General features: G+C 39.7%; 1 protein-coding gene and 1 pseudogene across 1 annotated transcript; both read right to left on the reverse strand.

Moving 5' to 3' along the window:
• Positions 1–38,202: 38,202 nt before the first annotated feature.
• Positions 38,203–70,358, reverse strand: LOC137072782 (putative adhesion G protein-coupled receptor E4P; annotated as a pseudogene).
• Positions 70,359–86,237: 15,879 nt separating this feature from the next.
• Positions 86,238–98,991, reverse strand: LOC137072781 (adhesion G protein-coupled receptor E3-like). The gene is made up of 10 exons (XM_067440708.1): positions 98,867–98,991; positions 97,504–97,620; positions 97,180–97,361; positions 96,909–97,070; positions 96,627–96,833; positions 96,317–96,549; positions 91,234–91,300; positions 91,056–91,147; positions 89,645–89,807; positions 86,238–88,690 (listed from the first exon to the last, which is right to left on the reverse strand). Exons 2-10 carry the CDS (start codon positions 97,604–97,606, stop codon positions 88,631–88,633), a joined length of 1,269 nt encoding a protein of 422 aa, XP_067296809.1. The 5' UTR covers positions 97,607–97,620; positions 98,867–98,991; the 3' UTR covers positions 86,238–88,630.
• Between the last annotated feature and the right edge of the window lie 45,188 nt (positions 98,992–144,179).

Raw genomic sequence — 144,179 nt, forward strand, 5'->3', positions numbered from 1 at the left:
CAAAAAAAAAAAAGGATTATCCTCATCCCATCAGAAGGGTGGATTCAGTTGTGATTTTATTTTGTTTTATTTTTATTTTTTTAACCCTGGTAAACAGGATTTGGTAATCCTGAAATTTGGTATTTGGATCAGTGATCCAATCATATGTTCCTTTAAAAAATGGCAGAAAAGTAAGATGGATCAGGGGATCCTGGATAGCAAAACATGCAATTTCTAAATTCAGATTAATTTGATCCAGATTATTATTTTTTTTGTTGTTGTTGGAAAAACTCAGCCTATGTGATCCTGGATAACAAAACATGGGATTTCCAAATCTGGATAATTTTGATCCGGATAAATTTTTTGAAAATTTTGAGTCCAAAGACTTAGAATGCAACACGAGTTAATACTTTTATACTGTTTTGGTCAGTTTTTGTAATAAATACCTGTGATATTTGCTTTTATATTGTTAAGATGTGGGTAGGTATAGGGTAGGAGTTGGGTTAGTTGCTCCAAAATATAAAAGTAGTTTATAAATATTCATCAAATCATGTCTACTTAATGCAAAAAATTAAATACGTCTTAATATGATGCACTGGGCAAAAAACTGAAGTCGATGGAGTACCATGTGCGTCAATATAGTGATAGGGGCACCTTTAGCGTCTTCATTGTGACGCAGAAGCCACTTCATGCTTCAGATTTTGATGCCTTGTTAGTGAGAAAGGGTTGAATGGAAAGATGCAACAAAGGTTTGCTTTTGTTACATTTAAAATTTATATATATATATAATATATATATATATATATATATATATATATATATATTTTTTTTTTTACAATATTGTTTAGTTAGAACTCGAACTTGACTGTTTAAAGACTCGTTCTCAACTAATGTCAAACCCGTAGGCCTATTCTGATGCAGTGTTACATTACCAGGTGTGACGGTCACTGGTGTAACAGTTGTAGAGATGGTGTTAACGCTGCCAGTGTCTGAAAGATTGGATGAATAGTGATTAATGAACAGAAACACAAATATCATGAATGTGAAGAAAGAACATGTGAATATTATTACCTGCACAGTATCCTGAACAGAACACAGCTGGTCTAACCAGCTCATAGACATAATAATTGCCTGGACAGGCTTTGACTTTAATGGGATAAGACCAGAAATAGCAGCAGTAATTGTTCCAGTGACCGCAGACATCTCGAGAGACGACTCCATCCGTTACTGTTGGGTGTCCATCAGGTATCCACAGGGGAGCAGAAGTGCCACAGTGACCCAATGGGACACACGTATCTGGTATATGAGCGCTCGTGTTGTTAATGAAGAGACGATACCAGCCGCTCCAGATGACATTGGTGTCACATGTGTAGTGTAAATTCAATAAATAATCTGTATTATTGATGGATCTCCGTGGTTCAGCCAGCACAGTGTAGTTGTTGCAGGGATCAGACAGATTATCTGTTAATGAAAATATTTAAAGGAATTAACATGTTTCCTATATGTTATTATAAAATCTATTTTTTTTATATATTAGCAAAATGTTACACTATAAATGGGAAGCAGAACTGGCAATCTTGCATCGTGCAGTACAAATTAACTTCATTAGCAGCTTTTCACATGCATTATCCTTTAGAAATATACTACTACAACACTGTAAAAAAATAAAAATAATGGCTCCAATTAAAACATTTCTGACTGATCACATCTAAATTTTCAGTTGGCCAAATTTAAATTCTGTGGATTGAGGCAATTTATTACAATTTAGAACAATATTAATACATTACCAGCTGAGGTCGTCTCTGGGTGTGTCTCTGGTGTGAAGGTTGTTGTAGCAGCTGAAAAAAAATAATGATTCATGAATATTAACGAATCAATAAACGCACAAATAATATGGAAGCGTACAAAAAGCATGTGTAAATATATTTAAGCACAGTATGTGAAATAAAAGCCACTTTGCCTGAGCAAACCTTATACTTAAAAACTGTTTTAGCATATCTACTGTTTGGCCACCAAATAATTCTCACTAAATTCTAACTAAAAAGCCAGATCCAGTACTTCACGATTGAACCCAAAAAGAAGAAGTAGCTTGATAAATGCTATCTATCCTGAAAGGACATGTACAGTAAAATTGCTTAGTGCACAGCAAATTTCCCAGTGTTAAATTAACACTGCTCAGAGTTTATATAATCCACACTGAAGCAGTGTTGAAGTTAATTAGGTAATTAAGAGATTAATTGAGAGATGGATTGATCATTGATGTTGTTAAGAAGCAGGATCTACATATTAAGATGAGGTGTAAAGTCCACAGGTCAGAAAGTAAAAGTCCTGCTATATTTTTATTCCACTCATGAACTCATTCAGCTGATTAGCAAATACATAAATATAGAGCAGGACTTTTTATCTTCTGAACCTGGACTTTCCACCTCTGTTCACATTTCAAAGTCTCTGCTGCCCTGTGGTGGACAACTGGAGACTCTGACAATCACAAGATCTCATCAGAGGATTAAACAACTCCACAAACAGCATTACCAGCTTCACACATTACTAACCAGACTGACTTTATTTCTGTTAGACGACTACAGAAGCTCTTAATGAGAATTAAAGGAACACTCCAACGTTTTTTTTAGAAATAGGGCTTATTGAACTTCTTTCCTACATTTACATGTGGGCAAATACATTTTTGTCTCAGTGCATGCATTGTTTTAGTTTGGCAGGGTCGCCGCTAGCTTAGCTTAGTTTAGCATAATGAATAAAAACCTATATTGCCAGCTAGCATATCCCGAGTAAAAGTGATCCAACATTTTTTTAAATCCACATAATTAATTATTGTGGCCTGCATATTAACAACAAGTACAAATAGCGATGCAGATTAAGAATAGGGGATAAGGCAGATATTGACTTGGGACTACAGGTTCTTCTCAAAAAAATTGCATATTGTGATAAAGTTCATTATTTTCCATAATGTAATGAAAAAAATTTAACTTCATATATTATCAATGTATCATATATTTTTGATTCATTGCACACCAACTGAAATATTTCAGGTATTTTATTGTTTTAATAATGATGATTTTGGCATACAGCTCATGAAAACCCAAAATTCCTATCTCAAACAATTTGCATATTTCATCCGACCAATAAAAGAAACGTGTAGTAGCAGTGTTTAATCCTCCTCTGATGAGATCTTGTGATTGTCAGAGTCTCCAGTTGTCCACCACAGGACAGCAGAGACTTTGAAATGTGAACAGAGGAGGAAAGTCCAGGTTCAGAAGATAAAACATGAATTCATCATGAGCTTGATAAATGCAGATGAGTTCTGTTAATAAATGATACATGCTATAATGGATATGTACAGTAAAAGCGCTCAGTTGTACAAAAAAGAATTCCAACATTTACATTTATTTTACATATAATGTAGTCTTGATTTATATTAATGCATACAATACTGTTTTATGTCTACCTATACCTGACCAGTTATATACTCTGTACACTGCAAAAAAAAAAAAAGTGTTAACCCATTAGAAAATGTGAAATCAACACAGCAAAAACTCCAGTGTTAAATTAACTCTCCTCAGAGTTTATTTGGCTCCACACTCAAAAGTGCTAAAAGTAACTCTGAAGAAGTGTTAAAGTTAATAAGATAATTAAGAGATTAATTAAGTGATGATTGGCCATTAGTGATGAACACATGATGATAACAAGCAGAATCACTGAAGGAAAGAGTCACCATTTTGGAGATCAGTGTTTGCTTTAGTTGTGTGAGTTCACTTTAAAAAAATGCTGGGTTAAAAACAACCCACGTTGGGTTAAAAAGGGACAAACAATCAAGTTGTTTGAATGGATCCATTCACTAGGTTCAAACAACCCAGTTTCTGGGTTTGTCCATTTTCAACCCAACTTGGGTTGTTTTTAACCCAGCATTTTTAGAGTGTTGCTTGAGTTTGGAGTAAAATAAACTCATATGAGAGTTAATTTAACACTGGAGGTTTTGCTGTAAACGTTATTCTTCCTCCTAAAGTATAGACACAAACAAACACAGCAAAAACCCCAGTGTTAAAGCTACACTGTGTAACTTTTTATAGTTTATTCTTAGCTAAAAACACTTAGTTCTTTCAAAAATAGATGTGCTCATTAATGTATATTAATTTCTTTCAAGTAATAAAGTATTCTCGTAAGTTTATAATATGCCATTGAAAATACATACGGGTGAGGGGTTCAAATGTCAGTCGCCATGTTGCCCCTCCATCTTGAAAGTACATTAGCCAAAGAGGGACTGCCCGTAAATTCAAGCTTCGCCTTTCACGTTTTAACACTCGATGGCACCGTGTCGAGTGTGAAAAGGGGGATTGCCATGTTAATCTTTGACTAAATCGGCCACCGTAGGAGTAAAAACAAAATCAGAATTGAGAGGAACAGAAACTATTATTCGCTGGATGGTCATATACCTTTACGCCGCTAGATGGGGGAAAATATCACATAGTGTAGCTTTAAATGTACACTTCTTTATTTAAGTCCATGCTCAAGAGTGTTTAAGTGAATTAGAGTATTAGGGATTGACACAGGGGCTGTTAACATGACACCGTCTATTATAGCAAGGTAATGTTTAAATGTGAATTCAACTGAAATATATTTATTATTTATTTTATTGTCATCTTACACATGAATCTGCATTCAATTAATTAGCATGAAACAAATGGTAACACTTTAGTATGGGGAACACATTCACTATTAACTACGACTTTTGCCTCACTAAACTCCTAATGTAATGCTTATTTATGGTTAGTAAGGTAGTTTTTGTAGCATTTAAGTTTATTGGGTAGGATTAAGGGATGTAAAATAAGGTCAAGCAGAATGAGGCATTAATATTTGCTTTATAAGTACTAATAAACATCCATTATCCTAGTAATATACATGCACTGTAATAAATAGCTGTAAAAATTACAGCATTATTTTACAGCAGCTGGCTGTATAGAGAATGGGAACTTGACGTCACCAACACAATACATTAGCATTGCACAATGCACCAACAACACTACATTAGCGAACGTGTAGTACGTTAACACTTGTGTTATATAGTTAAAAACAAATTCTATTGGTGTACGCTTATTGTGTTGTGACTGCTATAGACGCTTTCACGACCTGCGTGAAAAAAACAAACAAACAAACAAAACAAAAAAACATGACGCGCATTTTTTCAGTTTACCAGCTTGGAAACAACAAAGTCAATGTCAATTTTATTTCTATAGCACATTTACAGATGGCTGAGCCACATCAAAGTGCTTCACAATAAAGTGCTAAGTGCAGTAAGCAAAGAAAGGCAAAGAAGAAATAATAATTATAATATATACAAAATGGAAAGGGCAACAAGGCAATAACTGCAGGAGTTAAAATAATGTAAAAGAACATTTGAATAGTACCCAGGGTCACTATATGCTGGCACTTAATAAGAGACACTAATCAAAGGCTAGAAAAAAAGAGTTGAGTTTTCAAAAGAGACTTAAAAATGTTTAGAGACTGGGCTGCACGGATGTGGAGGGGGAGGCAGTTCCAGAGTCTGGGGGCTGCTAGTGCAAAAGCCTTTGCAGTAGTAGGCCAACAGCAGTAGGTCAGCTGACCGTAGTGCTCTGGAGGGGATGTGGTGGTGGACAAGATCAGATAGATATGTGGGGGCCACACCATGGAGGGATTTATAGACTGTCAGTAGCATTTTAAAATCAATGCGGAAGCGGATGGGGAGCCAGTGTAGCGATGCGAGGACCGGGGTGATATGTTCTCGCTTTTTTGTACAAGTGAGTAGTCGAGCGGCTGCGTTCTGAACCAACTGCAGGCGGCGGAGCTGGGAAAGGTCAATGCCAGAGTATAGAGTGTTGCAATAGTCCAGTTGACATGTAATGAATGCATAGATAACTCTCTCTAGATCACTCTGTGGCAGGTAGGCTTTGGTCTTAGCTGTTGTTCTCAAGTGTAAAAAGCTTTCCCTGACTACTGCACTGACCTGCTGCTCAAACTTGAAGGCACTGTCAAAGATTACCCCCAGATTTCTGGCAGAGGGCCTGACGTTAGAGGCTAGAGGGCCCAGGGCATCAGTGGAGAAGGCCGGGGAAGTTTTGCCAAAAATAGTTACTTCGGTCTTACCCGTATTGAGGTTGAGGAAGTTTGAACCCACCCATGCATTTATGTCGGACAAACAGTCAAGCAAAGAATGGAGTGCAGCCTGTCCATCAGCTTTTAGGGGGAGATACAGCTGGACATTGTCAGCATAGCAGTGGAAGGAGATGTGTTTGACCAGAATTTCCCCTAGGGGTAAAATATACAACAAAAAAAGGATAGGGCCTAGTATAGAGCCTTGAGGGACCCCACAGGTGAGGGAGGCTACAGAAGATGTGAATTCTCCCAACTGGACACAGAAGCTCCTGTCGGCCATGTAGGACTGGAAAAACTTCAGGGCCGTGCCTTTGATGCCTACGCGATGCTCAAGCCGTGACAGCAGAATCCTGCGATCCACCGTGTCAAAGGCTGCTGTGAGATCTAAAAGCATTAGGATCACCGGGCTTTCCATGTCAGCAGCTAGGAGCAGGCCATTAAGCACTCTCAGGAGAGCAGTCTCAGTGCTGTGGGCGTTTCTAAAGCCGGACTGGAATTTCTCGTAGATATTGTTTTGAGATAAAAAAGAGTGGAGCTGGACATACATTTCTTGCTCAAGGACTTTAGACAGAAAGGGCAGATTGGGGATAGGCCTAAAGTTTGAAAGGATAGAGGGGTCAAGGGTTGGCTTCCTTACTAGTGGCTGCACCACGGCATGCTTGAAGGCATCCGGGACGTACCCAGAGGAGAGAATGACATTAATCAGCAGTAGAAGAGCGGGAGCAACCGTATCAAGAACCATAGCATATTTGAGTAGACGGGAGGGCAGACAATCAGAAGGGCAGTTTGAGTGCTGCAGATGTCGGACTGCATCAGAAAGGGAGGATAGGGAAATGGGCTCAAACTGCATGAGGACATCTGACTGGGGGAGTGGGGAGTGGAGGGTGGAGGTATCAGAAGGCCTGAGTGCTGCAATCTTCTCAATGAAGAATTTTAGAAAGCTTTCACAGAGGGCTGGTGAGGGCAAAACAGGGGATCCATTTCTGGGATTTATGAGCGAATTTAGTGTATTGAAGAGAACCTGGGGTTTGTGACTATGTGACTGTGATTTGGCGGTTTTAACGGCTCCGTGGTAATCCTCCAAGCAACTTCAGAGGATTTGGAGGGATATGTGGAGGCAGTCCTTCTGCCACTTGCGCTCTGCCCGCCTACAGGCCCGTCTGAGATCATGTGTTGCATCGTTGAGCCATGGTGTAGTATGAGCTTTTTTCCGTTTGGCCTTGACAGGAGCAACAGAGTCCAGAATGCCAGTGCAAGCTGATGAGAACATAGAAAGAAGCTCATCAGCAGAATACTCAGAGCTATAGCTCAGTGACAGCCTACACAAAGAGAAGACATTGAAAGCGGCTGAAAATTGCCCAGCAGTCGAAGATTTGAGCATACGCGAGCCCCGCTTGGAGACACTGGGGGTACTACCTGAGAATGGGACTGACACAGTGAACAGAATTGGGGAGTGATCGGAGAAAGACATAGCACAGATTTCATTAACAGAGATTGAAACACCGTAGGATAACACGAGATCTAGTGTGTGACCCCTTTCGTGCGTTGGGCCAGTGACAGATTGCTTAAGATTGAATGAGTCAAGGAGGTTCAGAAAGTCCCTGGTCAGAGACTGTGACTCACAACAAACATGGACATTAAAATCACCACATATTAATATGTGATCATATTTAACCATAAGCCCAGACAAAACAGCCGCAAAGTCAGGGATAAAGTTGAATTTAGGTGGGCGATACACCACTGCACATAAAACGGAGCAAGACTGAATAATTTCAAATAGTTGCAGCTCAAAGCTTGTCAAACTAGCGTGTGGAATCTGCCGACAGTGAAACCGAGACTTGTAAACAGAGGCGACGCCTCCGCCCTTCCCAGTCACTCGGGGGGAATTTAAAAAGTTACAGTCTGGTGGAAGAAGTTCAGGGAAAGGCGTGTTTGCGCAAATGGAGACCCAGGTCTCACACAGAAACATAAATTCTAGCTCCCGAGAGAAAAAGTCATTGAGCATTAATGTTTCTCTGATTGGTTCTCCAATCTACTGGTTCAGGTCTGGCTGCCCAAGCCTCACGGAGATATAGGTTGCGAATGTTAAGCAAGGCTTGTCAATCGTAGTACAGTAGAGCTGACACATCCAGGTGGATGCATAAAAACAGGGGCTATAATTATAAAACAGAATGCCCGTGGAAGGTGAATCGCCGAACAGACTGGCGCCATCTTGGCCATGAGTGAAGACTGCATCCCAACAGGTGAAAGTAAAACTCAATCAAAATAAACAGCCTACCAAAACTGTGTCTTTATAATTTGTGTTTATATATTTATTATTCATAACATATATTACAGAATTATGATTTCTGAACCGCTTATATCCTATGCTCACGCCATAAATAATGTAAAAACATCTGGAAATTCTTCATTGCTACTCTCAGTAGAAGGAATCTTGTACTTGAACCTTTTAAGTCCAGTAAAACTTTTTAGTACGGTAGGCTAAAATTGCTGTTACAATTTAAATCATTTCAAATCTGCATTACGGACCATAATCTTATGTTATCCTGTAATGCTTTATATACGCTATGGAATTGCAATATGATATATTTTGATTAAACAAATGATCCACCCGCTGAGATCAGCAATATTATTTTAAATATCAGATACAGACTTTTTCGTTAGGCTATATAAAAAAAAAAAAAAACTGCAAAAGATAAATCAATGTGTAGTCTTGTGTGTGGTGCGATAGACAGCCGTATGATTTCTGATTGTATGAAATGTGATGAATATGTGCAATGTCCTGCCTGTACGACAAGAGTATGCAAGAGTAGTTCATGTACGCAAGCGATTCAAATATTAGTTCATTCATTCTGAGTGCAAGCAGTTCTTAAAAAGTAATACAGTCGTTTTTTTCTCCAGTGATTCGTATTTGTTATCATTGTACGCTCCTGAGCGTGTCTAAAACATGGCGGCGACTGCCCATAATGAATTTACGTATTTTGCCAGACTCTATTCTCATAATACAGTACATTGCTGTAAACTGCATTCTGGGATCGCGTGATGGTTTGATTCAAATATACAGAATTTTCCTGTAAATTTCAAATCTACGTGAATGCGGTAAGTGACTTATTAATTAATTTTATTTTCCATCCACCTCTGCTGAGATCTTCAGAGATTTAATGTCTTTTTTTATCTTCAGTTGATTTTATCTAAAGCTGTGGCTGAAGTCAGTTGTAGTTCTTGGGTTTCTGCTCATCTCTTTTTCTGTTCTCTTCTTTCCTTCAGTAATTGTGCTTTTTAACAGGCTTATTAAGGCAGAGATGACTCCATATTTAGTATCCGCAGATTTTGTGACTCAGATAAGGTCTAGTTCTGGTTTATTTCTTTGCTCTTGGCTGACATGTGGCATTGTTACAGCCTGCATGTGGCCCAGATCTGGCAAACATTCATCGCAGCATGTGGGCCAGATACGTATTCCGCATGTGCCAGATGTGGGCCAGATCTGGACCGACACAATGCTATGTGGGTAATGTCAAACCCAACCCTAGAAGTAGGCGTATTTGGATGCAGTGTTACATTACCAGGTGAGACAGATGTAGAGATGGTGTTAACACTGTCAGTGTCTGAAAGATTGGATGAATAGTGATTAATGAACAGAAACACAAATATCATGAATGTGTAGAAAGAGGTCATGTGAATATTATTACCTGCACAGTATCCTGAATCACAGCGAGTTGGGCTAACCAGCTTGTAGACATAATAATTGTCTGGACAGGCTTTGACTTTAATGGGATAAGACCCGATATAGCAGCAGTAACTGCCATAGTAACCACAGACATCTCGAGTGACGACTCCATCCATTACTGTCGGGTTTCCACCGCGTATCCACAAGGAGACATCTTTGCCACAGCGACCCTTTGAAACACACGTGTCTGGGATATGAGCGCTCCTGTTGTTAATGAAGAGACGATACCAGCCGCTCCAGATGACATTGGTGTCACACTTTATGGCTGAAGCATTTGTATTATTGATGGATCTCCATGGATTGTCCAGCACAGTGTAGTTGTAGCAGGGGTCTGCAGAGATAAACTTGAAAATATCAATATGAATTCATAACCTCAATATGTATTTTGAAAAAACAAAACAAAAACAAATGCATGTTCACTATTTCACATATTCACTATTAACTACGACTTTTGCCTCAATAAATTCCTAATTTACTGCGTATTAATAGTTAGTAAGGTAGTTTTTGTAAGGTAGAATTCAGTACACTGTAAAAAAAAAAAAAAAAAAAAAAAAAAAAAAAAAAAGAAAAACATTTTTTTCATTATACAGTGAAATGCCTGTTATTTTACAGATATTTGCTGTAATTTTAATTTTGACTATTAAATTTAAGGGAATTGTTTGTATTCTGGGAGTAAATAAAATTTCTGGGAAATTTCTTTTACAAAACTTTTACATAAGTTTGATAAAAAATTTACAGATTTTTTTCAGTAAAAAATAGAAAAAACAAAATGATTTAATATACAGAAATAAGCAGTCATTCAACATTGTTTTTTTTAACCATAAGATAATGTGGTGGTTAAAGCGATTTTTTTTAAGCTAAATAATTGTATTTGTAGGCTAAATCTAGTACTATGTGTAGACTATCAACTATTGTACTAATCTTTTTAGTCTTGCAAAAAAAAAAAAAAAAAAAAAAAACCTCATTTGGTAATTTTTCGCACTGACTAATTCTCCCCTACATTTCCTAACCACATCTATTATTCATGAATATGTTATGGGTTTCCAAATCAAGTTTTGCGTAGTTATGTGTGTGTGCGCACGCGTGCACAACAGATTCAAATTTGGCACCGGTTAATTTTCTGTTAGACATACACAGCAGTTCGCGCTTCGGAGCGAGAGGTACAGTGAGGAAGCTATGCTCGTTAGATACGGTAACTATGAGCAGGAGCATTGAACACACAATCGGAACTGTGGAGGGAAAATAACGTTTGTTGTTAACGTTGTTAACATTTCTAATCGGTGTTCAGTCACATAACTGGCGTTGAGAGATAAACAATGAACATCGCAGCAGGCCTATTTAAATTTCCCATCTGTTTTAAAGAAGAAAGAGTAACTTAGCTAACGTTATTCAAAAAGTTTGAAAGGTTGTTTATATGGGGGTAGTAAACATTACCGCCATTATCTTCGTCTCTTTTGAAACTGAACATAAAAAATAATAAAGATTAATGCTTTAAATATGCAAACATTATTTATAAACATTCAAATTCAAAAACAAATATCTTAGTTATTGTACATAAAAAATTGTATTTTAAAAGTAAATTACTGTAGATAAACATTAGATAAACAATAAATTAGAGTAGATTTATAAAATAACTTTTTATAATCTCTTGTATTATAAAATACAATAACAGCAAACAACGGATGAAATGGGAGGAGAACAGGACAGGACCACGGAACAACACCAAACGATCTGACAAACACAGGGTGGTTAGCAAACCATAAAGTAGACCAGGTAATCAGGTGCAGCAGGTGGTGGTGGTGATCTGATGAGCAGGTAATCAGAAACCACGCCTCCCACTTACACTCCACACACAAAGACAGAATAAACCAATGAATTCATGAACCGTGACATTGCAGAGATTAACTTGAAAAATAGTTGTTTTATGTGTAATTTATCATGATTGATGTTAATTAACAGCAATATACTGTATTATAAATATTAACGTTTTTGTACGTTTTTTTTTTTTTTACAGTATACATAGACATCACATACTGTGAGTCTCAAACACCATTGCCTCATCCTTCTTATTTAAATCTCGTGCATGAAAAACACCACGGAAAAATAAGTGATTCTCAACATTATACATCCGGTGACGTAATCGTTGGGAATAATTTATATGTCCGCCCCCAACATTTGCATATGAGTCGCTGTGTGAGGAGAGTGAGTCGCTGCGTGTTTTAGCCCCGATTTTGACTGAAAGGTTTTGCGAAATCACAGACAATTGATCATAGGCAAATCCGTGCTCGTGCACGTGAGAGACAAACACGCAGTGTGAATCATCAAGGACGCCAACAGCCGTGAGATATTTGGAATGCTAAATATCTGGTCCAGGTTCGGAAGATAAAAAGTCCTGTTCTGTATTTTGTTCCAAACACCTGGGTTTGCTAATAGCAGTTTTTCAGCCAGGAGGTAGAATGAATTAGTGAAATCAGCTGATGAGTTCATGAGTGGAATCAAAATATGGCAGGACTTTTACTCTTTGATTTATGACTATTGGATAGTATTGTTTTTGTTTTGTTATTTAAGATTATAACAAAATAAGACATGTAAAATATATCTGTTTATTACAGTGTTTCTGTTTCTTAAATGTAAACAAACAATGGCTATTTTTGACCAACGGTATTTTGCATGTTGTATTTGCTAAGCCAGTAGGCTATACCGTTGGTTCCATTTTTAAAGTTCTGGTAAACAGGATTTGGTAATCCTGAAATTTAGTATTTGGATCACAGTGATCTAATCCAATGTTCCTTTAAAAATTGGCATAAATGTAAAATGGATTAGGGCTCAATTTTTCAAAAGCAAAAGAGGGATTCCAAACTAAGATCAGAGCTTGTAATTCGATCGTGTGCTGCCTTCACATGCTATCGGAATTATCGTAAATACGAGTTTCCTAGGTAAGAATTGCACATGACCGCCCTCCCGGCTGCATATATAATATAAGGCTGGATTACATTTGATCTGGATCAAAAAAAAACCTGACCTTTGGGGTTTTTCAAAACTTTGAACTCGGTTTGGGATCTATTTGATCCCCCCCCCCCCCCCCCCCCCACAAAAAAGGATTATCCTCATCCCACCAGAAGGGTGGATTCAGTTGTGATTTTATTTTTTTTTATTTTTATTTTTTTAACCCTGGTAAACAGGATTTGGTAATCCTGAAATTTGGTATTTGGATCAGTGATCCAATCATATGTTCCTTTAAAAAAATGGCAGAAAAGTAAGATGGATCAGGGGATCCTGGATAGCAAAACATGCAATTTCTAAATTCAGATTAATTTGATCCAGATTATTATTTTTTTTTTTGTTGTTGGAAAAACTCAGCCTATGTGATCCTGGATAACAAAACATGGGATTTCCAAATCTGGATAATTTTGATCCGGATACATTTTTTGAAAATTTTGAGTCCAAAGACTTAGAATGCAACACGAGTTAATACTTTTATACTGTTTTGGTCAGTTTTTGTAATAAATACCTGTGATATTTGCTTTTATATTGTTAAGATGTGGGTAGGTATAGGGTAGGAGTTGGGTTAGTTGCTCCAAAATATAAAAGTAGTTTATAAATATTCATCAAATCATGTCTAGTTAATGCAAATAATTAAATACGTCTTAATATGATGCACTGGGCAAAAAACTGAAGTCGATGGAGTACCATGTGCGTCAATATAGTGATAGGGGCACCTTTAGCGTCTTCATTGTGACGCAGAAGCCACTTCATGCTTCAGATTTTGATGCCTTGTTAGTGAGAAAGGGTTGAATGGAAAGATGCAACAAAGGTTTGCTTTTGTTACATTTAAAATATATATATATATATATATATATATATATATATATATATATATATATATATATATATATATATTTTTTTTTTTTTTTTTTTTTTTTTTTTTTACAATATTGTTTAGTTAGAACTCGAACTTGACTGTTTAAAGACTCGTTCTCAACTAATGTCAAACCCGTAGGCCTATTCTGATGCAGTGTTACATTACCAGGTGTGACGGTCACTGGTGTGACAGTTGTAGAGATGGTGTTAACGCTGCCAGTGTCTGAAAGATTGGATGAATAGTGATTAATGAACAGAAACACAAATATCATGAATGTGAAGAAAGAACTCATGTGAATATTATTACCTGCACACTATCCTGAACAGAACACAGCTGGTCTAACCAGCTCATAGACATAATAATTGCCTGGACAGGCTTTGACTTTAATGGGATAAGACCAGAAATAGCAGCAGTAATTGTTCCAGTGACCGCAGACATCTCGAGAGACGACTCCATCCGTTACTGTTGGGTGTCCATCACGTATCCACAGGGGAGCAGAAGTGCCACAGTGACCCAATGGGACACACGTGTCTGGTATATGAGCGCTCGTGTTGTTAATGAAGAGACGATACCAGCCGCTCCAGATGACATTGGTGTCACATGTGTAGTGTAAATTCAATAAATAATCTGTATTATTGATGGATCTCCGTGGTTCAGCCAGCACAGTGTAGTTGTTGCAGGGATCAGACAGATTATCTGTTAATGAAAATATTTAAAGGAATTAACATGTTTCTTATATGTTATTATAAAATCTATCTTTTTTATATATTATTAGCAAAATGTTACTCTATAAATGGGAAGCAGAACTGGCAATCTTGCATCGTGCAGTACAAATTAACTTCATTAGCAGCTTTTCACATGCATTATCCTTTAGAAATATACTACTACAACACTGTAAAAAAATAAAAATAATGGCTCCAATTAAAACATTTCTAGTGACTGATCACATCTAAATTTTCAGTTGGCCAAATTTAAATTCTGTGGATTGAGGCAATTTAATTCAACTGAAAAATGTAGATGTGAACAGTCACTTGGAAATTTTCAGTTGGAGACCTGATTTTTATTTTATTTTTTTACAGTGAATCAATAACCATAAACATGTCAATTTCACAAGATTTCTATTTTAATCCCTTCCATTCTCAAAACTTTAATTCTTTGAATACATGCATGATGCAAAACTACAGACATGAATATCCTGGCATGATAAAAAAAAAAAAGCCAAAGACACAACTTAATACATTACCAACTGTAGTTGTCTCAAGTGTTAAGAAAATCCTGTTATCTGAAAAATAATTATACAAATTAATCAACGGATCAAAAAGGTCACAATGCTCTCACAGAAATGATGCTATTTGGTTGCATGTTTGTGTTACATATGCAGGTTTCCCTACAAACAGGACTGTGTCAGCATATCCCAGACAGCAAGCAACCATAGAAACAATGTTAAAGAGGAGATGAATTGAGAAATCAACTTTCCCTTGAGATGTTGATACATAAAAGGTCATGGTAATATAAGATTATCCTGTAAATTTCAGAGCTGAAAACTTCCTTGTTAGTCAAAGAAAAGCTTTTATAGACACCAGGCCCAGAAAACGACTGTGAGCTTCATCCTTACGTCATCTAGTGACGAAACACCGCCTCTACAGAGCAGCCCGGCCCACCGACTCAGAGCGGATCGGATCACTAGCCAGCAGCAATAACAATGTCGAATGTGTGACTGCATTTATTTTATTGAAGTTCAAAGTTTTAATGAAGTTTTTTTTAATGAAGAATGTTTGTGTGTTTGCTTCATTTCACAGTGGAATCGTTTGTAAACTAGTCTCAAGTGCTGGATTTGCAGACACAATGTTGTGCCTTCTATATTGGATCTGCAACAAACTTGAAAATAGTAGTCCTGGGACTGTGTTTTCCAGACGGGCTACTAAAATGTACGCCCATTGGCAGAAATAATATTTTCTTGATCTGGTCGCATGCACACACGTGTGTGTGTGTGTGTGTGTGTGTGTGTGTGTGTGTGTGTGTGTGTGTGTATGTGTGTGTGTGTGTGTGTTCGTGCTTAAATCTTGCAGGCCATGTAATACAGAAATAATATTCCAATCAAGCGTGGGTGGATGGAAAATAAATAATTGTGTTTGTTTGATAAAGACGTTTATGTGATCGAGAGAATCACTTTCAAATCAACGCCTCACTCATGTGACCTGACAGGAGCATAGATATGACAGGAGCTGAAGCTCATTAAATATGCAAATCTTATCCAATCCTAGCCGTGGGCGTTTACTTCCAAGTCTCCAGTGCGTCACACCCATCAAAACCTAGCATTCAGGAGAGAGCCTCAAAACCAGTGTAGAAAATACACTATTACTTATTAGTTGTAATATTTTTGAATGTAAAAACCACACAAACGTCATTTGTTGAACAGTATACAAAAAATAAAAAAGCCAGTTCATGAAACCTTTAATGTGTCAATGTTAATTGCCCTCGTTAAATGTTGATTTTTTTTTTTAAATGATCTAAACATCAATGGTAATGTTTTTGTGTTTATTTGTAAAACAAATTAAGCATTTTGCAAAGTCGTCAAACTGCCCAACTAACCCCCATTAGATCTTGAGATAGACAGGTAAAAACTCATCTCTTCCATGAGCACTTAATCTTACATTAAAAAAAAAAAAAAAAAAAATTATATATATATATATATATATATATATATTTCCCCCTCTATTTCTCCTTTCTTCTTTCCTTTTCTGGTCTTTGCTACTCTGAGCAGTGTACAAATCTTAGTATTTAGGGCACTTTTTGTGTTTCGTTGCCTCTTCTTGATGGATCGCTTCCTGTTCTCCTGAGTTGTAAGTCGCTTTGGATAAAAGCGTCTGCTAAATGCATAAATGTAAATGTAAAATGTAAATGTTGAGAGATTTACTGATTCCAGGCTGTGTGGCTTTAGATGTAGTTATTGCATTTCATTTTTTTGCAAGCATGATGTTGAACCAACATCACGGTGTTGTAGTGGACAGCAGAATTCCAGGGCCCAGTTTATGGCCGGGCCCCTCTTTGCCCATAACAGTGGACAAAGGTTTGCTCCATTTTGATTGGATATTGTTGGACTAGCACAAACAAGATGTCCAACCCATTAGATAAAAATGCTTGGACAACATCCAGACACCTCTATGAGGGCAAGAAGAAGACCTCTAGTACCAAGCCCAGGAAGGACAGGACTTCTCATTGGTCCACATGCAGTTTCTGCCCTTCACCCATCTAGAGATGGATCCCTAATGACCTGATTTGTGACGGCCATAAACATTCCTCAGGACCTCAACAGTAGTGGGTGAAACAAAGAAAGACCAAAACTGATCCATCCAAATCCATTCACAACTATGTTTGGAAACCTTAAGACTGATGTAAACTACACACCTCCATTCCATACTTATTCAGAGAAATAAGTATTTTCAGTGACAGCTATGTGTAATGCAACATCTTCCACAAATTCAGCTGTTAATGAACAAATGAATGAACACATGACAGTTCAATCTTTTTCCATCATGTTTGGTGTCTATGTGTTTAGTATATTGCCAAGGGTATTCTGATGGTGGTTTGGAAAGTGAGAAATGCATTGATGAACTTTAAAGACCCTTTAAAGACTTCTAACTGTGTACAGTATGCAAATTAGTTCCACAGGGGAAAGAAGGGAGGGCCACACTGTGTGCCCTCTCTGATGCCAGCAGCCAATAGCAACACTGGAATGGAGAAGCGCCAAATTGCAATCTCCTCCTATACGGAAAAGGATAAAGGTACCCTTTCAAAAGTCACTCCTTGTTCTGAGTCTGTCTGCCGAGGATTAGACTGTGACAGAGCAACCAGGTTCTGAGTCTCCTCCACGCGAGAGACAAACAGTCCACCAAGTTCTGAGTCTGTCCGCTGAGGATTAGACTGTGACAGAGCAACCAGGTTCTGAGTCTCCATGCGAGAGACAAACAGTCCACCAAGTTCTGAGTCTGTCCGCTGAGGATTAGACTGTGACAGAGCAACCAGGTTCTGAGTCTCCATGCGAGAGACAAACAGTTCACCAAGTTCTGAGTCTCCATGCGAGAGACAAACAGTTCACCAGGTTCTGAGTCTGTCCGCCGAGGATTAGACTGTGACAGAGCAACCAAGTTCTGAGTCTCTGGTTTAACCAAAGAGACAACACAAGATCCGAGGATCTGAATCTACAGTTTGTGAGGCAGTGACAGATACGGCAATGTTCTGAGCCTCCAGCCTGTGGGGAAAGAGACACCAACACTACGTTCAGAGTTTTAGTCCAGCGAGATGACTACAGCACGTCTCCATGCTAAAGAGACCAGAGCAGATTGACCAACTTCTGAGTGTCTGGTCCAAAGAGGCAGAAGACACACAGAGACATTTGCAACAAGGTTAAGCTCAGGAGAGCAAACCTTCACTTCAAGGTTCCTTCATCTGCGTGTTCCAGATTAAGGACCTTCTGCACCTACTTCAGGGCCTCATCTGCGTGTTCCAGGACCCTTTGGTGCCCCAGGAGATCAGCATCCCACAGATCTTCGTGTTCAAGGCTGTTGAAACAGATTCCAGCTCCTTTCTTCACTGCACTGTCTCCCAGTAAAACCAGTGGAAGAAGTCATCACCATCGGACTGCTTACTCAACCACGTCAAACGTAAATATCACTTAACCAAACCTCTTTCTAGAGACCTTGGCATTGTTGTATATTATCAGTATATGATTCTCTAATTTACATTAGAAGTAATATAACTGATGCTAGTTAATAACAAATAATCTTTCATTTATTTGTTTAATGTATAATAAGGTTCTTCACCTTAATTTCAGAGAAACAACAGTTTATCTTTCCATAAGATAACGTAGCTCTTCTATAGCCATACTTAACTTACTCACATGTATTTTATGCATTTTACGCACTTTATTCCTTTATCATTCATTGTATTCATTTAGTAGTTGTGTTAATTGTTCTGTTTATCTTTTGTTAATAAAATCTATTTTATTACAATTGTGTCTTCCTTGTGCTGATAAGGCAGAAAAGGCTCTACAAGTTAGAAATCTCACCAATCTTTCAGATAAATCAGCTGACCAACTCTTCCCCCTTTACATTCATTATAAATGACTGGGCAGCCTCCTGTGCGGAGTGTTCTCATACAGCCAAGGTAAAAGGCCTTGACTAGTGTCCCAAACTAAGAGGGGGAAGGTGGTCATCTGATGTACTCATAACCACACCTTAAGTGACGTGTGATCCAAATTCACAACGTCAGCAGTGACGTGAGTACCAATCACTCTCTTACTTAGTGTCCTTGGGTGGACAAAAGTAAAAATCACTACAGTGTAATGCTATTGCCATAGATTTTTGAAAGAAAAAATGTTCAACATTAATTGCAGATGCAAATGTTATGATTCTATGCAGTTAATATTGACTCATTAACATTATTGTAATATTGTTTAGATGGAGGCTTGCTATTTGGGATGGATGTGAAGTGTAACCGGTCATTATAAGTGTGAAGCAACAAAAGCAAAAAACTGTTACTTACACAGCATAACAGAGATGATAGTCAGGGCTCTTTTAAAACCTGTCATGAAATTATAATAAAAAAATTATAATAAAAAAAATTATAGGAAAAAATTATAATAAAAACAAGGAAATGTATTGGAATGCATTGTAATTTTGAGTTTGTAAAAGTGAATTTATCATATTCATAATTTTTACATGCTAATTATAACAAGAAATATCACCTTTATCAAGAGAGGAATCCATTGACAATGCTGACACTCAATGTGTTCACAATGTATTTCTCTGTATCTAAAAGCCAGAACAATAGATGACTGTCCTTTACTGTTCAGAGGAAACAAACAAATGAGCTTTGGCACTAATGCATGACTTCTGTTTGTATTCAAACACATATGGAAAATTCCACTGAAGTGTAAATGTGCAGTAATTAACACTCAAGGTACTGTTCTTTTTACAGTTTGTCAAACTAAAAACTGTCCTAATTTATCTGTAAAATGCTGGTAGCACACACTGGTAAAAACTGGTGTTGGGTTTACTAAAAATATATATGCACCATTTTTGCATCATACTTTAAGTAAACCCAACTTGGAATAATTTTATTTAAAATTAACAAGAAAAAACTTTTTTATATGTACTTAAATATTTGAGTTCACTCAACATGCTTTACTTAAAAATATATGTGTTTTTCAAATGTTACGTCAGTTGTGATGTTAAATAAAACATGTCATCCGGGAGATTTTCGGCTCATCTTATCCCTCATCAGTTCTAGATGCAGCGTTTTGACTGAACCTCTTCTACTTCTGCTGCATACGATGAGAACACATCTTTACAATTTTCTAGGTCTTAAAAGAGTCTGCGTTTGTGATTATATGTCCTTATTTCATAGCTCGCTCTGTCTGGATGCGTTTGAATCTGCTTTAAGTTTGTGTTTTTGTCACCTATCACACATGCGCAATGTAGTAAGCCGACAGAAAGCAGGTTAATGCGTTTACATGCAGCACGAAATCAGGATAAGAGGCAAAAAACTACCTGTCCTGACCGGTTTATGCTTACGCCGTTTATGAGCTTACGCCAATAAAAGGGTTTACGGGTTACCGCGTTTACATGACCATGTTCATTGTCATCTTATTTGGCATAATTGGCTTAAGAACGTGCATGTAAACGCACACAGTGACTACGTTTACATGGACAGCAGTAATCTAATTATTGACCTTATTCTAAATAAGACAATATTCTGATTAAGGTGTTTACATGAGTTGCTTTTAGAGTACTTCGTTCATGTTCCCGTTTTACATGTGATAGAACATAGATCGATTATGGCACGTCATTACGTCCCCAATGCCACGCTATGTTCTCCAACATCCAATCATAGCGTGACTTTGGCAGGTGTGTTAATTTTATGGGCTCAGGAAACCTGCTGTAAGTTCACCTGCGGGTGTCGCTGTTGGACAGTGTTACTTTACATTAAGAAGTATAACAAAACATGCGTTTTTATAATGTTTTATATCTACATTTACGTTGATTTATTTTTGTAATATTATGTATTGCCTCTTTCTGTTTTTTTTTGAAGAGACACTGCCCCTCTTTCCTCCTCATTGACAGCCTACATTTAGAATAATAGCTTTGATTAATGATGAAAAAGGTTTAAAAATCATGACTCTTTGGATTGTTTTTCCTGCCGTCGAGCAACAGGCGTTCACTGAATGACCTATCTGGTTTGCGATTACAAATACAAACTTATTGTTTTTTACTTTTACAATAAGCATAATAATTACAACAAAAATAAAAATATAGAGAGAAGATGCAGTGTTCAGAATGAACAGTCAAGTAAAACACACACCGCCCATAGCAACGACGTTTATGGCAACGACATTTCAGACAGATACATAAAAGATAAACGCGACTTTTCCGCCATTTGTTACTGTTTTGCACACGTTGTTATATTAATTATAATTCCAATTCGGTTTTATTGGCCACAATATTGTCGATGATTGAAAGGGGCACTTTTGATTAATTTTCAAAAAGGGCAGAGGCTCAAACCCACAAAGCCTCCCCTCTGCACTTCTCTGTTGTGCGTAACGTTATGTGCCCTGTCACAAAATGCGGCGGAATCTCCGACATGACATTAATAGTTAGATTAAGGTGTGTGTACATGTCTCCGATAATGCGACTAAAATAGGCATACTCCACGTGTCTTAATCCGATTTATGTGTAGTTAGATTATGACTTTAATCAGATTAAGGTAATTAGAAATCACTGTCTACATGGTAGCCTCTTAATCAGAGTATTGTCTTAATCAGATTAATATCGGAGTATTGTTGTCCATGTAAACGTAGTCAATGATAGTCAGAAATCAGATTATCCCTAATGCTGTGCTCCATGCTCCAGTCATTGAGTCCTACAGTTTGATCTATCCTGGCACCAAATTTGCAGTGATAAAGGACTCTAGATTGGGCCATACTAGAAGAACGGTTTCAGAATCAACAGGGTAAATCACGGTTAACATTTATTTTGGCCAGACAGAACTTAATATGCAAACAAAGTAATATGAAAATAGTTTAAAAGAGTCATGATATCTGGTACAATACATACCATGTGTGTGAGTGCCACTAGGACACAAACACAACATGGCATGGGAGTTCTGGCTGCAGAATGGTTCCAAATGGCTGTTCTGTACAAAATTGTACCTTTTAAGGTTCAAGTGGGCGTCATTGGGGCGGTACCCTTAAGGGTACATTTTTGTACCTCTATGTCAGGGGTAGGCAAATTCAGTCCTAGAGATTTGATGTCCTCCAGAGATTATCTCTAATCCTACTAAACCACCACAGTATAAAACACAGTGCTCCCAGCATGCATTGCAAGCTAATTCTTGATACCTGTGTGTGTCTATACGGTTCCCCCTTTAGAATGTTTTTTTTTAAATCAAAATTTAAAACGTCTGATCTATGGCAAGCAAGTATTGTTGGTGAATATTATTTATTAATATTTTTATTCAGTGATGAGTTTAGTCAAACATTATTTTTCCTGATACAGTTTGTTTATGGCTTATGTTTTGAAGTTATTTAGAACTATTATGCGTTTTGTTTACACTTTAACAAAAAACACAAACATACTTAAAAATCCAAGTCAAACTGCCCAACTAAATGAAACACTGATCTCCATAATGGTGACCAAACTTTTTCAATGAGACATCAACATCTAAACCTGTTAATCCTCAATAAGAGCTTCTATAGACGTCTTTCAGGGTTGGAGCCAAACTCTGCAGGACAACGACTTACTAGGACTGAACTGAGGAAAACAATGGTATAATTGTACCCTAAGGACCAATTGTGTACCTTTAAAAGGCACAGTTATATGTTTTGTTCCCCAAGGAACAAAATTGTACCTCCACTGTACTTTTTTTTCTGAGAGTGTACAGTCACATGTAACGCACATCTTACACACATTGTGTAGCTATAACACATTAGTGTGTAAAAGGTTTCAACACACTTTTGTGTAAGAGTAATAATGCATTAGTTGAGTTACAGGTGACACAGAATGTTTAGTCCTTGTTTAAAGACAGAGATGTGTTAAGAAACAACACAGGTTGTGTTAAATTTGACACATGTTCAATTGTAACATCTAGTGTGTGTGCTCAGAGACAACACGTTTCGAATTTAACACACAACCTGTGTCATTGCTGTGTTGTGTTGCCCATGAGCACACACACTGTGTGTTAAATTCTTAAAATGCTACACGTTTCATTTTGAACGCATCTCTTTTTAGAGTGTACACAACTGTTACTATACACACATCAATACATGTTTTTGACATAGACTGATGAGATTCATTATGAGGAGAAAGAAGCTCTTACCTGATATAATCTGATATTCAGTGATCTTCACCCGACACGACTGTCTGCTAAACTAAAAACATTGTTGTGTTCATTTGTTTATAGATTAATTATCTGTCCATCATCTTTACAAAGAAATACGTAAACAAGTCCACTGTTTCCTTCTCAAATTTCAATTTATATATTCAAAGACACACATACAGTTCATTGTCAGTGCTTTGTTAGATGTTCCATACAATGTAATTTGCATAATTTATTCATAAAATATGTAAAAATGGTTCTGGTTCTGGTTATTGATCATTAGTTTTTTTTGTTTTTTGTTTTCTCAGCTCGACAGAATCTCTCTTTCATGGAATGTGGAAAAACATGTTCACAAACCCACTTATTACATCACACTGTTTATTAAGACATAACTTTATAACAAAAAGTGCATTAAAATAAAACCTGAACTAAAAAAGCAAAGAGCAACCATTCACCTGTTTTACAAAACACAAACCACATGACAATACAAATTGAGATATCAGCGGCTCATATACGTATTCTAATAGTTTAGTTATAAAGATAAATTAAACCTCTAAAACCTGTGACATTCTCTTCTGAAAATATATTTTGCCATATGAATATTTAAAGATATATATAAAAAAGTCCTTACAGAAGAGACTGAACTTGAACTTGAACTTGAACTCTGAGAATGAACTCAGTCTGTAAAAATGTCCTCTTCAACCTCCACCATGAAAATATTGTGTTTCAAAGAAGATTAAGCACAGTTCAGAAGTTCTACATCAATATTTTATAACTTCAGCCAATGAAGAATAAATAAATAAATAAATAAATAAATAAATAAATAAATAAATAAATAAATAAATAAATAAATAAATAAATAAATAAATAAATAAATAAATATGTTAATTAAAAGCAACGTTAATGTAATAGTACACACAAAAATATTCATGTTAAATTAATACTGCCTAGTGTTGATGTGTGTGCTCACTACTGAGTTAAAGTACCATTGAAGCAGTGTTGGAGCTAAATAGATAATCAAGTGATGATTAAGCATTAATTATGAACACCTGATGATAATGAGCAGAATCACTGAAGGAAAGAGAAACACAACAACTGACTTCAGCCACAGCCATAGATGAAATCAACAGAATATAAAATATATTATTTTTGTTATTTATTTTTTATTAATTATTTTTGAAAATGTTTTAGTGAGCCTTCCAGTGCACAGAAACGTTTGCTGAAATGTTGCATGTATATGTAACAAGCAAAGTATTTATCATACTGTACTTTAAATAAAATTACATTTATGTCAGAAAGATATCAGCTCTGCTGTAGTTCATAAATACCAGTAATGATGTTTTACAGTGAGGACGCTGTCACGCCATTAGTTTCCCAGTGTGTAGTCAGCCAGTGTTGTTTACTGACCTTTAGGGATGAAACGATTATTGGTTTCATGATAAACCACGATAAAATGTACTGACGGTTAGTAATATTGTTTAAAATTTAATTATCATTAAAACCGTCAGTGATTATCACGATTTTGAAAAGTTGTGGTAAATCCTATCCAGTCTGGTGCAGGTGTGCACAGCGTTGTTTTCTGAATGAGAAGAAATGACAGAAGGCAGTGACAGCACCAGGAGATTTTCCAGCCTTCTAAAAGTACAAAATCTGAGGTGTGGCCATATTTTGGCTTTTACAAAAGTTCTGAGGGAAAATGAATCAAAGATGCTTTGGTCACCCTGTCCGCAGCAGAACATGCCAGAATAAAGTCGCTGTAATAGGGGAAACACTTCAAATCTGTGAAGATTTGCGAACGCAAAGCAAGTGGACTTTGACCTCAATACCAAACCTACGTCTGGGAAATAATAACCTGAAGCTTGAGCCAAAGACGAATGAACACGTTATTACACGACTAGGGTGACATTTAAGGAATAATAATCAGGGCTTGAAATTAACACCCACCATTTGTTTGGTGTAGTTCGGCTGAGCGTCGTGTAACAGAGTCACTCACACTATTCACTGTTGCTAGTCTCTTAATGTTACTTATTATAGGCTTCTCAAAAGCCATCTGTTATAATTGCGTTGTGAAAGTACTGCATAATTAAAGTGAATTTACAGCATAACTTTCTGTAATTACAGTGTAACTATAAAGTAAGTATATGGGAACAATATGTAATATTGGGGGAATAAAGGGGTAACTATCAGGAAAATTAACACATTATTTATACTGTAAGTATTTTTTAATTAAGGGGTAATACTGTAAGTATTTTTTTAATTAAGGGGTAATTATACTGTAAGTATTTTTTTTAATTAAGGGGTAATTATACTGTAAGTATTTTTTAATTAAGGGGTAATTATACTGTAAGTATTTTTCAATCAAGGGGTAATTATACTGTAGGTATTTTTTAATTAAGGGGTAATTATACTGTCATTATTTTTTAATTAAGGGGTAATTATACTGTAGGTATTTTTTAATTAAGGGGTAATTATACTGTAAGTATTTTTTAATTAAGGGGTAATTATACTGTAGGTATTTTTTAATTAAGGGGTAATTATACTGTAATTATTTTTTAATTAAGGGGTAATTATACTGTAATTATTTTTTAATTAAGGGGTAATTATACTGTAAGTATTTTTTAATTAAGGGGTAATTATACTGTAAGTATTTTTCAATTAAGGGGTAATTATACTGTAGGTATTTTTTAATTAAGGGGTAATTATACTGTAAGTATTTTTTAATTAAGGGGTAATTATACTGTAAGTATTTTTTAATTAAGGGGAAATTATACTGTAAGTATTTTTTAATTAAGGGGTAATTATACTGTAAGTAATTTTTTAATTAAGGGGTAATTATATAACATATAATTATATAACAGCCTATCTCTGTCCTGTTACGTGAAAGAAAGTCTAAGGCCTTGTCAGGCCGTTTAACAAACCAATATAATCTGCTGCCTGTTACCTGTCAAAATAGGATTAATGTGGAGGAAAAAATTAATACTGCTAAGTTAGCGCTTTTAAACATCCGTTCACTTAAGAACAAATCATTTCTAGTCAATGACTTAATAACCACTAACAACCTAGATTTTTTGCTTCTAAATGAAACGTGGTTAGAAGAAAACTCTAGTGCAACAGTCCTCAATAAAGCAGCCCCTCCTAAGTTTACTTTTATGAGTGTCTGCAGAGCAGTTAGGAGAGGTGGAGGTGTTGCTGCTCTTTTTAAAGATTTCTATCAATGTAAGCAAGTATCATTTGGTGACTATTTGTCTCTAGAATATCTGGGTATTGTGTTAAAAGGTTCTCCACGCAGCCTGCTTATCATTATTTACAGGCCTCCGAAATACTCTGCAGGCTTTACTGAGGACTTTACAGAACTGTTATCAATAATTTCCTCAGGGTTTGACTGTTTTGCTATTGCTGGGGATTTTAACATTCACATAGACAATATTGAATCCAGTACAACAAAAGAGCTCATGACTGTTCTTAACACTTTTGATTTGACACAGCATGTAAATGGACCCACACACAATCGTGGACACACCCTAGATTTACTTATCAGTAAGGGTCTAAACATTTCATCAATTTTTATTAAGGATGTGGCACTGTCTGATCATTTCTGTATTTTCTTTGATATATCAATCTCTCCTGCCATTGAAGCTAGATCTGTCTCTGTCAAAAAGAGATGCTTAAATGAGAACACTAATGTGCTGTTTATGAAGGCTTTATCTCTAACACCAAGCATATCTGCAGACTGTGTTGATTTTCTCCTTGACTCCTTTAACTCAAAAGTTAAGAGTGTAATTGATGATATTGCTCCTCTAAAAGTCAGGAAAAAGAGTACCAAACAAAAAGCACCTTGGAGATACTCAACAGCAATACAAATAATGAAAAGACAATGCAGAAAATCTGAACGCATGTTGGGGAAGACAAAACTTGTAGTCCGTTATAAAATCTATAAAGACACCCTTCATGCTTTCAATGTTGAACTAGGCAAAGCTAGACAGACTTTCTTCTCAAATATTATAAACAGAAACATAAACAACACGCGCACTCTTTTTGCTACTGTCGAGAGACTAACAACCCCCCCGAGTCAGACTCCTAGTGAAATGCTCTCAGACAATAAATGCAGGGAGTTTGCTTCCTACTTCTCCGAGAAAATCAATAATATCAGAAAGGCACATCCTCTAGTTGCTCTGGGGTCAGTCAGATCATACCAAACCCTCTGGAAATTACCATGTCAGATTTCGAAGCTATTGACTGCAAAATTTTAGAAGACACAGTACAGCATCTTAAAACATCAACCTGTGCCCTAGACACACTCCCCACTTCTTTTTTCAAAAGTGTGTTTAACTGTTTAGAAGCAGATCTCCTAGAAGTGGTTAACTCCTCACTTCTCTATGGGACTTTTCAAACCGCCCTTAAAACTGCAATAGTTAAGCCTCTCCTGAAAAAGAGAAATCTGGATAAATCCAAACTGAGCAACTACAGACCAATCTCAAATCTCCCCTTCATAGGCAAAAATCATTGAAAAAGTTGTTTTCAATCAGCTGAACAAATTCTTACGCTCGAATGGATACTTTGACAATTTTCAATCTGGTTTCCGTCTGCATCACAGTACAGAGACAGCGCTCATAAAGATTATAAATGATATTCGTTTAAACACTGATACAGGCAAAAACATCAATTCTGGTCTCTAAACCGTCTCTAAAGTTACATACAACATTGGTATACGCATTTGTATAAAACTGACTGTAGTAAAGTGTTCATCTAAGTGTCGGGTATAATGCACACCTTTCGGATTTTTGATATTTAATCAAACAAACTGTCAAATCATATGAAAATATATATTATTTATTTTAATGGGATACTGTTTTGGCGCGTACACAAAATAGACTTAATTTAAATGCGTCATAGCTGATATAGGACACTGATGAGAATAGTGCTTGAACATATTTATAGAGATAATATTAGAGATTATATTTACACCAAATTATTATTTATGCATTATGCGGTGCTATTGACGAAGGCCAATATAAGGAAGGAAATCCCAAAGAGTAGAATTTTGGCAAAAAAAAAACAAAAAAATGCATAGACCAGCTTGATTTATTTGTTGTTGTTTTTTTATTTTGAAATATAAAACTTGTTGAAATGTTTTCAGTGTGTGCATTGGTTCTTTTTGAACACTATCTCATTTGAACAAAACCATGATAATATTGATAACCGTGATAATTTGGGTTACTATAACCATGATGTGAAATTCCCATACCGTTTAATCCCTACTGTCCTTACCAGTGCCTGAAATTGTGTGTGATGTACTGATTCAGGAGCTAGGAAACTGAATGAGATGCACACAAGGAAACCAAGGGGCAAATGAGGGACAGGTATAGCTAATGAGTGGCCACGGTAACAAACAAGGGTAGCTATGGAAACAGATCAGGGAATAAGGAACGAGGGCAACCAGGAACTAAACAGGAAGTGAACACACAAACAATGGAACAGAAACACTTCAACATAAAAGTCCTTAACCACGAGACAGACTGGAATCATGACAGCATCACCTGCATATTAATGAGTGTGGTGTGGCAAGCACCGGGGCGAGGGACCGCGAGAGAGGGCCGGTGACGAGTGGAAATAAGTACCAGCTGCGTGACACACCGGTCTCGTCTCGCGGCCAAGTGACGGGAGCATAAAAGGAGGTGCCAAGGCAGCGAAAGAGGACCAGGCCTGGAATTTATGTTATGTTTTGTTTACGTTTTATTATGTCTGTGTGGGCTGAGTTAATGGTGGATACTTGCTTATCCGTCTCCATATTAACAAAGTCTATATATGATGCCAACTTTAGTTCCGTGCCACTTTGGCCACCTAATGCTCACCTGGTCACATATTAACGTGCACCAATTTGTGTATTGGGTTGCTTGCCCACTGTTGTATACTTTGATGATATTTTTATTACCTTTCTGGACATGGACAGTATAGTGGACAGCCACACAAAGCCGGAGAGGAAGTGCATCACACCTGATATCACGGCACACAACACCTGGAGAGCATGAGAGACGGTTATGATGATTCTCAGTGAGGCTGTGCTGAGCTGTAGGGCTCCTTCATCATTCTCACCTGCTGTAAAATTTAAATAATTTTTAATGATTTAATGAAAAAATACTTTAATGAGTAATGATTTACACATTTTGTTTACTATTTACTGTTTACCTGAGCATTCAGTTATGTGCAATATAGCATACAGGAGGTGTGGGGGGGGGGGGGTGCTGCATTTTATAATTTAAACATGGCTTTTCATGAAAATCTATAATCCAAGATGACCACCACTTATGGCATCGTAATATGCAAATTAGATGGGGAAAATGTAATCCCTACATAATCTTTGGGTCATCCTTAATATTTCTCTAATTTACAGAAAGTGTCTCTTTTATCACCTTTAAGATGTGGAAAAAACTGGCACCTAAAGTGTAGGGACAGCTCTTCATTGTTTCATGATTAGTTTATAATCATGACCCACTAAGCAACATTTTGTCCAAAAGACGTCTTTTCAATGTCTTTGTGACTAGAGGCTTACGTTGAAAAGACGTCCACTGAGGAGCCAAAGTTTTTATGACGTCTGCTTTGGACATGTTCTGCTCATCTGATATAGACTTTCATGGAACCTCAAGGTTAAACAATAGTTCAAATGTGCTCATTGTGGACAGATGGCAGGTATTTTTTTTCTTTTAAGGGTTGGAGTTAAACTGCAGGAGAGTGGCACTCCAGGACCAACATTGCCCATCCCTGCTTAGGCCTATATTCTGCCAGAAACCAGCTGTTTGTTATTGGTTGCCGCTTGTTTGTTAATGGAAAATTTTAAATACAGGCTTTTTCAGAGATTTCGGAGTCACTTCGTAAACAATGATGATTTTAACAGCCAGAGTCCAGCAGCTAAATGTGAGCAGATGGGGTCATATTAGCGAAAGTTCCTCATCATTTCAATTGAAGCGACGATTGAAGCACCACTCATGCAGAATGAACTCTCAAAACAAGCTGCTTTTTTTAGTAATTCAACACAGTGAAATCCCATGAACAACATTACCATGAGAGAAATTTGCATGGGGAATTTTTCGCCCACAATTGAAACTTTACACTGCCTAGATTCCCATGAAATTCCATTCAGGTCCTGTTCTTGTCAATCTGTGTCTTTTAGTGGGAAATGTCACAGACATTTAAACAGACATAGCATCGTTTTAATCAACTAAATATATTATTTAATTATGCTGGTGGGTGTGTCTGTCGGGCTGCTTCCTGAAGGATCTGGTAGTGAAGAGTGAGTTGTTGTTGTTGTTGTTGTTTAAATCAATTTGAGTAGAAGCAAATACATGCTTGGGGGTTTGTGACATTTCTTATCTGATAATTTCTTACACACACTGTATAAGCACATATATATCCCTGTCTTTAGCAACCCAGATCTATATCTAACATAAAATAAAGCATATTTTGTTACCTTTTGGAGCTTGGAAGGCTTCAGTTTGAGCAAATGTTTTATACCATCACCACCATCTGGGACAGTGATGATAGTATAAAACATTTGCTCAAACTGATCGTGACCAATGTCCAAAATACGGAGAGGATGGCGTTTGCATTAAGCCTACGGATGGATAAATACCTGCAGTATTGGGAAAAATGGGTTGTGTATATACCTTTATGAAAGGATTATTGTCTACTATACCATCTTGGATATATTTCTATCAATATGTTTATGTAAGATTGTATGGGTGACCAAATTACCAAATTTTTGTTGTAGATGTGATTGTATTTCATTGTAAAAAAAAAAAAAAAAAATTCTTACAAATTACACAGATGCCACATGGTGTTCGCTGACATCTCACATGGCTGTGTGCACCGCATTCCTGACAGCACACCTAAAAGTAAAACAATAGGCCTACTTGTTTTTTTCAGCAATTTATTATAGTATCAAGCAGATACTTCTAATTACCTTCTCTTTCATCAGGACACCCCAGCACAGCTCTATCTGCAGGGGGAAAAATATAAATTTATATATACACTGGTCAGGCATAAGATTCTGAACATGAGCACCGACTGGTCAGTGGCTATGATGCCCCAAAATGCAATGCAATGTATATTCTGACAACTTTTATCAGAACCAGCATAAGGATGTTGTTAATTCAACAAAATTATTTTGAGGTCATGAAATATCACATTGCCACTAAGTAATATCTTGTGGCCATGACCAAAATAAGTTTATATTTATAATTTGTATGTTTTGATTTAGTTATTAATGAAAGTGAGCACCTAAAGAAGAGAACAGAGCTTTGCAGAACTGTGCCCTAAGGTGGGGTATATCCACAGAGGCATATCCATCCACGAACCCTTTTCCCTCAAGCAGGGCCTGAGCAAACTAAAATATAAATTAAAGTGGTCATTTTAAATACTTTATCAGAATGCATAAAAATAAAACTACATCGACAGATAAAAATAAATAAATCTAGGCCTACCATTAACACATGGACCCCACAAGAATGGCCATCCTCTTGCCGTGGGTGGGGCACATCATTCCATGTCCATTTTTGGGCACAACCTTAAGCTTTGGCAAAAGAACTGAAAAATAAAGCTTAGTTATAAGGTCTACATTCTGAATGTAGTGCTGCTACAGTATGTTGTTTTTTTATATGCTTGGTAATTTAAGGTAATGTTTCACTATCATACTAATATCCATTAGCAGAACAATTTTAATGTTATTAATTGATAATCTACTACCTCCAATTCTCCAGAATCACTTTTTTCTTCCCACCGGTTTCACCAAATGGATCCATGTATGTGATTTCTTGTTTTTTAAGGTCACAGAACTACAAAACAAGATCAGAAAATTTGGTTAAGAATCATCTAATACAATCCTCATGTTGTTGTTTTTTTCTAAAAGATAAGGAAATTATAAGAAATCTTAAGTCTGGTATGGTTTCATACTGAACCAAACCTAGCAAATTAAGATGTGGCCTACTTACAAAAAGTGTCCAGTGATTGGCATTTTCCAGGAGGGCACCAATAACTTTAGTATAGGTTTTAAGTATGTCTTTCTGTAAAGATAGAATGATTAATTGAATCAAAAGAAACCAGTTTTATGTGGAACATCAAGTGTGCTTTATTAAAAGGGGCTTTTGGTAGAATTTAGAAACCCATGTAATTAGCACCAGTGGCCATTAAGTGAACTGCATTCAGCAACTTATTGCTTATTGCACTCAATAGTGATGCAAGCAAGCCTTGGGTAAAACAGTAGCCGACATGATGTTGACAGATGACACTCATTAAAATGACACTGTTAAGATAAGTTCCTTTGGATATTCAAGGCAAAGCTACCCAGAATAAACACTTTCATAGAAAACCAAAGAAGTTCTCTTTTTAAAGTTTAATTACAAGCTCTTCACAATAATAATAATAATAAAAATATTAATACATGAAAATTCTTATAGTCCCTTTACAATAATATAAGGCTGAATGTTCTTGAAAAAAACCCCTGTGGTATTCCATTCTAGAATCACAGTAAAATATGCAGATTTAATCTTTAGATGGGAAAATGTCTTTGCATTTATGTTAGAAAATATATTCTTGGGTATGTAAATATTTACTGCACCTTGCAAAAGTAGTGGCTTTTAGCCCTCTGGGATCCAGACAGAATCTAAGTCATGGATTGTGTACAAATATTGTTCACATCCTTAAATTTCTTAAGGAGAAGAGGAAAAGAAGATAAACACATACATATATGCATACATAGATACATACATGCAAACATAAATTATATATTTCATACCTTGCAGGTGATACTCATGAGAGCATCTATTACCTATTGACAATAAATTTAGTTAGAACCACAATCATCAAATTCTAAAATACATGTGCCATTAATGAATACACTAAAAGCTCACCACATCTGGCATGTAGTCTGGCTCATACAATGCTTTTAAATGGGCTGCTGAAAGGCTATATGGCCCAACACAGCCCACTAAGGACTTCCAAGGTTGATCTGTATATAGGGTATTTATATGAAAGTCATCAGCACAAATTTGCATGTATGTGTGTGTTTATATATGCTAAAGAATGTGCACCCTTACCAGTCATGTTGTAGCATACGATAAAAGCTGGAAAAAAAGAATGTCACAGTTCATTAATTAAGAAAGAATTTCTTTAAACAATTTCAAGGGGCTATATGTCAGAATTCACATATATTCTTCACATTTAGATTGAGAGAATAGTTTGAAATGATCGTGATGATCCTGGATCAACATTAGAGAATCTACCCCAAACTGAAATGATCGTGATGATCCTGGATCAACATTAGCGAATCTACTCCAAACTGAAATGATCGTGATGATCCTGGATCAACATTAGCGAATCTACTCCAAACTGAAATGATCGAGATGATCCTGGATCAACATTAGCGAATCTACTCCAAACTGAAATGATCGAGATGATCCTGGATCAACATTAGCGAATCTACCCCAAACTGAAATGATCGTGATGATCCTGGATCAACATTAGCGAATCTACTCCAAACTGAAATGATCGTGATGATCCTGGATCAACATTAGCGAATCTACTCCAAACTGAAATGATCGAGATGATCCTGGATCAACATTAGAGATTCTACCCCAAACTGAAATGATCGAGATGATCCTGGATCAACATTAGCGAATCTACCCCAAACTGAAATGATCGAGATGATCCTGGATCAACATTAGAGATTCTACCCCAAACTGAAATGATCGTGATGATCCTGGATCAACATTAGCGAATCTACTCCAAACTGAAATGATCGTGATGATCCTGGATCAACATTAGCGAATCTACTCCAAACTGAAATGATCGAGATGATCCTGGATCAACATTAGAGATTCTACCCCAAACTGAAATGATCGAGATGATCCTGGATCAACATTAGCGAATCTACCCCAAACTGAAATGATCGAGATGATCCTGGATCAACATTAGAGAATCTACCCCAAACTGAAATGATCGTGATGATCCTGGATCAACATTAGAGAATCTATTCCAAACTGAAATGATCTTGATGATCCTGGATCAACATTTATGAATGAATCTACCCAGTATTAAAAAGCAATTATCAAAATATTGATTACAGTCAGATTCAAAAAGCAATTATTCTACTTTTTTTATTTTTATGTCATATTTTTGCACACTTTATTCAGACCAAAATAATAGCAGACTGTTTTAAAGATCAGGAATTAATTACATTTTTAAACATTATATTTTTTTTATAAAGTTGTTAAACTAAATATCAAATGTGTATTTGTGTGTAAATGTAGGAGAGAAGGAATACCGTTAGGGGATTGGAGTAAAGTAAACTTAGCTTTTAGCTATTAGCTAAATGGCACATGGTTGTTGGGTGTGCTCTGGGTTGCATGACATTATGCCATTTAAGTGTTCTAATTGAAGACTTTTTAGTGAATAAATTACATTTACATTGCCATAGTTTTAGCTGCAGAGAGGGTCAAAGAAAGAGTACAGAAAAAATAACTTACCTTTGGTCGGTGAGTCAAGTGAGGCGGGAACGTTCAAAAGGTTGTAATGGCATTTAGTCGGCACACACTGATGACATCAGAGGCTTGTGATTGGTTAATTAAATGTTGATCCAGGATCAACAAAGGATGTTGATCCAGGAACGCATCTTACTTGGCAAAATCACCTTCACCGTTACGCCAGACTGACTTTATTTCTGTCAGACGACTACAGAAGATCTTATTGAGAATCAACAGAGGTTTAGATGGTGATGATTTATTGAAAATAATAAAAAATTTAAGTCACCATTATGGTGATCATTGTTTGTTTTAGTCGGGGTCTTGACTTTCCAACATTAGTTTTTTATGGTGAGAACAGCAAGAAAAAATGACTGATGACAAATTGTTGACAGATGATGTTGAAAGTCATTGATTACAGTAGCCTTGTTGCTCTACAGCAGGAGATCCAACAGTGTTTTAATCAGAAACTTAATGATTTTTAAAACAAGTACATAAGTTTAGTTATCCAGTTTAATAACACATTTCACAATAGGCTCTTCTAACTGGCAATTTTTTACTACACACAGACATCAAGAATCACGCCGGCTTCACACGGCACGCGTAAGCAGGGCATAGGCAGCGCCGAAGCAGCGCGTACACTTTTTGCTTTCACACAGGCAGTGTTTGTCACGCGCAGTTGTTTACAAAGTACTCTATAATGGATACGTTTGCATTTCTCTTTAATGTATTTGAAATGGAAATAAGGCAAAGATTTATCATGCAGCTAATTTTATTTTTAAAAATCGTTTCACTTGTTTCTGATGTTTTTTATTACGTTTAGTGCGAGTTTTTGATAGGAGAAAGGCCATCGCACTATATGTCCAATGAAAAGCACAATACTGCTAAAAAGAGAAACTTCAGGAAATTGTCTTGAAATATTGGATAGGCATCAAATTTACATGCATTACCCATCATAAACCTCTTAAAGATAATCAATAAATGACTGTAATAACTAAGAGGAAACTTCTTAATGATATATTGTAGGCTAAATGAGCAAATTATCTAAAAACGTTTTTTTTTTTAAATGACAAAATAACGCACATCATAGTGACTTACCATCAACACCAAGAGCCGCTCACGCTCACCAACTTCCTCCCATGCTTTTTCATTCACTTGCAAGTCTTTATAAAGCAATTTGTGTGGATCATAGAGAACTGTGTGCTTCTCAACCTCCACGATAAGACGAGTGTCGTCCATTGCTGTCTTTCAGGTGCACTCTGAAGAACACTGCCTGTGACACCACGTGCTTTTGTTTATTGTTTCTGTTTTTATGCCAGCATATAGTTATAATATATACATAATTTAATTCATATTTAATTTAAGCTAAACTGGCATACATTATTTAAAATTAGTTTTGTAGTTCAGGCAAACTTTCGTATGGCAGTGACTTTAGTTTTTGTGTAGAACTTTTTTTTTTTTTTTTTCACAGCGCCGGATGTCATATGGTGACTGAGAAACACACGGAACACTTCACTAAATTATTTCATGGTTAAATGTGTTATTTTTCATGTTAACCAGGTTAATTTTGATCAGAACAATGTACTGTGGCTTTACTTTTATTCATCATGAGCAGCGCCTCAAAAATAGACCCGGTGCCGAAATGATCGCGGCACTGACGCTTCTGCTCTGCTCCTGCTACGCGCCGCTGCGCTGCCTCTGCTGCCAGTGTGAATGCACTAATCTGTTAACATGAGCACCGAAAAAGATACGCGCTGCTTACGCGTGCAGTGTGAAACCGGCGTCAGCTTATGAATCTCAACAATGGTGACATCCGTCATGCCGCAACGCATTGTGGGTGCATCATTCAAAACTCATGAATGGCTCCCAGAATTCATTGCAGCGTGAAGCATGTCACCATTGTTGAGATTCATAGGCTGATTTTTGATGTCTTTGTTCAAGAGAAATTTGCAGGAGTTTAGTGCACAATCTGTTTTTAAACTTGTGCTGGATCTTTTCTAGAAACACAATAAAATGAAGTTAATAATTTATTGCTCATACTCAGTCATAAGATTGGCTAATTAAAGCAGCACTTGGCTACTTTTGCTCTCGGGGTCCCCCTACAGTTGGGAAAAAATGATGTCCTGAACTTCTGTCGCAAGCTCTGTCATCCTACTTCAGGGGATGCCATCACGCGTGCATTTGTTGACATGACAGCCCTCATAGCCCTGAACTAGTAATGTGCGGGTCGTCTCATAACCCGCGGACCCCATATGTCTATTTTATGGTCGCGGGTGCGGGGCGGGTTGTAAAAATATATACAGTGGTGCGGGGCGGGCCAAATAACTTCATAAAAGCGTCCCCACGGGTTGGTGCAGCACTAACAGTTCCCGTGAATACTGCAGGAGGAGTTCACATGCAGATGTTCTTCTGCCGTCGCGTGTGAAATGTCTTCATCCCAGATACAGTCAGTGGCATATGTTTCAGCATGTCATATGAATATAATTTCATTGGTTTATTTTTTTTCAAACGCCAAATAATCACGATGCTCACGTTTACAAGCCAGCGTCATTATAGTAGTCTATTGGTTACCGTTTTACATAATCTATATGTTACTTCAGTTCAATGTTTGAGTGGTAGGTAATCATCATAACAAGCATGACAGCATCGGTCGGGAACGTCTCCTTCAGCTCACGCCAACAAGCAAACGCTGGTCACATGTTGATCCTCGTCCTGCCTTTAATCCCATCACTTTTTCGTTTCCTCTTATTGCTTTCCTCCAACAAAACCTTTTCTTTCTTATTTGTCTGTGCTGCTTCGGACATGACTATATTATCCGACGAACAAAGTTGGGCTCGCACATCCGAATGTAAGGAAGTGTGGGTGTTGGTGGAAGTGACGTATATGCCGTAAAGCAGTCAAATGTTGTAGTTCTTTTTGTTCTCGGGTTACTACCCGAAACCGGAAGTTTAAAAGTACGATTAAAAACAATACAGACCCCATCAAGCTATGGCAGACGTGTCATTCAACCTATTGTAAGTCGATGTATAATGTATAACAAGAGTCTTGAATATATATTATGAAGGTTGAAAAGTTACCTAGTGCTGATTTAAGTCACTACACAATGATCATATTCTGATCATCGAGCAGCTGACAGCATCTGATCATGTTTATTCTTGCCATAGCAAACTCAGTTACAGTAGCCAAAGAAACATTAACATTAAAAAAAGTCATCATGACAAAAAATAAAATCTGTTAATTCTTAATAAAAGCTTCTGAAGATGTATAGTAGAAAACATCTTCAGAGATTTAATGTCTTCTTTTATCTTCCGTTGATTTCATCTAAAGCTGTGGCTGAAGTCAGTTGTAGTTCTTGTGTTTCTTTTTCCTTAAGTGATTCTGCTCATTATCATCAGGTGTTCATCACTAATGGTCAGCCATCACTCAATGAATCTGGCTGATAACTGATCATTAGTTTAGTTTTTCTCAGATTCGACGGGATCTCTCTTTCTTGGAATGTGGAAAAACGTGTTCACAAACCCACTTATTACATCACACTGTTTAGTAAGACATAACTATAACAAAAAGTGCATTAAAATTAAACCTGAATTAAAGCAACAACAAAAAAAATCATATTTTAATACAAAAATACAAACCACATACAGACTGAGATATCAGCAGATCATATAATTATAATAGTTTAGTTATAAAGATAAATGCAACTATAAAACCTCTGACCTTCCCTTCTGAAAATATATTTTGCCATATGAATATTTAAAAGCTCCTTACAGAAGAAACAGTGATTTCCTGGAGCTTTCTGAGCTCAACAATGAACTCAGTCTGTAAAAATATCCTCTTCACCCTCCACCATGAAAATATTGTGTGTATCAAAGAAGATTAAACACAGTTCAGAAGTTCTACATCAATAATATTTGCAGCTTTACTATCAAGAGTCATGTATCAGAAATGGGCTGAGACTACATTTAACATGGACATCATTGATTATGTATTTTACTGTAATATCTGTTATGAAGCAGCAGGGAAGAGAAGGGGCAAAAAAACACAAAGATAATTCACATCAAGAATCCAAACCAGGAACAAGAACAAAATTCAACAGGAACGTAACAGCTTCACAAAACATGCAAAGACAACGACTGACACAAGGCAACTAAAACACATGGTATAAGGCACCGTCCACACAACAATTTTGTACTGTATCAACATTTCGTCCACACAGGTCTGCCATAAATAAAGCATCCTCGCGGTTTGGTATGTACAGCCAATCTATATATTTAGTGAAACGGTGATGCCATCACTCCACGTCCCCTACAGGAAAGACTAAAGGGATACGGCTACGGGCACTAGGCAGGTGCTCAGCAATATTGCGTCATTTCATTACTGTATTTGCATTATAGTACAGGTAGGTTTAAGGTTGGGATAGGTGTAGGCATTAATAAAACAATCTGGTAAGTAGGAAATATATTTATTGTTATTTTATCGTGAGATTTTGCCTCACCTCCTACCACTGCTGTACAAGAACTCTAGCCATAACTTCTCCATGTTTTGAGTCGGTTTCAGTGCTCTCGTGTGGATGCAGATATTTCTTGAAACAATGAAAAGGGTTGGATTGGGAAAGCTCTGGCTTTGTGTGGATGGGGCCTAAAACACAGGGTATAAATACACAAGGAAACCAAGGGGCAAATGAGGGACAGGTGTAGGTAATGAGTAGCCATGGTAACAAACAACGGTAGCTATGGAAACAGATCAGGAAATAAGGAACAAGAGCAACCAGGAACTAAACACAGGAAGTGAACAAAGACACACTTCAACATAAGTCCTTAACCACGAGACAGACTGGAATCATGACAGCATAACCTGTATATTGATGAGCAGTAATTTTTATTTCCTGAAGATGATGCTGTAGTCCTCAGTGTTGTTTGTGTCCACAGCAAAGACATCTGAAGCACTTCTTGTACTGCTGTCTGACCTTCAGTGAGAAAAATAGAATAAGTGTTTTTCAGTTTTGGTTTTCGGCCAAGTGCGTCCAGAATTGTTGGTTTCGGTCCAGAATTTGCATTTCTGTGCATCCCTACTAACTACAGAGGCAAACCAGAAAAAAGCTTAAGAAATCTGGGCCTAAAGTTTGAAGTGGTTTTAAAAGCTTGGCATTTGAAGGCCCTAATGCCGTGTATTCAGACAGATCAGACTGTGTCTGTTTAACTTAGAGTTTCTGACAGTTGGAGTTTGAATAGTTTTGGCTCGTTTGAACATTCCGTAACAGGAAGAAAATGGAAGAATAGTAACAGATTAAACAACTGCCTCTGACATTTCCCTCTAAAAGACACAGATTGACAAAATAAGAACAGGACCTGTAAGAAAACAACTGTAATAGTCTTTCATATTCAGTTTTGAATGGAATATGGTGGTAAATTGAGTGATGTCTGACCTCATCATTGAGGACACAATAGACCAGGAAGATGAAGGTTCCCTGCTGGGAGTTCACGATCAGGAAGAGGATCTCCAGCGTCTTACTGTCATTACTGAAGAAACCCAGAATCCAGGAGCAACCAAAAACCACAAACTGAGCCAGTGTTTTAAATATCATAATCCTGCAGAGAAAGAGAGAGCAATGACTGAGACGAATAAGACACAAGTGTGTTATATTTAACAAATAATCTTTAAAACCCCTCAATCAGCAACAAACGAGACACCAAGATATCGGTGGACAAGCCCTGAAGAGTTACTAACACCAAGACAAGAAAAGCCATTTCTGACCCAAGAAGAATGTGAGAGAGTCAACTCTCACTCCACACTCCTCCTGAAACACACATAGTGCCCATAAAAAGACTCTTTCATAGAAGTTTTATTATGAATGAATGTGGAAGAGCATTGTGAGCATGATTTTTACTGTCTTTTGTACTGTATTTTGTTTCATGCATGTCTTCCATGTCTGATAGGACATTTAATGTAACCTCACCTACCCCATGTCAGGTATCATCTACGAATTTGCATTTTAATGAGCTAAATGATTGTGTACATACTATGTTGATACCAATGGAACATAATACTATTACAAGAATCTTTAATAGTTTCAGGGCACCGGGACTTGACTGAGGGCCTCCAGGGTGGAGCCATGGGTGGCCATGGCAGGTCGGGGGCCTCTGCGGCTCAGGAGTCCCACCCAAAGGTACATGGCCACCCGTTTCCATAGTCAAAGCATTTTCTTTTGGGCATCAAAGGCCAGAGCGGAGGGCTCGTCGAGGGCCGGAGCAGAGGGCTTGTGGCAGACTAGAGAGGAGTTCAGGAGGCATGGAGCAGAGTCCCCAAAGTCTATAAGCCAACGTAGCGCTAGTGGAGTCGTGGCTACCTTGGCCGGAATCAAGGGCTTAGCCTCGGCCCTCCTCCTCGGCCGTCTGGACTTAGAGGCTGGCAGGTTGGCACTGAGGGATAGGCAGAGGAAACTGGCTGTGGGTAAACTAGCCAGGCCGCATGTCTCTCTGACAGTGCTGGACGAGGAGAACACCTATTCGTATGAACCTCTTCGATCTCGAACTCAGAACCATTTAAACTCAAAATCAGATTGATAGTCTCGACTAGGGAAAACGAACAGGCAGGTTCAAGAAAGCGAATAGTGTCCTCGTCCAGACCCATCAGAAAAAACACGTACAACGAAGCATCTGGCCAGTCCACCAGATAAGCGAGCTCAGTAAATTCCTCCACATACCTCTCCAGTAGAAAACCGTTCTGCCGAAGCCTACACGGGTGATCCTCGACCAAAGAGATTTCAGCTGGGGACAAGGGAGAGATTGGGGTCAGAAAGATGCCCATCTGGAATGCGAAGTTCTGGCAGTTTGGTCCAGGCTTCTGTCACCTTTATGTGTGGAGCAGCAGAGACGAGGAGATCCAGGACTTCCAGACAAATAGGCTTTTATTCAAATAACCGTGAAACAGAACACCAAACACCTTTTAACATAACTCAACCAGACCAGAAAAGGAGTGACTAAACAAGAGGAACTTAAATAGCTAACAGAAACGAGCTAATGAACAAGACACAGCTGAACTAAACTAGACTAATGAGGGTGAAACAGACAGGTGGCGGGAAACTGAGACAAAAGTACATGTGACCAAAGCACAAACACAACAGAAAGAGACAGCGACCTTCCTCCTTCCCTTCTCCTGGTGTGTGTGTGTGTGTGTGTGTGTGTGTGTGTGTGTGTGTGTGTGTGTGTGTGTGTGTGTGTGTGTGTGTGTGTGTGTGTGTCTGTCCAGAAACCCGGTCTGATGCAACTTGTGAGCCATGTGCAACTTCCCTGACCATAAAAAGTCAAACTAACAGCGCGAGGTCATTTAACAAATGTGTTCTGATTAAATTTATCTGATTAATTCATCCAAAATATTTATATCTAATTATAACAACTTGGATTAATTATTAATATTACCCCTTGAGGTAATTTGTTAATGTGCCTTTATTGACTTTTTATGTGAGTGTTCAAATCATAATGTTTGTTACTTGGTTTGTCTCATCTGTGAAACTTCAGCGTTCAGATTTTTGAGAGTTGAGTTCAGAATGATGATGATGTTGATGAAGAGAATCGTGTTTAACTGAAAAGTAGAAAAATTACAATTAAATCACCATGTTCTCTCTTTATTATATATTTAAAATCATGATAAATAAGAAATGTGCTTACTGCTAGTATGACACAAACAGGACCCAGAAAACTCCAGATAAAACCTTTATCCATTTTAATCCAGCAGCTGTTTAGAGGAAAACACAAACTGAATGAATCTGTCAAAAATACTATTTCTGGGGCCTATTGCACAAAACAAGGATAAGGGATTAAGCCACGATATCATGGTGATCTTGTCATCTGAATGCAAAATTTAGTTCACCGTTGTCGTGTAAACGTGAAGGCTGACTCACACCAAGAACAATAAAGATAACTTTACATTAGTGGATAAACTGAGCCAGGATCACCAAGATATCCCATTTTAATCTCTCATCCTAGTTTTGTGCAATAGAAACCAGTGGCCTGTTGCACAAAGCTGTTTCAGTTGTTACCCAGGTAAGTTCAAGATTAGTTCGAGAAAACTCTGTTTTTTCGGGCTCAAGAAGGTAGATTGGTTTTTATCTGTGTTCATCATCATGGTAACTGACACTACACGGCTAACCTGCTCTGGAGCCGATTTTATTCTGGGTTAGAGATCGCAAACCCAAACTGGACACCTGCAAGTAAAGATGCTATAAAGCCACACCCCTTCTTTCTCTCATTCCAAATTAAAGCACTTTATAGTGAGAACTTTAGAAATAAAATTGTGCATCTTTTGGTGCTAATTATTTATTATATTTATATGATATGAATTATAATCACTTTGAAATCATATACTATGTTCATATAAAAATCCACTTAAACTCCATGGACCCTGTACACAGCAAAAACTCCAGTGTTAAATTAACTCTCCTCAGAGTTTATTTGGCTCCACACTCAAGAGTGTTAAAATAACTCTGAAGAAGTGTTAAAGATAATGAGATAATTAAGAGATTAATTAAGTGATGATTGACTATTAGTGATGAACACCTGATGATAACAACCAGAATCACTGAAGGAAAGAGTCACCATTACGGAGATGAGTGTTTGCTTTAGTTGGGCTCTTGACTTTATAACATTAATATTTGTCTGTCTGCTTTAAAGCAGTTATACAAGTGTAGAGAAAATGTGACCAAGTGTTGATGGTTATGTTTTGACATAATCATCATGAGCTGAATCACTGATGTCATTTAGAGCCTAATCTTTGAGTTAGGTTTTCTTTATTGACTATAGCTACTGTGTGATTCTACTGCATAAGCTCTGGTGTTTACAATATAATTAGAGGGATTTTAATCAATCAATTTTAATCAGGTGTTGTAATCAATCATGTAAAATCAACACATGCCCCATATAGCTAGAAATTTGTCTCAGAATGATATCTGTTGATCCAGTCACTAAATGATGATTATGTTAATCAAAACATCACTAACTCCTGAACAGATTTTCTCTGTGCTTTCTTTGCCAAAATGTGCGTTCCAAACACAGAGTTAAAGCAGCCAGAAAAAAATAACTAATGTTAAAAAGCCAAGGGTCAAGAGCCCAACTAAAGCAAACACTGATCTCCATAATGGTGACTCTTTCCGTCAGTGATGCTGCTTGTTATTATCAGGTGTTCATCACTAATGGTCAATCACCACTTAATTAATCTCTTAATTATCTCATTATCTTTAACACTTCTTCAGAGTTACTTTTAACACTTGAGTGGGGAGCCAAATAAACTCTGAGGAGAGTTAATTTAACACTGGAGTTTTTGTTGTGTACAGGGTCGGGAATGACATTGTCATGTATATACTTTAAATTTTAAATGTCTGTGCAGGACTCATAAGTCATCTGATATGATGTCATATGTGGTACCTTTTGAAAGCTTAGAGTCTCTACTTTCTGGAGATATGCATCATATATGCAATGCTTTGGCATTTTTTTTTTTTACACAAAGTAATGTGTTTACACTAAATTACACAGCAAATTTCCCGGTGTTAAATTAACACTGCTCAGAGTTTATATAATCCCCACTGAAGCAGTGTTGAAGTTAATTAGGTAATTAAGTGAACCATTGAGTGATGATTGAGCATTAATGATGAACACCTGATGATAATGAGCAGAATCACTGAAGGACAGAGAAACATAAGAACTACAACTGACTTCAGCCACAGCTTTACACAGCAAAAACTCCAGTGTTAAATTAACTCTCCTGAGAGTACATGTGAGACCACACTCAAGAGTGTTAAAGTGTTAAAATAAGAGTGTTAAAGTAACACTGAAGCAGTGTTAAAGTTAATAAGATAATTAACTGATTATTGGCAATTATTGAAGATACCTGATGATAACAAGCCGAATCACCAAATGAGAACATCACAATTCACAAGTGGACATATTTTCCATTTGTAATTGCAAAGCAACTCAGACAGTGTGTGTTTGTCCGAAAATCATAAAAATAAAAGAAACTTCACTCACACCTTTAGACACTTTAGACAACTTATCATCTGTAATTCACACATTTTTGGATCATGAGAGAAACCAGACCTGAAGGAAAGACTCTCTGGCTCAGGATTCAATCCAGGATCTTCTTGTTGTGAGGAGCCAGTGTTTCCCACTGAGACACTGTGCTGCCCTTAATCACAGATATAAGACACACTTTGACTATTTCTGTCAGAGTCAGCCGTCTACAGAAGCTCTTACTAAGAATTACCAGAGGTTTAGATGTTGATGATTTATGGTTCATTTGAAGTCACCATTGTGGAGGGAAGCGTTTGCTTTAGTTGGGCTCTTGGTCCCCGTACGTGTGTTAGCGTTTCTGAGGCTGCTGTAACTGTGTGTGTGTGTGAAACACAAGAGTTGTGGCTGAGAAAGCAAAGCTAATGTGACATCAGATGTTGTCAGCTCCTTGTTGATGATAACTAAATCATCAGAAAGTGAGCATCTGATGTTGTTTTTTGTGTTCTTGTTTGGCACAATAGTTATTTGTTTATAGCCTCTATAATCTTGTGAATCTGCATTATTTGGCACCAATAGCAATAAAAGGATCACCTATCCTGACGGATGAGAAAAAAAGTATGTGTACCCAATGTTTTGAGAAAATATTTCCCATGGTCACACACAGATATCAAGATTTGGCCTATGATTCACAACAATGGTGACAATCAAGCATCAGTTTTGTACTACGAAGCCACCCATCATGCATTGCAGCAGGAAGCGTTTTTGTGTCACCGTTGTTGTGAAACATAGGCCAAACCTTGATGTCTGTGTGTGATCGTGGGAAATATTTTCTCAAAACATTGGGTGTATGTACTTTATCATCCTTCAGGATAAGGCTATTGGTGCCAATACTGCAGAGGCTATAAACAAATTACTATTGTACCAAATAAAAACATAATATCAGATGCACACTTTCTGATGATTTAGTTATCATCAACAAGGAGCTGACAACACCTGATGTCACTTTAGCTTTGCTTTCTCAGCCACAACTCTTGTGTTTCACACACACACACAGTTACAGCAGCCTCAGAAACGCTAACACACGTACGGGGACCAAGAGCCCAACTAAAGCAAACGCTTCCCTCCACAATGGTGACTTCAAATGAACCACAAATCATCAACATCTAATTATCTGTTAATTTTGTTTTTATGATTTTTGGATAAACACACTTTGTCTGTGAGTTGCTTTGCAATTACAAATAAAACATGTCCACAATGAGCAGATTTGAACTAGTGTTTAACCTTGAGGTCCATGAGCATCTATATCAGACGTGCAGATCACGTCCAAAACAGACGTCATAAAAACTTTCATTCTGGCTCCTCAGTGGACGTCTTTTCAACGTCTGCCTCTAGTGGCAAAGAAATCATTAGAATTATATTGAAAATGCTGGATCTCATGTTATAATCAACCAGATAAACCCAACTAAGAAACTCTAAATTAGTTGAGTGATTCAGATCAAGTAATGACAACATCAAAACATAACCAACACCAAACAATCCGCTTTTCTCATGGCTTGTCTGACTGTTGGTTACGGCATCAAACAAAATATAATCTTACAAAGTCAAGGGTCAAGAGCCCAAGTTAAACTAACACTGATCACCAAAATGGCCTCATTTGGTAATTCTGTTAACATCAGGTATCTTCAATAATTGCCAATCATCACTCCATTAATCAGTTAATTATCTTATTAACTTTAACACTGCTTCAGTGTTACTTTAACACTCTTACTTTAACACTTTAACACTCTTGAGTGTGGTCTCACATGTACTCTCAGGGGAGTTAATTTAACACTGGAGTTTTTGCTGTGTAGATGAAATCAGCTGAAGATAAAAGAAGACATTAAATCTCTGAAGATCTCATCGGAGGATTAAACAACTCCACAAACAGCATTACCAGCTTCACACATTACTAACCAGACTGACTTTATGTCTGTCATGTCTGTTTTAATTAAATTAATAGTTTAATTTGAAGTCACCATGAGGGAGAGCAGTGTTTGAATTAATTTGGCTCTTGACCCTTTACTTTTAGCTCTAATTTCTCTGGCTGCTTTAACTGTGTTTATAAAGCACATTTGTTATGACAAGGTAAGCTGAGAGAAAATGTGATATGATTTTGTTTTATTATTGATGATGATGAAATTTTCATGCAATGGCTGAAATCACTACTTATAACTTATAAAAATTCTAATGCATGATTTATTCATTGCGCAATGCATGCTGGGACCCATGGGGGAGTTTTCATTGGTGGTACCAGCATGAAATGCAGCATGGAGCTTTTCATTGATTGTCACCATTGTTGAAATTCATACACTGATTCTTGATGTATGTATTTGTCTAAGTCATGCCATAGATTAAAACCGTTGGTGCATTATTTTGTTGTAAATCCTGCATATTATTAGATTATCACAACAGTGCTTGATTCCATGCTGTAGAATCACATGGCCACTATTATGAATAAAACATAAGTTAACACAATACAACTATAACCACAGCATTAGACTCTGAATGAAATGAGCAATTTGGGCCACTGCATGATGAGTATATCATCATCATCATCAGCAAATAAAATGTTCTTTTGGCATTTGTTGCCATAACAAATTTGCTTAATAAACACAGTTAAAGCAGCCAGAGAAAAACTGAAGTTAAAAAGTAAAGGGTCCAAGAGCCCAACTAACGCAAACACTGATCACCATATTGGTGACATGAAATGAAACTATTGTGTTCATTAAAAATAAATAAAGTCAGTCTGGTTAGTAATGTGTGAAGCTGGTAATGCTGTTTGTGGAGTTGTTTAATCCTCTGATGAGATCTTCAGAGATTTAATATCTTCTTTTATCTTCAGTTGATTTCATTTAAGGCTGTGGCTGAAGTCAGCTGTAGTTCTTGTGTTTTTCTTTCCTTCGTTGATTCTGCTCATTATCATCAGGTGTTCATCATTAATGCTCAATCATCACTCAGTTAATCACTTAATTACCTAATTAATTTCAACACTGATTCAGTGTTAGTTATAACACTCTCGGTGTTGATTATATAAACTCTGAGCAGTGTTAATTTAACACTGGGAAATTTGCTGTGTACTCTGGTGACATTTCTGCCTGGATTTGCCTGAGGGGGTCATCCCTTCAGTCTATTTGAATAAATCTGTCATACAACATGACACAGACAAACTTCTTTTTTACACTAATTTAATGGAAACAGCCTAAACTGTCTGCAGGCTCCTAGAGCACACAGGGCCTGAGTTACACACTTTCAAAAAAATCAAAAAGCGCCTACTTTTTTGGGGGGTAATGGCAGCTTAGACAACATATACTTACATGTTTATGACTTTTAGCTGTGTTTTATGTGACTTCAAAGGGTTTCCTGTAAAATGACACCAACATTTTGAACCTAGACCACTGTATGTGTGAATGGGAAGCTTTTCAATTTGGCTAGGCCAAATCCAGGCGGAAATCCAAAAAAATGGTATTGGAGTTTAAATAAATATTAAATGAATTGAAGGGTAGCCAAATAGTAATATAAATATAATACATGCTTTCACAATTATTTTAAACAATGTGTATTCATTTGAGCTCTTTGTGAACCTATCATTATTAGGCATATTTCTTTGATTCACATCATGCATTGATATAGCCTGATCATCTTTCAGCTGCCTTCTCTCAATCTTCAGAAGAGAAGTGAATCAAACAGACTCTGTAATTGGCGGTTTGCCGCACGTGTCACACTTTCAGGTGCACGCACTTCAGAGTTAATCGTAAACTCTGGATTAAACCTGAGATGACAGATAAAGTTTATACTGAGCTTATACTGAAACGGTTGAACTTGATCCAAACAAGGTTGGATTTATCTGGACTTGTCAACTCTAAACCTACTCTGAAACTCAGAGTTTGTTCAGCCAGCTTTATGCAACAGGCCTCAGGTGTTGAATGTTGGTGTTTATCATCTTGTATTTGTTTATACAGTGTGTGTAAAGCTGTACTTTGATCAGATGGCAGACATGTCACAATGGCCAAAGCTGCTTTATTTGCTTCTAATCAAATTAACTTTAAACACCAACTCACTGTTCGCTGCCGTATCCTTCAGGAAGCAGCCCGACAGACATACCCACCACAACCAGAGCAACCATATATCCAATCACACACAGGAATCGACTGCCAAGCACCTCCCACTTTCTGGAGCTGATCTGTGATAGGTTCTTTACACAGATGAAGAGCAGTACAGCTTCAATGAACATCCACACAAAGCCGGAGAGAAAGAGGAAGTGCAGCACACCTGATATCACGGCACACAACACCTGGAGAGCATGAGAGACGGTTATGATGATTCTCAGTGAGGCTGTGCTGAGCTGTAGGCCTCCTTCATCTTTCTCACCTGCTGACGGCGTATGAGGCTCAGGAACTGTTGTGTGAGCAGGAACAGAAGGTGAGCCAACAGCAGACTCACACAGAGGTTGATTCGAGCCACATTATTCACTCCAGGACTCCACTGACAAAGGGCAAAGGTCAACAGCGCCAAACTGAAGAACACCAGCCCCACGATCACACACACCAAATTAAACAGCTCCATCAGTGTGTCGCTCTGAGAAAACATGTCAGAGTACATGAGTGCCAAATCTGTGCTCTTCTTCAACGGTCTCTATAAATGTTCTCGTACCTCTGGTGGGCGTCTGGTTTGCATGATGAGAGCGAATGTCGACAGATGAACACAGGAACACACAGTGAAGCTGCTGTTGGTCTCTAAAACAGAACAACCATCTACACAGCAAAAACTCCAGTGTTAAATTAACTCCCCTGAGAGTACATGTGAGACCACACTCAAGAGTGTTAAAGTGTTAAAATAAGAGTGTTAAAGTAACACTGAAGCAGTGTTAAAGTTAATAAGATAATTAACTGATTATTGGCAATTACTGAAGATACCTGATGTTAACAGAATTACCAAATGAGGCCATTTTGGTGATCAGTGTTTGTTTAACTTGGGCTCTTGACCCTTGACTTTGTAAGATTATATTTTGTTTGATGCCGTAACCAACAGTCAGACAAGCCATGAGAAAAGCTGATTGTTTGGTGTTGGTTATGTTTTGATGTTGTCATTACTTGATCTGAATCACTCAACTAATTTAGAGTCTCTTAGTTGGGTTTATCTGGTTGATTATAACATGAGATCCAGCATTTTCAATATAATTCTAATGATTTCTTTGCCACTAGAGGCAGACGTTGAAAAGACGTCCACTGAGGAGCCAGAATGAAAGTTTTTATGACGTCTGTTTTGGACGTGATCTGCACGTCTGATATAGACCCTCATGGACCTCAAGGTTAAACACTAGTTCAAATCTGCTCATTGTGGACATATGTTTTATCTGTAATTGCAAAGCAACTCACAGACAAAGTGTGTTTATCCAAAAATCATAAAAACAAAATTAACAGATAATTAGATGTTGAGGATTTATGGTTCATTTGAAGTCACCATTGTGGAGGGAAGCGTTTGCTTTAGTTGGGCTCTTGATCCCCGTACGTGTGTTAGCGTTTCTGAGGCTGCTGTAACTGTGTGTGTGTGAAACACAAGAGTTGTGGCTGAGAAAGCAAAGCTAAAGTGACATCAGGTGTTGTCAGCTCCTTGTTGATGATAACTAAATCATCAGAAAGTGTGCATCTGATATTATGTTTTTATTTGTTACAATAGTATTTTGTTTATAGCCTCTGCAGTATTGACACCAGTAGCCTTATCCTGAAGGATGATAAAGTACATACACCCAATGTTTTGAGAAAATATTTCCCATGATCACACACAGACATCAAGGTTTGGCCTATGTTTCACAACAACGGTGACACAAAAACGCTTCCTGCTGCAATGCATGATGGGTGGCTTCGTAGTGCAAAACTGATGCTTGATTGTCACCATTGTTGTGAATCATAGGCCAAATCTTGATATCTGTGTGTGACCATAGGAAATATTTTCTCAAAACATTGGGTACACATACTTTTTTTCTCATCCGTTAGGATAGGTGGACCTTTTATTGCTATTGGTGCCAAATAATGCAGATTCACAAGATTATAGAGGCTATGAACAAATAACTATTGTGCCAAACAAGAACACAAAAAATAACATCAGACGCTCACTTTCTGATGATTTAGTTATCATCAACAAGGAGCTGACAACATCTGATGTCACATTAGCTTTGCTTTCTCAGCCACAACTCTTGTGTTTCACACACACAGTTACAGCAGCCTAAGAAACGCTAACACACGTACGGGGACCAAGAGCCCAACTAAAGCAAACGCTTCCCTCCACAATGGTGACTTCAAATGAACCATAACTCCTCATCATCTAAACCTCTGGTAATTCTCAGAAAGAGCTTCTGTAGACGTCTGACTCTGACAGAAATAGTCAAAGTGTGTCTTATATCTGTGATTAAGGGCAGCACAGTGTCTCAGTGGGAAACACTGGCTCCTCACAACAAGAAGATCCTGGATTGAATCCTGAGCCAGAGAGTCTTTCCTTCAGGTCTGGTTTCTCTCATGATCCAAAAATGTGTGAATTACAGATGATAAGTTGTCTAAAGTGTCTAAAGGTGTGAGTGAAGTTTCTTTTATTTTTATGATTTTCGGACAAACACACACTGTCTGAGTTGCTTTGCAATTACAAATGGAAAATATGTCCACTTGTGAATTGTGATGTTCTCATTTGGTGATTCTGCTTGTTAACATCAGGTATCTTCAATAATTGCCAATAATCAGTTAATTATCTTATTAACTTTAACACTGCTTCAGTGTTACTTTAACACTCTTATTTTAACACTTTAACACTCTTGAGTGTGGTCTCACATGTACTCTCAGGAGAGTTAATTTAACACTGGAGTTTTTGCTGTGTACAATCCACTCGCTGATATTCCAGTACACACAGGACAGAGAACCGCTGGGGTCGAACTCCTGCAAAAAGAAGAAAGAACATGCAGAAAATATTACAACACTGAATATTAGATGTTTTCAGATGTTCATCAGTTCTCAGACTGGACAAAAACTCATTTCAGTCTCTCACTCTGATGTGTCTGAGGGTGAAGTTGACTGGTTTGGTGAGTTTAGTGTGGGTGGTTTTGGGAAGAGTAGCTGAGATCACAGTGGACATCATGGTTTTAATCGTGTCATTTGATGTGTTGAAGAAGTCAGCCTTCAGTAGATTCCCCATTTTCTTATAACTCATGAAAGCCACTGCAGCTGATCCTGTGTGACAGAAATGTGAAAATATGTAAAAACAAAAATGAAAGCAAAACCTTCAAGTGATTGTAGTTTAGTGGTTTAGTGGTGGCTCTTTCTGTCACTTATTTTCTTATTAAATCAAACATTAACTCATTTCACACACCTCCACTGTTGTTCTTGGCGATCCCGATGAGATCAATGTCCACAGAAGAATTTTTCGTCTCAAGTCGAGGGATTTTATCTAAGGCAACCTGTGGTCCAACCATGAAGATTTCAACCTCTGATTAAAAACAAACAGGAAGTTATGTGTCATGTTAATTAAAGTACAATATTTATCTTTTGTATTATTAAAGTCCAACTTACAAACAATTTAAATGACTATTCACTATTGACTGGGTTTCTTCTCTGATGTAGATTGATGTTAATTATTCATATTTGTTTGATTATTGTTGTGATTCTAAAGCAAGAAACTTAGTCAGATATTATCAGAATGCATTTCATACTAAACACTTTAAGACTTTATAATAATGGTCCATTATTAATAGATAACTATGCAGGAATTAATGCAGCACTAATAAGTAGCACTACATACTCTAAAAATAATTTGGGTAAAAAACAACCCAATGTTGGGTCAAATATGGACTAACTAAGCAATTGGGTTGTCTTAAGCAAATATTTAACCCAACCGAAGGGTTTATTGAAAATAATAGTTCTGTTTGAAGTCACCATTATGGAGATCAGTGTTAGCTTTAGTTGGGCTCCTGATCCTTGACTTTTTAAACATATTTTTTTCTCTGGTGACTGTAACTGTTTGTTACAGTGAGAACAGCAAGAGAACATTGATGATGACAAGTTGATGTTGGCTTGTGGTTGATGATGGATTTGTTATCATCATAGAGTGGTTTTATTTGCTGATCTTCTGAGTGTCATTGATTACAGTAGCCTTGTGACTCTACAGAATATCCAGCAGCGTTTTAATCAGGTTAACTGAATGATTTTTAAAATCACTACACAATGATCATATTCTTCAGCTGAAAGCGTCTGATCATGTTTTTTTTCTTGCCATAGCAAACCCAGTCACAGCACCCAGAGAAACACTAACATTAAAAAAGTCGTCAAACTGCACAACTAAACAAAACACTGATCACCATAATGGTGACATAAAAATTAACCAAAAAAACTGTTAATTCTCAATAAGAGCTTCTGTAGACGTCTGACAGAAATAAAGTCAGTCTGGTTAGTAATGTGTGAAGCTGGTAATGCTGTTTGTGGAGTTGTTTAATCCTCTGATGAGATCTTCAGAGATTTAATGTCTTCTTTTATCTTCAGTTGATTTCATCTAAAGTTGTGGCTGAAGTCAGTAAAAAAAAAAAAAGGTTTTTGGGGGGTAAAATGTGTGTTATTTTGGCAAGGTTGCCTGCTACAATTCGCACGCATGGGTCTATTACACAATAGTCGTTTCAACCCGCGGACATAGAAAACAACCTGCGGGAAAAAAAACGCAAACTTGGCAACATAGTACAGTTGAGCTCTGTTGACGTTGCTTCGTTGCTCTGATTGGTTGTTGGTCTATCCAACTGATGTCTTTCCTGGTTTGGTTGAAATGCCCCATAATCACAGCCCAATGGAGCAGTTTCAGACTCATATTCTGTCTAGAATTGAGTATGACCACATCAGGCTAACAGGAGGTAGAATTAGTGAAGTTTTTATTAACAAAATTTCGGGAGGAGCACGTGCAGAAAATTAAACCTAATTAAACACAAGTGGAGCACATCAAGCTAATCAACGATAAGAGGTGTGATAATATATACAGCAGATTTACCTTCTTTCGTTGACCATTTTCATTTTAGCATCCCTCCACCACCCCATCTCCTCACTTGATTCTAACAAACTCTTATTAGAAGTCAACACAATCTATAATACACTCCAGTCCAGTTCTAGAGTATCTCTATCACGGAGGGGGTACTCTGGGTTCGGACCAAATTCCGAGCCCGGAGCACTGCCCCGGACAGCACGCCAAATACGCATTATCTTTACTCTATTTAACTTGATGTAAGTGTGAACTAGTGAAATTAGTGAAATTAGCTGACTGAGTTCATGAGTGGCATAAAAATATGGCAGGACTTTTACTTTCTGACCCCTGGATTTTCTACCTCTGCTAGAAATCTACAGGCAGGAGAGTTTTATCGGGTTGGAGATGAACTCTGCAGGACTGAGGCTCTCTAGGACTGGAGTTAATTATTGTTTCCGTCTGTCACCTGTGATCCACCGCTGCTCTCTAGACTATATAAACTCCCTGATATCATATATAATCTCAGTTTCATCATCAATAATAACAGTTTCTCCACTCACCTAAAGCAGCATGAGTAAAACTGACATTGTCACTCGAGTCTGTCGCCTTCACCAATGTAGAAATGAGTTTCTCGCTGCTTTTTAACACACGGTTTCCATGAGTAGTGAGTTTAACTGGGCTGACGGATGATGATGATGATGATGAGGATGAGGATGATGATGATGATGATGACTCGATAATCTTCTCTGAAGCGTTGAAGACAGCAGTCAAAATGTTGGTAACCGTCTATAGTTTTATGATCAGACAAACAGAGTCACAGTAAATATCATCAGAGCCAATAAGACAGCACAGGTAATCATGTCAATCATCTATTATCTACATTATCTGACAGATATTTGATTATCATTTTTCTCTTGAAGACTTACATTCACAGAGAGCACTTGAGATGTGATGTTCTCGATTTGCTCAAGAAGATTTTGGAAACAGTCCTGAATCTGGAATCACAATTGTGAAAGCAGTATTTGTGACCAGTCACGGAAAGTAGGGACACAAGACTGTTCTGGGGCATTTTGAATTATTCACATATTCTGAAAGTGTATTCTCCAAGCTTTCCAACACTGTGTGACACATGGAAATCTGATAATATTTGGAAAAGTTGTGGCCATTTGAATGTAGGGATTTAAAGGTAGGGTAAACTCTAAAAAGATGTGTTAAAACTGACACAACATGTGTCATTTTTAACACATGTAGTGAGTGTGCTCAGGGACAACACATGTTGTGTCAAATTTAACACAATAAATGTGTCATTTAACACAGAAATTGTGTCAGGTAATTACATACTCAGAAGTAACTTTAAAAATAAAGTGAAACTAAATTATTAAGCAGTTATTCAGAAGTCGAGTACAGAACTCATGTGCACACAAAATACAATGTTTCAAACTCTATGACTCTATCAACTCAATTATTCACAATTCAACACTTCATCAATGATGCTGCTTTTGAGAGAAGTTCATGACGAGATAACATTTAACAGAGTTTGCACTTTGAATTAAATTAAATCTTAGCAACTTGTTTGAGAACATAAACGCTGCATACACTTCACAATGATGGTGTGTGTCGAGCTCTTTATAACATGATGTGTTGAAAACAACACAACGAGATGTGTTAAAAATGACACAAGCTGTGTAGATTTTAACATATGAAGTGTGTGTGCTCAGGGGCAACACATGTTGTGTAGATTTTAACACATGTAGTGTGTGTGCTCAGGGACAACACGTGTTGTGTCAATTTTAAGACATGTAGTGTGTGTGCTCAGGGACAACATGTGTTGTGTCGATTTTAACACATGTAGTGTGTGTGCTCAGGGACAACACATTTTATGTAGATTAACACATGTAGTGTGTCCGCTCAGGGACAACACATGTTGTGTAGATTTTAGCACATGTAGTGTGTGTGCTCAGGGACAACACATGTTGTGTAGATTTTAACACATGTAGTGTGTGTGCTCAGGGACAACACACGTTGTGTAGATTTTAGCGCATGTAGTGTGTGCGCTCAGGGACAACACACGTTGTGTAGATTTTAGCACATGTAGTGTGTGTGCTCAGGGATAACACACGTTGTGTAGATTTTAGCACATGTAGTGTGTGTGCTCAGGGACAACACGTGTTGTGTCGTTTTTAACACATGTAGTGTGTGTGCTCAGGGACAACACATGTTGTGTAGATTTTAGCACATGTAGTGTGTGTGCTCAGGGACAACACGTGTTGTGTCGTTTTTAACACATGTAGTGTGTGTGCTCAGGGACAACACATGTTGTGTAGATTTTAGCACATGTAGTGTGTGCGCTCAGGGAAACATGTGTAGATTTTAACACATGTAGTGTGTGTGCTCAGGGACAACACATGTTGTGTAGATTTTAGCACATGTAGTGTGTGTGCTCAGGGACAACACATGCTGTGTCAAATTTAACACACAACCTGTGTTGTTTCATTAACACATATTTGTGTAACCTGTAACTCAACTAATGTGTTATTCCTCTTACACAGGTGTGTTGAAACCTTTTACACACTAATGTGTTATAATTACACAACGTGTGTCAGATGTGTGTTACATGTGACTGTAGGTGTGTGTTTGCCAGAGTTACTTCCTGTGTTTGGATGAACACTGAAAGTATTGTTAACTTGTGTTTAGTCCAGTGACGTTTAATAAACAGTTAGTTTGAACATTTTATTACTGGCTGTTTTAGACATCATGAATCTAAACACACAAGCTCTTATTGAGATTAACAGAGGTTTAGATGCTGATGATTTATTGAATGTTTGATTTGAAGTCTCCAGAATCGTGTCTCCTTTATTTGAGCTCTTGACCTTTAACTTGTCTTTTTATTCTTCTCTGGCTGCTGTAACTGTTTTGTAATCAAATACATTTCTTATGGCAAGAGAAAATATGATCAGCTGTTTAATGATGATGTCATAATCTCAAGCCCTGATCTGGTCAAGCGTTTGAGAATATGGATGGTGTTTATTTATTTGATTTATGTGTGGTTAATTATAACAGTCTTGAGAAACTATATCGTGATACCAAGCAGTGCAGAATGATTTTGTAAAAAAAATAAAAATAATGTTCATATAATGTTTTCCAGGGATGCAAACACATGTATTGTCAAAAAAGAGAGAGGTAACTCACCATACATAATTAAAATGTAAGTACTCTGAAAAGGAGAGTATAAAAATAGAGTGGCTCTAGACTTTTTAATCTGCAATAAACACCGCTCATTATTTTCGTTCGGGCATGAAACAAGTGATTGGCTTGGGCGACTGTCACTCTCTCTCGATACCAGGATCTGCCCACACATGCACACACCCCTGGGAAGAGCAAAAGCATTCAAAATTCACATTGCAGGGTTTTGCAGTCAGTGAAGGCAAACAATGCAAAAAAAAGGAAGACAGTTCAAGAAAAGGCAATGCAAAAAAAGCCTTTGGATAAACAGAGAAATCAAACGCGAGTAAATATCAGCGCGGCTTTTCAACGATGTCGAGAACCGAGGGACCTCAAGGGGCTGAAAAGCGACTCATTGCTGGCTGTATTTCTGCTGGACAGGTAATCTTTCATTTTGATTAGCTGCCTAATATAACGTTAGCTAACATAACATTACTTAGCATAAATTTACAATATTATACACTTAGCCATTAGTAGAGATGATAAATACTCAATATGCTTAGCTCAAGTTGATCACTGTCGTGTTGAATTTCGCAAAATTGACCTTTAGATTTCAAAACAGATTTATAACACGTATTCGTTTTATTTTTTATTTAAATAAACTTTTCATTTAAAATGATAACGTCCTGACAGAAATAGACACGTTTTGTCCCTTTCTCTTTCTTTTCTTTTCTTTTCCTGTTCCTCTTCTTCTTTTTCATTTCAATTGATGGACCATGGATGTTAGGAAGAATCCCATGTCTTTTGACATTTTTTATTATTATTTATTAAAAGAAAAAGTAGTACACCAAGAAATGCTGTCGTAATATAGTAATCGTCATATAGTCGTAATATAGTAATCATATCTGATCACCTGTTACCAGCGCGTGCATAAGACGCTTGAAGACACGCGAGAAGGGACATCTCTTGTATTTTATTCTTGTTTGTTTCTAATTGCTATTATCATATATTATGTTATTGTTTGTATACTGTTGTGAGCATTACAAAAAACGACAGCATCAGACATCCACATGACCAGAGTTTTTCGGCGCATGCACATCACTCTTGCCGCTTCAAGTTACGTCAAGGCAAGCGTGAAATCAACCCTTGCATGCACACGCAGATAACTGCTGGTCGGATGCAATATATTGTTATTTTTCTTACAAACACTCATCGTTTAACTTCAGAAGGCATTGAGTCATCCATTGGGATCGTATGGATTACTGTACTTATTGCTGTATGTGCTGTTTGATGCCTTAACTCTTAGAAACCCAAATGAGTTTTAATTAGCAGAGATTATTTATTTTTCTGTGTTCATCTGAGGAAATAAAGTCGTATACATCTCGGGTTGCATGAGGGTAAAAGACGAGTAACCCGTGAGGATATTTCTGCGCGCACTGTATTTTCAGTGTAACAGTTATAGAATAGCTCGAGACGTGGGATCCTTCTTAGGATTCATCTGTGGCAAGGAAGAAAAAGAAGAGGAACAAGAGGAGGATGGAGCAAAGCAAGAGAAATGAATGTGTTCTAAATCTGTTTTTGTTTTTTTCAACGTTTTTATTTTTCCTTTTTTAAATAAAGGTTTCCAAATGATATCAGATTGCATTTGTAATTTTATTGTACTTACCCCGTAACTACATGAAACAAGAGGGGAACAAGAGCAACTTTAATTTATAGCCCACACATCCATACTTACACCGTAACTACATGAAACAAGAGGGGAACAAGAGCCATTTTAAATTAAAGCCCGCACATTCATACTTACCCCGTAACTACATGAAACATCCATACACAGCAAAAACTCCAGTGTTAAATTAACTCTCCTCAGAGTTTATTTGGCTCCGCACTCAAGAGTGTTAAAAGTAACTCTGAAGAAGTGTTAAAGGTAATGAGATAATTAAGAGATTAGTTAAGTGATGATTGGCCATTAGTGATTAACACCTGATGATAACAAGCAGAATCACTGAAGGAAAGAGTCACCATTTTTAAGTCACCATTATGGAGATCAGTGTTTGCTTTAGTTGGGCTCTTGACCCTTGGCTTTTTAACATTTGTTATTTTTTCTGGCTGCTTTAACTGTGTGTTTGGAACACACATTTTGGCAAAGAAAGCGCAGAGAAAATCTGTTCAGGAGTTAGTGATATTTTGATTAACATAATCATCGATTAGTGACTGGATCAGCTAATATAATTCTAAGACCAATGTCTAGCTATATGGGGCATGTGTAGCCTATAAATCTAGACGTACCCTAGCGGCAGCAAATCTAATATACCCGCGAGTGTCGTCTAGCAAGTCTCAATACCCTTCTGTATTCGCCAAACTTTTGCCAGGCCAATCTCATCCTGTATAGAGTCGGTGGGCGGGGCCATAATGACGACGGCCAAGTTGCGTTTGTGTGCTTCTAGTAAACACAGAAACTGGCGAACGGCGGTCTTTCGAATCAGCTTTGACTGCGACTCTGGAAGACCTGGAGTTAAGCTTTTCTCTGAGAAAAGAACAAAGAACGGCACTGAAGTCATTCTTAAAAAAGGAAGATGTTTTGCCGACCGATGAGATTCTGCACAAAAAAGATTTCAAACTATTTTGTTGCATTAGACCCTCACAGACATCAAGAATCAGTGTATAGCCCCGGTTCTACCACAGGAACTTTACCCAGGAACCAGGAACTTTGGGTGGTACTCGGTGTGTTTAGACCGCAGGAACCAGGGTCTAAATGAAGTTCCGGGTAAATATTTCCCCCTCCAAACGGCCCTGCTCGCGAGGTAGTACTTTATCAAAGTTCAGGAACTTTCGAGGGCGGGACTTGGGCGCTGAACATGCTGATTGGTTGAGATCTGCATTTTTAAAAGTCTTTTGCGAGGTTAGGTCTACGTTCAGTAATAATCAGTCTTACACACCGCGCTCATGTTGACAAGAGAGGAAAGTAATTTAAAAGGCCGTAACAAGGCCGTAACAATCACGGCCTCCTAATAATCCCCATCCAATGAATTGGCTCTATCACCCTCTCTCCTCTCCACCTTTTGCTGGTGTGTGGTGAGCGCACTGGCGCCGTTGTACTGTGGCTGCCGTCGCATCATCCAAGTGGATGCTGCACACTGGTGGTGGTTGAGGAGAGACCCCTGACATGAGTGTGAAGCACTTTGGGTGTACTGTAGTACATTTGAAAGTGCTATATAAATGCCTCATTCATTCATTCATTCATTCAAAATGGTGAGAATAGAAAGAAATCACTAAATCAGTTCATCTTATAATTTATGCATGCTGCAATGCATGCTGGGAGCCATGGGTGAGTTTTAATTGGTGCACCCGGAATCCACTGCAAAAGCTTTTTGATGGCCACCATTGTTGAGATTCATACGCTGATTATTGATGTCTCTGTGTGGCTAAATGAGAAGAGATTCAAACCTTTTTTTTTTTTATTTTTTTTTTTTAGAAGAGAATAATTTTTAAAAATCCCTCTGATTATTGTAAACACCAGAGCGTATGCTGTAGAATCACAGATCTGCTATAATCAATAAAGTAAACCTAACTCAAAGATTAGGCTCTAAATGACATCAGTGATTCAGCTCATGATGATTATGTCAAAACATAACCATCAACACTTGGTCACATTTTCTCTGCACTTGTATGGCTGCTTTAAAGCAGCCAGACAAATATTAATGTTATAAAGTCAAGAGCCCAACTAAAGCAAACACTGATCTCCATATTGGTGACTCTTTCCTTCAGTAATTCTGCTTGTTATCATCAGGTGTTCATCACTAATGGTCAACCATCACTTAAATTAATCTCTTAATTATCTCATTATCTTTAACACCTCTTCAGAGTTACTTTTAACACTGGAGTTTTTGCTGTGTACTTACCCCGTAACTACACGGATAATTACTCCTTAATTAAAAAATACTTACAGTATAATTACACCTCAATTAAAAAATACTTACAGTATAAATAATTTGTTAATTTTCCTGATAGTTACCCCTTTATTCCCCCAATATTACATATTATTCCCATATACTTACTTTATAGTTACACTATAATTACAGAAAGTTATGCTGTAAATTCACTTTAATTATGCAGTTCTTTCCGGGCCGTAATCTAATGCGCTACCCAAAATGCATATGTAAAAGCTAGTGCACCGCCTCCAGGAACTTTTTTTTTAGAACTAAATTAGCTTTAGCTACTATTAATCTACAATGCTTTCATAATGGAAACTCTTAAATTTAAAACACAGATCTCGACTACAACACTGCTGGTTATAAGTGAACTGCCATATATTTTGCCTTTAATTACATTTTTGGGGGGTGTTCCAAAAATCAACGTCTGCCCAACGTTGGATTTAAATGTCATCCCAAATTTCATTTCAACCAAAATCCAAAGTCAGACGGATGTTGGAGTCTACATCCTGTGTCTGCTGGGCTGTGGCTCTTTTTCATCCATAATAAATGACTTGCTCCTCAAAGTGCAGAAGAAACACTATAATAAACGCCGTCATGTTATCTTTTGTTTAGGATTAACAAAAGTATGTGAGGTAATTGTACCAAATCATTTTGATGACAGACATTTCAGAATGACAAAAAGTACATTTTAAGTGTGATATGACTGATTAGTTCAGTTATCCAATCACATAATCTTATGCAATAACGCAAAATTAGCATAAAATATTTGGATGGAAACATGGCTATTGAGTTTGAGTCTAAATTGCAGAAACTCAACTTACGGTGCATCCTTCCTGCAGTGTTATATTTACACCTGCAATGAAAGAAATCAGCATCAAGACAATAATACAATACAGCTGCGAAAGAAAAAGAAAATAGCAGCCACTTTGCCTGACCAAACCTTATACATAAAAACTGCTTTAGCATTTATACTGTTTGGGCACCAAATAATAATAATAATAATTTGTCCGATTTATATAGCGCTTTCAAGGCACTCAGAGCGCTTTACATAGAAGGGGGGGAATCTCCTCAACCACCACCAATGTGGAGCATCATCCTGGATGATGTGACGGCAGCTATGTTGCGCCAGAACGCTCACCACACGGCAGCTGATTGGTGGAGAGGAAACTGAGTTATGAAGCCAATGAAGCCAGTCAGGATATGATTAGGAGGCCATGATGGTCAGGGGCCACATGGGCAAATTTGGCCAGGATGCCAGGATTACACCCCTACACTTTATAATTAAAAAATCAGTTTGAAGTACTTAATGATTGAACCTAAAAACATGATCTAGCTTGATAAATATGATAAATGTTATCTAGCCTAAATGGATATGCACAGTAAAACTGCACCGTTTTTATTTTATTTATTTTTTTGCATACAATACTGATTTATGTCTACCTATACCTGAGCAAGAAACCTGAGAATATATTCAAATGATCGTGCCCCCGTGCTTCTATACAAAATCTTCGAGCAAGAGTGCACTGAGTCAGTGTGGGAGTGAGCCATTTTAGAATCATTAGAGCATTACAATCATAATAGCCTTTATGTAAATTATATTAAATATTCGTTTTCTTTTCTGGTTGCTCCAAAGCCTTTAGGGTTTATAACAGAATCTTGACTCTTGATTCCATGATTAGGTTTAGAAATGAGATTTAAATTTTCACTTGATTATTTGCCTGTTGAGTGTGTTTAAACAGTGTGGGTCAATTTGACCCATAACAGATTATTATTATTTATTTATTTTTATAGCATAATCGGAGGGTTAAGAAACTTGGATAAGATATCCTTGAAAAAGGATATTGACCTTTTTTCATTTTTTTATTGGTCTTTTTCTATTTCTTTTTGGACTGACTTTAAAATAGACATGGCAAAAAAATGTTTACAGTACTCTTAACTTAGAACTTCACGACAGTTTTCAAAACCCATATTTTTCTAAAAAAAAATATTATGAATTATTTAATTATTTAGGAAAAATTCTACATTCTTAAGACAAGAATAACTCAAAAGAAGCTTTTATAAAATAATCATATTCTTTGAAACGCTGTCAATCATGAGGTCACAAAACAAAAAGCTTAAAAAAATAATAGGAACCTCAAAGCTTTTCGATTTTATGTGACTGCTTTAATATTATAAATTATTTTCTATCTTGGATTTTTTATTGTTATTATTTATTTCATAACAATGTTCATTTTATATTATATTTGTTGTCATTATTAACCTTTGTTCTACATATTTGAAACTGGACCATAATGCCTATTTATTGTTATTTTTCTCTCATATAATTTTTTGTATTGTACTTGTCTATAATTGCACAAAATAAAAATAAAATGAAAACAAACAGAGAAGTATCTCCACCAGTCTATAGAGGGCAGTACCTAAAAAAGACGGAAGAAAAAGCGGAAGTTATCGCGTTTGAGTTCATGCAAAGCAGATTTACCTGGCCACTCGTCACAGGGTTTCAGTATTTGAAGAGAGGCGATCACACAATATCATCGACTACGATCGTTTAAATAAGTACATGTTTCCTTTTTGTGTAGAGACAAGAAAGACTGATTAGTATACCTTGTTTTCTGTCTAAACAGAATGATGTTTATACCGGTAGGTTGTTTGAATTTGTTCGGACACGCATGCTGTTAGTGTAGTTCACAACTCACAGTGTTAGCTAACACTTGCTGTTTTGCCTTTCTTTCACACTTCAAGCATGTTCTACATGTTAAAATATATCTATCTACTCTAAGTAAGTTAGCCAAAGATTTACATCTAGAAAGACTACGTATAACTTTTGGTGTTTTCTTACAAAAATAACGATATATGGGTTGTTTGAATTATTTAGTTTTTCTGAACAAGTATGCTGCTTGTCCAGTAGCTAGAGTGGCTAGCAAGTGTTATTTTGTACAAAAAAAAAAAAAAAAAATCTTTGTTAGAGTATACATATCGATGAGGAGGACCATTTGCAGTGGTTCAGCGAAGGGATGTGCTATTGGTCCCCATTTAACCTCAGCAAAAAAGAAAAGAGCAACAATTTAGCCATCCGCTGCACACCTCCTGGGAGAAACATCATTTTAAGTTCATGAAGGAAGCAGATAAATGGGTCTGATTTGTGCGCTTGTTTTTCCTGCATTTCATCTGTTTCATTTATTTGTCTGTTTATGGTGGGTAGCAGACTCTTTCATTCATTATTCCCTGCTCTAGAATCTTGGAAAGAGGCAATGAGATACCAAACAGGTTCCAGCATTGAAATGACGGACGATGAAAAGAAGGGAAAGAGAATATCAAATTCCAAGTACAGACCCCAGGCCTCTTCTGATGAAGAGGAGTCTAGCCTTCCAGATGTGATATATTTGAAATCAATTACATTTAATGTGTATTAAGTGCACCAAAAACATTGCATTTAATTTAATACACTTAAGTGTATACAATGCACCAGCAGTTCAAGCCCAAACCTCTTTTGGGCTTTGTTCTGAATAACAAGGTTTCAGTGGTGCCCGACGGTCCAGAAGTTGCAATGATTTCAGAAAACCAGGATGTAATATGTATTGCTGTGATGCTTTGTTTCAGATCCTGCCACTAAACTATATCCTTTTTTAGATTTAAAAGTTTCTGTATCCTCTTTCGCAGAACCAGGTTTCTCCCCAGTAATCCAGACTCCACTTCACAGAGTCAAGAGTTTGAGTACAAGTTAGTGATGTTTTTTGTCTTGGAAACTATTGCTTGTATTTAAGATGAGGAATACTTTTATCCATAATCTGTTTTTCATTAGGATTGATGGGTTACTCGCTGCAGCAGTTTCTGGATGAAAGGTGCCGAGGTGTGTTGTACATTCTATTAGCTTTGCACAGTTCAATTATCGTTTCATTACTAGCAAATTTACCCTGGCAGCATATGGGTGAAAACACTGGAGGTATGTACACATTTGAACAGTGTTGAAAATAGTCCCTTTAGTTTTTGTGTTTATATATATATATATATATATATATATATATATATATATATATATATATATATATATATATATATATATATATATATATATATATATATATATATAAACACAAAAACTATATAGTTTAGTTATTATTATTATTATTATTATTATTATTATTATTATTATTGTTATTATTATTATTATTATTTAATTATGTAGATTTCCAGAGACTTCAGAATGAGAACCACGCCCTGAGAGAGGCAAACCAGGCCCTGGGGGGAAAGCAATGCACGAGCAGGTGAGAACATGCACTCTTGCTTAATTTTTTCTTTTTTGAGTGAGATGTAGGTCAAACATTACTAAATGCCTTTCTTTTTGTAGATTTGGATGGCAGCGGCTCACAGAGCAGGTGAAGCGAGTAGGGACGACATTTGCCCATACTGGTACAACTTGCGAACACACAAAATTCTTACTTACCGCCTGTGTGTAGTAGACCTAAATGTAAATGTCATAGTTTAGTAGGTGAGGGACCAGGACTGACTGCATTATTATTTTATTCTGGGAACCCCTGTAGGTGCAGAACAGACACTAATGCTGCAACGTCTTGGAGAGTTTGGCGATGCAGTGCGTAGCATGGACAACAAAATGGACACTATGCTTCAACATTTCAGTGCCGATGTGTCTGTTGGAGAGTTATACCTGCCAGGGGATCTGTTACTCCCCCTAGACACACAGGAAGATTTTTGTTACTTGACAACAGTTTGAGGCAGGATAAAGAGCTCCAGTAAGTGTGCTGATTTTGTTTATAACACCATAGGGTAATCTAAAAAGTAAAATTTTATAGTGTACACTGCATATTCTACAGTCTTAATCCCTTTTTGTATTTTCAGCTTAGGTTTTTGGAAATCAAATGTGGGAGGGACCTTAAAGAGGGGGTGAAATTCTGTTTCATGCATACTGAGCACTGTTAAAGACTTGGATTCCCATCCTAAACATAGACAAAGTTTCTAAAACTAATGTTGGAGGTTTGATGGAGTATTTCTGTGTTAAAAATACTCCTTCCAGTTTCTCACAAGTTTCGGAGAGTTTTTTTCGAGTATGGGTCGGCTTGATGTCGACAGAGCGGAAGGTCCTTGTATGGGCCGTACAGGCTCTTCTCCCAGAAGGGTGCGTGTGCGTGACTAGAGGCGAGAGAGCAAATGCACGCCCATAAACAATGCTCTCAGGTGCAGATCCACTCATCTGTGCAACACTTCAGTCGCGCCGCGCTTTACTTTATTCCTATGGGTGACATCAAATGACTTAAACGCGGCTGCATAGCATTCCGGGAAGGCAGAGCTGCATTTGAACCGATTTGAACGCAGAAATAACGGGAAGCGTCACAACATCGCTTCAGTCGTGTCGCAAAAGTGTCTCTCCACGATCACTGCTGTCACAGGACTTCACCAAATCAACAGTTACCAAAGAAGTGTGTTTTTAACGGAGCGGTCCCAGCGATGAAGGTTCGGTCCTGCTTTGGAAGCAGGCGCTGAGTAAAACTGCTTCAAATGTCTGTGCTGTTGGCTATCGTCGCATAAGTAAACATCAGTAAACAACACGATCATGTATAACGTTAGTTATTTTATCAATGGAGCATGCGATCTATGGTGTGTGTTTAAATACATTTGTTTAGCTGACCACTATAGGTGTCAGTTTGTTTATTGTAAAACCACCCAAACATAAACCTAGCGTTCTCACAAAGCGTGCTTCGTCATTCAAATGCGCTAACGGTTACTCCATTGTTGTTCTATGTATAACGTTACACTAGTCTGACGTGCAAAACCGTTTTGCTTGCTACTGCTAAGGTTTAGTCGCATACAATAGTCCATAAACCAAATCATGTCCTCATAAACTGCGAGTAAACACACACAAATGTTGACAGGCCACTAAATACAGTCCATACCACAGAGACGGACGTCCTGCTGTTGCTGCTTCTCCTGTTCAATTTATTTCAGCCTCCGGATCTGATTCTGGATCATATCTGTATTAGTTGAATCTGATTGATAGCCATTGTTTATTAGAGTAACGTTTTCTTCTCCACGCTTGAGGACGTCACCGCTTTGTGCGCGCTCGTCATTCTTTAGCTCCGCCCACACGATACGCCTCCAACCGCTCCTTTTTTTCCGGAAAGACTTGGTACAGCCTATATTTCTTTTATAAATATAATAAAACTAAAGACTTTTCGGAGATGTGAAGGATGCAATACTACTCTATAGGTACTCAAGATCGACATGAGATTGACTGAAACTGAGTGCTCCCCTGTTTTTGTTTTGTTTTTACCAATTTGTAATTGGAAACCTGGTTCTAGTATAAACAAATTCTGTTATTTATATTTAATCTTATTTATTTTTGTTATTTATATTTAATTTATATTATCTTGTATCATTGACAGTTACTGTACTTTAAAATGTGGAAATTAAACGCAAAATGAGAATTTGTCTGGTTTGTTCAATAATTATCATTGATAAACTGCATGCAACAAATATATAAATACCATTTTTATATATATGGTAAATGGACTGCATTTATATAGCGCTTTTAACAGACCCTATGGCCATCCAAAGTGCTTTACATCTTGCCTCACATTCACCCATTCACTCTCTCATTCATACACCGACGGCGATGTCAGCCATGTAAGGTGCCATCCAGCTTGTCAGGAGCAGCTTGGGTTGGGTGTCTTGCTCATGGACACTTCGACACTTGGTCAGGTGGAACCAGGGATTGAACCACCAACCTTCTGGTTTGTAGACAATCTACATGAACCACTGAGCCACTGCCGCCCCAATATATATATATAAGCTAGCATCGAAAAAAGCGATGTGCTGCCGTTTGGTATAACGACGGCGGAAAGGCGGTTTGCCTGTGGGCCGGTGGCGGAACTAAGGCGGTAAGAAGGCGGTTGCCACATTTAAAAAGCGGCTGCCGCCGGCGGTGCGCCGTCAAACGTGTTTGCGATTTCGCGATTCTGACCCTTCTACTGTCTCCGGAGCACCGCTGGTGGTCCGCCGACTCATTGCTATCTGGGCAGGGACAACACAAGTTCTGTACATTTTAACACGTAGTGTGTGCGCTCAGGGAAACATGTTGTGTAGTTTTTAACACATGTAGTGTGTGTGCTCAGGGACAACACATGTTGTTTAGATTTTAACACATGTAGTGTGTGTGCTCGGGGACAACACATGCTGTATCAAATTGAACAACTAGTGTCATTTCTTTTACAAACATTTGTGTAACCTGTAACTCAACTAATGTGTTATTCCTCTTACACAGAAGTGCGTTGAAACCTTTTACACACTAATGTGATATAATTACACAACGTGTGTCAGATGTGTGTTCCATGTGACTGTAGGTGTTTGCCAGAGTTACTTCCTGTGTTTGGATGATCACTGAAAGTATTGTTAACTTGTGTTTAGTCCAGTGACGTTTAATAAACAGTTAGTTTGAACATTTTATTACTGGCTGTTTTAGACATCATGAATCTACACACACAAGCTCTTATTGAGATTAGCAGAGGTTTAGATGCTGATGATTTATTGAATGTTTGATTTGAAGTCTCCAGAATCGTGATTAGTGTCTCCTTTATTTGAGCTCTTGACCTTTAACTTGTCTTTTTATTCTTCTCTGGCTACTGTAACTGTTTTGTAATTGAGTACATTTGTTATGGCAAGGGAAAATATGATCAGCTGTTTCTTGATGATGTCATAATCTCAAAACCTGATCTGGTCAAGTGTTTGAGAATATGGATGGTGTTTATTTATTTGATTTATGTGCAGTTCATTATAACATTGTATAGTTGAGAAACTATATCATCAAATCAAGCAGCGCAGAATGATTTTGTAAAAAAAAAAAAAGTATAAAAATTTTCTCCGAAAGTTTAAAGCTGCAGCAGAAAATTGTCTAAAAAAATCAGCGCATGAATCTCAACAATGGTGAAAATATTTTCATTTATTTCAAGGATATGTTCATTATTTTCATGTAGTTGCTTATGATTTGAAGTATTAATCATGTTGCATATTTAGATTCACAGTATAAAGTATATAGTATTAATTGTGTTTTTCACCATGAAGTATTAATGATTGAGTGTGATGTTCATTATGAATTGAATTTGTTTTTAAATTTGCTTATGATGATTTAACTTACAAATGTACAGAAGATTAGGAAATATGCTGAGAATTTTGCAGGACGCTATAAAGTGTGTGAAACGAAACTAAGGATAGGTGGTACGACGTGGTATGAGGTCAAGCAAGGGTGAGACAGCAGGGGTAGGGGATCTCTAAGATGGAACAATACCAGAGCTGTACTTTCTGTGTGTGTGTGTGTGTGTGTGTATGTGTGTGTGTGTGTGTGTGTGTGTGTGTGTGTGTGTGTGTGTGTGTGTGTGTGTGTGTGTATGTGTGTGTGTACCTATGTTCATAGAAATACTGCCAGGAGACAGATGACACGGGACACCCCAATTGGAGGAGATGGTACAGAAGGATAAGGGGAAGAAGAACAAGAATATAAAATATGCATGATAAAGTTGTGAAGGCATTCGTGAGCAGACATAGTGAAGCAATCAGGACTTCCCTGATGCTGGTCTTTGCTGGTCTGAATCCTGAGCTCAGAAACCTTTTTTACTCGCTGTTACTTTAATAAATTGATACTTTTGATTGATAACTCGACTCCTGGCCGATCATTGAACTTGGGGACTTTGGGGAAAAAAGTCCAACAGTACCACAGACTATAACATCCTGGATGCACTGAGTATCTAAAAATAAATGCGCAGCAAATGAAAACACTATTATAAAAATATTAATTACAAAAAATAATGTTTTTTAGTAACCACTCAGATTTCAAACACTTGCCAAGCTCAGCAAAAACATGTGATGATAACATTAGCATCTGATCATATTTTTCTCCTGTTCTCATTTTCTCATGTTATTTCTGCTTTATAAAATGTACAACAGAGTTCCAGCAAACAGAGAAGAGCTGAAGTGAAAGAGTAAAGGGTCAAGAGCTCAAATAAAGGAGCCACTGATCACGATTCTGGTGACTTCAAATTAAACATTTAATGCTTCGTCAACACTAAATCCTGTTAGTCTCAATAGGAGCTTCTGTCTGATTGTGATTGGCTGCTAAAACACCCACTTCTGCTCTATCCAGAGTAACATTGTAACACGTTGTGTGTTATATCTACACAACATGTGTCAAAATAGCATCACATCAGTGTGTTGTTTTTTAACACATCTCTTTTTGCAGTGTATCTAATAATACAGATCTGTAAATACATTAGTAAACATTCAGAAAATAAGCCAATAGAGACACACAGTGTTACATTACCAGATGTGACGGTCACTGGTGTGACAGATGTAGAACTGGTGTTAACGCTGCCAGTGTCTGAAAGATTGGATGAATAGTGATTAATGAACAGAAACACAAATAGCATGAATGTGTAGAAAGAGCTCAAGTGAATATTATTACCTGCACAGTATGCTGAATCACATTTAATTGGTGTAACCAGAATCATCAACATCTAACTCTGTTAATTCTCAATAAGAGCTGAAGCCAAAACGCATCGAGCCATGAATGCGCCCAGACAGCAATGGATATCGATCGCACCCAGAAGTGCGTGGGCAAACCATCTTGAAAAAGACGTGCCACACGCAAGCTCTTTTTTGAGAGGAAAGCTTTACAGAGTACTGAAGCGCCCAGGGAAAACACACACAGCGGGTGCAAATCACTGCACAAACCAGCAGGCAGGCAATGTGAGATCGCTGGAACCCTGGAGAACCGCTCGTCTCGAAGACTGAAAAGAGGACTTCAGAATTCAGGTTTGCAGGAGTGAAGAGATGCTCTTAGCTCTGAAGCAGAAACATAATGCGATCATGCCAGCTACTTCTTTATATACCCATGTGGGTAGGCAGAGTTACACATGCAAATCTCGCATGCCCATGGCATTGGCACTGCCATTGGGTGTTTTCTAAGATCTCGAAGATGATTGGCTTCTAAGCAAAACTACCATTTGTCAGTCACTGATGTTACTCAGAGTGACCGAACGATAGGGAACACATCTATAGAAGCTTTTATTTAGAATTAACAGAGGTTTAGATGTTGATGTTGTATTAAACATATATGGCCACAAATCAATGTTTCCTTTAGTAGGGCAGTTTGACTTGGTTTTTTTAAGTAAGTTTGTGGTTTTTGTTACGGTGTTAACAAAAACATAATCTGTTCAAATCGAAAGAAGCCATAAACAAAAATGATCATGAACAAAAATGTTTGATTAAAAATGCTGCAATGGATGTTAGTGATCATGAATTTTATACTGTGGTGTAGGAGGGTTGGAGCTAAACTCAGCAGGGCATCAGCTCAGATGCCCTTAGAATAGTTGGAGCTAAACTCAGCTGGGCATCAGCTTTCTAGGACCGAACTTGCCTACACCTGACTTAGAGGTACCACCTCAGTGATGGGCACTTTACCTTAACCCTTTAGGCGCCACGGTCGAGTTTACTCGACAAGATGCGTCACTAAATAAAACTGCCAATTTTGTCAAATAGGGTGTCAAATTTCATTCGACCTCCCTTCCACTAGATGGTAGACATGTCATACTTCATCCCTGACTCATACAAACATCTTGATTCTATACAAAATCTACGAGCAAGAGCGCATTGAATCAGTGCAAACAAAAGTGGAGCTGGTGTGAGATTGAGCCGTTTTATAAGAGTATTGTCAACGTCAGCGAGTATTTGCATTAGATTACTATTACTATTACTATTTTCTAATGGCATCAATAAAGCTTACCCGCAATGAAGTGTTGGGTCTTCTATTCGCGGACCCTGATTCTGAAGGGAAATAACAGTGATTCTGAAAGTGAAACTAACCCTAATGTTACACTAAGCACAAATGGTGGATCATTTGCCCAATGTAGATGGTCCTTTGCCCAATGTCAGTGGTGGGAACAATGTTTCCCGGGGTTGGAGTATTCATCGCAAAGTTAGCAGGTGTGTTAGTGCTGGGAACGAGGCAGCCGCGGGAGATTTTTGCCGCGCTCACCATGAAGCGCATGTCTTCTCACCGTGCGCCTCTCCGCGATCGCGGCGACAGTATTGTGGTGGAGACTTTATCTAATGCCACTGGGTATGTTAGAAGAGGTCAAAGTATTCATAGGACAGTTCGGGGGCAATGGCAATGACAGTTCAGATCTGGACACGCTGCTCGTAGCAGGAGCAGACGCGGTGTGACACGGGGCAGAGGGGCTATTATGCATAATATATAATATATATAGACAGACAGCAATAGAGCTGTCATTCACTCGGTGATAGTCAGTGTTTGTACTGAGAAGAGATCAGACACAAAATGCTCAGAAAAATGTCAATGAGAGTTGCAACAGTGCAATCCCATGAAAGGTGATAATTAGCGCAGCTCATGAATTGGAAGGATTTATGATCCTTTAGAAAATGAGTGGATAATTTCACACTCTAACGCTACAGATATGAATCTATAAAAAACATCAGAATACATTACCAACTGTAGTCATCACCGGTGTGAAAGATGAAAAGGCCAGCTGAAGTCTGAAGACATCTAAAAAATAATTATATTATACAAATTAATCTATAAAATACAAAGGGCAACATGAAACAGCAGTCATGAGAGAAAAAAAGTCTCCAATAATTTCCTGTTATCCTGACCCATCTTTTCCCCATATTGAAATTCAAGTTTTTTTTGTTCAATCTAACAAAAAAGCAGCATTGCAGCACTACAGTTGCCATATTCCACGTCTTCAAACAGCAGCTTTGTGTGAGGAGCAAATTGAAATTGAAGTCATTCACGATTATTTCAGAAAACTACATTGTAAAAAAAAAAAAAAAAATCATAATTTAACGTCTCGGTTATGTATCTAACCCTCATTCCCTGAAGTAAGAACGGAGTCGTACGGTGGAACTGACCTACGAATTGGGGATTGTTTCAGAGACCAGTCTACTTCAAATGTTTAAAAACAAGCCACGCACCGCCCGGAGCACAGGTAAAAATAAGGATTATATCATCTTTGCCTTTCCACTGAGGACTGACTTTCACTTTCCTAGTGACTTGGCCGCTCAGCAGAGGTACAGTACCTGTGGCGACGGGATGTACTTATTCGTTCTATCCTTTACATTCATACAGGAGGGTTACATATGTAACGTCTCAGCTACATATGTAACCCTCATTCTCTGAAGGAGGAAACGGAGACTGGTTGGAGAACCACCGAATAGGAATCTCCCTCAGGAGAGTCAATCTACTTCAAGTAAAACTGAACAAGCCATTGGCATGCAATGACGGCACCAGGTGCTCATGCCACACAACGCTGGTATAAATGAGACACAGGTGATTGCATCAAATTATCTTTTTTTGCTGAGGAGCCGAGTAGGTAGACTGGCACCCTGGCAGGGACAGAGGAAATAGTGATGGGATGTGGCGTTTCCGTTTCCTCCTTCAGGGAAAGAGGGTTACATACGTAACCAAGACGTTCCCATTCAGTCCGTCACTCTCGACGCCACTCAGAGTACCGACGAATAGGAATCCCTACCAAAGCGCCATGGACTCTGCCCCCTTCCAGTACCCTGTATGAGCCTCCTGAGCTCTCTTATCTGATAAGACAGGGCTCACACAGAGAAGTCCATCACTGCTGTTCCTCATGACCCGCTCAGTGACTATTGAATAACACAGAGAAAGCATGCCCTGGTGGAAGGGGCAGCTGCGGAACCCACATTGTACTCCGAGGGACTTATGTGGAGTACAGAGCTGAGCCATAGCCCGCCGCCGTGAGCAGACTCGTGGAAAATGTGGGATCCCCACAGGGTCATTCACATGGCCCATGTTTGCTTCTGGAGAATGTAAGCGCCGAGGCACAGCAAGCCGACAAGAGAACACAAGAGGAGAATGGCTCTACACGTAGGCTATAGAACCTAGCAAACGTGTTGGGTGCTGCCCAGCCCGTAGCTCTATAGATTACTGACAGTGAGGCGCCACATGCCAGCACCCAGGAGGATGCAACACTTCTAGTAGAGTGTGCTCACACGCTGAGCAGACAGGGCACACCTTGTGCTTGGTAAGCATGGTGATGGCATCCACTATCCAGGGGGCCATTCTTTGCTTGGAGAGGGCCTTTTCCTTCTACTGGCCTCTGTGACAGACAAAGAGCTGATCTGAAGTCCTGAAGCTTTGAGTTCTGTCCATGTAGATCCGCAGAGGACGGGAGAAAGAAAAGCTCCTCCAGGGGCAGTGCTTGCAGGTTCACCACCTGGTCCCTGAAGGGAGTGGTGGGAACCTTGGACACGTAGCCAGGCCGGGGACTTAGTACCACATAGGTGTCACCCGGCACAAACTCCAGGCACGATTGAGATCGAAATCGAGCGGAAATGCCTGCAGGTCCCCTACCCTCTTGATGGAGGCCAATGTAGCCAACAGCAAAGTTTTCATGGACAGAATATTAAGCTCTGCTGACTGCAAAGGCTCAAATGGGGTATTCTGAAGTGCTCAGAGAACCAGAGAAAGATCCCAAGAGGGTATGGAGGGAGGTTGAGGAGGATTTAACCACCTCATTCCCCCCCCCCCCCAAGGAACCTGACAACCAGGTTGTGCTTCCCCAACAACTTACCATCTACATGGGCGTGATAGGCAGAAATAGCAGCAACGTAAACTTTGAGGGTGGAGGGTAACAGCCTACACTCCAACTCATGCTGCAAGAAGGAAACCACAGATGTGATCGAAAATCTTCGGGGTCTTATCGGGGGCAAGAACACCAATCGACGAACAGGTTCCACTTCAAGGCATAGGCCCGTCTTGTAGATGGTGAACCTGCTCTAGACGAAGTGATGGTGTTAACTACCTCTTGGGGTAAGTCACCTAGAACCTCTGCATCCTGTCCAGGGACCAGACATGAAGTTTTCAGAGGTCTGGAAGTGGGTGCCAGAGGGTGCCAGAGGATGCCCCATCTCTGAGTTAGAAGATCCTTCCTCAGAGGAATCGGCCAAGGAGGGGCTGTCGCGAGGAGCATGAGTTCCGGGAAAAAAAGTCTGGTGGGGCCAATACAGGGCCACCAACAGGACCTGCTCCTTGTCCTCCCTGACCATGAACAAGTAGGCTCACTGGGGGAAACTAATATTTGTGCAGGTTCTGGGGCCAGCAAATAAATTCACTGGCAGTGGGACATTTCTTGGGAGGCAAACAGGTCGACCTGTGCCACCCTGAACTGAATCCAGATCAGCTGGACCACCTGGGAGTGGAGCCACCACCCACCCGGAAGTGCAGCACATCAGCTCATCAGCCACACAGTTGTGCACAACAGGGACATGAATGGCCTGAAGCGACCTCAGACACTTCTGACTCCAGATGAGGAGATGGCTTGCGAGTTGCGACGGGAGCGTAGACCACCTTGACGTTTGAGGTACGCAACGCAGTGTCGCAGTGTTGTCCTTACAGACCAATACATCTTTGCCCCGTAACCTGCCTTTGAGGTGGCACAGCGCACAATGTACTGTTAGCAACTTGAGGCAATTGATGTGCCAATGCAGATGTGGGCACGTCCAAACCCCCTGACTCTGCATGCCCATTGTGCATGGCACCCCAGACCATGGATGAGGCATCCGTGAAAACCACAGGATGCCTGGACACCTGTTCTAGTGGCACTCGGGCACGAAGAAACAAGGGGGTGAGTTTGCTCTTTTCCCAGTTGACCCGAAGAACCAACTGGCTGAGATGTCTGAGCACCAGGTCCCTATGTTCGCACAACGGCTCCAGGGACTGTGTACTAGGATGAGCCAGTCGTCAAGATAGGGACCACCGACATACTCACCGTGGGGCAGCGAGGTGGAATTCAGGCACCGGCCTGGGGCAGCGTCTCGTGGAGGTGGCCCACAGTAAGGTGTGAGTGTGCTGTGCAACACATACCTGATTCCACAGATGGGCAGAGGGTCCACACGGAGGTTGTTCAGCATCCATGCGTCGTCCGCTACTGCCCTCTGGTGAAACAGGAGGAGGATGTGTGGTCCATTGTTTGACCGGCCACAACTCTCTGAGCCCCCTGGGGACCGGAGATGAAGGAAACTGCTCTTTTAATGAAAATTTGTGTACCACTTGGCTCAGCTCCAGCGGCAGAACAGAAATAAAATGGAACACAAGATTCTCCACCTGGCCCTCCTTCAGTGGATGGAGCGGTGCGGCCAGTCTCATGAAGAGCAGTCCTACTCATCTCTGGGTTGCCTGTCCTCGGAGCGGCCTGGCAGGCAAGGAGGCCTGCTTGTGCCCCAGCTCCATGACGTCGCTTGGGTGGAGGCTGGACGCAGGATCGGAGGCAGATACAGGCAGCCGGCCTCGTCGACGAGCAGGCTGAGGTGGTGCCGGCGGCGGGGTGAAGGCAGCAGCTGACCACTGCAGCATGATGTGACTGATGGCCTCATTTCTGTGGGGCCGATTACTGCTGGGTGAAGTTCAGCGTCGCCGAAGAGGCCGGTCTGGGACATGGGGGCATTAAGAAAACGTACTTTGTTGATATCCTACATGTCAGCCAGACAAAGATGGCGCTCCTGGACCATCATAGTGGACATCGCACGACACACGGTTCTCGCATGACACACGGCCTGTGCCGTAACCTTCGTCTCACAAAGCACAGGGTAAGTTGCGGTTCACAGTTCTTGCAGAACTTTGGGATTGTGACCACCCTCATGTAGGTTCTTCAGTGCCTGGGCCTGATGAACCTGCAACAACACCATATTTATCCAGATCAGATCGGAGAAGTACCTACAGCCCCAGGAGGGGAGACACGGGTTCCCCCTGGATGTGGATTTAGGGCACAGATGCATAGCAATGGCCCGTTCGACGGGAGGAACCTGCGTCTATCCTTTCCAGGTCCGCCATCGAGGGTGGTGAGGGAGGAGGATCCACTAGACTGGTTGCAGGCAGTCCACGATCTAGCACGCTCCTCTTGCACCTCCAGAGAAACCAAACATCCAGCCTCGACGGTTCGGAAAAACACACGAGCCTGACCTTCTCAGCGGCCCAGGAAAGCATGGCCATCATTTCCGGATTGGTATCGGGCATAGCAGATCTTCCTGTAGGAGCCCCCTGTGCCAACACGTGATCTCCAGAAAAGTCTGACCCTCCCTCCGATGCAGCGATGGACATTCATCGCGGGGAGCCCCGAAGGATATGGGTGGTGCGCATCTCAAGGATGGCCCACCTCGTTTCAGCAGCAGCTCTATTGGCTACGGAGCGCGGGAGGAGTGAGGGTTCCCCGGGGGTTGGTTCCCTGGGGGAAGCGTGCTCACCGTCACCTTCAGATCTGCCGCGCTACTGCAGGAAGTAACCCTTTGTGGAGGGTTAGATTATGGCAGAGGCACGGGGACTCCGCCTTTTTCCCTTGCGGAAAACCACCACGCCCAGAAACACAGATAGAATGTCATCTTTAAAAAGATGCAAGCTCTATCTGTGTTGCTCTTTTAGAAGGACGCTCTCCTTGCTTCTGAAACACACAGGGGGTGGGGCCTTGGTGACACAGTCAGGGAAATATTGCAGAATAACGTGCAAGGCAAGGCAAGGCAAGGCAAGGCAAGTTTATTTATATAGCACATATCATACACAATGGCAATTCAAAGTGCTTTACATAGAAAGGAATTAAAATAGGGCTAAAAAATGCATAAGAAAAAGAATACAATGTAAAGAGAATTAAAAGTAATAAAATGATGATAACCAAAGAAAAGAACAGGTAAACTAAAACAGTTATAAAAAAATATTTAAAAAAGTATGCATAGATAAGGTGCAATCAGTCGGACGTACAGTGGCACAGTGCTCATTCAGTAAATGCACAGCTTAACAGATGTGTTTTGAGTCTGGATTTGAATGTGGCTACTGTTGGAGCACATCTGATCTGTTCAGGAAGCTGGTTCCAACTACGGCTGGCATAATAGCTAAAGGCAGACTCTCCTTGCTTTGAGTGAACTCTTGGTATTTCTAACTGACTTGATCCTGCTGATCTGAGTGATCTGTTGGGTTTGTATTTAATCAGCATATCTGCGATGTATTGAGGTCCTAGCTCATTGAGTGATTTATAAACAAGTAATAGTACTTTAAAATCGATCCTAGATGTACCTGGAAGCCAGTGTAAAGACCTGAGGACTGGTGTGATATGGTCATATTTTCTGGTTCTGCTCAGAATCCTGGCAGCAGCATTCTGTATGAGCTGCAGCTGTCTAATGGTCTTTTTGGGAAGGCCAGTGAGAAGTCCATTACAATAGTCCACCCTACTGGTGATGAAAGCGTGAACCAGTTTCTCTAAGTCTTGCCTGGAGACAAAACATCTAATCCTTGCAATATTTTTCAGATGATAGTATGCTGATTTAGTTATTGCTTTGACATGACTACTGAAACTCAGGTCTGACTCCAAAATTACACCAAGATTCCTGACTTGATTTTTTGTTATCAGACCTTTAGCCTCAAGATATGCGTTCACCTTGAGAATTTCATCTTTGTTTCCAAATGTAAGGATTTCAGTTTTGTCTTTGTTTAACTGAAGATAGTTTTGGCACATCCAGTCGTTAACTTCATCAATGCATTTGCACAGCGAGTCAATGGGGCTGTAGTCATTAGGTGACAGTGCTAAGTAGAGCTGGGTGTCATCAGCATAGCTGTGGTAAGCAATATTGTTCTTTTTCATTATTTGGCTCAGTGGCAGCATATACAGGTTAAACAGGAGAGGTGCTAGAATTGACCCTTGTGGGACTCCGCATGTCATGGACGTCCACTCAGACTTATGGTCTCCTATACTCACATAATAACCTCTCCCTTCTAAGTATGAACTGAACCATCTGAGGACCATCCCAGAAAGCCCGACCCAGTTTTCCAGCCTGTCTAGAAGTATGTTGTGGTCAACAGTGTCGAATGCAGCACTGAGATCGAGTAGAACCAGAATTGATGTTTTGCCTGTATCAGTATTCAAGCGAATATCATTTATAATCTTTATGAGCACTGTCTCTGTGCTGTGATGCGGTCGGAAACCAGATTGAAAATTGTCAAAGAATCCGTTTGAGTTTAAGAATTTGTTTAGTTGATTGAAAACAACTTTTTCGATGATTTTGCCTATGAAGGGGAGATTTGAGATTGGTCTGTAGTTGCTCAGTATGGAGTTATCTAGATTTCTCTTTTTCAGAAGAGGCTTAACTATTGCAGTTTTAAGGGCGGTTGGAAAAGTCCCGTAGAGAAGTGAGGAGTTCACCACTTCTAGGAGATCTGCTTCCAAACAGTTAAACACACTTTTGAAAAAAGAAGTGGGGAGTGCGTCAAGGGTGCAGGTTGATGTTTTAAGATGCTGTACTGTGTCTTCTAAAATTTTACTGTCAATTGTTTCGAAATCAGACAGTAATTTTCCGAGGGTTTGGTCTGATCTGACTGACCCCAGAGCAACTAAAGGATGTGCTGATCGCCTTTCTGATATTTTTGATTTTCTCTGAGAAGAAGGAAGCAAATTCACTGCATTTGCTGTCTGAGAGCATTTCTCTGGGAATGTGACTCGGGGGGTTTGTTAGTCTGTCTACAGTAGCAAAAAGAGTGCGCGTGTTGTTTATGTGTTTGTTTATAATATTTGAGAAGAAGGTGCGCACTCTCTCCCACAAAAATGCTCTCTACCAGCCATAAAACGGCTTTTTAGCGCTCTTCACCTAGCGCACCGAACCAGCTGTGAGAACAGCCTTAGTGGTTGCTCTTACAAACAACGAGGATAGATGAAATGAAGTATGCACGACCCGCTGCTGTCAATACCAATACCGACTGAAGCGATCACTTCCAAAAGGCACTCAGTCATACTGCGAAGTGAGGAGTGATATCTGGCATAAACCTATACCACTCGGCTCCGAAGTAAAATAATAATTTTATGCAATCACCTGTATCGCCTTTATACCCGCGTGGCGTGAGCATCTGGTGCAATCATTGCATGCCAATGTACATTGGCTCGTTCAGTTATACTCTAAGTAGATTGGCTCTTGCGAGCGAGATTCCTATTCGTCTGTACTCCAACGTGGCGTTGAGAGTGACCGACTGAATGGGAACCTAGATGTTCCCTTTCAGTCGGTCACGTTTGACGTTTGACGTTTGATGTTTGACTACAGTCTGCACAGCAACAGTTCATGTGGACCAAGCTCTAGTTCGTTTTTCATAGCTTGAACACAGTTTTCAAAACTCTACACACATATCCCATGACTTTAACCACAACCTGCACAGCACTGTGGATTTACAGCACTTTGTTCATTGTTCAAATGTTAACACACTGCTGTCAAAACTGTGAACCACACATTCAAAATATAATAGATTTCAGTCTTGTGCTTTTCAAACATTGCTGATTGCAATTTCAGCTGTAAGGCTAAGCAAGCAGCAGGTGTCTTTTTTTAGACTTGTCAGTGAACACACACACATATTATATATGTTATATTACAGATTGCCATTCATTTGCTGCCCTGATTACCAGAGGTAGAAAGTCCAGGGGTCAAAATGTAAAATCCTGCCATATTTTTATTCCACTCATGAACTCAGTCAGCTAATTTCACTAATTAATTCTACCTCCTTTGCTACTTAGCAAATCCAGGTGTTTGGAACACAATAAAGAGCCGGGCCCGTTTTCATAACGAATGCAAAGAGTAGCTCCTAGTGACAAAATTCTAAGAAAATTTGTAGAAATGTGGGTATTTACTTTTAAAATTAACAAAAAAATCCTAGTAAAAAAAGTAATTCAGAAAGCAGCGGAGAAAATGGCAAAGAGCGAGAAGAAATATTTAGCAGACAATAAATGAATAAGACGCAATAGATTAGATCTTACAGGGATCATTTTTGTGACAGATCTTATTAGAGACACGCTAACATCTCCAACAGAGCGCAGGAATGCCATAGCACCAGAAATGACAGGAATCGCTACATTACAATATTTGGCAACTAGGAAAATGCAACAATGCAGCAGTGATTATTTGGGTCTATCACAACCTTCTGTAAACCTAGTGATCACACAAACAATTACAGTACTTTCAGAAACTCATATTCTGTCACAGGTCATTCGTTTCCATTGGACATGTTTGTGGAGTTTTTAAATCCTCTGACGAGACCTTCAGAGATTTAATGTGCTGCCATGCATTTTACACTTTTGTATTTATTTATTTTTTTAACAGGGCAGTGCTTATTCCAAACAAAATTAAAAGTCTGTCTGTCGTTGGAGCTTGACGTCAAACACACGTTTTTCATTTTCAACCAAAATATAGCCTCTGACTGACGTCACATTGACAAACTGTCTATCCCATAATTTACTGCTATCCTGACCCTGTCTTTTCTTTTCAATCTAACAAAAAAGCAGCATTGCAGCACTTCAGTTTTGTCATATCCCATGTCTTCTAATGTCAATCAGCACCTTTGTGTAAGTAATAGACTGAAATTTAATTAATTCACAAATAGTTCAGAAGATTACATTGAGAATATGTTTTTAGCACTTTGGAAATTCAAAGGTTCAGTTTCCATCCACATTTGTTGCATATAAATAGAGAAGGATATGTTTCCATTGAAGAAAAGAAATGTCTTTAAGGTTTGGAGTGACATGAGGGCGAGTAACTGTAAAAGTGACTTCTTTACACAGATAAATAACTCAATCACATTGTAGTTGTATCAGTATATATGAATGAATGCATAAATGACCGAACGATTCAGAAATTCTAGAGGTTTCAAGGGAAAGAAAAGTAATTTCGCCCAAACAGTTCCTAACATGCAAAATTGTATTTGAGCTTGAGTTACGTGTGCAAACTATATTGGGTCTGTTACTGTAGCTCTAACCCAAAAGCATAATTTATATATTACATTAACAACTTTACTCCTTGGCTTTCCTGTAGCTCAACCAGTAGAGCATGGCGCTAGCAACGCCAAGGTCATGGGTTCGTATCCCAGGGAAAGCAAGAAGTGACAATAATGTAAAATGTGTACCTTGAATGCAATGTAAGTCGCTTTGGATAAAAGTGTCTGTCAAATGCATTAATGTAATGTAAATGTACTCCACCTCCAAACAGATCAAGACACATGAAGTGACGTGAAGACAAGCTCTGATTCATCAAGTTCATTACTTCAGCATACAGACACAAAAGCAAAAAATGTTGTTTAGACTTACTCAGAATAACAGAGATGAGAGTCGGTGCTTTTATAAAACCTGAAATATAGAGAAAAGTCAATAAGAACAATTGAAAATATATGGGATTTTAAAGGATTGAGTCTGAGAAAACTACATTCATCATACGCCTAGAGTTCATGTCAAGGTTTTGGGCCACTGACAGCAAACCTTTAAAGAGAAGAACAATACTCACCTTTATGAAAGAAAGCCATTGTCAGCTTGACAGTCCAGTTTTTTTCTCTTTACCACAAACCAGTTCAGAGGACGAGTTTCCTTTACAGTCAGAGAATAAACAAATTAGACATTGCATTGACGCATGACTTTCGTCTGTGCTTCAAACACACACCCACACACAGCATTTATTACTTAATTTAGAGTTTAAATTAAGATTTTTAAACAGTTATTGTCAAAACACAGGGCAATAAAATATTAAATAAAATGAAATGCATTTCTTTGGCTGCTGTAACTGTGAAAAGCAAGCATGTGATGATGTGTTTTAAGTTTTGTGTTCTTGTTTGGCACAATAGTAATCTTGTGAAACTGCAGTATTGGCAACAAAAGCATTAAAAGTACAACTAATTCTTACTACTACTTTATCTTCACTTTCTCAGCCACAACTATTGTGTTTCACAGACACAGTGACAGGAGCCAAAGAAACGCTAATACAACACTGGGGATCAAGAGCCCAACTAAAGCAAACGCTTCCCTCCACAGTGGTGACTTCAAATGAACCATAAATCCTCAACATCTAAACCTCTGTTAATTCTCAGTAAGAGCTTCTGTAGACGTCTGACAGAAATAGTCAAAGTGTCTCTTATATCTGTGATTAAGCCCCTGTGATTAAGTGTGTAGAGTTTTAAAAACTGTGTTCAAGCTTGAGCCCCTGCCCCTTTGAAAGTGAAAGTGCCCTTTTCGATCACACTAAAGTGCTCCCGTGAACGCGAGAAAAACTATTAAAGACAAAACTAAAATCATTTGGAAACAAAGATGAAATTCTTAAGGTGAATTAAAAAAATTCTGAATCCATATCTTGAGGCTAAAGGTCCAATTACAAAAAATCAAGTCAGGAATCTTGGAGTGATTTTGGAGTCAGACCTGAGTTTCAGTAGTCATGTCAAAGCAATATCTAAATCAGCATACTATCATCTGAAAAATATAGCAAGAATTAAAAGCTTTGTTTCCAGGCAAGACTTAGAGAAACTCGTTCATGTTTTCATCACCTGTAGGGTGGACTATTGTAATGGCCTTCTCACCGGCCTTCCCAAAAAGACCATTAGACAGCTGCAGCTCATACAGAACGCTGCTGCCAGGATTCTGAGCAGAACCAGAAAATATGACCATATCACACCAGTCCTCAGGTCTTTACACTGGCTTCCAGTTACATCTAGGATTGATTTTAAAGTACTATTACTTATAAACTGATTAAATACAAACCCCACAGATCACCCAGATCATAAGGATCAAGTCAGTTAGAAATACCAAGAGTTCACTCAAAGCAAGGAGAGTCTGCTTTTAGCTATTATGCCAGCCGCAGTTGAACCAGCTTCCTGAACAGATCAGATGTGCTCCACACAACTGTAACTAAACACACATACACAGACACACACACACACACACACACACACACACACACACACACACACACACACACACACACACACACACACACAAATACATGTTTTTGACATATAGACTGATAAGGTTCATTATGAGGAGAAAGAAGCTCTTACCTGATATAATCTGATATTCAGTGATCTTCACCCGACACGACTGACAGCTAAACTAAAAACATTGTTGTGTTCATTTGTTTATAGAGACGTTATCTGTCCATCATCCTTGGACAGATAGAAATATGTAAACAAGTCCACTGTTTCCTTTATAAAATTATACATTCAAAACACACATACACAGAGGTGTCAAAAGTACTCACATTCATTACTCAAGTAGACGTATAGATACTAGGGTTTAAATATACTTCTGTAGAAGTTGAAGTATCAACTCAAGCTTTTTACTTAAGTAAAAGTGAAAATGGGCCCGAAGCCTGGCCCTAGGGGCGTAAAAAAAGTCAGGCTCCGTCGGGTTCAGGCAGAAATGTAAGACTCTAAATCGTCTAGCCAATCTGGAAACTCTGATCACACATGTAGCCTACATTAATATTCCAATAAAGGTTATTGACAACATGCCTCTGAAGTTTGAATTCTTGTACCATTACATTACTTATAGGCTATATATAATGGTACAAAAATTCAATAGGCAACTCATCATATCTTCCGCTTCAGGAAACATGTTAATGCTCAGCAGTACACATATGGTATATGTCCACTGTACTAAAATGCATTCATTTTCAATGGGAATATATGCGGCTGAAACAGGTAGCCTAGTGCATCCCACATTTTTCAACATTAACATTGTAATATAACCTTATAGTCATTATGGCCTTTAGAAAATTGTTTTTTGAGGAGGTGGGGTAGTGCACTGCCCAATATAAGAGATCAGAAAAAGTACATAATTAACAGGTATTTCACACGTTAAAACACACCACTGCCAAAATGCGTAATTCATTGATACTGTACAATAATCCGCCGACAAAAAAATAACAACAATGCGCTTAGCTTTGCTCTGACAAAACTACAGTACTCTTGTGAAGTTCATAGAACACGCACTTAGCCCAGTCAAAACCGATTCATCATTGATTCAAACCTCTTTCAGCTGCTGTTGGGGTTGTTAGTTGGAGATGTCCTGAGTGTGTATATTATGATGGGAATCAGGATTATATTTATAAAGATTCTTCGAGTCACAGGTAATCCACGTTTGAGTTTGTTCACTCTTCCACTCCTTACTGTATGTATGCCACTTTAGCATAGTGATCACTTGAATATACAGCTACGACGAGTCATCGCGCTAAAAACCTGGCTGTCATGAATGCCCGCATCTGCCTGCTGATCGCTGATTTACTGAAAGTGCATGCTCGTCCGCTGGAACCCACCCAATTTTGGCAACATCGTGTGTGATTTGTGCTTTGAATCATGTGCAAGCACGACAGATCGTGTAGTAACCAAAAGGGTGTTGGAATGGTATGTTTACACTTCTCATCCAACCACAACAAAATTCACACTATCCGGATGAAACGATTTATCTGCATAGTTTTTTTTTTTTGTTTTTTTTTAAATAAGATTAAATGAAAGAGTAACGAGGCTATTTTTAAAAAGTAAGGAGTAGAAAGTACACATAATTGTGTGAAAATGTAAGGAGTAGAAGTAAAAAGTAGGCAGGAAAAATAATTACTCCAGTAAAGTATAGATACCCAAAATTTCTACTTAAGTAAGGTAACAAAGTATTTGTACATCTGCACATACAGTTCCTTAAATATAAGTGCTTTGTTAGATTTTCCACACAATGTAATTTATGTAAAAAAATATTTTAAAAAAAATGAAATAAAAAAATATTCACAGTTGTAATCCATTATGGAAGCTGTAATTGATCATTGGGGTGGTTTCAGCTCGACGGGACCTCTCTTTCATGGAATGTGGAAAATCATGTAAACAACTAACAAAAAGTGCAATAAAATAAAACCTGAAATAAAGCAAAAACCAATCATTTATGTATTTTAATACAAAAACACAAACCGCATGACAATACAGATTAAGATATCAGCAGTTCATATACTTATTCTAATAGTTTCCCCAGTGTTAAATTAACACTGCCCAGTGTACATATGTGTCCACACTACAAGGTGTTAAAAGTAACACTGAAGGAGCGTTAAAGTTAATGAGATAATTAAGAGATTAAATAAGTAATGATAACCATTAGTGATGAACACCTGATGATAATGATCAGATTCACTGAAGGAAAGAGAAACACAAGAACTACAACTGACTTCAGCCACAGCTTTAGATGAAATCAACTGAAGATAAAAGAAGACATTAAATCTCTGAAGATCTCATCAGAAGATTAAACAACTCCACAAAAAGCATTACCAGCTTCACACATTACTGACTTTATTTCACACCAGCTTCACACCCCCAGACTGACTTTATTTCTGTCAGCTGTCTATAGAAGCTCTTTTTGAGAATTAACAGAGGTTTAGATGTTGATGTTTTTTTTGGTGAAAATAATAGTTTCTTGTTTAAGTCATCATTATGGAGATCAGTGTTTACTTTAGTTGGGCTCTTGACCCTTTACTTTTTAACATAAATTTGTCTGGCTGCTGTAACTGTTTGTTATGGGGAGAACAGCAAAAGACGATGACAAATTGTTGACAAATAGAGGCAATACACTGAATGAAAGCTCAGAAGACATGGCAATAAACATTAGTTGATATTTTAGAGACATCTCAAAATAAAATCACATGACACGATCTTGTAAAACATTTAATAAAAATTCAGAGTTTTAGACTTTTCATCTTCAGATTTGAAATATAACATGATCAGACTTGTTGGGATGCAGTTTAACAGGTTAAAGATATATAAAAGAGTCCTTACAGAAGAAACAGTGATTTCCTGGAGCTTTCTGAGCTCAAAAGTGAACTCAGTCTGTAAAATGTTCCTCTTCACCCTCCACCATGAAAATATTGTGTGTATCAAAGAAGATTAAACACAGTTCAGAAGTTCTACATCAATAGTATTTACAGCTTTACTATCAAGAGGCATGTATCATAAATGGGCTGAGACTACATTTAACATGGAAAACATTGATTATGTATTTTACTGTAATAATATCTGTTATGAAGCAGCAGGGAAGAGAAGGGGCAAAAAACACAAGATAATTCACATCGAGATTCCAAACCAGAAACAAGAACAAAATTCAACAGGAACGTAACAGCTTCACAAAACATGCAAAGACAATGACTGACACAAGGCAACTAAAACACAGGGTATAAGCCCCATCCACACAACAATTTTGTACTGTATCAGTGTTTCATCCACACAGATCTGCCAGGTGTAATGCTTAAAACTGATATTTTTAGATACCGGTTCTCATAGTGGATAAATCTGACGGCGAACATCCGTCCGTTTTCATGTGTAAAGCCAATCTGGGGTGCGTTTCCCAAAACCATAGTTGCTAACCTGTTAGCAAACTTAGTTGTTTGGCAATGGGAAATTGCATTGCAACCAACAAAGTTGCTAACTTAGTTAGCAACTATGGTTTTGGGAAACACACCCCTGTATATTTAGTGAAACTGTGATGCCATCAATCCACACCCCTAACAGGAAAGACTAAAGGGATAAAACTCCGGGCACTGGTAATGTGCTCATCAATATTGCGTCATTTAATTACTGCATTTGCATTAAAGGGTAGGTTTAAGGTTGGGGTAGGTGTAGTCATTAAAGGGGTGATGAATTGAGAAATCGTCTTTCTCTTGAGCTTTTGATATATAGAATGTCATGGTAATATAAGATTATCCTGTTAGTTTCAGAGCTGAAAACTTCCTTGTTAGTCAAAGAAAAGCTTTTATAGACACCAGGCCCAGAAAACAATTGTGTGCTTCATCCTGACGTCATGCACTGACGAAACACGTCAGAAATGGCGCAGCACACTTATGTGAATAAAACGTGTTATTTATATGTAATAGTATTGCATTGTTATGGATCGTTTTGCTTATGTGTACATGTTTAACAGAACATACCTTAGCACGCTGGACTCAGACATGTATGGGCCACGGCTGGCAAAGCCCAGCGTCCCGGGCAGGCAGATGAATCTCATTATATTCCTTTTTGTTTTTCTCTCTCTCTTCACTTGACATCTGAAGGGCGTGCACATGTGTATGTGTGTGCACATGGTTCGCGCTTATATTAAACGATTGTGCCGGCTATGTAATACAAAAATAATAGTCCAATCAATCGCGGGTGGATGAGAAATAAATCATTGTGTTTGTTTGATAAAGACGTTTATGAGCTCAGTGGTCGAAAGAATCATTCCGGTTGTCGCTTCTCCCTCATTCTTTCCTCCCTCATGTGAACTGAACTGACAGGGGAGCTGAAGCTCATTAAATATGCAAATATTATCCAATCCTAGCCGTGGGTGTTTACTTCAATGTCTCCAGTGTGGTACGTTCATCAAAACCCAGCATTTTTAGAAAAATCCTCAAAACCAGTGTAGAAAAATAGGCTATTACTGATTAGTTAGGATGTTTTTGAATGTAAAAACCATACCAACGTAATTAGTTGACCCCAGACAACAGTATAAAAAAAATAAAAAAGCTAGTTCATGACACCTTTAATAAAACACGATCAGGTTAGTAGCAAATAAATCTATTGTTATTTTATTGTGGGATTTTGCCTAACTTCCTACTATTGCTGTTCCCCTTCTAGCCATATCTCTGTCTCAATTTTAATGTATTTCTGTGGCAGAATTACAGCACCACACACTGGCCTGGCATGTATACTATATCATTTTGAGACTGTTTCATTGCCCTCATGTGTATGCAGATATTTCTTGAAACAAAGGGGAAAAAAAGATTGGATTGGGAAAGCTCTGGCTTTGTGTGGACGGGGCCTAAAACACAGGGTATAAATATACAAGGAAACCAAGGGGCAAATGAGGGACAGGTGTAGGTAATGAGTGGCCATGGTAACAAACAAGGGTAGCTATGGAAAAAGATCAGGAAATAAGGAACAAGAGCAACCAGGAACTAAACACAGGAAGTGAACAAAGACACGCTTCAACATAAAAGTCATTAACCACGAGACAGACTGGAATCATGACAGCATCACCTGTATATTAATGAGCAGTACTTTTTATTTTCTGAAGATGATGCTGTAGTCCTCAGGGTTGTTTGTGTCCACAGCAAAGACATCTGAAGCACTTCCTGTACTGCTGTCTGACCTGGACAAGAATGAGACGAGAGGAGCTGAGTCAATTTAACATCTCAAACTCACGAACCACTGTGGAAATATGATAAATATATAATACTAATTTGTTGAGACTTTCTGAAGTAAACTGATCATTTTCTTCCACATACTGTCTCTGGAGAGAGTGAAACGGGATTATAAAAATAATTATTTACTAGAGATGCACCGAAATTTCAGCCACCAAAAAATTATCAGCAGAAAATTGAATTTTAGTTTTTTGGCAGAAACAGAAAAAAGGCAGAAAATATAAGGCGAAAATGTTGAGCGATCAGGTTTAATTCTCTCTTGTAACTTTTTTTCGAGCAGCTCCGCTTCAGAAGATGTCTGTCCCGCTCTGTGTTTGTGTCGGGATCTCTGCTCCGTCACTCATGGCCCAAACACTCAACTCAAGCTCACAGGAAAAGCAAAGTCTGCTCAAATAACGTGCTGACGTGAGATTTCTCTGACTTGTTTCTGTTTGCAATAGCCCTGCTGTGCTGTATCATGATGTGGTTCAGCCGCAGGGCTGGACTGGTAATCTGGCATACCGGGCATTTGCGTCCAGAATTGTTGGTTTCGGTCCAGAATTTGCATTTCTGTGCATCCCTACTAATTACAGAGGCAAAACAGAAAAAAAGCTTAAGAAATCTGGGCCTAAAGTTTGAAGTGGTTTTAAAAGCTTGGCCTTTGAAGGCCCTAAAGCCGTGTATTCAGACAGATCAGACTGTGTCTGTTTAACTTAGAGTTTCAGACAGTTGGAGTTTGAATAGTTTTGGCTCGTTTGAACATTCCGGGAAGGTACACAGGAAGGTAATGGAAGAATAGTAACAGATTAAACAACTGCCTCTGACATTTCCCTCTAAAAGACACAGATTGACAAAATAAGAACCGGACCTGTAAGAAAACAACTGTAATATTCTTTCATATTCAGTTTGGAGTGATGTCTGACCTCATCATTGAGGACACAATAGACCAGGAAGATGAAGGTTCCCTGCTGGGAGTTCACGATCAGGAAGAGGATCTCCAGCGTCTTACTGTCATTATTGAAGAAACCCAGAATCCAGGAGCAACCAAGAACCACAAACTGAGCCAGTGTTTTGAATGTCATAATCCTGAGAGAAAGAGAGAGCAATGACGTAGACGAATCAGACACAAGTATAAATAATATAGTTAACAAATAATCTTTAAAACCCGTCAATCAGCAACAAACGAGACACCAAGATATCGGTGGACAAGCCCTGAAGAGTTACTAACACCAAGACAAGAAATGCCATTTCTGACCCAAGAAGAGTGTGAGAGAGTCAACTCTCACTCCACACTCCTCCTGAAACACACAGTGCCCATAAAAAGACTCTTTCATAGAAGTTTTATTATGAATGAATGTGGAAGAGCATTGTGTGTATGATTTTTACTGTCTTTTGTACTGTATTTTGTTTCATGCATGTCTTCCATGTCCGATAGAACTAATATTTAATGTAACCTCACCTACCCCATGTCTGGTATCATCTACGAATTTGGATGAGCTAAATCATTGTGTACATAATATGTTGATACCTATGCAACATAATACTATTACAAGAATCTTTAATAGTTTCGGGGCACCGGGACTTGACTGAGGGCCTCCAGGGTGGAGCCATGGGTGGCCATAGCGGGTCAGGGGCCTCAGCGGGTTGGGAGTCCCACCCAAAGGTACATGGCCACCTGTTTCCATAGTCAAACATTTTCTTTGGGGCATCAAAGCCCTTAGCGGAGGGCTCGTTGAGGGCCAGAGCGGAGGGCTCATGGCAGACTGAAGAGGAGTCCAGGAGGCATGGAGCGGAGTCCCCAATGCCTATAACCAACGTGGCTATAGCGGAGTCGTGGCTAGCTTGGCCGAAATCGAGGGCATAGCCAGGTGGTGGGAAACTGAGACAAAAGAACATGTGACCAAAGCACAAACACAACAGAAAGAGACAGCGACCTTCCTCTTTTCCTTCTCCTGGTTTGTGTTTGTGTGTGTGTGTGTGTGTGTGTGTGTGTGTGTGTGTGTGTGTGTGTGTGTGTGTGTGTGTGTGTGTGTGTGTGTGTGTGTGTGTGTGTGTGTGTGTGTGTGTGTGTGTGTGCGTGGGTGCGTGTGTGTGTCCAGAAACCCGGTCTGATGCAACTTGTGAGCCATGTGCAACTTCCCTGACCATAACACAGTCAAACTAACAGCTCGAGGTCATTTAAATGTGTGCAATTATTGTAATATTAAGTTAATCTGATTAATTCATCCAAAATATTTAGATCTAATTATAACAACTTTGATTAATTATTAATATTACCCCTTGAGGTCTTTATTGACTTTTTTATGTGAGTGTTCAAATCATAATGTTTGTTACTTGGTTTGTCTCATCTGTGAAACTTCAGCGTTCAGATTTTTGAGAGTTGAGTTCAGTTTGATGATGATGTTGATGAAGAGAATCGTGTTTACCTGAAAAGTAGAAAAATAACAATTAAATCACCATATTTTCTCTTTATTATATATTTAAAATCATGATATATAAGAAATGTGCTTACTGCTAGTATGAAACAAACAGGACCCAGAAAACTCCAGATAAAACCTTTATCCATTTTAATCCAGCAGCTGTTTAGAGGAAAACACAAACTGAATGAATCTGTCAAAAATACTATTTCTGTTGCCTATTGCACAAAACAAGGATAAGGGATTAAGCCGGTATATTTTGGTGATCTTGTCATCTGAATGCAAAATTTAGCTCACCGTTGTCATGTAAATGTGAAGGCTCACTCACACCAAGAACAATGTCTGTCAGCGAGGCGCCACGCGCCAACGCCCAAGAGGCAGCTACGCTCCTAGTAGAGTGTGCTTTGACCCCAAGGGGGCATGGCAAGCCCTGAACCTGGTAAGCCAGGCCAATGGCGTCCACTATCTAGTGGGACAACCTCTGCTTGGAGAAAGCCTTCCCTTTCTGTTTCCCTCCGTAACAGACAAAGAGCTGGTCTGAGGTCCTGAAGCACCGCGTCCTGTCTACGTAAGTGCGAAAGGCGCATACTGGACAGAGCAGTACCGAGGCTGGGTCTGCCTCCTCCAAGGGCAGCGCTTGCAGGTTCACCACCTGGTCCCTGAGGGGAGTGGTAGGAACCTTGGGCACATATCCAGGCCGGGGTCTCAGGATAACGTGAGAGTTAGCCGGCCCGAATTCCAGGCATGCTTCGTCGACCGAGAATGCCTGCAGGTCCCCTACCCTCTTGATGGATGCCAGAGCAACAAGGAGTGCTATCTTCATTGACAGGAACTTAAGCCCCGCTGTTTGAAGAGGCTCGAAGGGAGAGGGTACCTGTAGGGGGCGAGGTGGATTTAACCTTCTTGCCCCCCCTGAGGAACCTGCGGACCAGGTCTTTCTGTCCCACCGTTCTTGCTTCCAGCAGGTCGTGGTGCGCAGCTATTGCCGCCATGTAGACCTTGAGAGTGGAGGGAGACAGCCTTCTCTCCAACCCTTCCTGGAGGAAGGAGAGCACGGACCCGATCGGGCATTTGGTGGGATCTTCACCTCGAGAAGCACACCAGGCGACAAAGAGGTTCCACTTCGAAGCGTAGGCCCGTCTTGTGGACGAGGCCCTAGCTGAAGTTATAGTGGCGACCACCGGTGGTGGTAGGCCACTCAAACCTGCCATCGGGAATCATGCGAGCCACCAGCGTGGGGCAGCGAAGCGGAACGCCCCGACCCAGGAGGCATAGAAGTGGCCCGGATCGGGGGCGGGGTCCAGTTCCGCGTCCTGCCAGTGGAGACCAGGGGAGGGGGAGCGTCCCACGGGGGTCTCGACTGGGAGGGGGCTCGCGACAGAGGGGACTGAGAGTGGTGAGACACTGAGGCGGCACACACTGCCAGTCACGCCCTCTTGGGGCTTGGAGGTGAGTGATTCGGTTCTATCTTTAACCAACAAAAGGGTACCGCCGGCCCCTTTTTAGGGGGCCAGCAGCGGGTTCTTCAACAAAAGATTTTCCCCCGGCCCTCATCCGGGGGAAGGAGCGGTCCTGTCACCGTCTCCTTGGAGAGAACCGAGTTCGCTTCCGAGTGGCCTGTCTCAGGACCACCGCTAAGCCTGCCTTTTTGCCGGCTTCGGGGCTGAGACAGACTGAGCCGCCTTCCTGCGGGCACCTCCATGCTTCGGCCCGGGTCGAGGCTGCTGCTGTGGCCGAGCGGGAGCAGCGGGTGCCGCAGGAGGGCGGCCTTGGCGGGGAGCAGACTGAGGCACCTGGGCCGGTGGCGGAACGGGCGCAGCAGCTGGCCGCCGGGGCAGGATGTGCTTGATCACCTCAGTCTGTCTCTGAGTGGCCGAGAACTGTTGGGCAAAGTCCTCAACCGCCCCGCCGAATAGCCCAGCCTGGGAGATGGGGGCGTTCAGAAACCATGTCCTGTCAGCCTCACGCATCTCAGCCAGGATGAGCCATAGGTGGCGCTCCTGGACCAAACATGTGGACATCACCTGATCAACAGCCCGGGCGGTCACCTTCGTCGCCCCTAGGGCGAGGTCGGTGGCCGCTCGCAGCTCCTGCATAAGTGCAGGTTCAGCACTGCGCTCGTGCATATCTCTGAGCACCTTCGCCTGATGGACTTGAAGGATTGCCATCGAATGCAAAGCGGACGCGGCCTGCCCCGCAGCTCTGCAGGCCTTACCCACAAGCGTGGCTGAGAACCAACAGGCTTTGGAGAGGTGCTTTGGGTCGCCACGCCGCGCGATGGCGCTCTGCGGACACAGTTGCATCGCAACAGAACGCTCCACGGAGGGAACCCCAGTGTACCCTTTAGCCACGCCCCCATCGAGCGCAGTGAAGGCAGAAGCGGCCGCCAAACGGTCGCGATAAGACAATGGAGCCTTCCACGACTTCGACACCTCTACATGCACCTCGGGAAAGAAAGGCACTGGAGGCTGGCGGGTGCGCTCTGCGCGGGCCGCCCCCAGATACCAATCATTGAGCCTTGAGCGCTCGGGACACGGCAGAGGGCTAGCATAGCCGTTAGCTCCTGATCAGACTCAGACAATGCTGGCACTCCCGAGGGAGGCAACACAGCCAAATCCTCACTTCCAGAGAAATCAAGCCCGCCTTGAGATTCGGCGATCGACATGGCGTCATCCGTCGGCACACCGAATGAGACACTGGGCCCAGGCCGGGAAACACCAGCGCCTTCATCTGAAAGCACAACGGGCAGTGTTGCGGCGGGGGGTGCGGCCCGAGGCACGTGCGGCGGGTTGCTCCACACCATTACCCTCAGATCACCCTGACCACCTGCCAAAGTGCTGCCTCTCAAGGAGACATCAGATTGGGGTGTGGTAGAGGGGACTCTCCCTCCAGCACGGAGTTCACCGAGTCTCGATCTCAACACTGTGATGGTCATATTCCCGCAGTGGGAACATGACGCATCCATGAATGCCCGCTCAGCATGCACTAAGCCCAAGCAAACCAAGCAGCGCTCATGCCCATCAAGCGGACTAACCAGCCGACCACACAGAGGAATGGAGCACGGGCGAGACATCTTTTTAAAGACGTGCCACATGCAGCTCTTTTTGTGAGGAGTTTTTACTCAAGCAGAGTGCTGAGATGCTCAGGGAGAACACACATACCTGCACAGACCACTGCACAGATCGACAGGAATGCTGAACCCGCTGGAATGCGCCGTCACACCAAAACTCTGGGGAGGTACTCGTCTCGAAGAGAAGATCGCTAAGGTAGGCAAGTTTAAACTCGGCTCCGAAGCAGAAAAAAAAATACATGACTGCAATGCAACGCCGTTTATACCCACGCTGTGGGGCGGGCTTGCATTAGGCAAATTCCGCAGACCCATGACATCTCCATGTCATTGGATCGTTTTGATTGAGATTGAAGGCAGCTGGCTTTCTAAGCGAAACCCCCATTTCGTCAGTACTGACGTAACGTCATAGTGTACTGACTGAAAGGGAACTTTATATTAGTGGATAAACTGAGCCAGGATCACCAAGATATCCCAGCTTAATCCCTCATCCTAGTTTTGTGCAATAGACCCCTGTGGCCAGTTGCACAAATCTGGTTTCAGTTGTTACCCAGGTAAGTTCAAGATTAGTTTGAGCAAACTCTGGTTTTTGGGGCTCAAGAAGGTGGATTGGTTTTTATCTGTGTTCATCACCATGGTAACTGACACTACACGGCTAATCTGCTCTGGAACCGGTTTTATTCTGGGTTAGAGATCGCAAACCCAAACTGGACCAATCAGCTGCAAGTAAAGATGCTATAAAGCCAAAACCCCTCTTTCTCTCGTTCCAAATTAAAGCAGTTTATAATGAGAACTTTAGACATAAAATTGTGCTTCTTTTGATGCTAATTATTTATTATATTTATATTATATGAATTATAATCACTTTAAATTCATATACTATGTTCATATAAATATCCACTTAAACTCTATGGACCCTGTACAGGGTCGGGAATGACATCGTCATGTATATACTTTCAATTTTAAATGTCTGTGGAGGACTCATAAGTCGTCTGATATGATATCATATGCGGTACCATTTTGAAGCTTAGTCTCTATTTTCTGGAGATATGCATCACATATGCAATGCTTTGGCATTTGTTTTACACAAAGTAATGTATCTACACTAAATTACTCTGGTGCCGTTTCTGCCTGGGTTTGCATGGGGGGGGGGGGGGGGGGACTGAAATAGACCCTTCAGTCTATTTGAATAAATCTGTCATACAAAATGAGACAGACAAAGTTCTTTTTTACACAAATTTAGTGGAAACAGTCTAAACTTTCTGCAGGGTCCTAGAGCACACAGGGCCTGAGTTACACACTTTCAAAAAAATCAAAAAGCGCCTAATTTTTGGGGGGGTTATTGCAGATTAGACAACATATACTTACATGTTTATGACTTTTAGCAGTGTTTTATGTAACTTAAAAGGGTTTCCTGTAAAATGACACCAACATTTTGAACCTAGACCACTGTATTTGTGTATGGGAGGCTTTTCAATTTGGGTAAGCCAAATCCAGGCGGAAATCCAAAAAAAAATGGTCTTGGAGTTTAAGTTGATATTAAATGAATTGACAAGTAGCCAAATAGTAATATAAATATAATACATGCTTTCATAATTCTTTTAAACAATGTGTATTCATTTGATCTCTTTGTGAGCTCATAATAATTAGGCATATTTCTTTGATTCACATCATGCATTGATATAGCCAGATAATCTTTCAGCTGCCTTCTCTCAATCTTCAGAAGAGAAGTGAATCAAACGGACGCAGTGATTGGCTATTTGTCGCACGTGTCACACTTTCAGGTGCGCACACTTCAGAGTTATTTGCTAACTCTGGATTAAACCTGAGATGACAGATAAAGTTTATACCGAGCTTTGAGAAACGGTTGAACTTTATCTAAACCAGGTTGGATTTATCTGAATTTGTCAACTCTAAACCTACTCTGAAACTCAGAGTTTGTTCAGCCAGCTTTATGCAACAGGCCTCTGGTGTTTATTTTGGTGTTTATCATCTTGTATTTGTTTATACAGTGTGTGTAAAGCTGTACTTTTATCATATGGCAGACATGTCAAAAAAGCCAAAGATGCTTTATTTGCTTCTAATCAAATTAACTTTAAACACCAACTCACTGATCGCTGCCGTATCCTTCAGGAAGCAGCCCAACAGACACGCTCACCACAACCAGAGCAACCGTATATCCAATCACACACAGGAATCCACTGCTAAGCACCTCCCTCTTTTTGGAGCTGATCTGTGATAGGTTCTTCACACAGATGAAGAGCAGCACAGCTTCAATGGACATCCACACAAAGCCGGAGAGAAAGAGGAAGTGCAGCACACCTGATATCACGGCACACAACACCTGGAGAGCATGAGAGACGGTTATGATGATTCTCAGTGAGGCTGTGCTGAGCTGTAGGGCTCCTTCATCATTCTCACCTGCTGACGGCGTATGAGACTCAGGAACTGTTGTGTGAGCAGGAACAGAAGGTGAGCCAACAGCAGACTCACACAGAGGTTGATTCGAGCCACATTATTCACTCCAGGACTCCACTGACAAAGGGCAAAGGTCAACAGGGCCAAACTGAAGAACACCAGCCCCACGATCACACACACCAAATTCAACAGCTTTATCAGTGGGTCGCTCTGAGAAAACATGTCAGAGTACATGAGTGCCAAATCTGTGCTCTTCTTCAATGGTCTCTATAAATGTTCTCGTACCTCTGGTGGGCGGCTGGTTTGCATGATGAGAGCGAATGTCGACAGATGAACACAGGAACACACAGTGAAGCTGCTGTTGGTCTCTAAAACAGAACAACCATCTACAATCCACTCGCTGATATTCCAGTACACACAGGACAGAGAACCGCTGGGGTCAAACTCCTGCAAAAAGAAGAAAGAACATGCAGAAAATATTACAACACTGAATATTAGATGTTTTCAGATGTTCATCAGTTCTCAGACTGGACAAAAACTCATTTCCGTCTCTCACTCTGATGTGTCTGAGGGTGAAGTTGACTGGTTTGGTGAGTTTAGTGTTGGTGGTTTTGGGAAGAGTAGCTGAGATCACAGTGGACATCATGGTTTTAATCGTGTCATTTGATGTGTTGAAGAAGTCAGGCTTCAGTAGATTCTCCATTGTGTTATAACTCATGAAAGCCACAGCAGCTGATCCTGTGTGACAGAAACAGAAATGTGAAACTATGTAAAAACAACAATGAAAGCAAAACCTCCAAGTACGCGTAGTTTAGTGCTATGGGGTCTCTTTCTTTCACTTCTTTTCTTATTAAATCAAGCATTTACTCATTTCACACACCTCCACTGTTGTTCTTGGCGATCCCAATGAGATCAATGTCCACAGAAGAATTTGTCGTGTCAAGTCGAGGGATTTTATCTAAGGTGACATTTGGTCCAACCATGAAGACTTCAACCTCTGATTAAAAACAAACAGGCAGTTATGTGCTATATTAGTTCATTTACAATATGCATTCAGTGTGAACACATCATTAGAAAGGCAAGGGTCAACTTTTCCAAAACAAATTAAAAAAAAAAAAAAATCAACATCTACATCTCTGTTAATTCTCAATAAGAGCTTCTGTAGTCGTCTGACAGAAATAAAGTCAGTCTGGTTAGTAATGTGTGAAGCTGGTAATGCTGTTTGTGGAGTTGTTTAATCCTCTGATGAGATCTTGTGATTGTCAGAGTCTCCAGTTGTCCACCACAGGGCAGCAGAGACTTGAAATGTGAACAGAGGTGGAAAGTCCAGGATCAGAAGATAAAAAGCCCTTCTTTGTATTTTCTCACCGACCACCGGTGAAATGCCGGTTAGAAATATGCCCGAGGGCGGTCCGCCTTGCTCTGGTGTCATGCTGACGTGTGACAAAAAACTCTCGCGAGCGAAAGGTGGATGTGTCAGATTCTGAAGTTGCTCTCCACCGACTACGCTGACCAAAAGCATGATGGGAAACGACTTACTGACGACACAGCTTAATGCTCATTGGTTCAAATAACCATAATGTATGGTTCTTTTTAAAAATGTTTGATTTTAAATCTCTGATATCATGTTTTTATGTGTATAAATTATGTGTGAATATTCGCAAACTCTCGGACAGTGCGATCGCTCTGTGGGTTATGTGATTGTTGTCATATATATATATATAATTAAAGTAAAAATGATTGATATAACACGTCTTTCGAATGGAAATAAATAAAAACATTGGGTGTCTTGTTCTATTTTTTTTTTCATATAAAAGCAACAGAACTTAAATTACATTAAGTTTATCAGCAACAGAGCGCACAAGTGTGAATCCCGCGATATCCACAACTGATCTCGCAGTGTCTGATCCACCACGAGAAGAGAGAACTGTCCGGCTTGCTGCACATTTTTCACTCCTCGCCTCACTGCAGCCGCCTAGTCTCGTCTTTCAGGCGAGGTGAGGCGCATCTCAAACAAGCCTATTTACTTTCTGACCCCTGGACTTTCCACCTCTGCTAGGAAGGCAGGAGCGTTTTATCGGGTTGGAGATGAACTCTGCAGGACTGAGGCTCTCTAGGACTGGAGTTAATTATTGTTTCCGTCTGTCACCTGTGATCCACCGCTGCTCTCTAGACTATATAAACTCGCTGATATCATATATAATCTCAGTTTCATCATCAATAATAACAGTTTCTCCACTCACCTAAAGCGGCAAGAGTAAAACTGACATTGGCACTCGTGTTGGTCGGCTTCACCAATGTAGAAATGAGTTTCTCGCTGCTTTTTAACACACGGTTTCCATCGGAGGCGAGTTTAGCTGGGCTGACTGATGATGATGATAATAATGAAGACTCTGAAGCGTTGAAGACCCCAGTCAAAATGTCCGTCACCGTCTAGTTTAATGATCAGACAAACAGAGTCACAGTAAATATCATCAGAGCCAATAAGACAGCACAGGTAATCATGTCGATCATCTATTATCTACATTATCTGACAGATATTTGATTATCATTTTTCTCTTGAAGACTTACATTCACAGAGAGCACTTGAGATGTGATGTTCTCGATTTGATCAAGAAGATTTTGGAAACAGTCCCGACTCTGGAATCACAATTGTGAAAGCAGTATTTGTTGATTTTCATCATGTTTTCAGTTTTTACAGAGAAGCAAACATGTATTGTTACTGAAGGCCACTGTGAAGGTTCAGTGATGATATAACGGCATGGTATATCATCACTGAACCTTCACAGTGGCCTTCAGTAACAATACATGTTTTCTAATAACAGTTTCTCCACTGTTTCACCCCCCCCACACACACACGCACTGACACACACACAAACTGACACACACACTGACACACACACAAGCAGAGTCATATTTCACACAACAGTTGCACATTTTATTGAACTACTCTCTAACTAGTCGTTTCAAATCCAAAGGTGCAAATTTAACTTGAGCAAAGAATGTATATTGCATAAAATCACTATTCCCATTCCACGTGTTCAAGAAATAGATATCGCCACTTCCTGAAAAAAAACTGCTCCAACAACGGACAGACTTTGAATTTTGTTTGGAATAAGCACTGAAAAAAAGGTAAACTGTGTGACAGCACATTAAATCTCTGAAGATCTCATCAGAGGATTAAACAACTCCACAAACAGCATTACCAGCTTCACACATTACTAACAGAGGTTTAGATATTAATGTTTGGTTGAAAATAAAAGTTTAATTTGAAGTCACCATTATGCGATCAGTGTTAGCTTTAGTTGGGCAGTTTGACTTCTTAACATTAGTTTTTCTCTGGCTGCTGTAAATGTTTATTATGGTAATAAAAGCTGAAAAGAGAATGTGATCAGATGATATTGTGTTACTTGATGATAAAGATATGATCATCAGATAGTGGTCTATTTTCAGTGGTTCCCGACCACATTCCTGGAGCCCCCCTAACACTGCACATTTTGTGTTGTCTCCTCAATCAAACACACCTGATTCAGGTCATCAGCTCATTAGTAGTGACTCAAAGACCTGAAATGGGTGTGTCAGTCAAAGGAGATATGCAAAATGTATAGTGTTAGGGGGGCTCCAGGAATGTGGTTGGGAACCACTGGTCTGTTTCACTGATCAGAATCTAATCTTTTAATACATGATCATTTTGTGATTTTGTATGGTGTACCCAGAATGCATTGCAGCATGTCACCGTTATTTAGATTCATACACTGATTCTTTACTGTCTGTGCATCTTTAAAGCTTTTAGTGTATCATTAAATTTAATAATACTGCTATTATGATCAATAATGATAAATTAATAACATGCGCTCGAAACAAATTGGATTAAGACGTCATCCCAACTTTAATTTTCAACCAAAGTCTGACGGATGTTGGAGTCTACATCCTGTGTCTGCTGGGCTGAGGCTCTTTTTCATCCATAATAAATGACTTGCTCCTCAAAGCGCAGAAGAAACACAATAATAAACGCTGTCATGTTATCTTTAGTTTATGATTATGAGTCTGGTAATGACAGGCGTTTCAGAATGACTAAAACTATATTTTACATGTGATGAGATTGATTAGTCCAGTTATCCAATCATATAATCTTATGAAATAACCCAACATTAGCATAAATACATGGATGGAAACATATTGAGCTGTGAGTCCAACTCTAAAGCTTCAGTTTCAGAAACTCAACTTACGGTGCATTCTTTCGGCAGTGTTATATTTATATCTGCAATGACAGAAATCAGCATCAGATCAATAATACAATACAGCTGCGAAAAACAAACAAGCAAACACTTTGAACACATTAAAACACATTAAAACTGCTTTAGCGTATCTACTGTTTGGGCAGCAAATAATTCTCACTGAATTAAAAAGCCAGTTCCAGGACTTTATGCTTGAACTAGCTTGATGATAAATGTTATCTAGCCTAAACGATATGCACAGTAAAACTGCTTTAATTCCAACATTACATTCACATTAAAAATTTTATTTTTATGCATACAATACTGTTTTATATCTACCTATACCTGACCAATTGTATACTCTGTACACTGAGAAAATGATGTTAACTCGTTAGATAATGTGGATTTAACTTTATTCTATGTTAGAGTAACACTGACACAGTTAAAGATAATGAGATAATGAAGAGATTGACTCGGGGCAGTTTACACAACACCACCAGACTCCATATAAATAACAAACACAAGAGTCTGTGAACACCATGACGTCAAGCGTTACATGTTCAGTGCTTCATCGCCTCCTAATGGCCTGGCAGCAGAATGCAGCGTTTTTATTAGTTTTTGCAGATCCGTGTGAATGGGGATCATTTTGACAGTGGTCTCGTCTGTACGAGGATACATTTTCAACCTTTTCACTAGACGGTTTTAAGTGTATCGTTGTCGTGTAAACACACTCTGCGTTATCTGGTGTATTCCAGAAAGCAGGTTTACTTACAGTCATATATACCCTTCGGTTGATTAACCCAAACCTTGCTTACTCGAGGTATGCTGGTTCCTAAAACGAGTCTGGGAGTAAGTTCAGACAACTCAGAGTATCCCTGCGTCCCAATTCGCATACTTATACTATGACCTAAAACTATGTACTCTTTTTGTGAAGAAAAAGTACACACTTTTGAGTGTGTAGCAGAAAAGTATGCAAGCTTTGGGACATACTACTTCGCCATCTTTACTGCTTAGTTACGTGCATCCCATCACCGTTTAAACTGCTCTGTCAATCATCGTCAAAGTTAACCCTCCACATTCAGTTTAATATCCTAAAAGCATATATTTTTTGTTTGAATCACAGTGAACTTTTGTAAACTATTAAACAGAATATTTTGTTATATTTACAACATGTAAATGTTGTATTAAAAACCTGTAAGTTTTTTGAGACAATACTGGAAAAAGTATTTTGTTAATTTGACATGGAGATATTGTGAAAATTAAAATTTTAGTCAGTTGTTCTTAAAAATGTAAGTCACCTTAAAAGTTTATGCACTTAAAAAATGTCTAAACATGTATTTGAATTGCATATAAATGTTCATTTGGATTATGTAATTTTAACAAACAAATTAATCAACTTACCGGTAATAAAAATCAGTAACGCTTTAGATTACGGCCCTATTTTTTAATTAAGGGGTAATTATACTGTAAGTATTTTTTAATTAAGGGGTAATTAAACTGTAAGTATTTTTTAATTAAGGGGTAATTATACTGTAAGTATTTTTTAATTAAGGGGTAATTATACTGTAAGTATTTTTTAATTAAGGGGTAATTATACTATAAGTATTTTTTTTATTAAGGGGTAATTATACTGTAAGTATTCTTTAATTAAGGGGTAATTATACTGTAAGTATTCTTTAATTAAGGGGTAATTATACTGTAAGTATTATTTAATTAAGGGGTAATTATACTGTAAGTATTCTTTAGTTAAGGGGTAATTATACTGTAAGTATTTTTTAATTAAGGGGTAATTATACTGTAAGTATTCTTTAATTAAGGGGTGATTATACTGTAAGTATTTTTTTAATTAAGGGGTAATTATACTGTAAGTATTTTTTAATTAAGGGGTAATTATACTGTAAGTATTCTTTAATTAAGGGGTAATTATACTGTAAGTATTCTTTAATTAAGGGGTAATTATACTGTAAGTATGTTTTAATTAAGGGGTAATTATACTGTAAGTATTTTTTAATTAAGGGGTAATAATACTGTAAGTATTTTTTAATTAAGGGGTAATTATACTGTAAGTATTCTTTAATTAAGGGGTAATTATACTATAAGTATTTTTTAATTAAGGGGTAATTATCCGTGTAATTACGGGGTAAGTATGAATGTGCGGGCTGTAAATTAAAGTGGCTCTCGTGCTCCTCTTGTTTCATGTAATTACAGGGTAAGTACAATAAAAACACAAATACAATCTGATATCACTCAGAAACCTTTATTTAAAAAATGAAAAATAAAAACTTAAAAAAAAAAAAAAGATTTAGAACACATTCATTTGCTTCACCCTCCTCATGTTCCTCTTCTTTTTCTTCCTTGCCAGAGATGAATCTTAAGAAGGATCCCACATGTCTCTAGCTAGTATTATGTAACTGTTACACTGAAAAGTGCGCGTAGAAATATCCTCACCGTTTACTCGTCTTTTACCCTCATGCAATCCGAGATGTACACAGCAAAAACTCCAGTGTTAAAAATTGGCAACTCTTTCCTTCAGTGATTCTGCTTGATATCATCAGGTGTCATCACTAATGGTCAATCATCAATTAATTAATCTCTTAATTATCTCATTAACTTTAACACTTCTTCAGAGTTACTTTTAACACTCTTGAGTGTGGAGCCAAATAAACTCTGAGGAGAGTTAATTTAACACTGGAGTTTTTGCTGTGTACCGTCTTTATGGGAAATCTGATCGAGTGCCACAGGAATGCGGACCAGCCAAATCCTGTAGTCAACACTGTGCTATGAATTCTGGGATAGGGAAGGCTGCGAAGTTGTGGGAATGTTCCTTCGGCTGTACCCTTCCTTTGCCTGAGAAACGAAGGGAGCATTTTGAAGTCACTCATGAATTGCGGCAGCCTTCGGCGCACCGCTGTGACGCAATCGCACTTCAAATGTGGCCTTCAGAGGTGCAGCCTTCACATTGGGACAGCCTTCATTGTGCCGGTATGGCGTAATCACACTTCAAATGTGGCCTTCAGAGGTGCAGCCTTCACATTGGGACAGCCTTCATTGTGCCGGTATGGCGTAATCACACTTCAAATGTGGCCTTCAGAGGTGCAGCCTTCACATTGGGACAGCCTTCATTGTGCCGGTATGGCGTAATCACACTTCAAATGTGGCCTTCAGAGGTGCAGCCTTCACATTGGGACAGCCTTTGTAGTGCCGCTGTGACGTAATCGCACTTCAAATGCGGCCTTTGAAGTGCGCGCACTTCACTTCGGGACACAGCTTACATGTCTTAAAAAATACACAACATGTGTTGTCCCTGAGCACACACACATGTGTGGTGGCTTAGTAGGGTTGGAGCTAAACTGTGGAGGACATCAGATCTCTTGGACTGAACTTGCCTACCCCTGACTTAGAGGTACAAAAATGTACCCTTAAGGGTACAGCCCAAGCGTGTAGTATAGCCACCCCTCTGTGTTTTCTAATGGAAGCAAGGCAAACGAAACAATAAAATTACACCTCAAATATGTTTTCCCCAAAGTTAGTTTATGTCATTAAAGGCAGTTATCATCACAGTGATTTCATTTCAAGTGTTCATTTTTCAGGTCAGTCGAAATGTACTATATCCCAATGGAGGCCTTTTTGAAGCCTCTCAGCCATCAGCTTTCAACAAAAATATCTTCATTTGTGTTCTGAAGATGAACGAAGGTGTTACAGGTGTCCAACGACATGAGGGTGAGTAATTAATGAAATAATTTTCATTTTTGGGTGAACTAACCCTTTAAAATAAGTTTAGTTTAGTTTACTGATGCTATACAAACGGGGGGGGGGGGGGTGACATCACGATTGACAGCTGAGATCAACATCTTCTCTGAGTGAAGTTGTCACTGAGGCACAAACAGACTTTTTGTGGGATTTTTGGGAGCAGATTGGAGCTTTAGCTTTCATTTCTACATTTCCATAACTGTTTATTTCACACCAACATAATTAATTGTTCTGCATTTGTGAGAGTGGGTGGGCTTTAGATACCGCGACTGTTGAGAGCCCAACTAAAGCAAATACTGATCTCCATAATGGTGACTTAAAAATGGCGATTCTTTCCTTCAGTGATTCTGCTTGTTATCATCAGGTGTTCATCACTAATGGTCAATCATCACTTAATTAATCTCTTAATTATCTCATTAGCTTTAACACTTCTTCAGAGTTACTTTAACACTCTTGATTGTGGAGCCAAATAAACTCTGAGGAGAGTTAATTTAACACTGGAGTTTTTGCTATGTGTAAATACATTAGTAAACCAATAGAGAGACAGTGCGTTACATTACCAGGTGTGACGGTCACTGGTGTAACAGTTGTAGAGATGGTGTTAACACTGCCAGTGTCTGAAAGATTGGATGAATAGTGATTAATGAACAGAAACACAAATATCATGAATGTGTAGAAAGAGCTCATGTGAATATTATTACCTGCACAGTATGCATGATTGCAGCGAGTTGGCGTAACCAGCTCATAGACATAATAATTGCCTGGACAGGCTTTGACTTTTATGGGATATGACCCATAATAGCAGCAGTAACCGTCATCATAACCGCAGACATTTCGAGTGACGACCCCATCCGTTACTGTTGGGTGTCCACCACGCATCCACAGTGCAATATTAGTGCCACAGCTACCCCTTGGGACACACGTGTCTGCGATATGAGCGCTCGTGTTGTTAATAAAGAGACGATACCAGCCGCTCCAGGAGACAGACTGGTCACACATTATGACTGAAGCATTTGTATTATTGATGGATCTCCATGGATTGTCCAGCACAGTGTAGTTGTAGCAGGGGTCTACAGAGATAAAGGAGATAAACTTGAAAAATTAATATGTAGTCATAGGCCCACATGAAGCCAGAACTTTTCGTATCCGATGTTTTTTTTCTTCTTGTTTCAAGAAATATCTGCATCCACACGAGTATGGCAGATGGGAAGGTCCAAAAATAAGACTAATATCTTGTCTTGGGAAATCACTATACTATAGCCAGTAACTACTGACTTACCCACTGAGAGGCTGGCGGTGGATTTGTATAAGTACTTTCCTCACATGAACGACGACTGACTCCTCACGCAGCAGCCGACTCACTTTCCTCACACAGCGAATCAATTTCCTCACACAGCGAATCACTCTCCTCACACAGCGAATCACTTTCCTCACACAGCGACTCACTTTCCTCACACAGCGAATCACTTTCCTCACACAGCGACTCACTTTCCTCACACAGCGAATCACTTTCCTCACACAGCGACTCACTCTCCTCACACAGCGAATCACTTTCCTCACACAGCGACTCACTTTCCTCACACAGCGAATCACTTTCCTCACACAGCGACTCACTTTCCTCACACAGCGAATCACTTTCCTCACACAGCGACTCACTTTCCTCACACAGCGAATCACTTTCCTCACACAGTGACTGACTCTCCTCACACAGTGACTCGCTTTCCTCACACAGCGAATCACTTTCTTAACTCATGTACAATAATTAAATCTAAAATCGTGTAGTTATCTCTCAAACTTCATTCATCCTTATTTTTATTTTTTTTATTTTTTTGTTTGTTTGTTTTACAATGTAATAAGTGTTACAATGCAGAAGTTTCATCAGAAAAATAATAGCTGCACACACAGTAAATTCCCCAGTGTTGAATTAACACCGGTCGGTGTTAATATGGGAACCACCAGCAGGGTGTTAAAGTAACACTGAAGCAGTGTTAGAGTTAATAAGATACTTAAAGCCTAGTTCAGACTGCACGATTTTCAAACTCGTCGGATCACTGCTCTATTCACACTGCATGACTATCTGGGGTATCATTCAGTCACTGCTGTGTTCACACTGCACGATGGTTTGAGGACAGAGGAGTTCACACTGCATGACTGAACAAGAGGAAGAATCGCCGACAACTCTCTCTCTCTCCGGTGCGCAAACTACGCTTCCCAACTACACGTGCGATGTGCCGAGTAAACAACGCGAGATCACACGTCAGACCGGAGTTCTCGTGCGAGACTTTGAATTGCTATTTAAAATGATAAACTGCACGTTTGCTTCAAACTGTATGTGCGCTGATTTGTGGAGAAAAAGTAAAAAGATTATGGCGGAAGAAATTGTTGGAGAGACAGAGGGAGCCAGGATTGTTTTCTGCAAAGACAGTTTGAGGTAAATAAACAATTTTGTAATGTGCTGCTGCTGTGGCTGGATGTGCAAATGTTTGGCGTTTGTTTCTGTTTGATAGAATTGTAAATACATCTATTAAAATACTGATATTCTGCTCTATAACTCCCCCCTGAACGTCCTGCTGCCCTGTATCTCACTCTCTCATTGGCTGTCGGTCATCGCTGATGTTATTTTCAGTCAGAACGTTGTTCACACAGCAGGAGTTTCAATCTCCGACAGGTCTAGATATTTAGCATGCCAAATATCTCACAGGCGTCGGCGACTCTTCGGCGATTCTCTCTGATCGCGTCTTTGATTATTCACACTGCGTGATTGTCACTCGCGTGCACGAGCACCGATTTGCCTGTGATCTTGGGCATTTGTCTGCGATTTCACAAAACCTGTCGGCGACTCAAAATCGGGGCAAAAATCGGGCAGTGTGAACTAGGCTTAAGTGATTAATTAAGGGATGATTGTTTGATTATTGAAGACACCTGATGATAATGAGCAGAATCACGGAAGGAAAACCGGTGCTGTTTTCTTGAAATGTTTGGTCACCATTATGGAGCTCAGTGTTTCCTTTAGTTGGCCAGTTTGACTCTTGGCTTCTGAGGTCAGTTTGTGATTTAAGCAATTGTGTTTTTTAAAACACTTAGTTTGTTGTGAAGGCAACAATATTGCTTTCATTATCATAAAGCAAAACAGTTCAAAACAGATCAAAACAGTTTTTTTTTATGTTAATTGATAATATTCACCAACAATACTTTCTTGTAACTAAGAAAACAGTCTGAATTATTTTTTATTTTTTTTAAATAAATGGTGTTACTTATTTTAGATCCGCACAAATCAAGAATCAGCATATGAATCTCAACAATGGTGACCCACTTAAATGCTGCAATGTATGCTGGGAGCCATGATTTTTATACTGTAGTGGCTCCCAGAATGCATTGCAGCATGAAAGCGTGTCAATGTTGTTGAGATTCCTTCGCTGATTCTTGATGTTTCTGTGTTTGGATAAAGATTATTTTACAGTATGTTTGATCTGTGGTGAGGAAGCACTTGAATATAATCTATTAAGCGTTAACTAATTAGAGCCAGGGATGAGTATAATCAAGATTTTTTTATGATGAACCAAGGTTTATCATCTGATAAACTTTGTTTAAACTTATTTTGTAACTAACTGTGTTTTGATAAACACTGTTACACAAATTGATATCAGAAGCCAAGAGGCAAACTGCCCAACTAAAGGAAACACTGATCACCATAATGGTGACCAAACATTTCAAGAAAACAGCAACAGTTTTCCGGCAGTGATTCTGCTCATTATCATCAGGTGTCGTTAATAATCAAACAATCATCCCTTAATTAATCACTTCAGTATCTTATTAACTCTAACACTGCTTCAGTGTTACTTTAACACCCTGCTGGTGGTTCCCATATGAACACTGACCGGTGTTAATTCAACACTGGGGAATTTACTGTGCACAAAACATGACACGTACAAGAAAAAATATTTAATGTATATAAGGCCTACAATTTAATAATATAATTGTTTCAAAATGGATGAAATCTCTGCAGCTTGTCAATAAAACGAACTTTCAGATGAATTAAAAGACTGTTGGAGTTTCCAATACTGACAAAAAGTAAAAAATACACAAAATGTTACTTTTGTAGGATATCTGAATAGGCTAAATAAAACAAATGCCATAAAAATCATGATTGTTTGAGCAGGATCTGGCTATACCTGTCAAGTGAAAATCCCAAACATGATGCTTGTTATTAATGCATTGTATTTATAACATTATTTTATTATGTAGGCCTACAATAATTTTCACTCAACAAATTAAAAGTCGGTCGAATCCAAAAACCTCTAAACGAATTTTAGAATTGTTAAGAGGACAAACTGACCATTTTAAAAAGTTAAACAGGCTACAAAAATAAAACGTCTAGGCTATCTGTCTCTGATTTAAAAATTAAAAAAATGTTGCAGCGATTTGATGCTTTTGATCGATTAGATGTTGTTGAGCTCTGAAACCAGAACAAAACTTCTATTTTTTGTTTGAGTGATCTACATTCATGCGTTTTTAGCCTCATCAAACTGCAGCTGGCTTGAATGCATGTTAAAGATTGTTGCAGTATGAATGAACATTTTATTGTAAGCTACTAGCCTAATCTTTTTTATGGATAGGATAGGCTACTAAATTGTTGCACACAGGAAAATCGAGCGGTCCTTTTTCCAAACCCATGGGTTTCGTCATAAAGGCAGTTACAAGCAGTTCTGTCAGACAAACTGTCCCACTTCAGCATGATCTTCTGATTAATATTTCAACACCCGCAGGTAAAGTTACAGATACAAATTTATATCTCAGAATTCTGACTTTATCAGAGTGCTTTACTTTTAGCGCTTTGGGTTCTATAAATGCGCATTATAAATATGTTGTATTATTATTATTATTTTTATAACTCACAATTGTGATTTTAAAAAAAGTGCTTTCTTCTCACAATTACGAGTTATTAAGTCAGAATTCTAAGATAAAAAGTCACAATAACTATTTTTTTTAATTTAGTGGGGGAAACGAGCTTCCATGTATATTTGAGTGGAAAAGGTGGATAGGAAACTTGTCTACAGCTTCACCTGCGGGTGTTGAAATATTAATCAGAAGAGCATGCTGAAGTGGGACAGTTTGTCTGACAGGAATGCTTGTAACTGCCTTTATGACGAAACCCATGGGTTTGGACAAAGGACCACTCAATTTTCCTGTGTGCAACATTAGTAGCCTACAATAAAATGTTCGGTCATATCGAAACAATCTTTAACGTTAGCCTTAAACATGCATTCAAGCCAGCTGCGGTTTGCTGAGGCTAAAAACGTATGAATTTAGATCACTCAAACAAAAAATAGAAGTTATTTGTTCTGGTTACAGAGCTCAATAACATCTAATCGATCAAAAGCATCAGATCGCTGCAGCATTTTTTATCAGAGACTAATGCAGCTGTAATGATTAAAGTTGTAGGCCTTATAAACATTAAATATTTTTTCTTGTACGTGTCATGTTTTGTGTGCAGCTATTATTTTATTATATTGTAAAAAAATTAAAAAAAAAAAAAAAAAAGGATGAATGAAGTTTGAGAGGTAACAACACAATTTTAGATTTAATTACAATATTGTACATGAGTCAAGAAAGTGAGTCGCTTTGTGAGGAAAGTGATTCGCTTTGTGAGGAAAGTGAGTCGCTGTGTGAGGAATGTGATTCGTCCTGTGAGGAATGTGATTCGCTGTGTGAGGAAAGTGATTCGTTGTGTGAGGAAAGTGAGTCGCTGTGTGAGAAAAGTGATTCCCTGTGTGAGGAAAGTGATTTGCTGTGTGAGGAAAGTGATTCGCTGTGTGAGGAAAGTGATTCGTCCTGTGAGGAATGTGATTCGTCCTGTGAGGAATGTGATTCGCTGTGTGAGGAAAGTGATTCGCTGTGTGAGGAAAGTGAGTCGCTGTGTGAGAAAAGTGATTCGCTGTGTGAGGAAAGTGATTCGCTGTGTGAGGAGAGTCAGTCGCTGTGTGAGGAAAGTGATTCGCTGTGTAAGGAAAGTGAGAAAAGTGATTCGCTGTGTGAGGAAAGTGATTCGCTGTGTGAGGAAAGTGAGTCGCTTTGTGAGGAAAGTGAGTCGCTGTGTGAGGAAAGTTATTTGTTGTGTGAGGAGAGTGATTCGCTGTGAGAGGAAAGTGATTTGCTGTGTGAGGAGAGTGATTCGCTGTGAGAGGAAAGTGATTTGTTGTGTGAGGAGAGTGATTCGCTGTGAGAGGAAAGTGATTCGCTGTGTGAGGAGAGTGATTCGCTGTGAGAGGAAAGTGATTTGCTGTGTGAGGAGAGTCAGTCGCTGTGTGAGGAGAGTGATTCGCTGTGAGAGGAAAGTGATTTGTTGTGTGAGGAGAGTGATTCGCTGTGAGAGGAAAGTGATTTGCAGTGTGAGGAGAGTCAGTCGCTGTGTGAGGAAAGTGATTCGCTGTGAGAGGAAAGTGATTCGCTGTGTGAGGAAAGTGATTCGCTGTGTGAGGAAAGTGAGTCGCTGTGTGAGGAAAGTTATTTGTTGTGTGAGGAGAGTGATTCGCTGTGAGAGGAAAGTGATTTGCTGTGTGAGGAGAGTGATTCGCTGTGAGAGGAAAGTGATTCGCTGTGTGAGGAGAGTGATTCGCTGTGAGAGGAAAGTGATTTGCTGTGTGAGGAGAGTCAGTCGCTGTGTGAGGAAAGTGATTCGCTGTGTGAGGAAAGTGATTCGTCCTGTGAGGAATGTGATTCGCTGTGAGAGGAAAGTGATTCGCTGTGTGAGGAAAGTGATTCGTCCTGTGAGGAATGTGATTTGCTGTGAGAGGAAAGTGAGTCACTGTGTGAGGAAAGTGATTCGCTGTGTGAGGAAAGTGAGTCGCTGTGTGAGGAAAGTGAGTCGCTAAACCTACCCTTACAATAATGCAAATACAGTAATTAAATGACGCAATATTGATGTGCGCTTGCCCAGTGCCCGTACACAGCAGAGGTGGAAAGTCCAGGGGTCAGAAAGTAAAAGTCCTGTCATATTTTTATTCCACTCAAGAACTCAGTCAGCTGATTTCACTAATTAATTCTACCTCCTTTGCTACTTAGCAAATCCAGGTGTTTGGAACAAAATACAGAGCCGGACTTTTTATCTTCTGAACCTGGACTTTCCACCTCTGTTCACATTTCAAAGTCTCTGCTGCCCTGTGGTGGACAACTGGAGACTCCGACAATCACAAGATCTCATCAGAGGATTAAACAACTCCACAAACAGCATTACCAGCTTCACACATTACTAACCACACTGACTTTATTTCTGTCAGACGTCTACAGAAGCTCTTATTGAGAATTAACAGAGGTTTAGATGTTGATGATTTATTCAAAATAATGAAGTCACCATTATGGTGATCAGTGTTTGCTTTAGTTGGGCTCTTGACCCGTGACTTTTGAACCTTGGTGTTTCTCTGGTTGCTGAAGGTGTGTTTGTTATGGTGAGAACAGCAAGAGAGAAAACATGACCAGATGATTATGGCTACTTGCTCATGATACAGATGTGATCTTCATGCAGTATGTTCTCTGTGTTTTCTCTTGTCATGAGATGCATTGATTACAGTAGACATTTCAGCATGATATCAGCAATGTTTTAATCAGACAAACTGTATAATTAAAAATAAAAAGTCATGCACAATTTTTTTGTTGCACTCCTGTTTAGTAACACTTTCAAATTGCTGTTTGCAGTTTAGACACACAGACATTAAGAATCAGAGTATGAATCTCAGCAACGGTGATGTACTTCATGCCGCAATGCATTCTGGGTGCATCATACAAAACTCATCCATGGCTCCCAGAATGCATTGCAGCATAGAAACCTGTCACCATCGTTGAGATTCATAGGCTGATTATTGATGTCTGAGTGTGAGTTGATCTCAGAGGAGTTTAAAATGTTTAATGTGCAAAGCATTCTGATCAGTTCTGAGTCTCTTGCTGTAGAATCAAAACAATAATCAGACAGAAATCAATGACAAATGTCACCCATATAAAAGTCAGACATAAGATCAGTGAGCTAAGCCACAACTTGTGGATTATATTCATTTCATCAATGACCCAACATCAACTGATCACAGTTTATCTTTCTGTGCACACCATAACAAACAGCCAGACAAAAATGTAATTAAAAAAAAAAGTTAATAGTCAAGAGCCCAAATAAAGCAAACACTGATCACCATAATAGTGACTTCATTATTTTCAATAAATCATCAACATCTAACCCTCTGTTGATTCTCAATAAGAGCTTCTGTAGTCGTCTGACAGAAATAAAGTCAGTCTGGTTAGTAATGTGTGAAGCTGGTAATGCTGTTTGTGGAGTTGTTTAGTCCTCTGATGAGATCTTGTGATTGTCAGAGTCTCCAGTTGTCCACCACAGGGCAGCAGAGACTTTGAAATGTGAACAGAGGTGGAAAGTCCAGGTTCAGAAGATAAAAAGTCCGGCTCTGTATTTTGTTCCAAACACCTGGATTTGCTAAGTAGCAAAGGAGGAAGAATTAATGAGTGAAATCAGCTGACTGAGTTCATGAGTGGAATAAAAATATGGCAGGACTTTTACTTTCTGACCCCTGGACTTTCCACCTCTGCTAATGACAACATATTATAAAAATATTAAGTAGAACAAAATCATGTTTTTGAGTAACCAATCTGATATCAAAAACACTTGCCAAGCTTAATAAATGCATGTGATGAAAACATTATCTTCTGATCACATTTATCTCCTGGTTATTTCTGCTTTATAAAATGTACAACAGAGTTCCAGCAAACAGAGAAACGCTGAAGTGAAAGAGTCAAGAGTCAAGAGCTCAAATAAAGGAGCCACTGATCACGATTCTGGTGACTTCAAATCAAACATTTAATGCTTCGTCAACACTAAATCCTGTTAGTCTCAATAGGAGCTTCTGTCTGATTGTGCTGCCAAAACATCCACTTCTGCTCTATCCAGAGTAACATTTTAACACACCTTGTGTGTTATATCTACACAACGCGTGTCAAAATAGCATCAACACACTCAGTGTGTTGTTTTTTAACACATCTCTATTTGCAGTGTATCTGATAATACAGATCTGTAAATACATTAGCAAACATTCAGAAAATAAGCCAATAGAGACACACAGTGTTACATTACCAGGTGTGACAGTTGTAGAGATGGTGTTAACGCTGCCAGTGTCTGAAAGATTGGATGAATAGTGATTAATGAACAGAAACACAAATATCATGCATGTGTAGAAAGAGCTCATGTGAATATTATTACCTGCACAGTATGCTGAATCACATTTAATTGGTGTAACCAGCTCATAGACATAATAACTGCTTGGACAGGCTTTGACTTTAATGGGATAAGACCCGTAATAGCAGCAGTAATTGTCCCAGTTACCGCAGACATCTCGAGAGACGACTCCATCCGTTACTGTTGGGTGTCCATCAGGTATCCACAGTGTGATATGAGTGCCACAGCGACCCCATGGGGCACACGTGTCTGGGATATGAGCACTGATGTTGTTAATGAAGAGACGATACCAGCCGCTCCAGGAGACAAAGACATCACACTTTCTGACTGAGCGATTTGGATTAAGGATGGATCTCCATGGGTCGTTCAGCACAGTGTAGTTGTAGCAGGGGTCTGATAGATTAGCTGTTATTAAAATATTTAAAGAAATTAACATGTTTTGGAAAATTATTATAAATTATAATTATAAATTATGATCTATTAAAAATAATTTGGAGCGATTCATTTCTATCTTAGACAAGAAAGACACACTTGTAAATTTAACACATTAAATACATGTACATATTATGATTATTATTATGATTATTATTATTATTATTATTATTAATTTTTATTTTCTTTGTGTTTGATCATTCACACTGCGTGATTGTCACTCGCGTGCACGAGAACCGATTTCCCTATGATTTCGGCCATTTGTCAGCATTTTCACAAAATCTTCATCAAAATCAGGACAAAAATCGGGGAGTGTGAACTAGGCTTTAGATTAAATCAACTGAAGATAAAAGACATTAAAGCAGCCCACAGCAGCCAGAGAAACACTAACATTAAAAAGTTGTTAGTACACATACAAAACTGTCCAAATAAGTATAACACTGATCACCATAATCATGACATAAAACTAAACCATTTTCAACACTAAATCAACAAAAAACACCTCTATTTCTGTCAGATGTCTACAGAAGCTCTAACTACAAATAATAAAAATCATCCAGGTGGATTCTGCACACTGGTGGTGGTTGAGATTCCCCCCTTCTATATGTAAAAGCGCTTTGAGTGCCTAGAAAAGCGCTATATCAACATAATGAATTATTATTATTATTATTATTATTATTATTATTATTATTATTATTATTATTATTATTATTATTATTATTAAAGTCAGTCTGCTATGAATATGTGAAGCTGGTAATGCTGTTTGTGGAGTTGTTTAATCCTCTCAGAGGATCTTCAGAGATTTAATGTCTTCTTTTATCTTCAGTTGATTTCATCTAAGGCTGTGGCTGAAGTCAGTTTTAGTTCTTGTGTTTCTCTTTCCTTCAGTGATTCTGTTCATTATCATCAGGTGGCACCACTAATGGTCAATCATTACTTAATTAATCTCCTAATTATCTCATTAACTTTAACACTGCTTCAGTGTTACTTTTAACACCCTGTAGTGTGGACACAATGTACACTAAGCAGTGTTCATTTAACACTGGAAATTTTGCTGTGTAGAAATTAGATTTAAGTGCAACAAAGAAAGCAGTATTTTGGGTGTAATAGACCTTTAAAAACCTTTTAAAAAGGGGGGGGGATAAAATACTGCCTTGGTGGCACTTATTTCGGTTCTCCAAAACTAGGGACCTGAAATGCGTACCTGGGATTGCGGTTCTCCGATTCGCTAGGTGGAGCTGTCACAAAAAAATAGCGTCCTAGAAATGCGGTCCTGAAAGTGCAGCTTACGATTGTGTAGATGGATAATGTTGCCTCAGTGCCTTCACAAGCACCTACTGTTAACTCCCTACCACTTAAGAGACCTCTTGAGCTATCTTAAATAACTGGGAGAGTAAGAGGGATTCTTAGGACTCGAGACCGGTGTGCGTCGCAGGTGACGCTCATTCGCAATCACACACTGATCTCACTTGTTCCTCCCACGTCTCTAGCTCGTCAACCTCACAACAGCATGTGTTTTTGTTTGTTTATTAGGATTAGGTTGGTGTTGGGTTTGGATTTGTCCTCCCAGTTGCCTATGGCGACACGTGCAAGATGTGAATAAATTGTCAAAAAGGCCTTTCTTGTCTTACGTGTCCTATATGTTGCGTTTCCCTTTTCTAACGAAGATATCTAAGGCAGTGTTCGTAACGTCTCGGTTACGTATGTAACCCAGTGACTGACGGATGGAGGTTTTGATTAGAAGCCAATCATCTTCGAGATCTTAGAAAACGCCCAATGGCAGTGCCAATGCCATGAGCATGCGAGATTTGCATGCGTAACTCCGCCTACCCACATGGGTATAAAAGGAAGTAGCTGGCATGATCGCATTATGTTTACCTGCTGAGGAGCCAAGACTAAACTCCGGCCGTTCCAGCTGTACAGCAGATGAGGCAGAGGGATGTTATATCTCCATTCCCGTTCTCAGGGAACGAGGGTTACATACGTAACCGAGACATTCCCTTTCATTCAGTCACTCCGACGAATGTCAGTGACTGACGAATGGGGGTCCCAATAAAATCACGCCACTCGGCTGTCTTCCAGTGCCCTGCGTAGATGCAAGGACTCCCATCTAACACAGGAATACCAAGGTACACTGGAAAGCATATTCCAGTTGGAAGAATGCACCAAGATGCTTTCCCATAGGGAGGACTTAAGGATACACATGACCCGCAAGGGCTGCATATGGAGAAATCTAGGGTACCAGCCGAAGGTGGATTTTTAACCCCCAGGAGTGGCAAGCTGCCAGTCTTGCTAAGGGAAAGACACCCACTCAGGGAGGCTTACGGAGGAAATACACAATCCTGGAGGGGGAACCATGCACACAGCGGCACCTGGCCAGACACGAGGGTCTGGGCTAGATAGGGCAGACTTACTAGTGTCGGCGCTGACATTGCTGGAGGAGCTCAGGGCTTCTGGGAGGCTCACCTGAGGAGAATAATCGCACGTATACAGTCCGTGGAGTGGAATGGCTAGCAAGTGAAGACACCTAAGACAGAGGAGTGCCAAGGCTGGGTTTGCCTCGTCCAAAGGCAGCGCTTGCAGGTTCACCACCTGGTCTCTGAATGGAGTGGTGGGAACCTTGGGCACACATCCAGGCCGGGGTCTCAGGATCACATGAGAATTGCCTGAAGGTTATTCGCTACTGTGGACGTGTTGTCCGTCCTGACTAGTAAATGTTGACCCTTCGGCAACGCTCGGAAGAGGTGCAGGGCGAACCATGCTGCCAGCAACTCGAGGCAATTGACATACGGGAGGTGCTGGGGTCCCATCCAGGAGACCACGGCAGCACATGTCCATTGCACATGGCACCCCAGCCCGTGGTGGAGGCATCTGTTGATACAACAACATGCCTGGAAACTCGTTCTAAGGGTACACCGGCCAGTAGAAAACTGAGATTCGACCACGGGGGTAAGCAGGCCAGAGTCACTTGGACCCGGAGCATGCCAGACTGCCATGCCCATCTCGGTACTTGATCGCGAAGCCAGTGCTGAAGCGGTCTCATATGAAGCAATTCGAGCGGCGTTACTGCAGCTGCCATATGCCCCAGGAGCTTCTGAAATAGTTTCAGTGGAACTGCACTCTTGCTCTCGATCTGACGAAGGCAAGTCAGCAGTGACTGCGCGCGCTTGCTCATAAGCTGCACGTACATGGCGAACGAGTCGATCTTCATACCGAGAAAAGAGATCCTCTGAACTGGGCAGGTTTGCTCTTCTCCCAGTTGACCCGAAGGCTCCGACGGGCTAGATGCTGGAGAACAAGATCACTTTGTTCGCACACCTGCTCCCGAGAGTGACTTAGTATGAGCCAGTCGTCGAGATAGTTCAGGATGCGAAACCCTTGCTGCCTGAGTGGCGCAAGGGCTGCCTTGACTATCTTGATAAAGACGTGAGGGGACAAAGATAGCCCGAATGGGAGGCCACATACTGATATGCACACCCCTCGAACGCAAACCGCAGGAACGGTCCGTGTCGAGGTAGGATGGATACATGGAAGTACGCATCCTTCAGGTAGATCGTTGCAAACCAATGGCTTGAAGAATGCATTCGAATAGGCATTTCCCTGTCAACATCCTGAACGGAAGCCTGAGAAGGGACCGGTTCAGGACGCGCAGGTCCAGGATTGGCTGTAACCCACCGGTTTTCTTGGGTACAATGAAGTTGGGGCTGTGAAACCCTGACTGCATCTCGGCTGGAGGGACTGGCTCGATCGCAACCTCCGCACGCATGACAGGGGCATTGGGCCCCACCATGGTATAGGAAGCGGGGAGGTAGCATCAGCAGCTGTCAGGTTCCGCCCCCAAAAAACAATCGCCCAACCGCGAGAGCTCTTAACAGAGAGGAGTTCCACACCAGCCTGAGTTAACATGGCTGTCAACTCTAGATCAGATCGAAGCAGTGCTAACACACCCGGAGGCGGAGCACAGCCGAATCATCATCCCCAAAGGACTCTAGCCCACTTTGAGATGCAGTATTGACTTATTGCCGCTATCTGGAGTGTGAACGAAACGGGCTGTCAGTAGACGGTCCCACCACTTCAGTCCAACGTGCCGTTACACCAACACCCTGGAGAACCGCTCGTCTCGAAGACTGAAAAGAGGACTTCAGAATTCAGGTTTGCAGGAGTGAAGATATGCTTTTGGCACTGAAGCAGAAACATAATGCGATCATGCCAGCTACTTCCTTATATACCCATGTGGGTAGGCAGAGTTACACATGCAAATCTCGCATGCCCATGGCATTGGCACTGCCATTGGGTGTTTTCTAAGATCTCGAAGATGATTGGCTTCTAAGTGAAACCCGCATTTGTCAGTCACTGACGTTATTCGGAGTGACCGAACGATAGGGAACACATCTATAGAAGTTTTTATTGAGAATTAACAAAGGTTTAGATGTTGATGTTTTATTAATTATATATGGCCACAAATCAATGTTTCCTTTAGTTGGGCAGTTTGACTAGTTTTTTTTTTAAGTAAGTTTGTGTTTATTGTTACAGTGTTAACAAAAAAAAACATAATCTGTTCAAATCGAAAGAAGCCATACACAAAAATTATCATGAAAAAAAATGTTTGATCAAAAATGCTGCAATGGATGTTAGTGATCATGAGTTTTATATTGTGGTGGCTTAGAAGGGTTGGAGCTAAATTCAGCAGGGCATCAGCTCTCTAGGACCGATCTTGCCTACACCTGACTTAGAGGTACCACCTCAGTGATGGGCACTTGTACCTTAACCTGTTAAGCTGAATCACAACTTTTGAAAAAATCCTAAGAAATGCATACTCAGACTAAAACAAATACAGTTTGTGAATCCTTTGCACTAAAAGCATAATTATGGTCTCATTTGAAAGCAGACACCTGGCAGTTTACTGTAAAGTCAAAATGATAATATTTTTTATAATCAAAAAAAGCTATAATAAGCTTCAAAGTTTTGTAAAGTTATTAGAAATGCATTTGTATGAAATATCTTTATGAAAATAAAATTGAAGTTGGCCTTGTAGCAATCTAGAAATGCACTACAGCTAAAGCCACAAGTCTGACCATGTTATATTTCAGATCTGAAGATGATAAGTCTAAAACTCTGAATTTTATTAAACGTTTTACAAGATCATTTCATGTGATTTTATTTTGAGATATCTCTAAAATATCAACTGATGTTTATTTCCATGTCTTCTCAGCTTTCATTCAGTGTATTGCCTCTATTGTGTCACTTGTGACAAGTCTCCCGAGCTCTCATCAGCGTCGCCCTGGCAACGGATTGCAAACACCTGCACGCGATCAGCACGGGCCGGATCGTCACAGCTGCAGGCCATCAGGCCCGGGCATAAAAGCCTTCACTCTGGGACACCAGTTTGAGCACGATCTCCATGCAGCACTACGCTACTGCTTGTTTCTCTTTCTCACCCAGAAAGCAGCCTGTGACGCTCCGGCCACCTCGCCGCACCCACGTCACCGCTAGCACCAGGGCACCTGGAAGGAGGACACCTACAGCGCACCTACACCTTAACTTCACCACGTCTGTCACTGTTTCCTCAAATAAATCCACCCTCTGGGGGTTTTGCACCAATTTCATTGTTGCGTGATCCTTCACCCTACCACACTGGTGGAGAATGCAGGCAAGAGCGTGAAGGATCACCAACCACCCCCTGAACACTGACATTGTTTTTTTTCTCTCACCCACGCAGTCAACAGGATCGGAAAAAAAGGCGGCGCTCCTCCCCCATCATGGAGGACCTGATCAAGTGCCTTACCGAAGTGAGTCTGCGACAGCAACAGATCACAGAACACCTGGCGGCCCGTCAGGAAAAGGTTGAAGAGGAAGTCGCCGCTCTCCGCCGCACCCCTGCCCAGCACGTTCCGCTGCCTGATCCGCGCGTCCGCGCAACCCAGCTGCTGCCGAATTAACCAGCCATGACGACATCGAATTGTTCCTTCAGCTATTCGAGACCACGCGGTTCAGGAGAACTGGGACCGGAGCGAATGGGCGCGGTTGCTAGGACCCCTGCTGACCGGTGAGGCACAACGAGCCTACTTTTCACTGCCCACTGAGAGTGCTGACAACTATGATGCATTAAAAAGAGAAATCCTCGGACGCCTTGGGCTGTCGTCCATTTCAGCAGCCCAATTGTTTCACGAATGGGAGTACAAGCCTCGTCGCCCAGCCCGCGCCCAGGCCGCTGAACTCTCAAGACTGTTCCGACACTGGCTACTCGAGGGAACAACCACCGCGGGTCAGGTGGCGGAGCGTGTAACGATCAACCGTTTGCTCCGAGCTCTCCCGCCGCCCACCAGGAGGGCGGTGGGAATGACAAACCCAACCACCATCGGCGAGCTCGTTGAAGCCATCGAGTTGGCGGAGGCGGCGATGCACCACGACCTTGGGGAGCGAGCGCCGTCTTTCCCCCGGAGGGTGGTCCAGGAGCGACGCGCACCGGAAGGTACCCAGCGCGCAGTACACAGGCCTGCGGCTCCCGGCCCAATCGATGAGCCGATGCCCACGGAGGAACCGGTCCCATCGGTATGCGCATGGTTGGCTGGTGCACCGTCCATCAAGAACCGCCCCGCGGAGCCCCGCGAACGGAGGTGAAACTCAATGGGCGACTGGTTCTGGCCCTTCTCGACTCGGGGAGCTCGGTCAGTCTCGTCCAGGCCGCCATCCTACCACCCCAGAAGAACTCCAAAGCCCAGCTGCCTATCACCTGTGTACACGGCGACACTCGTCACGTCCCGGCCCGCCGAGTGACGATCTCCGCTGGCCCGGGCACCTGGCCGATTGAAGTGGGGATTATGAAGGACCTTCCCGTGGCCGTACTCCTTGGAATGGACTGGCTGGGCTTCGAAGAACTACTTCGGACCTCCGCCCAGCCAGCCAGCCAGGCCGGGAGCCGCCCCCGAGAGCGGCGCGGTCGGAGAAGGAGGACGACCCAGGCCGCTCTATTGCCGTCGGACAGCGGGAGAGATGGTGAGTCCCCCTCCCAAACTCCTAACGTCTTCTTTGATGTATTCCAACAGGTCCAGGGAGGGGGCTCCTTCGCGAAGGCCCATCTGGAAGATGACCGCCTCAAGAACTGCTGGACTCAGGTCCGGACGGTCGACGGCCAGGACCATCACCCAGCGCCCCATCCTCTCCCGCATTTCATTGTTCGGAACGGCCTGTTGTAGTACTGTGTCGCCCAGCGGAGGGGGGAGGTCAAAGAGCTCCTCGTGGTGGCGAGGACCAAGACAGAGATGGTAATGGAACTAGCCCACATCCGATGGCCGGCCACCTGGGTGTCGCCAACACCATCCAGCGGATCCGGGACCGGTTCCACTAGCTTGGACGGAGAAGTGAAGCTCTTCTGTCAGGCCTGTCCGACCTGCCAACGGACCGCACCACGAGCTCCTCCCCCCAGCCCGCTTATTCCGCTTCCTATCATCGGGGTACCTTTTGAGCGAATCGGAATGGACCTGGTGGGGCCGTTGCCTAAGTCTGCCCGGGGACAAGAACACATCCTGGTGATCGTCGATTACGCCACCCGGTACACCCAGAGGCAGTTCCCCTGAGGAAGGCCACGGCCAAAAACATCGCCCAAGAGCTGTTCCTCCTCTGCACCCGAGTCGGCATCTCAGCGGAGATACTGACGGATCAAGGGACCCCCTTCATGTCCCGGCTGATGGCGGACCTCTGCCGGCTGCTGCAGGTAAAACAACTCCGCACCACGGTGTACAACCCACAGACGGCCCGTGAAGCCTGGGAACAGCAGCAGCCGGCACCCCTCCGCTCCGCCATTGAACACGTGAGGGAGATGCGTGAGCGGATCGAGACGGTCATGCAATTAGTCCGGGAACACCTCACCAAGGCGCAGCAGTCCCAACAACAACGGTACGACCGGGCGGCCCAGCCACGAGAGTTTCAACCAGGGGATCGAGTCCTGGTGCTGGTCCCCACCTCCACGTGTAAGTTCCTCGCGACCTGGCAAGGTCCGTTCACCGCCGTGGAACGAGTGGGGCCCGTCAACTATCGGCTGCGCCAGCCGGGTCGCCGGCGAGAAGAGCAGCTATATCACGTTAACCTGCTGAAGAGGTGGGTCGGGACCCGAGAACAGCTCACCGCGTTGGCCTCCGTCGATCCCCTGGTTGTAGACGTCGGGGACCACCTGGCGGCCGCCCAGAAGACGGAGTTGAACCATCTGGTCCGTCAGTTCTCTGATGTGTTCTCCACCCGTCCCGGGCAGACCAACGTCATCCACCACGACATCTGAACGCCACCAGGGGTCATCGTGAGGCAGCGGCCCAATCGGGTCCCAGAGGCTCGGAGACAGGCCATCGAGGATGAGATTGGTGAGATGCTCAAGTTAGGGGTAATCGAACCATCCCGCAGCGCCTGGTCCAGCCCAATCGTCATGGTACCGAAGCCGGATGGCACCCTCCGGTTCTGTAACGACTTCCGCCAGCTCAACGAGGTCTCGGATTTCGATGGCTACCCGATGCCCCGTGTCGACGAGCTACTGGAACGTCTGGGGAGGGCCCGGTACATCACGACACTCGACCTCACCAAAGGATACTGGCAAGTCCCCCTCACGAACTCCGCTAAGGAGAAGACGGCGTTCTCCACTCCAAGTGGGCACTGGCAATACCGGACCCTCCTCTTTGGCCTCCACGGGGCACCGGCTACGTTCCAGAGGATGATGGACATCCTCCTGCGTCCTCACCAAGCCTACGCCGCAGCCTACCTCAGCGACGTGGTCATCCACTCCGAGACCTGGCAGGACCATCTGGAGCGGCTCCGGAGGGTGCTCCTGGAACTCCGGCGGGCTGGGCTGACCGCCAACCCCCGGAAATGTCATCAAGTCTCCCGAGGTTGTGACAAGTCTCCCGAGCTCTCATCAGCGTCGCCCTGGCAACGGATTGCAAACACCTGCACGCGATCAGCACGGGCCGGATCGTCACAGCTGCAGGCCATCAGGCCCAGGCATAAAAGCCTTCACGAGCACGATCTCCATGCAGCACTACGCTAATGCTTGTTTCTCTTTCTCACCCAGAAAGCAGCCTGTGACGCTCCAGCCACCTCGCCGCACCCACGTCACCGCTAGCACCAGGGCACCCGGAAGGAGGACACCTACAGCGCACCTGCACCTTAACTTCACCACGTCTGTCACTGTTTCCTCAAATAAATGCACCATCTTGGGGTTTTGCACCAATTTCATTGTTGCGTGATCCTTCACCCTGCCACACACTAAATAAAACTGCCAATTTTGTCAAATAGGGTGTCAAATTTCATTCGACCTTCATTCCACTAGATGGTAGACATGTCGTACTTCATCCCTGACTCATACAAACATCTTGATTCTATACAAAATCTACGAGCAAGAGCGCATTGAATCAGTGCAAACAAAAGTGGAGCTGGTGTGAGATTGAGCCGTTTTATCAGATTATTGTCAACATCAGCGTATATTTGCATTAGATTATTATTACTATTATTATTTTCTAATGGCATCAATAAAGCTTACCCGCAATGAAGTGTTGGGTCTTCTATTCGCGGACCCTGATTCTGAAGGGAAATATGAGATAACGGTGATTCTGAAAGTGAAACTAACCCTAACGTTACACTCAGCACAAATGGTGGATCGTTTGCCCAATATAGATGGTCCTTTGCCCAATGTCAGTGGTGGGAACAATGTTTCCCAGGGTCGGAGTGTTCATCGCGAAGTTACCAGGTGTATTAGTGTTGGGAACGAGGCAGCCGTGGGAGATTTTTGCCGCGCTCACCATGAAGCGCCCGTCTTCTCACCGCGCGCCTCTCCGCAATCGCGGCGACAGTATTGTGGTGGAGACTTTATCTAATGCCACTGGGTATGTTAGAAGAGGTCGAAGTATTCATGGGACAGTTCAGGGGCAACATGGAGGCAGGGTGGGGATCAAAAGGTCAATAACAGTGGTCGTGGCTGTGTAATGTTAGTGTTTCTCTGACTGCTGTATCTGGGTTTGCTATGGCAAGAAAAGCAGAGAAAGCACAATCAGATGCTGTTGGCTGCTTGATGATCAGAATATGATCATTGTGTAGTGGCTTACTTAGCTCATCTTATGGCTGAGTATGAGCAATATACTATTAATATTGTCTTATTCTAGAGAAGATCAAACATGGATCACCAGAAAAGTTGAATACATTTTAAAACCAATTGTACACTGAGAACTTTGAACTCTTGCCAGATATACTCACACACAGATATCAATAATCAGCCTATGAATCTCAACAATGGTGACATGCTTAATGCCACAATGCATTCTGGGTGTATCATGGAAATCTCATCTATGGCTCCCAGAATGCATTGTGGCATGAAGCATGTCACCATTGTTAAAATTCATAGGCTGATTCTTGATATCTGTGTGATAGAAATCAAATTTCTTAGTGTTCAACTTGTTTAAAAAAAAAATAATAAAAAAAAATCAAGTTTTCTGCTTAAAACAGTGCTGGATCTTTTCTAGAATCACAATAAAACAAAGTTAATAGTATATTGCTCATACTCAGTAATATATTGTAACAGTACATTGCTCATACTTAGATCAGCTAATTAAGCCACTACACAATGATCATATTCTGATCATCAAGCAGCCGACAGCATCTGATTGTGTTTTCTCTGCTTTTCTTGCCATAGTAAATCCAGATACAGCAGTCAGAGAAACACTAACATTACAAAGTCATCAAATTGCCCAACAGAAGGAAACGCTAATCACCATAATGGTGACATAAAAAACTCTATTAATTCTCAATAAGTGCTTATGTAGATGTATACCAGAAATAAAGTCAGTCTGGTTAGTAATGTGTGAAGCTGGTAATGCTGTTTGTGGAGTTGTTTAATCCTCTGATGAGATCTTCAGAGATTTAATGTCTTCTTTTATCTTCAGTTGATTTTATCTAAAGCTGTGGATGAAGTCAGTTGTAGTTCTTGTGTTTCTCTTTCCATTAGTGATTCTGCTTGTTATCGGCAGGTAACAGCTTATTAACAGCAGGTGTTTATCATTAATGCTCAATCACTTAATTATCTCATTAACTTAAACACTGATTTGGTGTTACTTTTTAACACTCTGAGTGTGGACTCAAAGTGGACTCATATAAACACCAGCAGTGTTCATTTAACACTGAGGATTTTGCTGTGTGCTCGTAGCAGGAGCAGACGCGGTGTGACACAGGGCAGAGGGGCTATTATGCATAATATATAATATATATAGACAGACAGCAATAGAGCTGTCATTTGCTCAGTGATAGTCAGTGTTTGTACCGAGAAGAGTTCAGACACAAAATGCTCAGAAAAATGTCAATGAGAGTTACAGACCGAATGGAGAACAGTGCAATCTCATGAAGGGTGATAATTAGCGCAGCTCATGAATTGGAAGGATTTATGATCCTTTGAAAACGAGTGGATCATTTCACACTCTAACGGTACAGACATGAATCTATAAAAAACATCAGAATACATTACCAACTGTAGTCATCACCGGTGTGAAAGATGAAAAGGCCAGCTGAAGTCTGAAGACATCTAAAAAAATAATTATATTATAAAAATTAATCTACAAGTTACAAAGCGCAACATGAAACAGCAGTCAACAGAAAAGAGTCTCTCTGCAATAATTTCCTGTTATCCTGACCCATCTTTTCCCCATATTGAAATTCATGTATTTTCTGTTCAATCTAACAAAAAAGCAGCATTCCAGCACTACAATTGTCATATTCCATGTCTTTAAACAGCAGCTTTGTGTGAAGAGCAAATTGAAATTTAAGTCATTCACAATTATTTCAGAAAACTACATTGTAAAAAAAAAAAAAAAAAAAAAAAAAAATCATAATTTAACGTCTCGGTTATGCATGTAACCCTCGTTCCCTGAAGTAAGAACGGACGGTGTAATTGACCTACGAATTGGGGGTCGTTTTCAGAGAGTAGTCTACTTCAAATGTTTAGAAACAAGCCACACACTCTCCTGAGCACGGGTAAAAATAAGGATTATACCATCTTTGCCTTTCCACTGAGGAGAGGAACTAGTGGCTTGACCGCTCAGCAGAGGTACAGTACCTGTGACGACAGGATGTACTTCTCCGTTCTATCCTTTACATTCATACAGGACATTTACATTTAATCGTTTAGCAGACGCTTTTATCCAAAGCGACTTACAAAAAAGGGTAGAGCAATAGAAGCAACGAAACAAACAAGGCCAACAACCTGTAAGAGCTGTAAGAAAATCTCAATTAATTAGCACAGTACACAACATTTTTTTTTATAGCCAGCTACAACAAATACTCACGTATTCAAGTGCTCAACTAAGGCAAACACTGATCACCATATGGTGACTTCATTATTTTGAATAAATCATCAACATCTAAACCTCTGTTAATTCTCAATAAGAGCTTCTGTAGACGTCTGACAGAAATAAAGTCAGTCTGGTTAGTAATGTGTGAAGCTGGTAATGCTGTTTGTGGAGTTGTTTAATCCTCTGATGAGATCTTGTGATTGTCAGAGTCTCCAGTTGTCCACCACAGGGCAGCAGAGACTTTGAAATGTGAACAGAGGTGGAAAGTCCAGGTTCAGAAGATAAAAAGTCCGGCTCTGTATTTTGTTCCAAACACCTGGATTTGCTAAGTAGCAAAGGAGGTAGAATTAATGAGTGAAATCAGCTGACTGAGTTCATGAGTGGAATAAAAATATGGCAGGACTTTTACTTTCTGACCCCTGGACTTTCCACCTCTGTCGTATGGTTTATGGAAGCAAGGTTTCGGAGGTGTGAGACCCAGACACTCAGCGGCGCTCAGCGCTCATTAACCCCAGTGAGAGCAGCCTTAACTCGGCTCGTCCTTCTGACAAGCCGCTGCCTGGCAGAAGCCCCTCCCATGACGCAAATTCGCGTCTGTTGTGTAGTGAATGAAGCGAACGGAGTCAAAATGTTCACGCGTCCAAGTTCGCGCGAATAGCTATTTATTTGCGTCACTCGCGTGTTGTGAATGTAGCATAACTGTTATGTGTGCTGAACTGGAACTGAAATACCGTCAACCGGAAGTATCGAGTGTCATGGCGACGCCCACTAAGATTTGCAGGAAAGTTGTGGATATTACATTAACAACTTTACTCCACCTCCAAACAGATCAAGACACATGAAGTGACGTGAAGACAAGCTCTGATTCATCAAGTTCATTACTTCAGCATACAGACACAAAAGCAAAAAAAAATTTTTAGACTTACTCAGAATAACAGAGATGAGAGTCTGTGATTTTATAAAACCTGAAATATAGAGAAAAGTCAATAAGAACAACTGAAAATATATGGGATTTTATAGGATTGACTCTGAGAAAACTACATTTATCATACGTCCAGAGGTCAAGGTTTTGGGCCACTGAGAGCAAACCTTTATGAAACCAAAATAGGTTACCAAACCAATACTCACCTTTATGAAAGAAAGCCATTGTCAGTTTGACAGTCCAGTTTATTTCTCTTTACCACAAACCAGTTCAGAGGACGAGTTTCCTTTACAGTCAGAGAATAAACAAATTAGACATTGCATTGACGCATGACCTTCGTCTGTGCTTCAAACACTCACACTCACACACAGCATTTATTACTTAATTTAGAGTTTAAAAAGTTATTGTCAAAACACAGGGCAATAAAATAGTAAATGAAATGTATGTTTTTTCCCAGAAATTATTCAAATCATCTTAGAATCACAAATCTGTTTCTTTCTTTTTTTTTTGGTCTTTGCACTTGTGTTAGCGTTTCTTTGGCTGCTGTAACTGTAAAAAGCAAGCATGTGGTGTTGTGTTTTCTAAACATCTAAACCTCTGTTAATTCTCAGTAAGAGCTTCTGTAGACGTCTGACTCTGACAGAAATAGTCAAAGTGTCTCTTATTTCTGTGGTTAAGCCCTGTGATTAAGTGTGTAGAGTTTTAAAAACTTTGTTCAAGCTTGAGCCTCTGCCCCTTTGAAAGTGAAAGTACACAGCAAAAACTCCAGTGTTAAATTAACTCCCCTGAGAGTACATGTGAGACCACACTCAAGAGTGTTCAAGTGTTAAAGTAAGAGTGTTAAAGTAACACTGAAGCAGTGTTAAAGTTAATAAGATAATTCACTGATTAATGGAGTGATGATTGGCAATTATTGAAGATACCTGATGTTAACAGAATTACCAAATGAGGCCATTTTGGTGATCAGTGTTTGTTTAACTTGGGCTCTTGACCCTTGACTTTGTAAGATTATATTTTGTTTGATGCCGTAACCAACAGTCAGACAAGCCTTGAGAAAAGCTGATTGTTTGGTGTTGGTTATGTTTTGATGTTGTCATTACTTGATCTGAATCACTCAACTAATTTAGAGTCTCTTAGTTGGGTTTATCTGGTTGATTATAACATGAGATCCAGCATTTTCAATATAATTCTAATGATTTCTTTGCCACTAGAGGCAGACGTTGAAAAGACGTCCACTGAGGAGCCAGAATGAAAGTTTTTATGACGTCTGTTTTGGACGTGATCTGCACGTCTGATATAGACCCTCATGGACCTCAAGGTTAAACACTAGTTCAAATCTGCTCATTGTGGACATATGTTTTATCTGTAATTGCAAAGCAACTCACAGACAAAGTGTGTTTATCCAAAAATCATAAAAACAAAATTGACAGATAATTAGATGTTGAGGATTTATGGTTCATTTGAAGTCACCATTGTGGAGGGAAGCGTTTGCTTTAGTTGGGCTCTTGGTCCCCATACGTGTGTTAGCGTTTCTGAGGCTGCTGTAACTGTGTGTGTGTGTGAAACACAAGAGTTGTGGCTGAGAAAGCAAAGCTAAAGTGACATCAGGTGTTGTCAGCTCCTTGTTGATGATAACTAAATCATCAGAAAGTGTGCATCTGATATTATGTTTTTATTTGGTACAATAGTAATTTGTTTATAGCCTCTGCAGTATTGGCACCAATAGCCTTATCCTGAAGGATGATAAAGTACATACACCCAATGTTTTGAGAAAATATTTCCCATGATCACACACAGACATCAAGGTTTGGCCTATGTTTCACAACAACGGTGACACAAAAACGCTTCCTGCTGCAATGCATGATGGGTGGCTTCGTAGTGCAAAACTGATGCTTGATTGTCACCATTGTTGTGAATCATAGGCCAAATCTTGATATCTGTGTGTGACCATGGGAAATATTTTCTGAAAACATTGGGTACACATCATTTTTTTCTCATCCGTCAGGATAGGAGGTCCTTTTATTGCTATTGGTGCCAATAATGCATATTCACAAGATTATAGAAGCTATAAACAAATAACTATTGTACCAAACAAGAACACAATAAACAACATCAGATGCTCACTTTCTGATGATTTAGTTATCATCAACAAGGAGTTGACAACATCTGATGTCACATTAGCTTTGCTTTCTCAGCCACAACTCTTGTGTTTCACACACACACAGTTACAGCAGCCTAAGAAACGCTAACACACGTACGGGGACCAAGAGCCCAACTAAAGCAAACGCTTCCCTCCACAATGGTGACTTCAAATGAACCATAAATCCTCAACATCTAAACCTCTGGCAATTCTTAGTAAGAGCTTCTGTAGACGTCTGACTCTGACAGAAATAGTCAAAGTGTGTCTTATATCTGTGATTAAGGGCAGCACAGTGTCTCGGTGGGAAACACTGGCTCCTCACAACAAGAAGATCCTGGATTGAATCCTGAGCCAGAGAGTCTTTCCTTCAGGTCTGGTTTCTCTCATGATCCAAAAATGTGTGAATTACAGATGATAAGTTGTCTAAAGTGTCTAAAGGTGTGAGTGAAGTTTCTTTTATTTTTATGATTTTCGGACAAACACACACTGTCTGAGTTGCTTTGCAATTACAAATGGAAAATATGTCCACTTGTGAATTGTGATGTTCTCATTTGGTGATTCTGCTTGTTATCATCAGGTATCTTCAATAATTGCCAATAATCAGTTAATTATCTTATTAACTTTAACACTGCTTCAGTGTTACTTTAACACTCTTATTTTAACACTTGAACACTCTTGAGTGTGGTCTCACATGTACTCTCAGGAGAGTTAATTTAACACTGGAGTTTTTGCTGTGTACCCTTTTCGATCGCACTAAAGTGCCCCCCTGAACGTGAGTAAAACTATCTTCAGTTAAATTAAAGACAAAACTAAAATAATTTGGAAACAAAGATGAAATTCTTGAGATGAACGCATATCTTGAGGCTAAAGGTCTAAGTACAAAAAATCGAGTCAGGAATCTTGGAGTCAGGGGATTGCAGAGTTAAGTTAAATCATTTCACTCAATGGTGCAGACGTGTGTTCTGTGAGGGGTCTAGTGATAATGTGAACTGGTTTCACCCTCCAGTGAAGCATCAGGTGTACGGGTCAGACAAGACAGCTGTCTATACCCTCACCAGTCAGCATTTACATTAAAGTAAGTTACACACAACAAAGTAAGTTCACAGCAAAAACTCCAGTGTTAATTTAACTCTCTTCAGAGTTTATTTGGCTCCACACTCAAGAGTGTTAAAAGTAACTCTGAAGAAGTGTTAAAGATAATGAGTTAATTAAGAGATTAATTAAGTGATGATTGACCATTAGTGATGACACCTGATGATAACAAGCAGAATCACTGAAGGAAAGAGTCAACATTATGAAGATCAGTGTTTGCTTTAGTTGGGCTCTTGACTTTATTACATTAGTCTTTGTCTGCCTGCTTTAAAGCAGCCATACAAGTGCAGAGAAAATGTGACCAAGTGTTGATGGTTATGTTTTGACATAATCATCATGAGCTGAATCACTGATGTCATTTAGAGCCTAATCTTTGAGTTAGGTTTACTTTATTGATTATAGCAGCTACGTGATTCTACAGTATATGGTCTGGCGTTTACAATAATCTGAGGGATTTTTAAAAATATTCTGCTCTATAAAAAATTTAAAAAAAGAGGTTTGAATCTCATCATTCAGCCACACAGAGACCTCAATAATCAGCGTATGAATCTCAACAATGGTGGCCATCAAAAAGCTTTTGCAATGCATTCTGGGTGCACCAATCAAAACTCGCCCATGGCTCCCAGCATGCATTGCAGCATGCATAAATTATAAGATGAACTGATTTAGTGATTTCTTTCTATTCTCACCATTTTCTTTTTGCTGTTTTATGTGACTTTTTAGTAGCTTGTTTTGCGATGTTCAGAGTTGATCTGTGTATCTGATATGCTGTTTGTCATCATTGTTGAGATTCATACACTGATTCTTGATGTCTGTGAGTGTCGAACGCAACAAAGTAGTTTGAAATCTTTTTTGTGCAGAATCTGACCCTATTAACTTCACAGAGCTGTTGTAATTAATAATGTAAAATCAACACATGCCCCATATAGCTAGAAATGTGTCTCAGGATGATATTAGTTGATCCAGTCACTAAATGATAGTTATGTTAATCAAAACATCACTAACTCCTGAAGAAACTTTCTCTGTGCTTTCTTTTGCCAAAATGTGTGTTCCAAACACACAGTTAAAGCAGCCAGAAAAAAATAACTAATGTTAAAAAGCCAAGGGTCAAGAGCCCAACTAAGGCAAACACTCATCTCCATAATGGTGAATTAAACATGGTCACTCTTTCCTTCAGTGATTCTGCTTGTTATCATCAGGTGTTCATCACTAATGGTCAATCATCACTTAATTAATCACTCAATTATCTCATTACCTTTAACACTTCTTCAAAGTAACACTGTTGAGTGTGGAGCCAAATAAACTCTGAGGAGAGTTAATTTAGTTTTTGCTGTGTTACACACCATAAAGTGTTCATCACCTGTTAGAGATGATGTTGTAAACGCATGAATAAATAATTTACAAATCTTAATCACCCGTTACAAATGACACGTACAAAAAGCATTTACAACGGTTTCTGCGTCCCCTGATCTAGTGTAGACTATTCATCACTTGTAAATGTTTTACACATCATTTGTAGATATTTCATAAATCATTAGTCAATTATTTACTAATCACTTGTAAATGACTTGTAACGGAATTTACAAAACATTCTTAAAATGTTAGCATATCACTTGATAATCATTTATGAATATTTTGTAAATTATTAGTTCATCATTAACTAACCACTTATAAATGACTTACAACTGAATGTTATTATAAAGTGTTACCCACACATGCACACACACACGTTTTTGACATATAGACTGATAAGGTTCAATATGAGGAGAAAGAAGCTCTTACCTGATATAATCTGATATTCAGTGATCTTCGCCCGACACGACTGACTGCTAAACTAAAAACATTGTTGTGTTCATTTGTTTATAGAGACGTTATCTGTCCATCATCCTTACCAAGAAATATGTAAACAAGTCCACAGTTTCCTTCTCAAATTCAAATAATACATTCAAAACACATACAGTTCCTTAAATGTAAGTGCTTTGTTAGAATTTTAACACAGTTTAATTTGTATAATTTATGTAATATATATATATATATATATATATATATATATATATATATATATATATATATATATATATATATATATATATATATATATATATATATATATATACACACAGTTGTAGTCCACTATAGCAGCTGCAATTGATCATTGGGGGTGTTTTCAGCTCGACGGGACCTCTCTTTCATGGAATGTGGAAAATCACGTAAACAACTTTATAACAAAAAGTGCAATAAAATAAAACCTGAACTAAAGCAAAAACCAATCATTTATGTATTTTAATACAAAAACACAAACCGCATGACAATACAGATTAAGATATCAGCGGATCATATTGTCACAGGTCAGAGCGGACCACCACTAGCGCGAGTCTCGCTCCTCCCTAAGTTTCCACCCCGAGGAGGTCCCAAAACCACCCCAATGACCGGACAGACGAGGACAGGTAGGTTAAAACAATGTTTATTGATTTAAAAAGGTTATAGGAAAGGGGAGAAAGGTATACTAAAAAAAGGGGAACCAGCCCTCTAGGACTGGGGCTTTGGGATCTGAGTCGCTTCTGACTCTCAACGGATCTTCCTAGCTCTCTCTCTTCCTCGTACGAGCCTAGGCTTACAGGTGAGTATGCAGGCGGTACACTGGGCTCTTAGCTTTGGACGTACAGGTGAGCATACAGGACAGTACACTGGGCTCTTAGCTTTGGGCATACAGGTGAGTATACAGGCGGTACACTGGCTCTTAGCTTTAGACGTACAGGTGAGTATAGAGGACAGTACACTGGGCTCTTAGCTTTGGGCGTACGGGTGAGTATACAGGCGGTACACTGGGCTCTTAGCTTTAGACGTACAGGTGAGTATAGAGGACAGTACACTGGGCTCTTAGCTTTGGGCGTACAGGTGAATATACAGGCGGTACACTGGGCTCTTAGCTTTGGGCGTACAGGTGAGTATACAGGCGGTACCTGGGCTGCTTTAGACGTGCAGGTGAGTATACAGGGCGGTACACTGGGCTCTTACACAGTAAATTCCCCAGTGTTGAATTAACACCGGTCAGTGTTCATATGGGAACCACCAGCAGGGTGTTAAAGTAACACTGAAGCAGTGTTAGAGTTAATAAGATACTGAAGTGATTAATTAAGGGATGATTGATTGATTATTAACGACACCTGATGATAATGAGCAGAATCACTGCCGGAAAACTGTTGCTGTTTTCTTGAAATGTTTGGTCACCATTATGGTGATCAGTGTTTCCTTTAGTTGGGCAGTTTGCCTCTTGGCTTCTGATATCAATGTGTAACAGTGTTTATCAAAACACAGTTAGTTACAAAATAAGTTTAAACAAAGTTTATCAGATGATAAACCTTGGTTCATCATAAAAAAATCTTGATTATACTCATCCCTGGCTCTAATTAGTTAACGCTTAATAGATTATATTCAAGTGCTTCCTCACCACAGATCAAACATACTGAAAAATATTCTTTATCCAAACACAGAAACATCAAGAATCAGCGAATAAATCTCAACAACAGTGACACGCTTTCATGCTGCAATGCATTCTGGGAGCCACTACAGTATAAAAATCATGGCTCCCAGCATACATTGCAGCATTTAAGTGGGTCACTATTGTTGAGATTCATATGCTGATTCTTGATTTGTGCGGATCTAAAATAAGTAACACCATTTATTTAAAAAAAAAAAAAAATCAGACTGTTTTCTTAGTTACAAGAAAGTATTGTTGGTGAATATTATCAATTAACATAAAAAACTGTTTTGATCACTGAGACATTAAGAAAACATTTTGCTTTATGATAATGAAAGCAATATTGTTGCCTTCACAACAAACTAAGTGTTTTAAAAAACACAATTGCTTAAATCACAAACTGACCTCAGAAGCCAAGAGTCAAACTGGCCAACTAAAGGAAACACTGAGCTCCATAATGGTGACCAAACATTTCAAGAAAACAGCACCGGTTTTCCTTCCGTGATTCTGCTCATTATCATCAGGTGTCTTCAATAATCAAACAATCATCCCTTAATTAATCACTTAAGAATCTTTTTAACTCTAACACTGCTTCAGTGTTACTTTAACACCCTGCTGGTGGTTCCCATATGAACACCGACCGGTGTTAATTCAACACTGGGGAATTTACTGTGCAGCTTTGGGTGTACAGGTGAGTATACAGGACACTACACTGGGCTCTTAGCTTTGGGCGTACAGGTGAATATACAGGCGGTACACTGGGCTCTTAGCTTTGGGCGTACAGGTGAGTATACAGGCAGTACACTGGGCTCTTAGCTTTGGACATGCAGGTGAGTATACAGGTGGTACACTGGGCTCTCAGCTTTAGACGTACAGGTGAGTATACAGGACAGTCCCACGATGACGCAGAGCCCTTGGCTCAGTCCTGAAAGCACTTCACAGACATAGGATCATACAGAGACAGCACATAAGCTCCTTCTACACAGCAGCCAATTCAACTTCCCTTCCTGTTAAACTCCACACACTATTCACCACAAGCTCTTTCTTCATACAGTTGCCACACCACCATCAGGTGGGGGAAAGAGGTTGACGAGTCACAGTCGGGTGTATATACATATGCAACAATCGCCCATCATCACCAATTCACTTCCTCTAATGCAGGGCTTTCTCTTCGGCCTGGAGAGGGATCACTGACAGCATTTGCACAGCACAACACTACAATTCTTCAGGTGTACACATATCAAAAAGACTCACCCACTGTACTCCATACACTCACGGTGAATTAGGGTCAGAATCACCACGTTGGGCCGGGAAATAGGTCCTGGATAGTAGAAAGGGTCAGTGCAGAGGATAACCATGTGAGAATGTCAAGCCCACGACCTTTCAGCACACTCCTTCCTCTTTTCAATGCGTTTCCGGGGACTTCTCAGTGTAAACAATCTCTTCAAGGCAGTAATAATACATATCAACACAATTACTCCAAAAGGAATTCTTCAAACCCTTAACTCTGTTTCCTTCAGCCCAGTACTCTGTTGTGACTTCGCCCAGTCTGTACCATCCGCCTCAATACGTCCCTCCAACACACCGATCGCTTCGTCTCACCCACAGCGTTTGCCGGAATCAACTTACCCTTTGCTGTTCTCCGGATACCTTATTTATATGCCTCCTTTTCTCTGAACCGCCCAACCACCAATCGCCACGTCCATTCGCACACCTGTTCTTAATAATCCCCCATTTCAGTTGCCCGGAGTTACCGGAACTGGTTGCGTGTCTCATGGACAACGGTCCGGGCGGAACAATTTCCGCCATTTTAGGTTCCGCCATTTTAGGTTCCGCCGCATTAAGTCACTCCGTGACAATATACTTATTCTAATAGTTTCCCCAGTGTTAAATTAACACTGCTCAGTGTACATATGTGTCCACTCTACAAGGTGTTAAAAGTAACACTGAAGGAGTGTTAAAGTTAATGAGATAAATAGGAGATTAATTAAGTAATGATTAACCATTAGTGATGAACACCTGATGATAATGAGCAGAATCACTGAAGGAAAGAGAAACACAAGAACTACAACTGACTTCAGCCACAGCCTTAGATGAAATCAACTGAAGATAAAAGAAGTCATTAAATCTCTGGAGATCTCATCAGAAGATTAAACAACTCCACAAACAGCATTACCAGCTTCACACATTACTAACCAGACTGACTTTATTTCTGTCAGACGTCTACAGAAGCTCTTATTGAGAATCAACAGAAATTTGATATTTGATAGTTTTTGTGTGAAAATAGTAGTTTCATATAGTTTGAAGTCATCATTATGGAAATCAGTGTTTACTTTAGTTGGGCTCTTGACCCTTTATTTTGAACATACATTTGTCTGTCTGCTGTAACTGTTTGTTATGGGGAGAACAGCAAAAGACAATTGTCAATGACAAATTGTTGACAGATGATGTTAGCTTGTTGTTCACACTACAGTTATCATCACATTGTGACCTTGTTTTTCTGAACTCCTGATAATCATTGATTACAGTAGCCTTGTGACTCTACAACAGGAGCTCCAGCAGTGTTTTAATCAGATAATCTGAACACATTTTAAAACAGTACTCCTGCAAGCTTTCCTCACACACACGCACATCAAGAATCAGCCTATGAATCTCAACAATGGTGACATGCTTCATGCTACAATGCATTCTGGGTGCATCATGCAAAACTCATCCATGGCTCCCAGAATGCATTGTGGCATGAAACATGTTACCATTGTTGAGATTCATATGCTGATTCTTGATGTGTGTGTGTGAGTAACTCACACAGGAGTTCAAAGTGCTTTATGTATCTCATGTATCTGTTTTAAAACAATTTCAGGTTTTCTGATTAAAATTGTGCTGGATTAGCCTACAAATCTAGACGCACCCTAGCGGCAGCAAATTGAATCTGCCCGCAAGTGTCATCTAGGAACTCTCAATACCTTTCTGAGCTGTATTCCTCTCACTCTGGACGGGCCAATCACATCGTGTATAGAGTCGGCGGGCGGGGCCATAATGCCGACGGCCAAGTTGCGTTTGTGTGCTTCTAGTAAACACAGAAACTGGTGAATGGCGGTGGTCTTTCGAATCAGCTTTGACTGCGATTCTGGAAGACTTGGAGTCAAGCTTTTCTCTGAGGAAAGAACAAAGAACGGCACTGAAGTCATTCTTAAAAAGGGAAGATGTGTTCGGAGTTTAGCCGACCGGAGACGGTGAATGTTTAATCTATTAACAAGCTCATTTTCACCTTCGTTGCTCTGGTTGGTTGTAGCGCTATCCTATCACGTGCAGAGGGAGTTTGAAAGACAACCGTTTATCCCGCCCCTCGGATTGAGCCCTGTCTATGGTAAGTTTCCTGACCAAACATCTTGATGTGGGTCTGGCTTGTCAGGCTAGTGCTGGAATCTCTTCTAGAATAACAATAAAACAAAGATAATGGCATAATGCTCATATTAAAACCAGTCATAAGATCTGTAAAATTATGCCACTACACAATGATTATATTCTGCGCATTGAGCAGCCGACAGCATCTGATTGTGTTTTCTCTGTTTTTCTTGCCATAGCAAACTCAGTCACAGCAGCCAGAGAAACACTAACATTAAAAAGTTGTCAAACTGCCTAACTAAAGAAAACACTGATCACCATGATGGTGACATAAAATGAAACAATTTTCTACATAAAAAAATGGTAATGCTGTTTGTGGAGTTCAGTTGTAGTTCTTGTGTTTCTCTTTCCTTCAGTGATTCTGCTCATTATCATCAGGTGTTCATCACTAATGGGTAATCATTACTTATTTAATATTTTAATCATCTCATTTACTGTAACACTTCTTCAGTGTCACTTTTAACACCCTGTAGTGTGGACACATATGTACACTGAGCAGTGTTAATTTAAATTGATCTTGCTGTGTATAAAGATAAATACAACTATAAAACCTGTGACTTTCTCTTCTGAAAATACATTTTGCCATATGAATATTTAACCTCTTAAGGTCCGTGAGGACATTGACTCACTGAAACTCTTTTTCTTAAATTAGCTCAATATATTGAAAGCGGCAATCATTTGGATATTTTGCAATATATTACACGAATATATAATATAATGTATAATACCATCAATATATTATTCCATGTATTTAAAATATATTAAAATATATTTCAAGTAATATATTGGTAAATATATTTCCTTTCATAAAGGATTACTATCAGATGTAAGTAATTACCTACTACAAACTATACATTTTTAAAAAGATCAAAGACTAAAGTAAAAAAAATATATATATTTATATTTTTTATCTCTGTTTTATTCTTAAAGTCTTATAGTGACAGTAATGTGTTAATATGTGCCAGGAGTTATGAATATGATCATCGGCGTCGTACCTTTTGATTGTAAGATGTGCGTCATTTGCTCCCATTCATAAAAAAACTCCTCTGTGGTCGTCATGAAGACTCTCAACAAAACAACATCCCTCAGGGCTTTTACTTCAAATGTGTGCAGATGTGGAGAAATATTGATAGATTCTCATATGTTTGACTCAAATTTCTATACAGAGAAGTATTATTTATTCAATCTTTATCCAAAATCCGTGGATGTATCATTATGAGTGCTGTATACTATGATGTGCGGTTTTTTCAGCTCATACTGGCAGCCGGAGGGCGCTGGATAGCTGTGCTACTGAACATTCAATCCGAGTACGACATTTCAAAATGTTTGTAAACAATCAGCATAATTATCTTCAGCTGAGGAAACTCGAGACTAATATTAGGAAACTTTAGATCTATTTTAAAGATCGATCTCATTCCCAGTCACTGCCTGAAGTAAAAGTAGGAAGAGACCGAACTTCTACACTCTAAAAACTCCAATTAATAAAATGTTGTAAGAGCAAAAAAATATATGTTGAACTAATTTTCTCACTTGTGCTTAGTTAAGAAGACATATTATATTATGTCTGCAGAAATATATTTGAAAAACATTAATTGATATTTTTAAATCCAGTTAACATGTAGAATTGCAAATGTTGACTGGACTAAAAAAATTGAATCCAATCAATATTTTATAAAAGTAGGCTATGGCCAACACAATATTTTACACACAATATTTTACTATGGTAAATACATTTTTGTTTGCGCTGTTGAAATGGGCTGTTAGAAACATTTGATAATAGCCAGCTATATCAGAACAATATTTGTGAAATTAGATGTATTTTCGATGTTTTGTTTATGATGGTATCTGCATTATAATGAGAAGATGGATCCTACAACACTTATATATTACATATTTAATATACATATATAATTCATGAACGTATGTAGTTAATTGTGGCATTTAATCTGCCTAATTTTAATGAATACGTTCAAGAGCTTTTTTGACTATGCGGAAGGATCTGTATTGCTTGTTTGATTTCGCAGAAGGATTTCTGGGGTACTCGTTTGATTTCGCAGAAGGATCTCTGGGGTACTCGTTTGATTTCGCAGAAGGATCTCCGGAGTACTTGTTTGATTTCGCAGAAGGATCTCTGGAGTACTCGTTTGATTTTGCAGAAGCATCTCTGGAGTACTCGTTTGATTTCGCAGAAGCATCTCTGGAGTACTCGTTTGATTTCGCAGAAGGATCTCTGGAGTACTCGTTTGATTTCGCAGAAGGATCTCTGGAGTACTTGTTTGATTTCACAGAAGGATCTCTGGAGTACTTGTTTGATTTCGCAGAAGCATCTCTGGAGTACTCGTTTGATTTCGCAGAAGCATCTCTGGAGTACTTGTTTGATTTCGCAGAAGGATCTCTGGAGTACTTGTTTGATTTCGCAGAAGCATCTCTGGAGTACTTGTTTGATTTCACAGAAGGATCTCTGGAGTACTTGTTTGATTTCGCAGAAGCATCTCTGGAGTACTTGTTTGATTTCACAGAAGGATCTCTGGAGTACTTGTTTGATTTCGCAGAAGCATCTCTGGAGTACTTGTTTGATTTCACAGAAGGATCTCTGGAGTACTTGTTTGATTTCACAGAAGGATCTCTGGAGTACTTGTTTGATTTCGCAGAAGGATCTCTGGGGTACTTGTTTGATTTCGCAGAAGCATCTCTGGAGTACTTGTTTGATTTCGCAGAAGCATCTCTGGAGTACTTGTTTGATTTCGCAGAAGCATCTCTGGAGTACTTGTTTGATTTCGCAGAAGCATCTCTGGAGTACTTGTTTGATTTCGCAGAAGCATCTCTGGAGTACTTGTTTGATTTCACAGAAGGATCTCTGGAGTACTTGTTTGATTTCGCAGAAGCATCTCTGGAGTACTTGTTTGATTTCGCAGAAGCATCTCTGGAGTACTTGTTTGATTTCGCAGAAGGATCTCTGGAGTACTTGTTTGATTTCGCAGAAGCATCTCTGGAGTACTTGTTTGATTTCGCAGAAGGATCTCTGGAGTACTTGTTTGATTTCGCAGAAGCATCTCTGGAGTACTTGTTTGATTTCGCAGAAGGATCTCTGGAGTACTTGTTTGATTTCGCAGAAGCATCTCTGGAGTACTCGTTTGATTTCGCAGAAGGATCTCTGGGGTACTTGTTTGATTTCGCAGAAGCATCTCTGGAGTACTTGTTTGATTTCGCAGAAGCATCTCTGGAGTACTTGTTTGATTTCGCAGAAGCATCTCTGGAGTACTTGTTTGATTTCGAAGAAGCATCTCTGGGGTACTCGTTTGATTTCGCAGAAGGATCTCTGGGGTACTCGTTTGATTTCGCAGAAGGATCTCTGGGGTACTCGTTTGATTTCGCAAAAGGATCTCTGGGGTACTTGTTTGATTTCGCAGAAGGATCTCTGGGGTACTTGTTTGATTTCGCAGAAGGATCTCTGGGGTACTCGTTTGATTTCGCAGAAGGATTTCTGGGGTACTCGTTTGATTTCGCAGAAGGATCTCTGGATTACTTGTTTGATTTCGCAGAAGGATCTCTGGGGTACTCGTTTGATTTCGCAGAAGGATCTCTGGTGCAGACTTGTGTTCTGTGAGGGGTCTAGTGATAATGTGAACTGGTTTTACCCTCCAGTGCAGCATCGGGTGCACGGGTCAGACAAGACAGCTGTCTATACCCTCACCAGTCAGCATTTACATTAAAGTAAGTTACACACAACAAAGTAAGTTACACACAACAAAGTGTTCATCACCTGTTAGAGATGATGTTGTAAACGCATGAATAAATCATTTACAAATCTTAATCACCCGTTACAAATGACATGTACACGTATAAAAAGCATTTACAACGTTTTCTGCGTCCCCTAATCTAGTGTAGACTATTCATCACTTGTAAATGTTTTATACATCATTTGTAGATATTTCATAAATCATTAGTCAATTATTTACTAATCACTTGTAAATGACTTGTAACGGAATTTACAAAACATTCTTAAAATGTTAGCATATCACTTGATAATCATTTATGAATATTTTGTAAATTATGAGTTCATCATTAACTAACCCCTTATAAATGACTTACAACAGAACATTATAAGTGTTACCCACACATGCACACACACACACACACACACACACACACACACACACACACACACACACACACACACACACACACACACACACACACACACATACACACACGTTTGTGACATATAGACTGATAAGGTTCATTATGAGGAGAAAGAAGCTCTTACCTGATATAATCTGATAAACAGTGATCTCCACCTGACACAACTGACTGACATTGTTTTGTTCATTTGTTTATAGAGACACTATCTGTCCATCATCCTTACAAAGAAATATGTAAACAAGTCCACTGTTTCCTTTTCAAATTCAAATAATACATTCAAAACACATACAGTTCCTTAAATGTAAGTACTTTGTTAGAAGTAATTTTAACACAGTGTAATTTGTATAATTTATGTAAAAAACAATAAAAAATAAAAAAAATATTCACAGTTGTAATCCACTATGGCAGCTGCAATTGATCATTGGGGGTGTTTTCAGCTCGACGGGACCTCATGGAATGTGGAAAATCATGTAAACAACTTTATAAAAATATATGCAATAAAATAAAACCTGAACTAATGCAAAAAACAATCATTTATGTATTTTAATACAAAAACACAAACCGCATGACAATACAGATTAAGATATCAGCAGTTCACATACTTATTCTAATAGTTTCCCCAGTGTTAAATTAACACTGCCCAGTGTACATATGTGTCCACTCTACAAGGTGTTAAAAGTAACACTGAAGGAGTGTTAAAGTTAATGAGATAAATAGGAGATTAATTAAGTAATGATTAACCATTAGTGATGAACACCTGATGATAATGAGCAGATTCACTGAAGGAAAGAGAAACACAAGAACTACAACTGACTTCAGCCACAGCCTTAGATGAAATCAACTGAAGATAAAAGAAGACATTAAATCTCTGAAGATCTCAGCAGAGGATTAAACAACTCCACAAACAGCATTACCAGCTTCACACATTACTAACCAGACTGACTTTATTTCTGTCAGCCAACTATAGAAGCTCTTTTTGAGAATCAACAGAAATTTAGATGTTGATATTTGTTTGTGAAAATAATAGTTTCATATAGTTTGAAACAAGTTACTCAGTAAAAAAAAAAAAAAAAAAAAAAAAAAAAAAAAAAAAGAGTTTTGTATTTAACTGTTCTCTAACTGTAGTGAATCCAAAACACCAAAAATGTTAAGGATGACTCATTTTACCCTCTGGCAAATAAAAAGGGCAACCATTATCTGACTATTTTTAAGTTAGGCTGCATAGGTAAAATTGGAATCTGGTGTAAACATCATTATTATTCTTTAGAGTTCAGTTTGGTTTACTTTGTGCTTAGCTGACACATTTGCTACATCAGAATCCATGACCAATCAGATGATGTTTTCGGCTGCAAACTTTCACGGTTGATTAGTTCTACAAAGGAAATGCCCATATTTGGATTAGACAGCGCTGTGTGTGAGACTGAGAGCTGTATAATGACACCAGGCATGACATGTTTCTGTGAATGGAGACGGCACGGAAGCTCGCGTTAGAATAACTTTGGATGATTTCAGGTAGAAATCTAAAGGCGCACGGTGACAAAATATAATGAAATAACCACCTTACATGTGTAATGTTGCCTTTTTTTCTTCTTTTTTTTGACATGAAAGCTTACATGTTAAGGGAGTAAACTGGCCCAAAATCTCAAAATTGACTTTATTTTCACCTGTCGTGTCTCGCCTTAATAAGTAACACCTAACGTTAACTCGCTAGCTAGCCACCAAAACAGTCATGTAACTCAAGTGTTACAACAGCGGATTCACAAACCTGTAACACTTTCGTCTGATGCATAATCTCTTTCTGGCCGGTGAGGTTTAGTGTTCCTTTTAAAAAAATGTGTAGTGTCCATGTTAACTATAGTTAACTATGACGCCGGTGAAATACAAAAGCCTGCCAAATAATCCCTGATGACAACGACGAAGAAGATGATGTATATTCTTCTTCGTTAGTTTTTATTGGCAGTTGGCATTGGTGGAGGCACAGGTTTTCTTATCACAAACAATTGGAAATACTCAACCCACACCTCTCTCTGTAATAACAACTCAATTGAATACCATGCTATTACAGTTACAGCTCCTGCTAAAATCCATCTTGTAGTCATTTACCGCCCTCCAGGTCAATTGGGCACCTTCGTTGAGGAATTAGATGTGCTGCTATCCTCATTCCCTGAGGATGGCAGCCCACTTGTAATCCTTGGTGATTTCAACATCCACCTGGACAAACCGTATGCTACAGATTTTCACTCCCTTCTATCCTCATTCGATCTCAAACTTCTTACTACCTCACACACACACAAATCTGGCAACCAACTTGACCTCATCTACATACGCAACTGCAACAGACTAATCTACATCTCTGAATGCACGCTCTTCTCCACGCGAGAGAGCAACGAGGCCACTCCCCGTATTTTGCGTGTACTTGTTGGCGGAG

Source organism: Pseudorasbora parva, chromosome 4, assembly GCF_024679245.1.
Source record: "Pseudorasbora parva isolate DD20220531a chromosome 4, ASM2467924v1, whole genome shotgun sequence".
Taxonomy (NCBI): domain Eukaryota; kingdom Metazoa; phylum Chordata; class Actinopteri; order Cypriniformes; family Gobionidae; genus Pseudorasbora; species Pseudorasbora parva.

Bases quoted from the DNA above. Each gene is read 5' to 3' on its own strand.
- LOC137072781 (XM_067440708.1), bottom strand. From the start codon at position 97,606: ATGGTTGGACCAAATGTCACCTTAGATAAAATCCCTCGACTTGACACG. The intron at 97,362-97,503 runs GTGTGTGAAATG...TCTGTCACACAG, and splicing joins CGCCAAGAACAACAGTGGAG to GATCAGCTGCTGTGGCTTTC. The intron at 89,808-91,055 runs GTAACAAACATT...TCTTTCTCTCAG, and splicing joins TCACAGATGAGACAAACCAA to GATTATGACATTCAAAACAC.